Here is a 107,681-nt window from a genome sequence, read left to right as displayed (position 1 = left end):
TATTTCATATTTTATAACTTCTAATTTCATCTTTATATATACTTATACCAATAAACATTTATTTCATATTTTATAACTTCTAATTTTATCTTTACTAGCGTGTTGACAGGCACTATCGTGCATGTCAACCCGCTTTCATATTGTTTGTAATGTGTATTCTACATATTAAGTTGTACTATATATTATAATTTGCAGTTGAATATATATTCGTTTGATGTAATTGTTCAATCTTAAAGAAATGAGGCATATACAATTGTGTTCATCAAGAATAGAGTCTTCATATCTTCACTTAATTTTATTTTCTAGCGTGTTAACAGGCACTACCGGGTTTGTCAACCCGATTTCATATCGTTTGTAATGTGTATTCTACATATAAAAGTGATTTTTTATCTAATTAATTAAAATCTATTGAGTAAATCTATTGCATTCGTTACAATGTATGCAATTGAGTAAAGAGTATGTGAATATTTAACATTTAAAATATCCATACTACACGTTATAAACAATATGAAAGCGGGTTAACAGACACAGTAGTACCTGTCAACAAGCTATAAAATAAAATTAAGTGAAGATATGAAGACTCTATTCTTGATGAACACAATTGTATATGCATCATTTCTTTAAGATTGAACAATGATCTCAAACGAATATATATTCAACTGCAAATTACAATATATAATACAACTTAATACGTAGAATACACATTACAAACAATAGGAAAGCGGGTTGACAGACACAGTAGTGCCTGTCAACACGCTAGTATTTATAAGTTAGATACTTGTATGAATTTTTTTTTTGAAATATCAAAAGCCAATGATGCTCTTATTCCACAATGAACATATTTTTTTATTGAATGATAGAACACTTGATGAAAAAATAAAAAAGAATAAAAAAGGGACAACCACATTATATAATTGATATTAAAACTTAGATAAAGAATTATTACTTGGACCTTATAATATTTGATGAACATTTTTAACTAAACATAATTTATATTGTATAAAATGTAGTGCGTTTAACATTTGCTAATTGTAACAAAACTGTTTTGTAAGTATTCACTGGGTAAATAAAGATCGGATTTGGATTATAATGTTTTACCCACCTATTATGTGTTTGCGATAAAGGAAACATATGTGCTATCTCTTTTTACTGGTCTGTAAATTTAAATAACACAAATTTATTCCAAAGCTATTTCAAACGTCATAAAAAATGAATTCATCTAAATGTATTTGTACAAACTTTAAACAATTGTATACAGTTAAAACATTTGAAAATTAATTTTATATTGTATTTAATCGTAGTGTCCCTGCCAAAACAATTCAAATTATTGTGACTATTATGTGGACTTCATGAAAAATATCATTAAGCAATGCTAAAACAGTATGGTACCTGTGACTTTCTGTTTTCAATTGCTTGACATATACTGACAATATGATTACACAAATTAGTGAAGAATGAGTTAACTATGTCCTACAATTTGTATAGATATATATACTAATTAGTTTTGCCATAGGATCGTATGTATATTTGTTGAAATATAGACATGTACTATTGGATTGTAAGATAAATGGATAATATATGTAGTATTATTGTATTGATATAATTAATATAATGGCTTTCGATATATATACATTTTGACATATATGTGAGGATATATTTATGGGGTTGAATAACTTCGATTTAAATATAAGTAGATATAGTTTGATATAATAACAGAAACTGATGCATTAACAAAACTGTTATTTCAACCACTACTATTGTTAAATTTAATAGTGTTTACTTTGTACAAAGTTAGTCAGTTAACATAGTTTGATCAAGAAAGTGTTGTAGATTTGATAAATTCAACAAAAATTTTTCTTGAGCAGATATTGTTGTATATAACAAAGTTAATAATGATTTCTTGAGTAAGCGTTGTTGATTCTTCACATTCTATTGCGCCTCCCATGCCTTGTTGATTCTTCATTTTCTATAATGCTTCAAAATTAAGCATATGATTTTTCTTTACCTTTTCACTAGCTATGATATATTCATGATTCTGTTCATTGTTATTTATAATTTTATTATGTCACCAATAGCAAGCAAACTCACACCAAACATCAAAATATTCACTCTAACACTTCAAAGATGCATTAATAAGTTTATATCTATATACTATATATCAATATTATTAACAATTTGAGCAAAGCTTATAGGGCTCGTCCTCCCGCATATATTGGGCGGACAAAACATGAAAAATGAGCTCATCCACTCTAAAAAGCTCGTTCAAGATATTATATTTACCTACAAACATTTCAAACGGGCAAAACATGCGGCTCATGGACATTATAAGAGAAAGTATTGAACATCAAATATATTAATGTATATTTTCTCAAATGTGAAAAAGTATGGTCCATTTATTATTTGAATTTATATAACAAATGTGAGACATTACTATCATTTTCTTATTATATATACATTTATATTTATATCCATATATATTGTTCCTTTTAGTATTTTCTATGCAAATTATGTATTATGTATAATCTATATTATGTATATGCAATTTATATTTTGAATGTATTGCTTCATATATATGATTATTTATTATAATAAATACATTTATATATTTGTATGCAAAGTATGTGTTTTTTTATTTTTTATTACTAGGTACATTATATTTATATATGTATTTTGTAATTTTATTTTAAGACGATCCATAAGTCTACCTTATCTATGTTTAAGGCGGGAGAGTTAGAAATATCATGTTTTATTTAAAAATGGGCATGATATGTCCATCCTAATTTAGACAGACATTGCATGAATATGAGTAAGATGAGTAAAGTAATTGTAATTGTGAATATTAATTGTCGATGTAAAAATTTATATACCATCAATAAATTAAAGCTTTTATACAAATCTATGCATTAATAAGTTCATATCTATGCATTAATAATGTTTTCTTAATTTGCTAGTCTCGTAGGCAATTGGTTCGATTGGACGTATTCGATAGGATCCTCTTGTCTTTACTTTTGAGCTTTTTTTTAATTCAAAATTCGAAGAAATCTGCCTGAATCTTTGACGATATAACAACTTATAACAACTGGCAAATCGCTAACTAGCTTTCATTTTGTAGTCAAATAATTAATGAAATTCAACAGTTTTCTAATTTTTTTTATGCTATATAATATACTAATAAAATAAAAGAGTAAATATTTCATTTATAATTAATGACATGTAATAGGTATCTTATTTATATGATCAGTTCCTTACTACGTATATTACAAACATTTTAAATTGCTTATCCATTACACTGACCGTATAGATTAAGGACTGAGATCCTCTCCAGTACTATAATGTGAGGCTCAAATTTGTGATGTATGGTGGGAGAGTCTTACCACTAGTGAACCTGTGTGAATTGATCAAGCTTATCCATTATTTTTTGCAACTTGCGAGTTAAATTTTTAAGAAGATTAAAATAAAAATGAAAAAATTCAGAATCATCTTAATAATGTATTTGGTAGCTCCAAAATCTTATATTTCCTTTTATTTATCTCTGAAAATCAACCGCAAACAGAACGTATGAATACTTATGGTCATTCACAAAAAATAACTTATCTCCACTCTTATTATTATGAAAAAAATCTTTGTGGTTTCCTAGTCAAATGTCATATATTTATTTCATGTGTACTATATAGATCACCCAAATAGGATATCTTCTCATACATTATCCTTAAGAAACTAATTTATATATCAATTATACTATAGCTTGCTGGTTAAAAACTAATTCTATTCGAGAAAAATATATATACACTAACAATGTAAAGATTTTTTACATTGTCACTATATCATCTACCATTGATTTTTAGTCATCATTGACTTTTAAATAAAAGTATTGCAATTGAATGGTGAATGATACACTGACTGTGTATAAATCTTTACACTATCATTGTACACATTTTAAACTCATTTTATTAATGTAACATTGAAGGCATGATATATAATAGTGTGTTTCTATAATGTGATCTATTCATTTTAAAATATATTTTTAGTTTATAAAAATGTCTTCTGATGATTACCGTTGAAAATTATGTAAGGTAATGATTAATTTCTTAACATTGTTCCTAGCTTTTAATATTTCGATTATAATTTAGTGAAAATTGTTCAGAAACAACAATGATATTTAAAATATTTTAATAAAAATAATTAGTCAAATAATCAATATTATTCAACAGTTTTATTAACTATACCTTAAATAAAAAATTACCTATATGATTATTCATGTTGTTCAAATTCAATTTATTATCTTCACTATTATGAATGGCATGATTGGCTGGCAAGGAGTAATGACAGAATTTTACCACTCATAATAATAAACCTACCAGTTTTATTGAGAGGACTAATTGTCAAACAAATTAAAAGATATAAATACTCATTTTAGTTCTTTATATTTTTGACTTTACCAATTTTGATAATTTAATATAAGAAAACATTATTTTAATTTTACAAAATTATAGTAAACCTTTTATCAATATCCCTCCCGTGGCACAATGTATAATATAGATTTATAATGAACTTTAAAACTAGTACTTTTTAAACTATTTAAATAGTTTATTAAAAAAAATTTATATTTTAATCAAAATTTATTTTTTGACTTTCTTAAATGCAAAATTAGGAGAGAGAGAGTCACAACAAGACGAGGGGCCTATTTTCTTTTGGTGAGAAATATTTTCTAACAACACTAATTAGCTCATTAGTGAATTTCTTTTATTTTTCTAAGAATAAAGAATATTCATTAATCTTTTTTCAAGGTCTAGAGATACTCAAGTAGGATCTAAACAACTCATTCCTCTAATAACTTTGCTACACCCTATTAGTTTTAAAAAAACTAATACATCAATTCATGTTTTGCAATATCACATTAAAGCTATCGTTATAAAATGCTTTCTTATGCAATTTATTCTTATTAAAATACTCTCTACTTTATAAAAATGTTTACTATTAATTTAATGATTACCTCTAAAAGATGAAAGCTATTTATTAATTTCTTAACTTCGTTCAAACCTTTTATTGTTTTGATTATATTATAATGAAATATATTTAAAAAAACAATCATATTTAAAGCCTCTAAAAAATTGCAATTAAACCAACAAACCATAGTAACTCCACATATTTACATGAAGACAAAATTGTACAACTCCAAAGGTTACAAAGTCTGACGAAAGTCTTCTCTTTCCCCTATGTGTTTTGAACTATAGCTGGAATCAAACTTCGATTACTCTAGAGTATAGAGGTAAGACTCTCAATTCTCAAACTAATTCTTTAGAAATTGTATAGTCTAGTGACCCAGTTTTCAGTTGAAAATCGGTTCTGCGACTTAGGAAAATATAAACTCGATTTCGATATCTTTTACTAAGATTTGGAATCGCAACCCGGTTTTTGATTGAATACCAGCTTTGTGACTTTGAGTTATTTCAACAAATGTATCAATTATATTTTCTCTAATTTTGATTTTCTTGAAGTTCATTGTACAGAATTGTTGATTGTCATTACCAAGGTGTGGTTTTATTTGTTCAAAATGAAGATTGAGGAAAACAACAATAGATGGAAGGAAGAGATTGCAGAAGATTGCTGTTTCTTTTGTAAGGATGGTGGACTAATGAGAATATGTGATTACGAGTAAGTTCACTAAAATAAATTCATGGTACTTTAATTTTATGTCACACAAATTAGACAATAGAAAATGAAAACCCTAAAAGGCCTTAACTTGGTTACCAGATTTTGGTCGGTGTTCATGGTCAAACCCATTGAAACAAAATTGCAATCTGAGTCCAAAATATGTTAAAAGTTCTCTTGGATTGATTTTTCTGTAGATTCTATATATTATTATATTCTAAAATTAAAATATTTTTTTAATATGAAATTTTATTATTATTAATAGTTTGGAGATGTGTAAAGGAGACCATAGAACTTTTATTAAGAGGGTGAATCAAATAGATGTTAGTTCAATTCCTAAAGAAATGTAAAACTAGAAAAAACTATAGGTAAAATGATTAAGAAAAAAATTAGAAATATATGTTTTGTCAAATAACAAATAACATGATTTATTAATGAGGATTATGACGTCATTAGATCTATAGCCCGACCCTAGCTAATAAGAGTAAGACTTGAATGTTTTATATACTATTGATTAAAAAATTTATCTTTTATTTCAATAGATTATCTCCACAATAAATAATACATCATATTACATATTTTTAGTTACATTTATATAAATCACACTATTTAACCTAAACTACAACTGCAAATAACATTTGGAGCAGATTTGAGAGTTTAATCCGACCAAGCTAAACCACAAATAATATTTTTGTTCATATTCAATAACTTAATAACTTATTGCCTTAAAGTTGATCTAAACTAAATGGCAAACGATCTTATTATGAACTCTGTAATTTGTAAGAACCAAGGACTATTAGTCCCTTTTGACCTATATTTGAAGTTCTTAGCCTCCAAATTGGAGTTTTTTCTTTGGTAAGGCTATTTAATTTGTATATTTTCTCATGGAATTAAAATGAGCATATATGTTAAATGAGAAGATAAATACTGTTGCTAGCAATGCTCTTAATGTTAGTTAGTTCTTCACGTTTTCTGTATGCACGTGGTTGCAATTGAAATGTTAAAACAAGCCTACGTTATCGATGGTTATATTTGTTCTCAAATATTTGGGAATCTTAGAAAACTTTGGGTATTGATCATCCTAACTCACCTTCAAAGGCTTGAAGAAGCTATTATTCAAAAGACATAGTCCAAATGTAACAAGGATATTCTATCCCAACATGTCCCAAAACAAAACTAACAAAAACATGTATAAATTAAAAAAAAATAAGCATTTATTATTTTTCTGTTTTTATTTTATTGTTATTGGTTTGAGATATGATTTGAATTAATAGATCTTTGTTCGTCCAAATGAATGTGATGTGCAGTCCTAATTCTTTTTAAATATAAAATTGAGTTTCGTTCTTCCATGATAGTAACAACATAATTTGGAGAGTAGCCACGTAACAATGATTGGTTACTTATCCATAACATGATAAATAATCTTTTTTTATAATTATTAAATTGCTCCATTTAATGTCATGACTTCCTTTTGATATATTTAATTAACCCATGTTGTGTGAAGTGATTGCCTGAAAGCTTGTCATCCAAAATGCGAAGGACAAGAAGATTCATTTCTGGAGAGGGAAGATTACTGGTGTTGTGGTAAGCAGCTTCAGTCTATCTATCTAACATTTTGTATGGCATTCAAATATTTTTTCCTTTCCCTTTGGCATTTTACTTACTTATATAATTATCACCATGAAATGTGGTTGCCCATCTTCCTAAGTTTCAATCTCAAACATTATGTTCTATACTTTTTAGCCTAAACAACATGCACAATTTTGTGTCCCTTGTCCGTTTTTTGTTGTTGTAAGGATTACTTTGTGAGTTCACTTTTGAAAAATAAGGAAAAGAAATGAGAGATTTTAGGAAAATATTACAAATATATTCTATGACTCTCAAATCTTCTATTTCTCTTACATTTCCTCCCCAAAAATTCAACTCTTAAATGGACTCTAAGGGTTGTTTGCGAGTTAAGTTTTGGAGAGCAATGAATGAAAAGTGACGGCTTTAGAAACACCTCTCCACTATATTTTATGGCTTTCAAATTTTCATTTTCCCTTTTATTCTCTCCAAAATTTAACTCATAAAAAATCCGTAAGAGATTACAATAAGTGTTGTTCAACCCTTTTATTTTTGTTTTGTTTTTATAAGAAAAGGTGTATTAAAAGAAGAGTACCAAAAGTACAAGATTTATAGAGAAAAGTCTAATAATTACAGCAAGAACTTAGATTCTTTGGATATAGAGTCATCATTTGACCTTCATACTTTTTTCTTGGATCCAGAGTCATGATTTGACCTTCACAGTCGTAATCTCTATGAGATGAGTTATAAGGTGGTCTGAGGGTGAAGGAGGTTGAAAGTGGAGTCTCAACCAAAACAAAAATACCAATATACTAACAACTAACAATTGCCGATAAAAAAAAATCATAATCTCTAGGGTTTATTGAATAGTAGTCTTTTTAAAGTTGAATATGATGTCATTCCTTGCTCGCCAAATAGACTATACCTTGGATTGCCATATGATGCTGCAGAATTCCTTTTCTTTTGCAAAATTCCTTGTTAATAAATGCCTTTTCCAAAATTATTTTTGTAGGCTCACATTACTGCTCCGTTTGCCGCAAATCCTCGCTTTATAAATGCTACTGCTGCCCAAAAGCGTTTTGCAGGAGCTGCGTTCTTGAAGAAAATGATGATTTTGCTATTGTCAAAGGAAAGAAAGGATTTTGCAGCCACTGCTTGCAGCTAGCTGTACTGATTGAAGAGAAAACTGATGTTACTTCTGAAGGGGTAAGATTGTTTTAATCATCTATTATATGTCGCAAGAGGAAGAGGTGAAAACTAGTAACAATATTGAAATCTTAAATTTAAAAGGAAGCTGTGTTATGTGTATTTACATATTTGAAAATGTTAACACTAGTTACCAAAGTTGGCGGTGAAGAATTGGCAATAATAATAACACATAGGCAAATGTATCTATAGGCCTAAAATGAATCAAACCATCATCACAAACTCAATTTGTTATTTAGTTCAATAAATTTGGTTTATGAATCAAACAAATTAAACTTGAATTAATAGTTACATTCGTTAAATAAACAATCTGAACTAAATATTTTGACTTATCAAGTTCATGAGGTGTGTGAATTATATATGTAATCTTTAAATTTATATGTACTAAATAAATAATTATCATTTTAGCTAAGAAACGGAATGAAACAAATTAAGAATTGATATAAATAGTTTGTGCACCCTTGTGAACTAAATCAATTTAAGTTGATGACTCAAGTCGAATAATTTATGAACTCAAATTAAGTTAAGTTTGAGATGAAAGAATAACTCATATCAAACTTATATCGAATTTCAAGTTGAGTCAATTTTTATCGAACTGAGATAAGTGTTTTTAACTGTTTTAAAGACATGTTTGAATTATTATTGTTTTGAAAAATAAAGTTCTATTTATTGTTTTTAAATGAGAAACCTAATGAAAACACATTCTCACACAGGTTTATCCCTTTTAGGTCAAAATTGTTTTTGACTACATATCCAAACTGTGATTAGATATTTTACCTTTATATCACTTTATTGACCGAGACTCTCCAAATGAAATCTTAGTATTTTATAGAAAGAGTTAAACCTACATTAAATTTTAATTATAACCGAATAAAATTTCAATGCGCAGAATTTTACATCACGAACTATAACAATGTATATGATATTCTCTTTGAGCTTAACAATGTTTACTTTTATTTATTTTCTTTTATGAAAACTTGTAGTTGAGTAGTGAAAGGTTATCTCTTTTTCTAGGCTCTATAAAAAAATTGTATCTTTTTCATCTGACCTGTTTATTTTAACATCAGGTAAAGGTAGATTTCAAAGCCCCTGGTACATATGAATGCTTGTTTTCAGAATATTATAAATGGATTAAAGAAAAAGAAGGGCTCAATTATTCTCATGTACAATGTGCTGATATCATGCTGAAGAAAGGTTTGCTTGGCTTTCCTATTTGTGCCCCTAGTTTAATTTTTCCTGTTTAGGCCTCTAAGGTTTCATGTAACTTCTACTTTTTTATTGTGTAAATTATTTAACTATATGTAGGGTGTTCTATGTTGCTAATGTCTTGTGCAATATGTTTGAGTTCTTAATCATGTTGAGTCATTTCTTCTTTAATAAGGGTTTGGGTGCAAAAGCACACAACCTTTCATTGATAAAAAGGAGAAAAATAGTTAAAAAGCATAATTGAAAAACTGAGCCTTTTGAGATCATTCAGTGATCTCTCTCTGAGGGATGCCATGAAATGAGAAATCCTAAACCTATTGTCATTCTCTCGCTTGCTAAGCGACATTGGGCTCACTCAATGAAATTTGTTGGTTCGCTAAGCGACAAAAGCGAAACCCCTATTCTCGAGTCGCTCAGAAAGAGGTAGTCTGACTGAGTCATTTCATATGCTATACAAATTGAATTCGGATCTTCTATGCCAAATTTCTCTATCTCTTTATACCAACTTAACGATGTTTTGCTAGATATCTAACTATGTTAGTATGACAATTAATAAGAAATTAAATGAGATATGTTATTGGATTGATATAGAGATCTTCTATGCCAAATTTCTCTATCTCTTATTGGATTGATTTAGAGATATAGAAAACTTTTGGTATAGAGGATTTGAGTTCATACAAATTTGTATTACTTTCTTTTCTAAAGTGTTGTATTTTATCATACAAGACTTACTTAGATTAGTTAATATTTCATGTGTACTTTGGTGATATTCCTATTTTTTTCATTTGCATATTTTACCCACTATGTCCTCTTCAAGGTTGAGCCACTTTAACATGTATGCATATTTCTTTGTATGTGTTTCTTTTCATTTAAGTATCTTTATAATCATTCTTTTCTTCTAAATTATACCCCTTCTGTCTTCTTAATCTCTTTTACATTGCATCAACTGAAGCAGCAGAAGCAAGCCCTTCTGTTCCTCAAAACCATAAAGCCAAAGCACCTCTTTCTAATTGTTCTTCAAAGAAAGGGAAAGAAGCAATAGCTACTACTCCTACCACTACTACCGTTTATAAAAGGAGAAGAACCTCTTCTACTTCTAGTTATTTAGGCCCTCGTCGTTACTCCTCTCGAAGGCTTCAAACTAGATCCTCTATTGCCTTTCCAAATTTGCCTGAGCTTGGTGACTTAGGTGTTGATGCCATGCATGCTACTGCAAGTGTAGCTGAAACTGTTGATAATGTTTGTGATAACGTTGCTGATGAAACTGTTACCAAACCCTTGGTTTCTTCTACTGATCCTCTAGGTAAATATTGAACCTTATTTTCACTTTCAACTTCAGTTTTATTCTTCATTTTGCTGTTGCTAATTCTTCTTTTGCTTCTTCATTGTTTTAGTTGGAGTACCTGATAATTTTGCTTCATGGACAAGTAGAGATGATGCAAAACTCGCTTCTTCTTTCGTTTCAGTTCATCCAGATATTGTCTTCCCAGACTCCTCTTATGCACAGTGCTTTCTAGAGCCAGCTTATAAGACATTTGTTTTTTTGTTGAAGATGTTTCGTGATTCAAGTTCCACCCATGATTTGGTTTCTGAAAATAGGGCAGTTCTGGTTGAGAAACTTAAGGGTATGAAGCTGTTTGGTTTTTCTGGTTCTTGGTTGGAGAATTTGTTGGAAAAGTTGGATGGTCCCAATTCTCTACATGCTCCTGTGGATATTTCTCTTCTGAACCAAACTGAAGAATCTTATGCTTCACAACGCGTGTCTCTAATGGCACGCATTGATGAACTTACGTCTAGTTTGGAGGCCTCCAATAACAAGCTTATTGTGGTTGAAGAAAAACTGAAGGACATTGCTGCTGAGAAAAAAATATATGAAGAGGCTTGTGATGAGTTAGGTTCCTTCTTCAATTTCTGACTTGTGAAATTTGTGTGGGATTTTTGTAACTTTTCCTTGTTTTGGTTTGATTTTGTGTTGCTTCCTTCTTTTTAGATCGTGGATTGAACCTGTTATTTCTAAGTTTTGTAATGTTATAAGTAGATTACTTTTTATATCATTTAAATTTTTTTTTTTTATTAACTATATTCACTTTGGAATGGTTTTAGTAAAAAGTTGAACAAGTAGAAAAATGATACTGTGTTTGATGAGAAGAAATATAATAACAGTTATACAATAACCAATTAATAGTAGTTAATTAAAAGTAACATTAATTTAGAGTGAATAGACATGTTGACTAAAATGAATGCAATTCAAATCTTGCAAACTACTAAACTTGGATTACTTAATGTTGGGCATCTTCTTCAATTTATGGGATAAGACATTTCATTTTGCCACAAATATGGTGGGTGTTTTAAACTACGGTGGATGTCATCCATGTGGTTATTGAGATTATTGCGAGGTGGATTGTGATTATTACAGTATGAATTATTTTATGAATAAAAAAATATTTTTGAAATTGATGTTGTCTGATACAGTTGAGTTGAAACTTGATGCGGCCTAAATATAATCCGATGTGATTGTGTTATGGCTCGATCATTGTGATTCAGAGTCACATTACAATTACGATATGATACAGTTGTAATGGACACATCAACCACAATATTATAATCACATCACGTGATGTAATCCACAATTTGAATGACTCAGATATATTACTTGGAAATGTTGTAGTTTTCTACAACCTAATAAGTATACATACCTAGTAATATTGAAGATCATATTTAAAAGCTTTTTTTAATTTTATTATCAATAGTAGATTAGAATTGAGAATAAACACTCTCAAGTCTCAATTAAAACCTAAAAACAACATTAGGAAGAAATCCTAAGATACCCTCCAAACAAAGACCAATAGAAAAGGAAAGCTCCCACCAGATAATCTTGTATAAACATAAATGAAGATTTATTGTCCCTATTTCTATTACAGACCAATTAAAATATGATTTTAATTGAAAAAAAATATAAAAATATAAACTGTAATTCTATTGGATAGAAATATAAAGATAGAGTTTCCTGTTAAATAAATAGACTACTATCCATAGTAAAAAAAACCCACCCAAACATGAAAAGATTGTAAGAATTTTTTTTTGATACCATTAGTTATCCTAACCTCATAACCATGATATGTTACCACCACCAGTTAGAGGTGTCAAAACGGGCTACCCGGACGGGTTCGGGCTAGCCCACATCAGGTTCGGGCTAAGTTGGGTTGGGCTAAAAAGTCCGGATACAATTTATGCATATCAAATGGTAGCCCAAACTCGTCCTAAACGGGTTGCGGGTTATGGCGGGTCGGCCCGTATAAACTAAAAAATGACTTTTTAAAATTTTTTAACATATTTAATTTATTCAAAAAAATATGTATCATTTGATATTAACGTATAACTTTTCTTAACATATTTGTTATGCCAAATGCAACCAAACTTATAGATCTAATGCATTGTGTTTGAATTAAGATGTGATGTTAAGTCCACATGTATGATTTTTAACATAACTCTTTTATTAAATATCTCATTTCTATTGGACTCTCACTCTCTTACACAATATAATTTGTAACTTCACTTTAATATATAAACATTTGATACTAATAAAAATATTATCTTTTGTATGTTCTTCATCAACACTTTCATTGTGAACTATTATATTAAATTTGGTGGAGTGAAGTTCTCTATGATAAACAATTTATGTTGATTTTAGTTTTGTTGTAAACATTATTTTTTTTATTATATTTTTGTGGTTGTTAAATCTAATTAAATACATAATAACATAATACTTATTATCTAATTTTTATTATAAGTTGTTTTGTAAATTTTCATTTAGTGATTATTACCAAGCCAAAAGTCTCAAACAAGATTAAAACATATAAGTAAAATGGGTAGCCCGAACCCGCCCGGGTAAGCCCGGCCCGAGTCCGGATTTATAATAGCCCGACCGGGCCAGGCTAAAAAGCCTGGATTTTCTAAAAAGTACCTAAAATGATACTCAAGCCCTATAAATTTTAGGGCTTTGGCAGCCCGGCCCGACCGGGGCCGTCCGTTTTGATAGCTCTACCACCACTTCATGTTTGTTTTCAATCAAATTATTATCGTTGATCAATCCCAAACTTCCTTCATCTGGACATTTAGAGCTTGTTCGGGATTTAGTGATTAAATGACAATGAAGGAAAGAGAAAGGCTTCAAAAACTAACTTGCAAAAACCCCTTAAACTTTTTCCACGTTCATTATTTAGATCTTTTTATTTATTCATTTAGACATTTGTTGTTAAGTAACCAAAAGGTGAACTCAAATCTTAAAAATAATCTTTCCGCTTGAAATTTTGTCTCATTTATTTTGATGATTTAAGGATAGAAGAAAAAATGTCCGCTATTGGAAATGAAATCCAACCTTAAGGATACAAAGTTATAAGCCATCGAAGAAGACAATGTAGGAAAAATTCTTTCTGCAAACAAATTAAGTTACTATTGGGCTGGGTTTTTATCTTTGTTATTAGGCCCAAGTTCCCCCTTTTCTATTTATGGTAGGTAGTTTAGTTCAGGAGGTTATTTCTGTTAGCTTAACACCCCCCTCTTTCTATATATATATATAGACTTTATCCATTCCTTTGTAAATTACTCTGAAAATTCTAATGCAAGTTCTATAGGTGTTATTCAATTTTATTCCTTTCATTCATTCCAAGAAGTCAAGCTTTACTAAGATGCGATACCATGCACTCTAAATACCTTATGCTTTCTCTCTTCTCTGCTGCCATTAATCTTCTTCTCATCATCGTGCTGATCAAGCCATCCAGGAAGAACCTGGAATCATCTTCTCTATTCTGCAAAGTAAGATCTTGTCTTCTTTCTTCTCTTATCCTCTAATTCAATGGATAATCGAATTGTTCAAGCTATCAATCCCATCCAAGACCCTACCTCCCCTATCTTTATCCCCCCAAATGAGAACCCTGGAACCACACTTGTTTCTTCCCTCCTTAATGGTAAGAACTACCACGCCTGGTCCCGTGCTATGTCAATGTCCATAAAATACAAAAGTAAGCTTGAATTCATTGATGGATATCTTCCCAAACCCCCAACTAATGATCCTATATATCTTGCATAGGACCGATGCAATACTCTTGTAATTTCTTGGTTAACACACTCCATTGAAAGCTCAATTGTCCAAAGCATTTTGTGGATGGACACTGCATTGGAGATATGAGAAGAATTGTATGAAAGATACTATCAAGGAGATATCTTTCGGATATCAGAATTGTTTCGGAAATATACACATTCAAACAATGTAACATGAGCATAGATGCATATTATACATATGTAAAGGGATTTTGGCAATAACTTGACAACTCCAGGCCAATTCCATCATGCTCTTGCATCAATATATGCACCTGCAATCTTGTGCCAATTATTAGATCATATAGGCAGCATGACTATGTGACATGTTTCCTTAATGGACTAAATGATCAATATGAGGGGGTTAGGCCACAAATCATGCTTATGGATCCATTGCCTACAATTAACAAGGATTTTTCTTTGTTGATACAACAAGAAAGACACTTGAATTCCCATTACAGTGAGTCCAAGGTTCTAATGAACAATATGGATAACTAGTCTGCAATTACAACCAGTGAGTTTAGGGGAAATTTCGAAATGATAGAGGGAAGGGCTATGGCAGAGGTCCCCAGAATCAGATGGGAAGAGGACAAATCAAATCCTCAAATGGAAGAGGATTCAAGACCTGTACCTACTGTCATAAAATAGGTCATATTGTTGACCAATGTTTTATGAAGCATGGTTTCCCTCCTGGCCATTTCAAGAATTTCAGTATGAATAATATTGCAAGTATTGAAGAACAACCATATGACCTCAGTCACCAAAATGTAGGAAAAGAGCAAGCTAGTGCTAACATTAGCAATGAATCAGCCACTAGAGTCAATATTATTCTTCAACAACATCAAACTATTCTATCCATCTTGAAGCATCAACCAAATTCAAGGATAACTCATAACATCAATCAGATTACAACTTAACTTGTTGATTCCAGCAGTAAATGTACCACATACTTATTGAACTATTTTACTAAATCTAATGATTGGTTACTTGATACAGGTGCTACTAACCATGTGTGTCATACACTTTCCTATTTTAAAACATACAAGAAGATTAGCCCTATTTTTGTCACCTTACCTAATGGTAGTCAAATATCCACTGCAATTTCAGGGAGTATTATGTTTTCCAATTCTTTGCATTTAACAAATGTGCTATATATTCCATCTTTTCACTACAACCTGATTTCTATTTCAAGACTTGTCAATACCATACCTTGCCAACTAACTTTCTCTAACAATTCTTGTCATATTCAGGATCTCCAATCTTTAAAGATGATTAGTGTTGCTGAAATAAGAGGTGGTCTATATGCAATGCAGAATTCTTCGAAGACATTACCTACCCCTAACATACATAGACATCAACTCAGGAATAATGTAAATTCCTTTAGTAGTTACAATACTATTCTGTGGCATAATAGATTAGGGCACTCTTCCCATGATAAGATGATTATCATGTAGAACATTTTTCCCTCTATTAAATACAATAAAGCTATTGATCCCTATGATATATGTCATTTGGCTAAACAAAGAAGATTGCCTATCAATAACATCATTACCATTTTTGCAAGAAATTTTGACTTGGTCCATATAGACATATGGGGACCTTTCTCTGTCCCAAGCACACTTGGGCACAAGTATTTTCTTACTATTATAGATGATAGATCTATGTTTACTTGGCTCTATTTTATAAAGCACAAATCATAAGTGCCTCAGCTGATTACGAATTTTGTTTCACTAATTCATACTCAATTTGAGGTTAAAGTTAAGTGTATAAGAAGTGAGAATGGGAGATAATTCTCCATGTCTAATTTCTACAATGAGCAAGGGATTCAACACCAAAGTAGTTGTGTTGAGACACCCCAACAAAATGGAGTGGTAGAAAGAAAACATCAACATATCATTAGTATTGTTAGATCCTTTGTCTTTCAATCTCACATACCTCATTGCTTCTGGACTTATGATGTGGAACATGGTGTGCATCTTATTAACACACAACCTAATATTACCTTATCCAACAAGAGCCCTTATAGTGTCCTGAATGGGAAAGTGCCTGATATATCTAATCTTAAGTGTTTTGGTTGCTTATGCTGTGCTGGAACTTTAAATTCCAACATAAAGAAACTTGATCACAAATCCAGAAGATGTATATTCTTGGGTTTAAGACAAGGAACAAAGGGTTACTTAATGATGGATATCAACAATCATGAAATTTTTTTATCTAGGAATTACCATATTCTATGAGCATATTTTTCCTTTCAAATCTGCTCAGACAGAACCCTTCTGTCTCATCAATGATTTGAGTCATGAGGATAATTCTACCTATAACACTAATAACCTAAAGCCAACAAATGATGTCTCTATGCAGCATCCATGCATCACTTCCCCTGCCATCCTACCCATTGTGAGTACTAATGATACTCAATATATTCCTACTACTGATATTGACACACCTTTTGAGAATAACATTGCTCTTGATCCTCTTAACCCCTCTCTACCAAGACAATCTCTTAGGTGTAGACAAAGACCTCACTATCTCAAAGACTATCATTGCACCTTGACCACACATTCAGCTCCACCAAATTCTTCAAAGGTAATGTATCCCCTTTCTACAAGTCTTTCTTATCATAGATTGTCCACTAATCATAAGCATTTCTCTCTTAGTGTAACACCCCACTTCTGACATGCGACCTCCCATACCCATGAGTATACTGAGTGTGTCACCTATAAGCTTAAATACTCCCTGCAGTATTTTATTCCCCACAAAGGGGAGCCTACCGCGACTCGAATCCATCACCTCAGGGACAAATATTCACTATTCGCATGAGTCGCCACCATTAAGCTATCTGCGACTCATGCGAATAATGAATATCTGTCCCTGAGGTGATGGGTTCGAGTCGCGGTAGGCTCCCCTTTGTGGGGAATAAAATACTGTAGGGGGTATTTAAGCTTATAGGTGACACGCTCAGTATATTCATGGGCTTGGGAGGTCGCATATCAGAAATGGGGTGCTACCAGTGACACACTCAGTATATTCATGGGACCGGGGGGTCGCATGTCAGAACTGGGGTGTTACACTTAGTAATATTCACATGTTGAACCTGCACACTATAAAGAGGCTATCAAGCATGAATGTTGGAGAAATACTATTCAAAGGGAATTAAGTGCCCTGAATAAAAATGGCACATGGACTATAACAACCCTTCCTAGTACTAAGAAAGTCATAAGATGTAAGTGTGTTTTTAAGATAAAATATAAATCTGATGGATCCATTGAAAGACACAAGGTAAGACTTGTTGCCAAAGGCTTCACTCAAACTGAGGGAATTGATTATATGGAAACTTTCAGTCTTGTGATGAAGATGACTACTATAAGAGTCATCATATCCCTTTCTTCTACCAATAATTGGTATCTTCATCAATTGGATGTAAATACTGTTTTTTTACATGGTGACTTGAATGAGGTTATCTACATGAAAGTCCCTCCTGGACTCACTGTTTCTCAACCCAATCTTGTTTGCAAATTAGAGAAATCTCTCTATGGACTCAAACAAGCAAGCAGGTAATGGCATGCCAAGCTTACTGATGTCCTTATTCAATATGGTTACACTAAATCTATGGTTGATCATTCATTGTTTATTAACCATACTTCTTCTAGCTTTACAACCATCCTTGTTTATGTTGATGATCTTATTTTGACTGGAAATAACATGATAGAAATTACTCATATGAAGAATTTCTTGGATAGTGAATTCAGCATTAAAGACCTTGGTGATTTAAATTTTTTCCTAGGTATAGAAATTGCTAGATCTAGCAAAGGGATTCTCCTCTATCAAAGAAAATACACCTTGGATCTCCTTAAAGAGACAAAGATGCTTGCTTGCAAACCATGCTCCACCCCCAATGGAGTATGCAGGCAAGCTTATTCATTCCAAATCTGGAACCTCTTTAGTAGATCCTGGCCTTTACAGAAGGCTGATGGGAAAGTTGCTTTATTTAATCCATACCAGGCCTGACCTCAGCTTTGTTGTTGGTCATCTTAGCCAATTTGTATCTTGTCCTACTAATGACCACCTAGATGGAGCTAAGAGAATCTTGAGAAATCTCAAAGGATCCAGTAGTGTGCGATTTTTCTTTCCTTCTACAAGATCAGAATTCAACATCAAAGGCTACAGTGACTCAGATTGGGGAGGGTGCCTAGATACAAGAAGATATGTCTCGGGGTACTTTTTTTACATTGGTAATACACTAGTTTCCTAGAAAAGCAAGAAGCAACAAGTGGTTTCCAAATCCTCTGCTGATGGAGAGTATAGAGTTATGGCACTAGCTGCTTGTGAGGCACAATGACTCACATATCTACTTAATAATTTGCATATACCTCATCCCCATCCTGTCATGCTTTACTATGATAACCAATCTGCCCTTCACATAGCTGCTAACCCCGTTTTTCATGAAAGGACCAAACATATCGACATTGACTGCCACTCTGTGATAGAAAAGGTCCAATCTGGCTTGCTTCATCTTCTTTCCATTCCCATTTCTTCACAGATAGCTGATATTTTCACCAAAGCATTATCATTTGCTCTCTTAAAAAATATTCTTTTCAAGCTTGGTATGTTAGATATTCACATGCCAGCTTGTGGGGCTATTGGAAATGAAATCCAACCTTAAGGATACAAGTTACAAGCCATCGAAGAAGACAAAGTAGTAAAAATTCTTTATGCAACTTAGTTTGCATTCTGCAAACAGATTAAATTACTATTGGGCTGGGTTTTTATCTTTGTTATTAGGCTCAAGTTCCCCTTTTTCTATTTCTAGTAGGTAGTTTAGTTCAATAGGTTATTTCTGTTAGTTTAACCTCCTCCTCTTTCTACATATAGCTTTTATCCATTCCTTTGTAAATTACTCTGAAAATTCTAATGCAAGTTCTAGAGGTACTATTCAATTTTATTCCTTTCATTCATTCCAAGAAGTTAGGCTCTACTAAGATGTAATACTATGTTCTTTAACATCCCCCATTAATGTTTACTTGTTCTCTTTTCCAAGACCCCCGAAAGGAAGCTTCCCATTTGGCCAAGAACGGACAAAATCATTCTCTCTGTCACCCGAGTACGCTTGGGGTTTTCTGACATTAGGAGTTTGAATTTAGAGGATTTTTTGTGTTAAGTTCAAGATAACTTGTTGACTATGTTCTACCCTTTAAGTTTAACATTCAGTGTTACTATAAAAATTTAATGCATCTTTATAATATATTTTACTTAGTATTTAATAAAATTTTAATAAAATATTTTTTATTAAGGAGAATATTAATAATTTGGCATATTTTATGCTTCCATTATTATTATTATTATTTTATGAAAATTAGGGTGTTACACCAATTCTCCAAATTTGTTATACAACTTCTCACATCGACGTCCAATAGAACTTGTGCCATAATTGTGGTTTACTATATATTAAGTTTTTTGACACTATAGAACCTCAACACCAAAGTTCATTAATAACCACTCTCTTCAATACTCAGCCCAACTTAATCATGTAGATTCTTTAGAAGGTGTTAACCACTACCACCATTTTGTATATCGAGAATCATAATTCAAATAAAATGTTAATCTACACTCTTAATTAATAAAACATTTTATTTTATTTAACAAAATGATACTATCTCAAAACATCCAAAAGCGGCTCATGTATAAATATAGACTTGAAGTTTAAGATTATTCTTTTTTGAATTACTTAAATAGTTTATTGAAATCATTTGTTATTTTATTTGAAATGTATCTTTTAAGCTTTTTTTATGCAAAATTAGGAGAGAGAAAAAGCATAAGACGACAGAGCTATTTGTAAGGTGGATATTTTTGCTGATACAACCAATCGGCTAATAAGTAACTTTCTTTCAAAAACTTCAGTCAAATAACAAATTAAATGATATTTAATAGTTTTCTTCACTTTTATGTTGTCTATAGGTAAAATGAAATAGAAAATATTTTATTTTGATACAAGATATCTAATTGAAGGGGTCATTTTGGTCAGATGCAAGATTTAAGGAATAAATTAATGAGGAGGTTGAAAATTCAAATCTTACTTACTATAAAATATTAATATTCACATATAAACATATAAGGTATTCTATTTATACAATTATTGTTACCTATTTTTAGTGTCCGTCAACCTATATCCCTATTATTTAGGATTAAGTGTATAATTTTACAACTATAAATTCTTACAAAAGAATTATCTTCATAGAAGAATAAGTCAACAATCTTTTGTCTTTCTCAATTTGACATCTCTTCAGTGTAAACGTTTTCTTCTAAAGTCATTAATCAAAGAATTTTTGTTGTGGAAATTGAGAGGAAATGAGTGAGAGAAAAGAAGGAGGCGTTGTAAATTATATTAGGTAAAATATAGAAATAGATATTAATATTATTTTACTTATCAGTTTTAAATTTTGATATAATATAACAACCTGACATTACGCTCATAACTAATGCATATAATCATTACCGGCAGATTTTGATCAAAACTTTAGATACAATAATATTTAATTATAATTTATAACTAAAAATAATTAAGTAATAAAAAAATATAAAGAAAGTTACATGATTGGATCAGATATAAAATTTTGAGTTATTTTAATTTTTTAATGTTGTCGGCAAGCAATTCATGTTCTATCTTACTATATAATTTTATTTAGTTGTTTTTATTGTTGAAATTGATATTTATGTAGTAGGGATCCATAATAGTTAAGATAAGATGAATTATTCGGTCAAGAAAAATATGACTAATAACATATGATTGAAAAATTTTCAAACTTGAATGATTAACGACATCAAGATAAAATGTTGAAATTGACATCTTCAACTAATTTTCTCTTTATCATCAAAAATTCAAAATGAATAGAATAAATTTTTTGAATAAAAATACATATATTATCAATATTAAATGACTTCTAAGCATACTTAAGATATATATTATCAATACATACATAATATCTTTCATGAAGGTATAAAATCATTACAAACTCAAATGAATCCATATTATTATAAGCAACATCAACATCTACATGTATAAGCAAACTTAATGCATTATGTATAATTTTTAGAAGATCACACGAGTTGAACTTTATTTATTTAACAAAAGTTACAAATTAAAGAAATATGTGACCTCCAACGAGTATCTCCACAAAGATATCGTTTGAGTGTAGATAAAGGGAGTATATCTATAATTCTAAAAAATATGTCCCCCTTATTATGATTGATTAAAAAAATGTAATTTATAACTTAAAAAATTGATAATTAAATATTTTTCTAGGTGATAACAATATGTGACATATAAAGTGATGCACGTTATGAGACACTAGATGTGCTCTCAGAGGTAAAAAAGAAAAGAAAAAATGAGAAATTAAAATTTTTTCCAAGGGGTAGCTTGCCCCCATCTGTGCTAATGATGCTCCATCACAACATATACTATTTTTAATATTCATTTGCATACAACCCAAATCAAATTTTGGAGGTTGACATTAAATACTTACAATTTTCTTATTATATTAAATTTCTTATTGTAATAGTTTTTTTAATTACATGTATATCTTTTTTCAAAAAAATAGCTTTATATAATAGTATAAAGGGCAAAATTGGAAAATAGAAATTACATGGATTATTTTATACCTTAAAGTTTGTTCGGTTATATGTCCTTTTAAAAAAAGAGCTTTATATAGTAGTATGAAAGTATGAAGGGCAAAATTGGAAAATAGAAATTACAAGGATCGTTTTAAACCTTAAAGTTTGTTTGGTTATTAAATTCATTTATTGAAAAGACAAAATTTATTTATTTTACTTTTGTGTCAAAAAAAATTCTTCATCTTGCTCTCACGTATATTCATATGAACGATAGGAAATCAAGACTCTATAAATCTTTATAGAAAATTGTTGTTTGTTGGGGTAAGTTTTAATTATTTTAGGACTACAAGCATCATAGTGTGAGTGCCCAAATGACGAGTCGAGGAAAAGAAGCAAATTTTCAAGACTATTCTTCCATCCTTCATATGATTGGAACATTTTATATTTTTATATTTTTTGAAGATAAAATGTTTATTTGTTTTCTTGTATTTACCAAATATTTTTTTTGTTTTACAATTATTTTCTTATAGGAAGAGATTTTGTTTAATATTTCATTTTAAGAATAGAGGTAGCGTCATATGACTATTAAAGATGATTGGGGATAAAGAAGTGAAGTCATGACTATCCTTCATAAAGAAAAAAAGTATGGTAATACAACCATTTTAATGAAAGTAATACATATGGGTGTTCAAATTCATACCAGTGCAAAAGTAAAATCGAAAACCAGTCCAAATTAAGTTGAAACCTCAAAATTCGAATGTAATTGTATTGTATTGGATTGATTTTTTTAAAACTGATCAGTCTGAATAGATTTTTGGATCCAACTCTAGGAACCAGACCTATCCAAACCGGACCACATTAAATTTGACCTATTAGGAACATGCACAAACAAAGTTATGCGTTTAAGTGTTTAACACTTCAATTCATTAATATTCTGAAACAAACTAGAAAGCAAACCCAATAATCAATTTCTTAGAAAAGTAAACTCCATTGATGGTGATAACAAGAAATAAGAAGAAGATTAGCTAGAAGAAATGATGAATTATTTCATTGATGATGCTCAAAAGAATACAAGGCATTATACTTATACAATGATCACTAACTACAAATCCTAACCAACCCTAAATAGATTCTGTTAATAACAGAAAAATGCAAACAAACTAAAAGCTATGATGCAAAACATAATAACTTGAGGTTTAAGTAACATTTGACTTTTTCGTTGACTTTTATGACCAAACAATGGGTGAATGTATAACCCAGCTTCCTTCTCAGAATTTGATTCATTATTGTCCCATGAATTGATTTGGATGAGAGGCCAATCATTGCATGCTTTAATCAAGGAATCTGACCGAGGGAATTGATCTTGGCGTGTCTCGCCCAAGCTTCCTGGTTGATGGGCCACGACCAGTTGATGCCCTAGACTTGGCCACTGATGCGCCAAGTCTAATCGAGGATGATGCATCAAGTGCACCAAGGCTGACCGAGGATGATGCGCTAAGTGCGCCAAGGCTGACCGAGGATGATGCGCCAAGGCTGACCGAGGATGACGCTCCAAGACTGACCGAGGATGATGTGCCATGCCCGGTTGACGTTGATGCGCCAAGTCTGATCGAGACTTATGCGCCACACATGCCTGATGCTGATGTGTCAAGTTTGACCAAGACTGATGCGCGACACATGCCAAGTCTGATCGAGTTTGATGCGAATTTGTGACTGAGCCAGACAGGTCTTGTTGATGCATCAAGCCAAACTTTCTGACCGAGTCCTATAAGCCATGATGCAGCATTGTGTTCAAGCTGGTTGGTTCATGATGCAAGTTGATTGAAGTGTTGTGCACAACCTACATAAATTAAGAACATGAGAATCAATCATATTTGACATCCCCCCCCCACAAGCTAGAATGTGTATATTACATAAGCCAAGCTTGGGTAAATTGTTTTTAAAAATGCCAGGGGTTTGAGATTTAGTAAACATATCAGAAACTTGTTCATTAGAAGAAATAGGCAACAGATGTACCACACCATCCAAAACTTTTTCCCTAATTGAGTGATAATCCATCTTAATGTGTTTAGTCCTTTCATGAAAAACAGGATTAACAACAATATGTTATGCAGATTGATTATCACAATATAAGATAATTGGACCAACATGACTTAAATATAGATCATCAAGAAGATAAATAAGCCATTGGGCTTCACAACCTGTTGGAGCTAAAGCTCTATATTCTACCTCTGCAGAGGATCTAGAGAAAGTTCTTTGTCTCTTCCTCTCCCAAGAGATTAAGGATTTCCTAAGGGAAAAACAAAAGCATGTGACTAACCTTCTTGTATCAAGACAAGAGGCCCAGTCTGCGCCACTAAACCCTTTTAATTCAGTGGTAGTCTTAGTACGAAAAAATAGTGCTTTTCCAGGAGCAGCCTTAATATACTTTAATATCCTCAAGGCTGCTTTAAAGTGACTTGATCTAGGAGCAGCCAAAAATGGCTTAAATGACCAACAGAAAAAGATATGTTTGGTCTTGTATGAGTGAAGTAAACCAACGTACCAATGAGTCTTCTATAGGAGGTAACATCTGGATAAGGTTGTCCAAAATTACAACGCAATCTAACATTATTATCCATAGGGCTACAACAGGGCTTACTAGCCAACACACTAAAGTCTTAAAGTAAGTCAAGAGCATACTTCCTTTGGCAGAAACTGATTCCATCTTTGTTTCTAGCAACTTAAATCCCAAGGAAGTATTTCAGAATTCCAAAGTCCTTGATGTTGAATTTATTGTCAAGAACATCCTTTACACCATGTATCTCATCAAGGTTGTCTCCTGCAATCACAAGATCATCTACATACGCAAGTATAACAATATAGCTATTATTGTTAATTTTAGTGAAGAGAGAGTAGTCAACCCTTGATTGAGTATAACCATGTTGTATCAAAACAACAGTAAGCTTAACATTCCGTTGTCTACTTGCTTGCTTTAGGCCATATAGAGACTTTTTCTAGTTTACAGACCAAGGGATCATTAGGAACTTTCAATCCAGGAGGAGGTTTCATATATACCTCCTCAATCAGGTCAACATGCAGGTAGGCAGTATTAACATCAAGTTGATGCAAGTGTCATCCCTTTACAGAGGCAAGAGCTAAAATGGTTCTAATGGTAGTTATCTTAACAACTCGGCTAAAAGTGTTTAGGTAGTCTATCCCTGCTGTTTTGGTGAAGCCCTTGGCGACAAGTCTTGCCTTATACCTTTCTATCCTTCCATCAGTATGATGTTTTGTCTTAAACACCTATTTATAACCTATGACTCTTTTATCTTCAGGAAGTTCAGTTAAAATCCAAGCATTGTTCTTTTCTAATGTTCTATTGCGCTATCAGCATTGAGTGCCTCCATCTTTTATGATTGATTCTCATGTTCTTAATTTAAGTAGGTTGGTGCACAACACTTCAGCCAACTTGCATGATGGACCAAGCAGCTTGAACACAATTTCGCATCATGGCTTAGAGGACTCGGTCAGAAAGTTTGACTTGATGCATCAGCAAGACCAGTCTGGATCAGTCACAAATTTGCATCAGACTCGACAAGACTTGGCATATATGGCGCATCAGTCTCGGACAGACTTGGCACATCAAGATCAGGCGTGTGTGGCGCATCAACATCAGGCGTGTGTGGCGCATAAGTCTCGGTCAGACTTGGCCTATTAGTATCACGCGTGTGTGGTGCATAAGTCTCGGTTAGACTTGACGCATCATCATCAACCAAGCGTGGTGCATCATCCTTGGTCAGCCTTGGCACATCATCCTCGACTAGCCTTACGAACTTGGGGCATCATCCTCGGTCAGCCTTGGTGCACTTGGCGCATCATCCTCGGTCAGACTTGGCGCATCAGTGGCCAAGTCTGGCGCATCAGTGGCCAAGTCTGGCGCATCAACTGGTCGTGGCCCATCAACCATGAAGCTTGGGCGAGACATGCCAAGATCAGTTCCCTCGGTTAGATTCCTTGATTAAAGCATGCAATGATTGGCCTCTCATCCAAATTAATTCATGGGACAATAATGAAGCAAATTTTGAGAAGGAAGCTGGATTATACATTCACCCATTGTTTGGTCATAAAAGTCAACGAAAAAGTCAACTATTACTTAAGCCTCAAGTTATCATGCTTTGTATCATAGCTTTTACTTTGTTTGTATTTTTATGTTATTAACAGAATCTGTCTAGGGTAATAGTTGACTTGTATAAGTATAGTGCCTTGTATTCTTTTGAGCATCATCAATGAAATAACTCATCATTTCTTCTAGCTAATCTTCTTATTTCTTGTTATCACCGTCAATGGAGTTTACTTTTCTAAGATGGTATCAGAGCATCAATTGATGCTCTGCTGCGATATCATTCATCGAGTGCTTCCATCTTCTCACTATATCTCCCCTCTTCAATTCTTTGATCAATAATGGGAAACAATATAGTCACCATGAACCCTCTCAATAATCCTTCTAGTACATACTAGATGAGTCCTAATGAAAATTCTGGAGCAATCTTGGTATCACCACCATTAATAGGATCAAATTATCATTCTTGGTCCAAGGCCATGATGATGGGCATTAAAGACCAAGAACAAGCTTGAGTTCATAGATGGCTCTCTTCCAAGGCCTCATAAGGCATATCCCTCTTTCTCAGCATGGGACAGATGCAACACATTGGTTCTTTCATGGATCAACCACTCTATAGATAAATCCATCTTACAAAGTATGTTGCGGTTAGAGATCTCTCTAGAATTATGGAAAGATATGAAAGAGAGGTACTATCAGGGTGATATTTTTCGCATTTGCAACCTTCAAGAAGAACTATATAGTGTAAAACAAAGTGGTAAGTCCATAGATGCCTATTACACACATTTGAAGGGTCTATGGCAAGAGTTGGACAATTTCAAACCATTACCTCAATGCCCCTCACATTGTGACTCTGAACTCTATAATCTTGTTAAGTCTTATAGACAAAATGATTATGTTATCATATTTCTCAAAGGACTTATTGAACAATATGGAGCTGTAAGATCCGAGATAATACTTATGGATCTTCTGCCAACAATAAACAAGGCATTTTCCCTCCTGATTCAACATGATAGACATATAATGCTTGAGGGAAATACTCTAGAAGGGGTCAAGGTCTTGGTTAACACATCCAATGACATGTCTAACAAGAATAGGTTTAAAGAAAGGGGTACAAGATCTAGTATTAGCTATGGTTCAGGAAGAGGATATGGTTTTAATGGTGGAAGAGTCAGAGGTGCTTCAAAGATGTGTTCCTTTTGCAACAAAGTAGGACACACCGTGGACACATGTTACAAGAAGCATGAATTTCCACCATATTACAAAAGGACCAACAATGTCAATAACATCACTAGCTCAAATGAGGAAGATGATCAAGATGTTGAGGAAAGTATAGGAGTGTTCACTATTGATCAACATAAAGCTATCTTAGCTCTGATCAAGGAACCAACCAAACACCAAGTCAATCAATTCACAAATCATGCTAGCAATTTGGACACTTCTAGTCAAGGTAATCCTAAAGTATACCTTATTCTGCTAGATCCAAAGATTGGATTCTTGACACAAGAGCAACAGATCATGTTTGCTTCTGTTTGTCAGAATTCCAATCTTTTAGAAAGATTAATCTCATTAACATTAGATTGCCTAATGGGAATGAAGTTCTAAGCAACATTGCAGGAATTATTATTTTTTCTAAAGACTTATGTTTAAGCAATGTATTATGCATACCTAACTTTTTGACCGAGTCAAGCCATGATGTGACATTGTGTTCAAGCAGGTTGGACCATGATGCAAGTTGACTGAAATGTTGTACACGAACCTACATAAATTAAGAACATGAGCGTCAATCATATTTAACACAATTAGTCATATGGTAGATTCAGTAATGTTATTTGATATGACTAAAACATATGTGTCTCCTAAGAAATATATTCTCAACATTGGTAAAAAATTTAGATTGTAGAGATGCTATTTCTTTTTTATTAATATAATTAAGTTGTTAGATCTATTTTCTTGTGATATATACACAACAATCACAATGAAGAAATAAATCAATGTCAACTGCCAATATAATCAATTGTTTCTTTTATTGAATGAGAATAGTTTTATGAATGTGATGTCCTTATACATTGTCATAATCCTAATTATGATGTGGTCTTTCATATAGTAATTTTTAAATTTATACAAATTTACTTGTTCGATTAAATTAACATGATGGTAGGAACAAAATTGTAGACTTGAGATATTATGTCTTTATAATGTATGTAAACAGCATTGTGACATGAATGTATATATTTTTTTTTACTTTATATTAGACTTAATATTTTAGTTATGTTTATGATATTTGAAGTATAAGTATAGAGTTTCAATCTTTTATAAAAGAATCAGTCCAAATTGATCCAAACCACATTTAATTTGGATCATATTATAACAAATGTCTTAATATAAATAAACTAGACCAGACTGAACCAAAAGTTAAATTTGTGTTTGGACTGAATGATTTTTTTTCCTTAAAGATCCATCCAAACTGGTCCCAAACACCTCTAGTAATACATATAATGTTTAATGATATATTAAAAGTATAAAAAAAAAAAAAAAAACATTACATTTATAATACACAGATCACGAAGGGTGTGAATCAACTCTTAGAGGGTAATCTATTTAAACTAGTAGATACATTTAGGTAGAATTTTGCTATTCAGTCGAATACATAATTTAGACTTAAAGTAAACTTTATTATTATTTATTTTTAAACAATTTAAATAATTTATCAAATTTAATTTTTTATTTTATTTAAAATGTATCTTTTGAGTTTTTTATTGAAAATTAAGAGTGATGTGTGTAAATCTTTATCAATAGAACAATTGGCATATCACTAAGTACCTTTCAATGTTTTAGTCAAATAATTAATGACTTTCAATAGCTAAATTTTTATGCTATACACTCTATTAATAAAATAGAAGATTGAATATTTTATATATGATTAATGACATTCAAAAGGTATCTTATTTATATGATAAATATGCATATATAAACATTTCAAATTAATTATCCAAACTAGTAATGAATGCATGGATTAGACAGCAACGCTAACCTAGCGTATTTACTGAGTGAAGAATTTTACCACCAATAATGGTCTTATGTGACTTGATCAAGATTATCTATAATTAGGAGTTCTTATGGTCATGGACAAGAAAACTTATTCATACTCTTATTTATAAAAAATAAAAAAAATCTTTGTTTTACCTGACTGACTCGTGTGTCATATATTTATATTTTTTGAGATGTGAAGATCAACCAAGAGGGTTGGATCTCATACATTATGATTGAAAACTTATATATATATATATATATATATATATATATATATATATATAATGTGTTTATATCAAGTAACCTATTCATTTTAAAATATTTTTTAGGTTATAAAAATGTCTTCTATTAATCTAATGATTACCTTTGAAAATTATGAAAGCTAATAATTAATTTCCTAACTTTGTTCCTACCTTTTAAGATTTTGATTATAATGTAATGAACAATGTTTAAAATAGAAATGGCATTTAAATTATTTTAATAAAAATAATTGTATTCAAATTTAGAATTGCTTATCTCCACTATGACGAAGCGCATGGAGACGTAGATTAATAATAGCAATGGTCAAAGACAAAATGAAATATATTTTTTATTAAATGTCAAATTGATCTATATTTAACATCTATTTTATAGCATTTTTATAACTCAATTAACTGACATAATTTGAAATATATTGTTACATGATTAAAAACTCATTTTACTGGCTAAGTGTTACTCTCAAGTAGTTTTGCAGGCATCCAGTTAATGGAGTAGAAAATCTTGTTTTTGGGTAAAGCTTGGCCACACTCAACGCCAGGATTCCGCTCAACGTATTTGACAATCTGCTAGTTGCACTTAGCGGAAGAGAAGTCACGCTCAGTGCCAATTCTATGTTGAGCGTCTAAATTCAAAGTAATTGAAGTTTTGCTACTATCTAAAATACACTCACCATAGCTCTCATGCTATCCGCAATGGGTGATGTTCTCAATGCAAGAAGTTGTGCCCAGCATAGCCCGATGCATCCAAGAGTCGCGCCTAGCCAGCTGGATCCAACGCTCAGTGCAGCAGCGGTGCGTTGAGCGTAGAAGTCAACATCATAATATTATTTATAGGCTTCTAGATCACTTCATTTGTACACATTTTTACTCATTCGAATTATAATCTTCTTGTAAGTGAAACTTTAGAGAGTCTAGCATTTAGTTCATTGAAACTAAGTGTAAGCATCATGGGTGATAATCGTTACTCGATTGTGCATGGTTCTATAACCCAATAAGTGTATCATCCTTATCATACTTACATTGTTTGGATATGAGTAGCTAAACACTCTTTAGTTGGGTTTGAATGTAGCACAAACTCGATGTAATCACTTGATTCAATATAAATCCATGAAGTTCGATTCCATTTTGAGTCTTGTCTTTACTTATTATTTGCTTTAGTATTGATCAAACTTTTGGATGAACTTATAATATTGCTTTAGTACTTTTTGCATATTCCTGAATTTACATTACTCAAAAAATATTGTATTTGCTAGACATAGACTTGCATTATTTATTATTGCATGCATGTCACTTTTTGGTATCTAGACATAGAACTAATATTGTAATTTCAAAACTCTCAAACTCGATAGCTTGTGTTACTAGACATAGAGATGTGCTTGAAGGTTTATAAAACTGAATTTTATCATTATAGTTACTAGACATAGATCTACTTTTGGTAAAGTGCTAGTATAGACTAAGACATTGACGACTAGCACATTTGAGGTGTTGCATTTTAACTCAACTTGCATGCTTGCATCACTAGACATATGGGCATAATTTTGTAAGTCATAATTCTTATTCTTATGTATCAAGGTTGCTAGACATAGGGCTTTCTTGCATAAGTAAATAATTGACTAAGTGATTGTGGTCGTACCCGATGCAAATAATATAACAATTAAAAACTATACTACTAGGAAGTGACTCCTAGGTCATTTCTCAAGGATTATCTTTCAAACAAAAATTCAAATACCTTAAGGTTAGTTTGAAAGTTGGATTTTGGAGGGAAATGAAGGGAAAAAGAAGGCTTGGGAACCATGAAATACACTCCCAAGCCTTCATTTCCCCTTCATTCCCCTTCAAAATCCAACTCCCGAACTAAGCCTTATACTCACACCCACATGGGGTTTTTGTTGTTGAGTGGTATTAACACAAAATAATATAGAAATAGTAAGTAAGCAGTATAATAAAATGGCTAAACCCCTTTGGTTTGTTTGTTCACAACTCAATCCTCAGTTTCAAAAGATTAATTTCAGATTCTAACCATTATCTTCTTAATTTGCACACTTTTAAATCCTAAACCATTAACTAAGAGAAATCAGCATCAACATGGAACATTATCAAATTCACACAAACTAAGCGTTCATGCACTAGAGAGTAAATCAACTAAACGAAGATAAACTCACAAAATCATTTTCTAAACAATGGAATTAAGCAAACTATATTCAGAAATAGTATAGAAGAAATCAACAATAAAGAAACTAAGAGTGAGCAAGACCTAGCCCAACCCGTAGACCTGTCTCAATCCGATGAATTAGGGACGGGTCTGACCCGTCCAATTAAATAAAAAAGGACAGACCCGTTGTCAAAAAAGGACGGGTTCAGGTCTATGTTCGGGTCACCTGACCCCCCTCTTATAGTTATATATCAAGAATAGTTGAATAAGTACATATCAATATACATTATGTTCAACCCACTTAACTCAAATACCTACAAGCCTATGAATCTTGATTGATAGAAAACCAATTAATTTCTAGTTTATGTGTACTTTGTGTGAATTCCATTTTAAGTTTTATTTTTTAGTTAATAGCTAGTTATTGTATTCATTTTTGTGTGAATTTTTTAGTATTAGCATGTTACTGTCTTTTCAGTTCTAATGTGTTTTTTATCATTTACAAGAACACTTCAACTTATGTTGACACTTAACAGTTTAAATTATTCTGAAATTTTCAATGTCTTCTATAATTTTCAGTTGCGTGATTGTGATAGTTTTGAGTTTGAAGGATGCAATTTACGGTTTGTAGTTTATATACTGATGTATGTAGGATGCAAGTTTTAGTTGAGTTTATATACAGATTGTGATAGTTTTGATTCTGCATGCTTAAGGATTTAAGAAAAAAAATCCATGTTTGTCATTTTGTCATTTTCCAACTCGTCCATATCTTGACCCCTCTTATTTTGGACCCATCCCTCACGCGTCTCATCCTAATAAAGGACGAGTTCGAGTTTAATAATTGACCTGATCAATAGTTAGGGACGGGTGAGGGACATGCTTAACCCGTCCCAACCCGTCCCATGCTCACCCCGAAAAGAAACCGAAAATAATTTAATAACAAAACCTCAAGAGTTATGATACATTACCAATGGAATCTAGTTTATAAGTTTAGCCTTCCATGGAAATGGAAGCAAAACTGAAATGTAGAAGAAAAATGAAAACAAAAGGAAACCCTAGCAGAACAACAAAGAGAGGAAACGAAAATGTATTCTTTTAAAAGTGATGAAATATAAAAGTGTAATGAATGGAATGGGGAATCCCAATTTAACCCCTCAAAATACATAAAACGAAAATGAGCTTAAAACAATGGGCCCAAAACTAAAAACTAATTGACAAATAAAAACTCATAAATGAAAAATACAATCTTCACTTCAACACATATCCTCCACATCTATAATGCCCAAAATGCCTTTGGTGTCAAATATGATCTACAAATGATAATAGATTTAATGAGGCCAAATAATCCCAAATTAACTCATTTTAGGAATATTAGTCCAATAAAGTCTAAAATACTAAACCATGTGAAACAAAGTTAATTAGGGACCAAGAATCATTAATCATGAAAATTTAAGGTTATGAATAATGTGTAATATATTACTCATCACTAAGACATTAGTAGTTAGTCATATTGAGATGTTTATATGGATTGGTCGTTCTAAATGGTATGAAACAAATAATCAAGTGCAAAACTGAGAGTGAGTGTGAACTTCAACCCCTGCTATCCTTATAATTTCGTAGATTACATTCGGAATGTTTGTATCACGCAACAAACAACCCAAAAACAATTGAGCTAAAAACATAAAATAATTGAAAGATTATAGTTTAAGCAGTTTCATGTAGAGACAATAATTTGATAAGACATTACCTAAAGGCTATAGTTTGCGACACCGATTAGTATTTATACACCTATTTGGTGATTAGCACTTTTCTACACTCTTATTAAAAAGAATTTTTATTTTTATTTTATTTTACAAAATGTCATAAAGTTTTTATAATTATTTCTCTACCTTTTCTGACAAAGACCCAATGTGAAGAAGATCTTGCTCCTGATCTTGACACGGTTTTGATGAAGACACCAACATAACATAAAAGAATAAAGGAAGAATACTTATGAAGACAATGAAGATAAAGGTTCAAGGAATTAGAATCTACGTTTTTAGATCCTTCTATCTTTATACTCTAAATATACAATTAGTAGTAATACTCAAAAATATTTTAAAAGAAAATTGATACACACAAGTATAAATGAAAACAATTTTCAAAATGCTATCTAACAGGTTACTAGATCTAAGTAACAGATTACTGTGACTAAGTAACAGGTTACCATAACTAAGTAGCAGGTTACATGAGTGAGAAACAAGTTATCCAATAAAAATTGATTAGGATAACCAATTACACATTTTGAGGAACTGATTACACAATACGGTAAACAATTACTATGTTGAACATAACAATTATAGCCTATGAAAATCAATTACTCAGTTGGACATTATGTTTGTGTAATCGATTACTGAGAGTTGTTGCATCAGTTTTCAGATTCAAACTACACAGCTTTTATCCCAAATGAAATAGTTTCATTCCAATCAATTCCTACCTTTTTGTAGAAGTGTTATGGTAGATTGGAAAGCCTATTTAAAGGCATTGATACTCATAATTTATAACATATAACTCACATACACAATCTAAAATTTTCTGAAATATTTGCTCTACACTTCTTGCAACTTGTTCATAACTTTTAGAACATATTTTCTGAAGTTTCCTTAAGTTTTGTTTCAAGTTATACAAACCTTCTGAGCATTAGTACTAAAGTATACGGAGACTTATAGGATTGCAAGAGTTTATAGTTTCAAATCTTGTAAAGACAATTTTTGTCATAGTTAAAGTTTTCTTCATTCAATTTGTTGAATTACTTTCTTTCACTAGGGTGTGATAAAGAAAGGGGCTAGAGTTACTTGCAAATGGTGTTTTCCAGAGAGTGATATAGGTATTAGATAGTGAGTAAGATACAAGGAAATCTCGGGGTGAGAATTTGTAATTGTTACTCTTAATATCTAATGACGAATTCTCTTATGCTGCAAGAGTACTAGATGTAGCCTTCGGTGGAAAAAAAGGTGAATCAGTATAAAATCTCTGAGTACTGTCTTCTCCCTTTACTCCTTTGAAGTTACTTGATATTTTCTGCATAACTTTTCTGCTGCTTTTAACTCTTGAATTTCGTAGAAAAATCTGTCACAGTTTTAAACAACTAATTCATCATCCCCCTCCTCTTCCCCTCTTAGTTTCCATCTCAGTCTTACAATTGGCACCAGAGCTTGTTTGAGTAAATTACTGTCAAATTTGATCATGTATCTAAGATGGTCGCAAGATCATTTTTAGGAGAAGGTTCCAACATCAATCGCCGTCCAAACTTTGTTGGAGAATGCTATGACTTTTGGAAATAAGAATGAGAATCTTTATAGAATCTCAAGATGTGGACATTTGAAATGCGGTTGAGGAAGGACCCTATGAACCCTTCATAGTTATCAATAGTGTGAGAGAATTGAAGTCGAAATCTTCATAGAATGGTGAACAAAAAGAAGGTCCAACACGATCTCAAAGCAAAGAACATCCTCACTTCAACACTTGGCATTGATGAATTATTTAGAGTATCAAACTAAAAATTTGCTAAAGAAATGTGGGATACTCTAGAGACTACATACGAAGGAACTAAGGAAGTCAAAAGATCAAGACTCAACACACTCCCCCAGGAATACAAAATGTTTCGTATGAAGCTTGGAGAAAAAATTCTAGATTTACAAAATACATTTACTCACCTTAAAAATCATCTTATTCCACTTGGAAAAACTTTATCAAATAGTGATTTGAACTTAAAAGTTCTAGGATCACTCACCAGAACATGGCAACCAAAAGTTACAGCCTTTTGTGAAAAGAAAAGTTTATCAAAAAAGTCAGTGGCTGCTTTATTTGGTAAATTGTAGGAACATGAATTAGAACTCAGCCAATTTGACCAACATGAAGAGCAAGAGAAGAAGAAGATGAAAAATATCTCTCTCAAAGAAAAGGTAGATAGATATGACTCATCAAGAGATGAATCAGAAAAGGGAAATATGGAAGACATGAGTCTTTTTGTAAAAAAGTTCAGCAAGTTGCTTAAAAGAAACAAAAGAGCTAAAACTGGACAAATGAAGAAATTCACCAAGAATAATGATGTCTCCACTTCAAACTAAAACTTCAGATGTTTTGAATGTGGTAAGTCTGGTCATATGAAGATGGATTATCCAAACCTGAAAAAGAATGTCTTCAAAGGCAAGAATGAAATAAGGACTAGACGAAGAGCCTACATAGCTTGAGAAGGCAATAATACCAGTAATGGCATTTCTTCATTCTAATGATGAAGAGGTAAATGAAACTAACTTATTTTCTTCTTCTGAATTGCAACTTGCATTTAATGATTTACATGATGAATATTTCAAACTCACCAAACTGTTTTTAACACAAAAAACTGAGTTAGAAGTATTCTGAAATAAGCCATCATCTTCTTCATGTCAAAACTTCATTACTCTTGAAAAGAAAGTTTCAACGTTAAGTCTTGAACTTAATAAGATAAACAAGAATAGCAAAAATCTGGACAAAATTATTAAATATCAAAGATATTCTACAGACTGAAGAGGTCTTAGCTATTCTAACAGCCAAGTTTCTAGGAAACAAAATGTCTCAACAAAGATAAACTTTCAAAAACAAAGTATACATGCATTTAATTATAGTAACAATAAATCTATGATACATAAGCATCATCCCATATGTATTTATTGTAAGAACCATGACCATACATCAAACACTTGCATGATTAGAAAACATGGTTTGCCCTTAGGTCATTATAGATGGGTTGAGAAAGGTGATAATCATGTAGGACCCAAAGAAAATTGGGTACCTAATACCACTTAACCTGCTTTGTAGGAAAATTTGAGAGACGCTTGCAATCATGGTACTTGGGCATCGGCTGCTCAAAGCACATGACGAGTGACAAAGATAAGTTCTCTGTCCTTACTCCAAGGGACAAAGGCTATGTCACTTATGGTGATAACAACAAAGGAAAAATACTTGGACTTGGTAGAATTGGTAAGCCACCTTCAATAACTATAGAAGGAGTATTGTATGTTGCAGGACTCAAGCATAAATTTTTGAGCATAAGTCAATTATGCGACAAATGATTTCATGTGACATTATACCATGATAAATGCATCATCGAAAGTAAGGATTCTAATAACTCTAAACCATTGGTAAGAGGATAAATAATATATACATGATTGACATAGATTCGTCTGTACTAATCAAAAATTTAGTTGCTAATAATAATCATGATGTATGGCTTTGGCATATGAGAATTGCTCATATTCATATGGATCATTTGAATAAACTGATTAAGAAAGATTTAGTTGTTGGTTTACCCAAAATGAAGTTTGTTAAAGACAAACTATGTAGTGTTTGTCAAATGGGTAAACAAACAAAAATCTCTTTCAAAACAAAGCATATATTCTTCCAATAGACCATTGCAGTTACTACACATGGAGTTATTTGGCCCCTCAAGGACCAAAAGTTATTGTGGTAACTACTATGCTCTTGTTATAGTAGACGATTATTCAAGATATACTTGGACTCCATTCTTAATTCATAAGAATGAGGCATTAAACGCCTTTAGCAAATATGCTAAAAGAGTTCAAAATGAAAAACCTCTGAAACTCGCTGCTATAAGAAATGATCATGAGGGAGAATTTCAAAACGTTTATTTTGAAGAATTTTGCGATGATCGGGGTATCAATCACAATTTTTCTGCTCCTAGAACACCATAACAAAATGGTGTTGTAGAGAGAAATAATCGGTCCTGAGAAGAAGTTGCTCGTACAATATGGAATGAAACTAATCTCCCAAAATATTTTTGGGCTGATGCAGTTAGTACAGCACGTTATGTTTCAAACAGAGTTCTTATAAGACCAATTCTCAAGAAAACCCCCTATGAACTCTTTAAAGGTAGAAAACCAAACATTTCTCATTTGCATATATTTGATTGTAAATTTTTGGTTTTAAATAATGGTAAAGACAACTTAGGCAAGTTTGATGCAAAAGTCGATGAAGGACTCTTCCTAGGCTACTCTCTTACGATTAAAGCTTACAGAATTTTCAATAAAAGAACTCTAGCCATAGAAGAATTTGTTCATGTGTCTTTTGATGAAACCAATCCTATAATAAAGGATGGGTTAACTCTTGATGAAAAGGACCTGTCAAGTTCCCCTTTAAAAGAAGATTCTTTTACCAATACAACAACCAATACTAAGCATTTGAAAGTAGATGATACTCTATCTTCTCAAGAAGAGCATATTCATTCTAATTTACCAAAAGAATGGAGAACTCATCAAAATCATCCTATTGACAATATCATTGGCGATATAAGTAAGGGTGTCACTACTCGTTTAAAGCTAAATGATGCTTGTTTAAACCTAGATTTCCTTTCTCAAATAGAACCCTTCAAGATTGATGATGCAATCAAGGATGAACATTGGATTCTTGCTATGCAGGAAGAGTTGAACCAGTTTGAGAGAAATGAAGTTTGGGAACTTGTTCCTAGACTAGATAATAGGTAAGTTATAGGAACTTGTTGGGTATTCCGTAATAAATCAGATGAAAATGAAATTATTGTTAGAACTAAAGCTAGACTAGTAGCAGAAGGATACAATCAGGAAGAAAGAATAGATTTCGAGGAAACTTTCGTTCATGTTGCTAGACTTGAAGCTATTCGATTGTTACTTGCATATGTTTGCTCTTTAAATTTTCAGTTATATCAAATGGACGTAGATAGTGCTTTTCTTAATGGTTATATACAAGAAGAAGTGTTTGTAGAACAACCTCCAGGTTTTGAACACTACAAACATCCTTCTCATGTGTATAAACTAAAGAAAACTCTTTATGGCTTAAAGCAAGTTCCTCGTGCTTGGTACGATCGTGTAACAAACTTTCTACTTGAAAAAGGATTTACCAAAGGAAAGGTCAACACTACACTCTTTTTTAAGAAAATAAATCATCATACTCTTCTCGTTCAAATATATCTAGATGATATTATTTTTTGTTCTACTAATGACATTTTGTGTAGTGATTTTGGCAAAATGATGCAAGGGGAATTTGAAATGTCTATGATGGGGAAGTTAAATTACTTCCTTAGACTACAAATCAAACAACTCGAGGATGGTATTTTTGTAAGTCAATCCAAATATTGCGGAGACTTGCTGAAATATTTGAAATGGATGATTGCAAGCCAATTGCCACTCCTATGGGTTATAGTACATACATTTATACAGATGAAGCTGGAAAATGCATTGATATATCAAAATATTGAGGTATGATAGGTTCCCTACTACATTTAACTGCCATTAGACCTGATATAATGTTTAGTATATGTTTGTGTGCTCGATATCAATCAAAACCAACAGAATCACATTTAGTTGTTGTCAAAAGAATCATTAAATATCTAAAAGGGACAATTGAGTTGGATTATGGTATCCAAAAGGAAGTATATGTGATTTGGTTAGATATTCAGATTCAGATTTGACTGGATGAAAAACTGAGAGAAAAAGTACAAGTGGTACTTGTCATATGTTAGGAAATGCATTGGTCTCATGGTCATGCAAGAAGCAAGCATGTGTTGCCCTAAGTACTGCAGAGGCAAAATACATAGCGACAAGTAGTTATTGTGTCCAAGTGTTATGACAATTGTGAGATTATGGCTTAGACTTAGGTTGCTTTCCTAAAATGTGAGGTGCTATAAATCTCACAAAGAATCCAGTAATGCATTCGAGAACCAAACACATGGATATAAGACATCACTTCCTTAGGGACCATGACCAACTAGCATATATATTTACTAAATCTTTGGCAAAAGAACTTTTCTATAAAATTAAACGAGAATTAGGCATACTTGATGAAGCTTACTTGTCTTAATTGCTTATTCATGATTATATGTTTGCTTCATTGTGCGTATATTATGCCTACTTGTACTTAAAATTGCTTAATTCTATTCAAAATTTTCAAATTCTTGGGCGTGTAATCGATTACCTATGTTCAGTAACCGATTACCAGACATCAGTATGCCTGAAATTTGAAATTTGAGGGTCAATAACTGATTACTCTGGAGACTAATCGATTACAACATTGAGCAGAAAATTTCAGCAACTGATTACCCTCCTGTGTAATCGATTACCTAAATGATTGTTTTAAATCTGAGAATTTTTTATGTTGAGTAATAGATTACTCACTTTTATTAACCGATTACTCTAACCAGTATTTAAGTTTTCCTCCTCATTTTTCAAACACTTCTTCTTCTTCTGCAAACCTATCTTTTCGTGTTCACCCTATTGTTTCTCTAAAAATGTCATTTTTGATCTGATTTGCATGATTTTTGACTCATTTCTTATCACATTTTCAATTCTAAACACTTCTACTCCCATGATTTTGTGTTTAGTGGCCTTAATAAAAAATCCTCAAATCTCTCAAACCTCAAAACCTAACTTTTTTCAAAACTTCAATCAATGGATAAGAAGCAACGTACCAATGTGTCTCAAAAGAAGCAAGGTACTTCATCTTCTAAAGCCAACCCTCTGGATTTGGCACGTTTCTTGCCAATGATGAACAACTCAAAGTCTTCTCAGAGCATTTCTTTGAACGCTCCATATTTGCTCCCAAGTATGGCAATGCAAATAACTTTGAGTTTGAAGATTTCCATTTCCCTACTCTACTAAGACAATAAGATCTTTTTTGATTTTTGTGAGAAATAAAATGCCTATTATCCTGAAGTTGTTAAAGTATTTTAATTCAACTTGAGCTTTAGGAAAAATCGTCTAACATCCTATGTGAAAGGAAAAGAAATTGTCTTAGATGTGAAGACTTTCAGTTCATTATGTTATAACATATCTTCTCAAGGTAGCATAAAAGATTCTGGTCTTGCATGTGAATAAGATGATTATGATAGAAAAGAGTTCTACTACTCTATGTATAGATTCTCTAAAAGGGAAACAAAAATGTGTAAGCAACTGGCTTTAGGTGAAACTGTAAAGAGTAGAGATATCCTTGCTGTAGGAAATCTCAATCTCGAAGATCGTTTGCTTTATTACTTTCTGAGCTATGTGATTCTTCCAAAATTTTCAAACCACTCTCAAATTAATGATATGGAACTGCAATTGATGTATGCTCTTAAGCATAACCTTTCAATAAATTGGGCTAACACATTAATGAGACATATGTGGTCTATTCAAGATACTCACAGTCTTTGCCTTATGAAATCTTCATAACCAACATACTTGAGCATTTTGGTATATCCACTGCTAGTGAATCCAAAGTCACACTTGATACGTGCGATTGCAAAATCGATGTGAATGTGATCCACAAAATGGGCTTCTTTCGAGATCTCATTGATAGACTCTATAAGCATCAAAGTGATAGACATGCTGATCCAACTGCAAATGTCTCTACTAACCTTCCTGAACATCAACCTTTTGAGTTTCACGTTGAGTCTTCTTCATCTGCTGCCATGTCTACAAATGAGATGGTTATGGGTGAGTTATTCTCTCTTCGAGGCTACATCTCTAATTGGATGGATGCTCTTGATACTCAGAATTAACAAGTCCAATTCGAACTTCAACAACTTTCTTATAAGATCAATAGTATAGATCTTGATGACGATAACATTGAGCATGAGTCTTAGAATATTTGTTATCTAGGACTTCTCTTTGTATTGTTGCATGATTATGAACAATTGTTGTTTTTGTTATTTTGTTGTTTTTCTGATTATATTTTGAACAATGTTTTAATATCTTTTAAATTTATGCTATACTATGTTACCTTTATGATTACCTTTATGTTTATATACATATTGTATGCTATATATATTAGTGTATTTTTTTGTTTAAAATTCTTTCAGGCACATAACTCCAAATCAAAAGGGGAGCATACAAAATATGGGGAACATACTCAAGACAAGTCAGAATATCACAAAGTATGCTACTCTCAGAAAACTATACTATCAAGAAGATATTGATTTGTCATCATAAAAAATGGGGAGATTATGAAGAAGATCATGCTCCTGACATTGGCATGATTTTGATGAAAATAGTAACATCACATAAAAGAAGAAAAAGAAGAATACTTATGAAGACAATGAAGATAAAGCTTCAAGGAATTAGAACCTAAGTTTTTAGGTACTTCTATCCTTATACTCTAAATATACAATTAGTAGTAATGCTCAAAAGTATTTTAAAAGAAAATTGATAAACACAAGTATAAATGAAAACAATTTTCAAAATACTGTGTAACAGGTTACTAAATCTAATTAACAGGTTACCATGACTAAGTAACAGGTTACCAGAACTAAATAACAGGTTACATGAGTGAGAAAGAAGTTATTCAACAAAAATTGATCAGGGTAATCGATTATACCTTTTGAGTAACCGATTACACAATATGGTAAACAATTACTCTGTTGGACAGAACAATTGGGTAATCGATTACAACCTGTGAGTAATCGATTACAGCTTGTGAAATTCAATTACTCGATTGAACAGAATGTATGTGTAATAGATTACATCGATTAGGTAATCGATTACTAAGAGTTGTTCACTAGTTTTCATATTCAAATTGCACATCTTTCATCCCAAATGAAATGGTTTCATTCCAATAAATTCCTACATTTTTGTAGAGATGTTATGGTTTATTGGAAAACCTATTTAAAGGTATTGAAACTCGTACTTCATAACATATAACACACATATACAATCTAAACTTTTCTGAAATACTTGCTCTACACTTCTTGCAACTTGTTCATAACTTTCAGAATATATTTTCTGAAGTTGCCTTAAGTGTTGTTTCAAGTTATTCAAACCTTCTGAGCATTAGTACTAAAGTATACAAAGAGTTATTGGATTGCAAGAGTTTATAGTTTCAAATCTTGTAAAGGCAATCCTTGCCATAGTTAAAGTTTTCTTCATTCAATTTGTTGAATTACTTTCTTTCACAAGATTGTGATAAAGAAAATGGATAAAGTCACTTGGAAATGGTGTTTTTCCAAAGAGTGGTATAGGTGTTAGAGAGTGAGTAAGGTACAAGGAAATCTCGGGGTGAGAATTTGTAATTGCTACTCTTAATATCTAGTGAAGAAATCTTTTGTGCTGCAAGAGTAGCGGACGTAGCCTTTGGTGGACAAGAATTTGAACCAGTATAAAATCTTTGAGTACTCTCTTCTCTCTTAACTCCTTTAAGGTTACTTGATATTTTCTGCATAACTTTTCCATTGCTTTTAACTCTTGAATTTTGCGAAAAAAATGTCATAGTTTTAAACAACTAATTCCCCCCCCCCCCTCTTAGTTGTCATCTCAGTCTTACACGGTCCAATGTAGGGGTGAGCAGGACTTGACCCTACACACTCACCTAGTACGGCCCGATCATGATCGAGCCAAATAAAATCGTGTCTCATTGGGTCTAGAGCGAGTTTAGGTTCAAAGATTAGACCCGATCAATATTTAGGGTCAGGTATAGATCAAGCATGACCTGTCTTGACCCCTCCCATGGTCACTCACTAATCATGTTTGTATGTGTCTCTATTCAAATATAGTAATGTCTCCTTTTTGGTCGAAAGTATAATTGGTTTTCTAATTTTTCATCATTTATACATGATTAATAATATATATATACATATATCACTTCATATGTCAAATTACATATTCATAATAATAAATAATATTGAGATGATTTTATATAAAATAAGTGTGCATTATATTTAATCGGGTCTAGGGTCAAGTATGTGTTTAAAGGTTGACTCGGTCGATATTTAGGGTCAGGTTAACTTCAAGTCTAGGGTCGAGTCCAGGTTCATAAAGACCCGATCAATATTTATGACCGGGTAAGGACAAGTCTTAACTCATCTCAACCCAACCTATGTTCACCCCTAACCCAATGTATATATAACATAGATTTATAGTGAACTTCAAAACTAGTCGTTTCTAAATTATTTAAATAGTTTATTAAATAATTGTTATTTTATTCAAAATTTAGCTTTTGAGTTGTTTTTAACAATAATGTAAAAACCACACCATACTGGTCGGTTCAACTGGAAAATCGGTGAACCGGTCTCCTAATCGATACGGTACAGATGTTGAACGGCCAAATATCAAAACCGGTCAAAATCGGTCAAAAACCGGTCAAAACTGGTGAATCAGCTGGTATTTGACTAAACCGACCGGTTTTTTTCTTGAAAAAAAAAACTTAAAAACCCATTACAAGGTGACCCATCTCAGTGACATTTGTGTAATCTTTGAGTACTATCTGAAGATAAGATTTGGTGCAAAAATATAATATCGATATGAGACAACTTTGACTCTTTGGTGTTAAATTTTAAAACTCCAAATTTATTTATTTTGTAGAGTGAGTTGTGAACTTCTATGATTTATTTATATTTTGCGGTTGCTAAGCGATACTTTTGGATTGATATATGTTTTGTAATTTAGACTTTGAATTCGTTAAAGACTTAAAGTTATTTGTTTATGTGAATTTTGAGTAGATTATGAATATGAATTATAAATTTGAGTATCTACCTATTTGGAATTTTTTTATTAAAGGTTTATATATATATAAATATAAGTATATATGTCCGGTTTAACCGGCATGCAATTTAATTACTGAACCACCAGTTAAACCATTGTATCACTCTACCAGTACCCTGACTTGTTTGATAACCAGTACGGTTTTAACAACACTAGTTTTTAATGCAAAATAAGGAGAGAGAAAAAGTCACCATAAGAGGACGAAACGTATTTTCCTTGGTTGGAAATAGAAATATTTTCTAATATTATTAATCAGCTAATTAGTGACTTCCATTTATTTTATTTTTAAGAGGAAAGAACGTGCATTCTTCCTTTTCAAGCCATAGATACCTAAGTAAGATCTAAATTTGCTAGATAGTGTTAGGTATAAAAAAAAATTCCAATTCACACGAAGGCATGTTTTGCATTATAATGTTAAAGCTACAATTTTTTTATTATGTAATCTATTTTCCTAAAATATTTGTTAAATTATAAAAAAAATGTCTTCTATTAATTGAATTTAATGATTACCTCTGAAAATTGGAAGATATTAAGTAATTTCTTAACCTTGTTCCCACCTTTCATTGTTTTGATTATAATATAGTAAAAAATGTTTAGAAAACATTCATATTTAAAAAAGTCTTCAAAAATTGTAACTCCTTTTATTTATATGAAGACAAAATTGTACAACTGAAAATGATCCAAACAAAGTTGGCAAAGAGCGTTTCTTAATTTCTCCTCTGTATTTCATGCTTTAGTGGGAATCAAACTTCATTTACTTTAGAGCATAAATAGAGGTGAAGTACTCAACTCTCAAATCACTCCCTTAGAAATTGTTTGTTTAGTTCTTTCAACAAATTGTTCAATTATATTTTCTCTAATTTTGGTTTTCTTATAGTTCATTCTACAGAATTGTTGATTCTCATTACCAAGGTGTGGTTTTATTTGTTCAAAATGAAGATGGAGGATAGCAATAAGTGGAAGGAAGAGGTTGCTGAGGATTGCTGTTTCTTTTGTAAGGATGGTGGAATCATGAGAATATGCGATTATGAGTAAGTTCACAAAAATAAATCCACACTACTTTACGCTTTATTTGCAAGTTGGTTTTTGTAGGATATTATAGAGAAATGAAAACTTAAGAATCATCAAATATATTTACAAGATAATTTTTTAAAGTCTTTTATTTCTTTTACTTCTTCTCCAAAATCTATGAAATAACTCTTAAACCTTGAAATACACATGCGACAAAATTTTAAAAATGTGAAATAGACTCTTAATTCTATGTAACTGAATCAGAAACTATAAAATGAAAACCCTAAAAGGCATTAACTTGGTATCAAATTTTGGTACAAGTGAGCTAAACCACAAATAAAATATTTGTTCAGATAAATTGTCTGAAAATTGATGTGAATCAGATTCCAAACAATTATATTATGAAATTGGTCAAATTTGTCTCTTTAATTTGTATATTATCCTCTTTAATTAAAATGAGTATTTATTCTAATTTTTTTTATAAACTTAATCTTAAGAATTGAAAAAGGTAAGTATTTATTGAAAAAAAAAAGTTTTCTATTTTTTGTATATTAAATAAATCATTTTTCAATATAAAATTGTCTTTCATATTTTCCTTACCTAAACGTTGACCCAATTAAAATCTTTTAGTAAATGAAATAATACTAGGAATACGTTCACTTTCTCTTATTCGCAATGGGTTTGCTATAACACCCATCCACTAAATTACTTTAGTTCGCTCTTTATGTTAACATCATCTAAACATGTGTGTTAGAGAAAATGAATAAACCCAACAGTAACATTTTCCTTTTGTACTTGGCTTCAATTGAAATGTTGCAACAAGCCTAAGTTACCAGTGGTTATATTTGTTCTTTATGAATGTTGAGGGAAATGCAAATTCTTACTTTATTATTATTATACAACATAATAAATTAAATCTTTTCATTTTTTGTAAAAAAGGAAAACTGTGAAATTGTTCGGTTTGATGTTATATATGACTACCCTTTTGATACTTAACCCATGTTGTATGAAGTGATTGCCTGAAAGCTTGTCATCCAAAATGCGAAGGACAAGAAGATTCATTTCTAGAGAGGGACGATTACTGGTGTTGTGGTAAGTTGCATCCGTTTCTCTGATTCTCCTATGAGATTTAAATACTTGATATGCATGATTTAAATATTTATTATCTGTTTCATTGTAATTGATTATGTGATAGAAGCTTAACATGAGAAGTATTGAAATTATAAGGTTTGGATATGGATAGGGAAAAATGAATTTTCAAATTAGTAAATTATATTGATAAAATTGTGAGTGATGATATTGTAATTATTTATTATACAAAAGATATAACATTATTAATCTCTATTTATACTAGTACAAAACATATAACATCATAAATCTGCATGCATAAAATAAATTAATTTCAACATCTTTTAATTACTCTAACAAATCTAAGATGTGATTTTGAGTATATGACCATGTTTCCATCTAAAACATTATCTCCTATACTTTTTGAGATTAAATGACTTTTGAACAACTTTGTTTCCTTTATCTGTTATTTTATAAGAGAATATCCCTAAATGTAGTTCAATCCTATTGTTGCTAAATGTCTTGTGCAAAATTGTTTTTGTAGGCTCTCACTACTGCTCCGTTTGCCGCAAATCCTCGGTTTATAAATGCTACTGTTGCCCAAAAGCGTTTTGCAAGAGCTGCGTGTTTGAAGAAATTGATGATTTTGCTATTGTCAAAGGAAAGAAAGGATTTTGCAGCCACTGCTTGGAGCTGGCTGTAATGATTGAAGACAAAACTGATGTTACTTCTGAAGGGGTAAGATTAATATTGTTTTTAATCATGTATTCTATGTCGCATGTGAAAGAGGTGAAAACTAGTCAAAATATTGAAATCTTAAATTTAAAAGGAAGTTGTTTGTGTGTATGTTGCATATTTGAACTTTTTCTGGACACCTCCAAAAGATTTTGTGTTTCAGATTGTATTTCATACGTTATCTTATAGTACTAAAAATATGTTATATTAATAAAAAAATATTATTAGTGTTATTTTGCTTCATTATCATTAGTACGGAATAGTGTGTGAAACAGAATCTAAGATAACATATGAATATTAAGTGAAGACTTTGAAGTGTTATTGTTTTAATGTTTTGAACTATAGTTTTATTTATTCTTTTTTACTGAGAAACATGATGAAAACACGTTCTCAAAAAGGTTTATTCCTGTTATTTCTTTTAAAGTAGAAGATTGTTTTTGAATACACATCCAATCTGTCACTAAATATTTTTCCTTCATATTACTTATATATGAACTGACATTTTCCAAATCAAGTCTTATTATTTACAGAAATGAGTTAAACCTACATTAAATATTAATCATCATTGAATAAAATTTCAAGGTGCAGAATTTTACCTCATGAACTATAACCATGTGTATGACATACTCTTTGAGCTTAAAAATGTTTAGAAAACTTGAAGTTAAGTAGGGAAAGGTTATCTCTTTGTCTGGGATCTATAAAAAAACTTGCTTATTTGTTTATATATCTCTTTCTTCTTACATGTTTATTTTATCAACAGGTAAAGATAGATTTCACAGCCCCGGGTACATACGAATACCTGTATTCGGAATATTATAAACGAATGAAAGAAAAGGAAGGCATAGATTATTCCAACGTACATTCTGCCTATCTATTGTTGAAGAAAGGTTTGCCTAACTTTCCTGTTTGTAGCCCTTGTTTATTTTTATGTCTAAGATTTCATGTAACTTCTACTTTTTTTCTTGTGTAAATTATTTATCTGTTTATTTATATATAGTGTTCTTGATGTTGCTAATGTCTTGTGCAATATGTTTCCATTTTTACTCATGTTGTGAATCATTTCATGTGATGTAAAGATTTGAGTAACTTTCTTTTCTAAACAAATGCATGCTAGGTTTTACTCATACAAGGTTTACTTAGGTTAATTAATATTTCATGTTCTTTTTTTGTGATATTGCTATTATTTTCATTTGTCTACTTTTATCCACTATGTTAACGTGAATATTCCTTTGTATGTGTTTCTTTTCCTAATCTTTGCTGCAACTGAATCAGGTCAAGCCAAAGAACCTCCTTCTGCTGGTTCTTCAAAGAGAGGAAAAGAAGTAGCAACTCCCACTACTTCTTCAGTTCAAAAAAAGAAAAGGAGCTCATCTACTTCTTCTTCTTTAGTCCGTCGTCCTTACTCTTCGCGACGGATTCAGACAAGATCCTGGGTTGCTATTCCTGTTCATACTTCACCTGTCAATAATGACTTAAGTGCTGATGATGTCCATGCAGGTGCAAGTGTTGATGAAATTATTGAGAATCCTTCTGACAATGTTACTTATCCTCTTGGTAGATGTTGAAGCCTATTTTGATTTCTTACTTCTGAAGTTCTGATTTATTCTTCATTTTATGTTACTAACTCTTCTTTCTTCCTAATTGTTTTGGTTGTAGTGCCTGCTAAATTTGCCTCTTGGACAAGTCAAGATGATGCAAAACTCGCTTCTTCTTTTCTGTCCATTCATCCAGATATTATCTTCCCAGACTCCTCCTATGCACAGTGCTTTCTAGAGCCAGCTTATAAGACATTTGTTTTTCTGTTGAAGATGTTTCGTGATTCTAGTTCCACCCATGATTTGGTTTCTGAAAATAGGGCAGTTCTGGTTGAGAAACTAAAGGGTATGAAGCTGTTCGGTTTTTCTGGTTCTTGGTTGGAAAATTTGTTGGACAAGTTAGATGGTCCAAATTGTCTACATGGTCCTGTGGACATTTCTGTTCTGAACAAAACTGAGGAATCTTATGCTACAGAACACGAGTCTCTAATGGCACGCATTGATGAACTTGTGTCTAGTTTGGAGGACTCCAATAACAAGCTTATTGAGGTTGAAGCAAAACTGAAGGACATTGCTGAAGAGAAAAAGATATATGAAGAGGCTTGTAATGAATTAGGTCCGTTTTTCAATTTCTGATGGCAATAGAACTTTGTGTTGGATTTTGCAACTTTGCCTTTTTGTAAGATCTTGTGTTGCTTTCCTTCCTTTTGAAACTTTGCTGGATTTCTAATGACTGTGTTTCTTTTTGTTTCTTAATTATTCTGTGGTTTTATAATTTGGCCAATTTTTTTTAGGATTTAATATGTACATATCCAACAATATAAGTGTTTTTTATACTGTTAACAAATCATTTATCATTGATTTATTAACTAATATTAATTCTCAAATAAAAATAATACAAATCAATGTTAATGGTAAGTTGAAAGTGTAAAAAACTTTACACTACCTATACACAGATTTTAAACTCTTTCTTATTGCACTTTTAAATCTAAAGTGGGTAATATACATTCTTACTTGTATAAGCAGGTAGTTGTTTCCCAAAAAAAAATTATTACCGTAATATTCTCTTATTGTTTTTTTGTAAGATACTAATCATTCTATAGTGCATTGTTACTCTTCTCCACAAGTATTGATATCAATAATCGAATTTTTGACATTTTTATTATTCTAGAAATCTAGCTGAACCTTATATAAATCACTAGGCCAACACATTATTAACAATTATTCCCCAAATTTAAACATGTGACTTTAATAATCACTAAATAATCTTAGTGGTCTACCCTCCCCAAAACAAACATTTTAGGCATTTGTAGCTAAAGTCAAATTGAAGTCTCATGTGACATGATTTCAGAGAGTTCTCTGCTTGTAGAAAGCAAAAATAATTTATAGCTTATATCTACAATTTTATAATTAGTCATGATAATCATTGTACTTATATACTACACCAAAATTATTATTCAACCATGCTCAAAATTGCTATTCAATAGAGCTTTTAGACACTATCTATGTATACGCATTAGAATATAGTGTAAGATTTAATAACGCTTTCATGAACATTTTTTATTGCAATTGAAAATTCTCACGAAAACACTATAGAATTTAACCCTACATTCTACTACAGTCGCGAAAATTGTGCCCCCCATCAATATCTTTGTGGTCTTGGTCATTATATTATTAATGATTATTTTGTTAGTCAAAAGAACCACGGATCATTTCATATCAGTCGGGTTACTAACATATAATACTTATTGAGCTTGTGATGCTAGAATAAAATGTTCATCTTTATATCTTGGCCTATTAAAATCCACCTGCATGAAACCTAACAGAGACTATCAACAAATAAATTATGTTTAAAAAATATTTACTCGGTATTAAATGATGAAAGAAATAAATCTTTATTTTTATATTTTATAAACATATCAGCTATATATTGTGGTTGCCCCACCCCTCGCGTGCACGCCTTTCGTCTTCTTTACATCAGGGCTCATTACCAAAGAAGTTCTTTATGAGGAGAATAACATCACCCATTTTTTCTTTCACAAAATTATCATATAAGTACCTAACATATAGTTACACCGTTCAATAATGAAATGATAAAGTAATTTTTTTTTTAAAACTTAAAGTACCTCATACATACACATAAAAGAGATGAACTTATCCACTCATGTTCATATATTTCTTTCGCTTCATAAATGTTGATAAATCTTTAGTGCTATACTCGAAGACATCATTAGGGATTGATACGTGAAGTATAAAACTATCTCCCTTGCTTTCTAGATACATCTTCATAAGATTACAAAATTTAATCTTTCGTGAACTTGCATCCACCTTAGATCCTATATGTGTCATAAGTGGGGTTGCAATTGGCTCACTTATTTGTTTGCTTTGTTTAGATCTCACCATTTTGGATTTTTTTTCAATACATGAATAAAAAATATTGTTTTTCTCTAAAAAGATATATCATTGTCACCTTTGTATCTTGAGACATTTTTTCATTGTCTCTACTGATTTCTTTATTTTTAATTTATTATTTAATTGAATCTTTATTACATTTTATTCATTGTTTATTATCCGACTTATCATAAAATTTTAATAAGTTGTCTATTTTTTTTTGTACATATAAGTTGTCTATTTTAATTAATTAATGCAAGATAACACAAAAGTTAGCATAATTAAATATTTTAAGTTATCCATTTGAATAAATTAAGGAATGTGTAATATTAGGCTATCATGATATATAAATTAGGGATTAAATACTGGTTAATCTACACCTTTACCTATGCACGAACTTCTTGTTATTTGACTACCTTTATGCTCCATTTGGTAGGATAGAAAGGTGAGAGAAAGAGAAGGAGGGAAGAGAGAATGAAGAGAAATATTTTTTTCCCTCGTTTGGTTTAGAGAGGAGGATGGAAAGAGAAAGAAAAAAGTCAAGTGAGAGTCATACATTTTGTTTCTCTTTAACTTTGGAGAGAAAATAGAAGAAAGATCTATTGTTTCATATCATGTCCCAAACTTTGTCCTGCATTAATCATAATAAAACAAAAATAAAAAAATAATTAACATTTATTTTTTTAATTGATATAACATGTTTTCGTTGTTGTGTGATAAGATTTGCAACATTGTTAGAGATAACATATCTCTATTCAAGAATCTACATATAGATTTCTCTCTTCTCTTTCTTTTATTTTTATCTCAAACCAAATAACACAAAAGTCTACTATATTTCTCTCTTTCTAATCGTTTTCTCACTTATTTCTTTCTTCTTACTTTCTCTTATACAACCAAATGAAGCATTAATATTGATTGTGGCAATCCATGGATAACAATATATTTTATTTTCTATTGGGTTAAAGTTTCCCTAAGAGTGATATTTGTGGAACGGCAAGCGCACCGTATCGTCTAAGTAGTAAAATCCGGTAAATTACCGAGATATCATTCTCAAGGAGCATAGTGGATTTACACTAATTCCTACAAGAATTAATTGAGCAACTATTTACATGAATTTGTTTGATAATTTGATAATGATTTTGTAACAAGGTTAAATTAAAATAAAATGTTAACTATGAATTTAAAAGAATTGGGATCGAAATTCATCACCCTTCCCTTTTGACATCCATAGATTCAATTTCAAGCAACTTGCAAAGTTACTGATTTTGATGAACATTTTCGACAATTCCTTTACATCAATTCCTTGAGTGTAAAATCCTTAGATAATCACTCAATTTTCAATTTTCTGGCTAATTGATTGATTAACTAGCATTAAAAACTAAGTAAAAGTAATTCATACATCATTATCCATTCCTAAAATAATGATGTATGAAGGAAGATAATCCAAATCAGGTGTCAAATTTAACTTTCCAATTAAACATGAACCCAAGAAAAAGAATTCAATAGCTAATTAAACTCATGCATTAAGAACGAAATAAACTTCCCAAAATCAAATAACAATTACATCAGAATTGAATCCGGGAGTACAAGGTAAGAAGATTACATTTTAAATCTCAACAACGAAGATCTAGTCACTCCTCCTTGCTATTAAAATACCCTAATCATGAAAGTATATAAGAAAATCCGATTTAGAGTCGTTCCCACGACTTCTATCTTCTTTCCTTCATTTTCTCTCTGTTTTTTCGAGCCTCAAAGCTTTTGAAAAGTGAATGGAATCCCCTTTCTGACTTCCGAAACCGCCAATATCAGTTCCAACTTCCAAGCCCTCACCCAAGCTCGAGATTCTCGCTTGGGCGAGGAAATAAGAAGCTTTCAGACATGAGCACCTCGCTTGGGCGAGACACCCCTCGCTTGGGCGAGGATCCCTCGCTTGGGTGAGGATCAGGCAGGTAACTAGGGCCTTTTTAGCTCCAATTGTCGCTTGGGTGATAGTCCCTGGCTTGGGTGAGGGACAACAGTGATTTCTGGTGATTTTCCTCCTATTTGTGGCTTGGGCGACCCTCTTCTCACTTGGGCGAGGCTTGTAGTGCTCAGAAGTATCAATCTTCTCATTTTTCTCCTTTTTTTCTTAATTCTTATCCTGAAACAACATAAACACATAAAATTTCCTACACAAAACAAGATTAACTAAGTTATCAGGAATCTTACGCAGTTACAGCATAAATGTGCACTAAGTGTCCCAAAAGCATATAAATTTCCTTAACAATTTAGCACTTAACAAATTCCCTCCAACCTAGAATCTTGTTTTTCCTCACGCAAAGTAGCAAAGTGCAGTCCAGTTCAAAGTATCTGGTTTTTCAAAAATAATCTTTCATCCAATCATGGCATGGCTAGAATCATTCACTTGTTGTTCACAAAGACATGTTTCATGATCAATCATAGTGGACCAAATTCCAACTAATAACAAAGTGCAAATGCAGTTCAATTTCAAACAAAATAGCAAGAATAACTACTCAGTTCAATCAAAAGAGCTCCCTCGATCTCACAGGTTATGTGTTTCACTTATCTCTTTGTTGGACCCCAAACAATTTGACTTTGTCTTTCATTTCAATCAAACCATGTACACAGGTTCAATCATGGATCTTAAGGACTTCATCGGGGTTGTAATGAGGTCTGGCTACAAATAATATTGGTTTTTCTAGGATTCAAAAAGGGAGGTGGACCATTAGTGTATACTTACATTTTATTCTCATGTTTCCTTTTCAATTTCTTTGTATCATGTTCTTTCCTATCAACCATTGGATTCTCCTTCTTCAACTGACTCTTTTCTTTTGAGTCACTACTTTCTTGCATGACTTATTTTTCACTTATTTCTTTCTTTATGTTGCTTCATGCTTACCATTTAACACATGGTTGAAGAATGAGCCTTTTTTATTTTACTACCGTCATAAACACAAACTTCATTCACATTGCCCAGCAAGACTCATATACACTAATGATCTCTCTCCTCGGGTATGGAGATTGATACATTTTGATGTGGTTTTGGTGCATAATTTTCACACAAAAAAACTTTTAAGCTAAAAGGGGCTAACAAAATCAGGTTCATAATTCATCCGGGTAGGCTTTCTGGTTGTAGTTCAACTATCATAAACTAAGCCTTAATCATTTCCATGTTATTCCCTACTTAATGATAATAAAAAATCAGGCAAAGTTCATTGGTGAAATCCAGTAAAGACACTCATCTGTGTTTGGGTGCACTCTCTCACCCGGTTATAGGCTTTGTCCTTTGACTAACTACTCATTATTCAACCTATTTGGTCTATGTCTAAATCAACATCCACATCCCGAAACAGTCAAACTTCAGAACCCTAATCATTCACAATCACAGGGTCTTATCCCAAAATTTCATTCATGTTTCTAGCATAGCATAATTGGACAACAGTAAACACCCATTTAACCATACTTAATTTCATTAACTACACATTTTGTTACTGAACTTGAAACAAACAACATACATAAGCAAAACACATAACAATTACTCCTACATCCTAAACATACATTCTAAACAGTAGTCCTAAACATATATCTTAAACAATCCTACACATACATCCTAAACATTGATCTTAAACATTCATCCGAAATTACAAAACAGAAATAACAAAACAAGTAACAGAGGAATCAGTTTCATTCAGCTCAAAAGTGCTCTTCAGAGCATAAATTCAACATTATCTTCATCATCACCATCAGCATCATCATCAGCAACATCATCAACAAAGTCAGTTCCATCTTCAGCAAGTCCAGGAGCTTCTGACCCCTCCGGAAAGGTAGGCCTGACCCCAGGCCAAGGAAACTGTTGAGTAAAAGTGCATGTGGATCTCCAGAATTGGTTCCCTATACTCAAATGCTAGAAAGCATCAAACAGCCCTTGCTGCTGGAACACCTCCCTTGTCGCATCATCTCATTTTGGAGCTCCAAATGCTCCATATGCAGTGTGAGCCGACGAATCTGCTCTTGAGTGGAGAAGTCCTGATATGGTGTCGAGCGTGGCATTGGTTGTGGGTGTACTGGCTCAGGTGGAGGTGGTTGTGGGTGTACTGGCTCAGGTGGAGGTGGTTGTGGTTGAGATGATCATTGGTCCTGATCTTGGTCGGGCTCCTCTTTGCAGTTTTGAGTGATGTACTGCAAGGTAATAGGAGGTTTAATCTTCTTAGTTTTTTTCATCGTAACCTCATGTTGTGCGCACAATTCAGTAATCAGATAAGGGAATCATAGTGCATCCTTCTTTCCAGCATGCACCACTATTTTGTACATCTCCTGTGAAATGAGTCCAGCCACATCGATTTTCAAGTCGTGGAGGATGGCATAGATAAGCTGGCAGTTAATCAGTGGCAGTGATAATACGTGACTATTTTGGATCACGTTGTGCAAAAGGAATATCATCCACAGCTGAGCCAGCGAAGTCATGTGTTTTCGGTAAATCCGCAATGAATGCCCATCAGAGTTAGTGGTGTAAAATTTTCTAGGAATGCACAACTTCTGAGTGGTGTTACTCGAGTGGAACTTGCCTTGGGCTAGAGTACAAGACTTCTGAATCATCAAGTTATACTCATCCTCGGTCCCCTCGGTTGTTGCATCATACGGGCTAACCAACAGGTCATTGATTGTATCTCTGTCAAATAACATTGTTTTCCCTCTCACCTAGGATTTGTAGGCCAACTCTTCTCCCCCCTCCTCCAGCGGGTAAGCATTTGCATAAAATTCTCGTACTACCTCTAGATCAAATTTCTCATTGGGGGTGACCAATATCCACCATTTCAACCGATCTAGAGGCATAGTGAAAACCGGAAGGTCCTCTATCTGTAAGTGCACTCGCCTTTCTAGCACAAAGATCCAGTTGAGGAGCAGGAGATATCGATCCTCCTTGCCCTTCTTTTTGAATTTGGTTCTGTCGAACGCTTGCGGGGCCTGGGAGACATGCACCTTTCAACTTCTTGGGAGGATGGGATCCTTTTTAGCAATAGACTTTCTCCTCCTGTAACACAGCAAAACCATATACATAGTTAGTGACATTAGATAAATTAATTCACAAATGATATCCACTGCGACCATGTCACTATTACAACCTCTTAACCAACTCGAACACATGAGTGTCACTTTTATGAACTATATTTGGGGTTCTCACTTAGAAACCCCGGGTTTCTTGATGTGGACACTCATGGTTACACAACAACTATGCAATGCAATACTAATGATAAAGTAGCATCAAGAACGACCTAAGGTACCTAAATGTGCCTAAACGAATGAGAGTTATCAAAATGCACAAATACAGGGATAATGGGTTCAAGATGCTAAAAATGCACTTACATTGGTCTGCTCATGATGCAAAGCTTGTGTGTGCACTAACTGATGAAGAAGAAGAGAACTTGGGCTCTTGGAGAGATTCACGAGCTTTTTTCGTGTTTGATTGCAATGGGGATGTGAGGGGTTGAACCCCTCACCCATGTTTTTAAAAGCTATTTCGTGTTCTCTCGCTTGAGCGAGGTACTCTTGCCTGGGCGAGGAGCCCTTGCCTAGGCAAGATTGTCCAAAACATTTCAAAAAATTAAGGCCTTCCTCGCCTGGGCGAGGCCTCTCTCGCTTAAGCGAGGGACCTAGCACTAAAAGGTCACCTTCCTCGCCTGAGCGAGGTATGCCTCGCTTGGGCGAGAATTGCCCAGAAATTCCTCTTCTTTTTTTACAACTTATGCGAGCAGAAAAATAAAGCTAGAATGCCTTCCACTTAGCACTTGTTTAACGCCATTAGCTTGACGCGTGTTCTATTATGTCTCTGATAAGTTGATGATTGTGGTGAGCCGCTCGACGTCACCACCCAAGTAAGGTTTTACCCTCTGGCCATTGACTATCCAGCTTCTTTGAGACGATAGGTCTTGCAATTCGATCGCACCATACGATTTAACTTCCTTAATTAGGAAGGGTCGTAACCATTTAGACCTCAGTTTACCCGGAAATAACTTCATCTGGGAGTTGAATAGCAGCACACTCTGACCAACCCGAAAGTATTTTTGACGGGTCTTCCCGTCATGATACATCTTGACCTTCTCTTTGTATAACTTGGAAGATTCATAGGCAGTGAGCCTCATCTCCTCCAAATGTTGCAATTGAAGTTTCCTTTGGTCACCTGCTGCTTTGGGATCTAGATTGAAAAACTTGAGGGCCCAGAATGCTTTATGCTCAAGCTCTACAAGCAAATGACAAGTCATCCCATATACCAGCTAAAATGGGGATAATACAGTGGGTGCTTTGCATGTTGTCTGGTACGCCCAAAGTGTATCATCAAATCAAAGAGACCAATCCTTCCTTATGGTTGACATTATTATTTCCAGAATTCTCTTGATCTCTCGATTGGACACCTCCACTTGTCCATTTGTTTGCGGATGATAAGGTGATGCTACCTTATGTCAGACCCCGTAGTGTTGTAGGACCTTCTCCAATTGTGCATTGTAGAAATGTGATTCTCCATCACTAATAAGTACCTGAGGTGTGCCAAACCGATTGAATACATTCCTCTTCAAAAACTTGATCATAGTCTTAGCATCATCCTTTTGTGCAGCTACAGCCTCTACCCATTTGAACACATAATCCACTGCCACCAGAATGTATACTTGTGACTACGAAGGTGGAAATGGTCCCATGAAGTCAATCCTCCAACAATCAAACACCTCAATTTCCTGAGTGTATAATCAAAAACTAATTTTGATGCACATTTTCGAAATTCATTTACATCAATTCCTTGAGTGTAAAATGCTTATATAATCACTCAATTTCCAATTCCTTGGCTAATTGACTGATTAACTAGCATTAAAAATGATGTTAAAGCAATTCATACATCATTATTGATTCCTGAAATAATGATGTATGAAGGAAGATAATCCAGATCAGGTGTCAAGTTTAACTTTTCGATTAAACTTGAACCCAAGAACAAGAATTCAATAGCTAATGAAACTCATGCATTAAGAACGGGATAAACTTCCCAAAATCAAATAACAATTACATTAGAATTGAATCAAAGAGTACAAGGTAAGAAGATTACATTTAAAATCCCAACAACGAAGATCTAGTCACTTCTCCTCGCTATTACAACACTCTAATCATGAAAGTATATAAGAAAATCCAATTTAGAGTCGTTCCCACGACTTCTATCTTCTTTCCTTCGTTTTCTCTCTGTTTTTCGTGCCTCAAAGCTTTTGAAAAGTGAATGGAATCCCCTTTCTGACTTCTGAAACCGTCAATGTCAGTTCCAACTTCCAAGCCCTCGCCCAAGCTAGAGATTCTCGTTTGGGCGAGAAAATAAGAGGCTTTCATACCTGAGCACCTCGCTTGGGCGAGGATCCCTCGCTTAGGCGAGGATCAGGCAGGTAACCAATGTCTTTTTAGCTCCAATTGTCGCTTGGACGACAGTACCTCGCCCAAACAGCAGTCATTTCTGGTGATTTTCCTCCTATTTGTGGCTTGGGCGACCCTCTCCTCGCTTGGGCGAGGCTTGCAGTGCTCAGAAGCACCAATCTTCTCATTTTTCTCCTTTTTTCTTAATTCTTATCCTGAAACAACATAAACACATAAAATTTCCTACACAGAACAATGTTAACTAAGTTACCAGGAGTTTTACGTAGTTACAGCATAAATGCACACTAAGTACCCCAAAAGCATATAAATTTCCTTAACAATTTGGCACTTAGCAAGTTGTTACTTTTACACTTTTTTATAAAGATAAAAGTATTATTATATATTTACAATTGTATCTAAAGGATAAAATATTATAAAGTTATTTTTTTCTTTTAGTTTGTTATACTATTCTCTCTCCTATCTGAGAAGATGTTCACCATTGGCCTAAAGTGAATGACAAGATTGTAAGAGTGGCCCAGAAGTTGAAGACTTTGAAACGTAATATAGAAGCAAAAGACTTTAGGAGACTTTGAAACATAGTCTAGAAGTGGAAGACTTGGAAATTAAATGTGGCCTTGAAGTGAAGGACATGTTAAAAGTGGAAAAAGTGGTAGACTTTAAAACGTGATGAAGACTTGGGATTAGTAGTAATGATTTATAGCCATTAATAGATCACTTATCTATTTTTATAATTAGTTATTATTATATTTTAAAGGTTATCTTTAAGTAAATATTGCTTTTAAATAATTTAAAGGACAAATTTATTAATATTGCCTTTATATTTTGAAAACGGACTACTTTGACACATATTTTTTGTCTTTTTACATAAAATAGAAGAGTTAAAAAAATATTGTGTTATAGGCAGCTTATTGTGAGAACAAAAGCTAAACTCCCATTTATTTTAGGCAAAACTAATAAATTCCTACTTAAGTTGCTTTTTAATTCTACTTTGGCTTATAGAACTTTTTTATCACTTTAATCATATACTCCAGAAACTTTTTTTATCATTTTAATCATATACTCCAGAAACTTTTTTTATATTGTTCTCAATTTTCAATAAAAAAACTCAACATTTTTTGTAAATTAAGTTGATCAACGTAATTTCTTATATCATTCTTCTGATTAAAAACTAATTTTACCAACCTAAAAGTTAACTCATAAAATCAACTTGAAGATTTATTAGAAAAAGAAAACAATATATTATTATGCTTTATTGAATTTAAGAGTATATTTGTGAGTTAAATTTTGAAGAAGAAAGAATGGAAAGGAAAGACTTAAGAGGGAAAAAATATATCTATAAGATGACTCTAAAATCTTCATTTATTTTTATCCTTTTCGAAATTCAACTCGCAAATGAATCCTAAAGAATTTAACTAAAGAAATTATTATTAGGAGATGAAAGTCCACATTTAAGTACTCATGACCACATTGTAGCACTAGGAAACCCCCCAAGGACCTATTAATTAAGCAGAGCCAAATGTAGCAAAGTTGTAACACAACAATACCAATTGAATTGATGCTAGTTCTCTTGTCCCATACTCAACCATGTTAGCTTTTTCATCATACATCTCAATTATTTTACTACTATTCTTATATACAACCACATTCAACATAAGCATGTCTAGTAATCACAAAGTGGTTCATTGCAATGAGAAGGACCACATGGCTCTAATCATGTTCAAACAAGACATCATTGATCCTTTCAACAAGCTTTCAACATGGTCTAGTGAACATGATTGTTGTGCATGGGAAGGAGTCTATTGTCACAACACCACAGGCAGAGTTATTAGTCTTGATCTTTACTCATTTGGCACAGAATCAAAATATTTGGAAGGTGAAATCAACTTATCTGCATTATTTCAACTTGAATTTCTGAGTTACATTGACTTGAGCTATAATTTCTTTACCACTCTTAGTGTTCCATCTATCCATAATAACTTCACAACTAGGCTTCAATATCTTGATTTAGCAGGTAATGATGGCCTTCACATTGATCATCTTAATTGGCTTTCTCAGCTTTCTTCCTTGAAATATCTCAACCTTAGTCATATTGATATTCATAAACAAACTAACTGGCTTCATACCATGGCCTTGCTTCCTTCGTTATCCGAATTACACCTAAGTCGATGCAAACTAACCAATATCTACCCATCTCTCAAGTATGTGAATTTTACTTCATTGGTAACTCTTGATCTTTCTCAGAACAATTTCAGCTCTAAATTACCACACTGGTTATTTAATCTCACTAGTGACATCTCTGAAATTAGACTTGGGGGGAGTAATTTACATGGTGAAATACCTTTGAGCTTGTTAAATCTACAAACATTGGAAGTTCTTGATCTATCTAAGAACTCATTATCTGGTTCTATTCCTTCATCTATAGGAAATCTCTCATCCTTAATATATTTTGATATCAGTTCTAACTTTTTGAGAGGGAATGTTCCAGAAAGCATTGGACAACTCTTTAAGTTAAACACTTTACACATTGGAAACAATGGCTTTTCGGGTGTACTATCTGATATGTTTTTTTCCAAACTCTCCAATCTACAATCACTGGACTTGAGCAACTCAAATTTTGAGTTTGAGATGGATACTAATTGGATTCCTTCTTTTCAGCTCTCCGAAATTGACTTAAGCAATACACTTCAAGGTCCGAATTTCCCATCATGGCTATCCACACAAATGTCGCTAGAGTATCTCGACATTTCTAACACAAGAATTTCATCAATTGAAGTAGATGTGTGGAATTTTGTGGCCGGAATTGATAATATTTATTTGTCCAACAATTCAATCAGTGGAGACATATCAAACATTACACTAACCTCTTCCATTATAAGTTTGGATCATAACAATTTCACAGGAAGGCTCCCAGGTCTAACAGCGAATGCTGGATACGTCGATGTATCTCACAACTCCTTCTCGGAAGGTTTGCCTAATGGTTTGGAGAATTTGGAGGAATTGATTTATATTAACATGGAAAGTAACAAGCTAACTGGTGAACTTCCACTGGACATGTCAAACATGACAATATTGGAATTCATATATCTAGGGAATAATGAATTCTCTGGAAACATTCCAATGAAGATGCCACCAAGCTTAAAGTTATTGATATTGAGATCAAACCAGTTTGAGGGTAATATTCCATCACAACTATGTGGCCTAACTTCTTTGTCTATATTGGATCTTGCTCATAATAAACTTTCAGGACCTATTCCTCATTGTCTTCATAACATTACCAGCATGGTTTCGGGTGAAACAAATTCAGAAGCCTATTTTCTTGAAAACACATTCAACTTGATTATGAAAGGGCAAGAGTTAGAGTTCGAATACATTGGTCGGTCACAGACTATTGACCTTTCAGTTAATAACTTGTCAGGAGAAATTCCTTCTGGTTTATTTTCGCTTGTTAAAGTTCGGTCTTTGAACTTGTCTCACAATCATTTGACTGGAAAAATACTGAAGACAATTGGAGACTTAAAGAACATAGAATCTCTTGATCTCTCATATAATCAATTTTCTGGAGAAATTCCTCAGAGCATTTCTGGATTAACTTTTCTTGAATCTTTCAATCTCTCATACAACAATTTCAGCGGACAAATTCCACAAGGGCCTCAACTACAAACATTTGATGCATGGAGCTATGTTGGGAACCCTGCACTTTGTGGAGTTCCTCTTACAAAGAACTGCACTCAAGAAGAAAATCCAAGCATTCCAAAGCAACATTCAGAAACTGATCCTTTCAAAGAGTCACTTTATCTTGGGATAGGAGTTGGATTTGCAGTGGGATTTTGGGGAGTTAGTGGTTCCTTGTTCCTCAACAAGACATTGAGATACACATATTTTCGATTGCTTAGTCGTGTTGCAGATAGAATCTATGTCATTGTGGCTGTCAAATTTCGCAACTTTCGCGGAACATGAGCAAGTCCAAGCTTAGGTAAGTAAAGGAAGTTGCAATTCATTACTTGTTAAGTCCTGTTCTATTCTGTTACTTTCACTACAAAAATGTTGTATCCAAATGTTCTAGACATATGTATCTCAAATACTTTAGTTGGAATAAATGTATTGTATGTAGTTGTAGTTTTGGCTGTTCTAATAACAAAACTCCTTTAGTGTTAAGACATCTATGCATAGTTGCTGTAACATGAACTTCCTTTACAATGGATACATGAAATTTGGTTGCTATTTAGTAAATTTAGTGCATTTTTTAGTACTCTTCATCTGTGGAATGCAAAGAGCACAAGAGGGTCATGTATACTAAAAATGGTTGTGCCCTTTCCAAAAAATGTTCCCAGCATTTATAAATGGTAAGTTGCTATGGTTATGGTTATGTATATCTTTGAGGGTTGTTACCCCTTCAACTCCTCTAGGTTTCACCAACTCAAATGGATAAAGCTATTTTCTTCCAATGACCCCTACATATATATCACTATAAGAAAGAAACAAAAAAGGACATTGTGATGTAATGTAACCATTTCTTTGGAAGCAAAATGAAGAAAGATGAAGAGGCATTAATGCTAAATCAAGTAATGACCCTTTTGTCTAGTATAGAAGTTAAGTGTTTTTTTGATAAGCTGGTATAAAAGTGTTTGGTACTTGAAACTGAAGCATCATTAGCATCTGAATCACTTCATGCACTAACCCTCTGGCAGAATCTTGTTTCAAGTATGTTTCAATTGCAATGCAATGACTGATACCACACTAACAAATTGATAGGCCAAAATTTTAATGCTTCAGTTTTTTTTTTTAATCGGTAAATGTTAGTAGGTTAGTATTTGTTATAGTTGAGATTGGACAAATATTAATTACCCATTAGTAATTGAATTGTTAGGTTGGTCATAGAATTTAGACTCGTTTATGGTCATAGAATTTAGACTCCTTTATGGTCAAAGAATCCACAGCCACACAATGAAAAAACAAAAAAAGTGGAGAAGAAAAATAGGACTAGATTGATGACCATAAGAAACATTAACAATGGATATATTGCCAAATTAAGCAAAGACTGAAAATGATACCAGTGCATACCAATGTTGGAAATAGATCTGACATTAATTAAATATCTTATCAAGTTTCAAAAAATTTACAATTAAAATTTGGGAACAATAATTGAGCAATTGTAGAGAACATGAAAATCATACTTAGTTAATAACCTACCTAACCATGCATAGTAAGTCAATGCAAAATCAAAATAATAAGTGGGTCACGTTAATTCAAATGTTCATTATGCAATGTTATTAATATTATAGTATGTTGGTTATACGAAGGAAGGTCTTTACTTATTCATAAAATTATGGCATGATTTTGCTCCTTACATTGTGCATCTTCTATAAGGTGGATGTAACTGTGAGTTTACTTGATGTGAAGGCATCTTTGAGAACAGAAATGGATCTCTTATGCACCGAAACGTCCAGTATAGGAGGAGATTGTGATATATGTCTTAAAAATATATAGATTTTAAATTATTTTTAAACAATAAAATTATAAATTATGAAACCAATTTGGATTTTATATTCTAATATTAGACTCTCTAATAATGATGAGAATTCCAACTCATTCAAAACACTTTTTATGTGTCCATATCTCCATGTTGACTACAAGTACAAAAGGTTGAAGAAGAAACCTATAGAAAGAGATAAGAGATCCTTTTTTGACTTTTATTTTCTATTTTCAAAAATATTAATTAATGGTAACTAAGAATTTGAGATATTTTATCCCATCTAGAAACAAGTTAAACCCTACAAAATTTAATCAAGTTATGGTTGTATAAAGTTGGATTATTATTAAGCACTTACATAAAAAGAAAAATAATAAAAATATACAATAATACTTTTATACTATTTGATAGCATGTGATTGGTTTGAGACATATAATCCTGGTTCATTCCAATAGGAAACTCAAAGCATCAGTTTTCTAATAATTGCATGTATCTAAAGCATGCATTACTATCTTTTTTTCTTTGGTACATAGTTCTTTTTATTCCGGTTCTATGCTTTACAAGTAGGACTAGAAAACCTACCCAATACTTATACTTTGGCTTTTGTACGTAGCTTCACATATTTTACCTTATCACTTCACTTCTAGCTCAATTTTCCTTAAATAATATAAGTTGGTACAGTATGGTTATATCTACTCCAAGAGTACAAAGAGTGCTTGATTTGCACTAGGCTTGGTTGGCAGAGGCTTAAGGTTAGGTGCATTTATGTTGTTTGATATAAAGGAAAAAAGTGGGAGGATGAAATAAAGAGGGTAATATCTATATATATTATTGGTGTAAAAATTTATACATGATCAATATATCATTTGTTATTCATTTGGATTATTTTTATTGAAGAATTAATGACAATTAAATATGAATGATATATGATGCTATAATAGTGTATAAATGTCAATGCATACATTTTTTTTCCTCAAAAATAAAATTATAGGAAAGATTGACATAAAATCAACGGTGTCAAATTACCTTCTCAAGTTTTAAATAGAGCCATTGTTTTCCATGATGGGCATTCCTAGTTCCTAGAATGTGAAAATGGTCACATTATCCCTAGCAAGGCTCATATAAAACTTAATTTTTATATATACTTAGTTATATTGTGCTCAACTACTCCGATGTTTAAGAATTTAAGAATGTTCATACCTAACCTTAAGGTTCGGTATTAATTTATGTTTTTGAAAATTTGAAAACTAACAAAGGTCCTCAAACATATTAAATTTAAATCAAATTAATCATTTATACAACTTTTATGATTATTTTTTAGAACACTTTAATCCCTATTAAGTATTATTTTGGCCCACTTAACAATCTTTTGGTAGAATTTTTACTTTTTGGAAATTAAATAAAAAATTCATAAAGATGAAAGAGAATATTCATCATTTCAGGATCTAAATGGTTTTCATTGTTTATACACATTCTTCTTTGTCCTTACAAATTTAAGAATCTTTTTTGGCTTATTTATTGTTGGGAGTGTTTTTAAATGAAGAATATATTTTTCGTACTCAAAAGTCGCATCGGATAACATGACTTTTGAGTAACCCAATTTTTTTAAAGTCGAGTACTTTCACTTAGCCAATTTTAATTTGCTCAATGAGATAGTGATTTTTAAGCATACTCAGAAGTCATATTGGACCAACATGACTTCTGAATGTCCCAATTTTTCCTAAATTCGCTTAGTCAGATAGTGATTTTTAAAGTCATGTTGGACCATCACAGCTTTTGATACCCGTATTTTCCAAATTCAAGTAAATTCGCTAAGCGAGTCAACTTTTTTTTAAAACACACTCAATAGTGGTTTTGGGCTAAAACTAGTAATTTATTAATTTTCACTTAATTTGTTTTTAATATTTGATTATGTTTATTATTAGATATAAAAGTGTATGTTAAATTGTAAGATCCAAATAACAACCATGTTTCACATTGTGACAAAAAACTAATTAATATTCTTAACTTAAGGAGAAATGTATTAAAATCGTAAAATAATATGTCCCCAAATAAATATAGATATTATATTTGTCATTGTGTTGCTATAACATTTTTCATTATGACTAATAATTAAACAAGTCAACTTGACATTCGTTCGAAACTAGACTCGATATTTAACTTAATAAGATTAGTTCATAAACTAAATAAGTTAAACTTGGACTAAAAATTGAACTCGTTAAATAAATGAGTTTAAGTCAAATACAATTCAAATTGTTAAATTCACGAATTGGTTTAATTATATAATACATAGAGAAACTCTTTAAATTTATACATATTAAATATATAATCATATACATAATATAAACTACCCATGTATTTATTTATTTTTTGTTATAGATATTGTATACATTTTAAAATCATAGAAACTCATTTAAATATCTCATATGGCTCCATATATGTACAATACATGTATCCATATCAATTATGAGATATAAAGTTGAACTGATCATCCCTCAACATTAATATAACCTAGTTAAAAATAATAACACACTATAAATCAATCTAAAAATTTATATATTCTCATCATTTATTTTATTTTTATTTTTATTGATTAGTCAATAATAATTAAATATAAATACTGAATGATCATGTTAATTAAATGTATAAAATTCATATATTGTTACGTTATAATGTTAATCAAGATGGCTCAAGTGAGAAAAATAAATTTGGGTCTTACAACCAATCATTAATGGTTAAGATTAAAAGTTAGTTATTGAGCACATGACGGTCATGTTCATATATCTTTTAATCTTTACTGTTCAAACAAAATCCAATAGTCCATATTAATTGTTCTCATTTCACACAATAACGTATTGTTTGAGTCGCGCTGACTAAGAGCATCCACAATAGTGCAACACATTTTTCGTTTCTAAACGAGTCTCATTGATTATTTTATATTTCTTTACAATTTCCAACTGCTTAAGTAACTCAAACCAAAATCAACTCCAACTGTGTAACTTTATTTCCTTCTTAAATGGACCTCACAAAACTACCTCACATTTATATTTCTCTCTAGTAACAATTTTACCATTTACTTACAACTTTAAGAAAAATGTTTATTTCATTTATCTATATTATATATATATCTATATCTATATCTATATTATATATAAAGCCAAAACTTGAATTAACTTCCCTCATGATATAATTTTCACTTCCTGTTTTGCCCTTAACATTATTTAATTTTTACAAAAAAAATGATATAATCCTAATCAACCAACACCAACACATTAGTTAAACACATATCTCACCTTAAATTAAACATTATCATAAACACGCAAAAATATAATATAAAGTACACCAAATATTTTAAAAAATGAAATATATAAAAATTGAATATGTAATATCATATAATATTTACCGGCAGACACAAAGTACCTGTATACACTAGTTATATATAAAGCTAAAACATGAAATAATTTCTCTCATAATGTAATTTTTATTTCTTATTTTGTCATTAACATTATTTAATTTTTATAAAAAAAATCATATAATCCTAAGTAACCACCACCAACTGATTAATTAACCATATATCTCATCTTAAATTAAATATTATCATAAACACAAAAAATAAAATATAAAGTACATCAAATATTCTAAAAAATAAAATATATAGAAATTGAATATAAAATATCATGCAAGATAAAAAGAAAGTAGTGAACTTGTACTAAGAATGTCCATGTTTCCCTATGAACTATTTTTTTATTATGGTCTGGGTGCTCTAATATTACTGAAGAACGTCTCCCCAAGTTGTCAATTTGTCATGCATTTCTCACCAAAAACTGTACTCCATTTTCCTTTACTCTCACTACAAAACTAGCACTAAGAACCTTCTAGAACAAAAATGCACATTTTCCTAAACTACTTCTCTTAATACCACATGCATTCCACTCCTTCATACATTTTCAGTTTGCTCAAACATTGAAATCTCTTCAATTTCTCTCTCTTATTCTATTTCAAGGTTTTACTGTAACACTGTACATTCTCTCATTTCCCCTTCTTTTTTTGTGTTTGGTTATTTCTTAACAAATGGGTCATTGATATTTTCTCTCATTTTGTTTCTCTTTGTCATTGCACTGCTAAATACACTTAAATGTTTCATAAAACATTGAAACTTTCACATGCTAAGCGTTGATTCCTTAAATTTCTCTCATTTTTGTTTTTAAGGTTTTAGTGTACTACATTTTCTCATTTTTCTCCAATTTTTGTTTCTTTAGTTCTTTCTCCGAAAATGGGCCATTGATATTTTTATCTGATTTTGATTTTCTTCAACTATACTGTGCAGAGTTGTTGATTTTGGGTTTTATTTGTTGGAAAGGAAGATGGTGAAAAAGAACAAAAGAAAGAAGGAGGAGATTGCTGAGGATTGGTGCTTTTTATGCAAAGATGGAGGATCAATGAGGGTTTGTGATTTCAAGTAAGTTCACAAATATGAACATTGCTACAAATTACTAAATTTGACCTCAAAATACCCCTAACTCGGTTAGTAAGAATATTAAGTGCTGGTTAAGTTAGTACTTGATAAGAAGTTAAGAACAAAGGTCTAGTTGTCTCTCAAATTGAACTATATTTGAGGTACTTAAGGACCAAATTGATGTTATTTTTGGGGGTTCATTTGTCAGGCCTGATTTTGGGTTGGATATTTTGATTGATGACTAAAATGAGTAGAAATTTTTTACACCCTCTTAACAAATTAGCCTAAAAATCCTCCTCGTATCACTTTAATGTCACTTTCTTATGGTTAGATGAGATTTTTAAGCTAATTTGTTACGATGATATAACACTACTTAAATGAGTATTCACTCTTAATTTTATTTTATACATTAAAATTGTCGTTTCCAATACGAAGTTGTCGGGCTAACCAAATCCTTTTATAATTGACATTTAATAATTTGAGAAATGCTAAGAACATACTGTTCTCCATTAACACACTGTTGTGTGGATTTCTTTAGCACAGTAGAATCCACAAAAATCACATGGGTTTGCTATATATTTAGTGAGTTCTACAAGAACTCCTGCCGATAACAGAGGGGACATTAAAGAGAAAATAATCTGTTGCTAGCATTCTCTAGTAATTATAGTTGTGCACATTTTTTCCGTGGACATTTTTCAATTGAAATGATGCAAGAAGCCTAAGCTAGCAATGATTTTTTTTTTGTGCTTAAGTAATTTGGAAACATAAGAGATTAGAAAAAGATTTGGGATGGATCATCCTAACCCAGCTTCAAATTCGAAGTCTTAAAGAAAAGCTATTTCTTCCCAGGACCTAGTCCAAATGAGTGTGAAGTGAATTCCTAAGTTTTTTTATATGCTCAATTGAGTTTCTTCCTTCCTTGGTAGTGACAGGATAATCCGTAAAAGTGGAAAATCTAATTTCTTATTTTTATTTTAAATGTATAAGCTTCGTTTTTTTTTTCTAATTTACTACATAATATTGCAACTCTTCACTATCTTTAAAGAAAAAAAGGCAAGGCAAGATAGTGCATGAATTTTAACATGTGCTTGTTTATATCATTTATAAATGGCAGTATTCATTTCAAACTTGCTCCGTATCCTATAGTATGTGACTGTCTGTTGAAAAGAATGGAAAATTTTGAGGTAGGTTGCTCTAACAGAAGTTGCTGGTTTACTTTAGGTTTTAATTTTTTTTCTTCGTTGATAGAATTCTAATTTACGCAGAAAGATGAGTTTGTCTAACCCAAGTTTAGACGTTACTATCACTAGTATGTCTCTTAAATTAATGATGGATGAAGAGTAGGATCATTTAACAGATATATAATTGTCCTGGATGTAACTTCCTTTTTGATAGTTATTTAACTCATGTTGTGTAAAGGGATTGCCTTAAAGTTTATCATCCAGTTTGCGCGGGAGAAGAAGATTCGTTTTTGGAGGCTGACACTTATTGGTGTTGTGGTAAGCTGCTTCTGTCTACCTCTCTACCATTTTGTATGGTATTCAAATACATTTTCCTATCTCTTTAGCATTTTATGTATTTATGCATTTGGTATCACATCACTATGACATGTGATTGCCCATCTTGTATGTTCCCAGGAAATATGTGTGGTTTCCCCTTCACACACATTATTTACCATCCAAACCTGCATATCTTGAATTTCTCCAGGATACTTAAAAAAGTTGGTGTTAAATCGTCTTTAATTGTAAGAGATTTCATGTGTGATGTATTTTTAGAACTCCATGCTGAAATCGAAGCCTTTTAAAAAAAATATAGGACAAGCATTATTGTCATACTGGCATGCATTAGTTGTCATGCTGTCATACATGATCTTATTTCCTTTTCTGTTCTTGTTTAAGAGATTATGCCTAAATGTCTGTCATCCTTTTGATGCTAAATGGATTTTGCACAACTCTTTTTGTAGCTTCACATTATTGCTTCCGTTGCCATAGAACCTCAAAGTTTAAGTGCATTTGCTGCCCAACAGCTGTTTGTGGGCGTTGCTTAGGTTATGGTGAATTTGCTATTGTCAAAAGGGACAAAGGATTTTGCAGCCAATGCTCAAAACTTGCACTACTAATTGAAGAAAATGCCGATGTTGATTCTGATGGGGTAAGATTCTTTTCAATCATCTATTATATGCAGCAACAGGAGGTATAAACCTGTAACATTATTTTGAATCTTAAATTTAAAAGCAAAATAACAAAATGCTATCTATCTACAATTATGTTTATTTACATATTGGTAAATGTTAACAGGAGTTACCGAAGTCAACCTTTTGTGATGCTGACCAACAATAATAGTACAGAGGCACTTGTTCTCAATGTTTTAACTTTTACCTATTTTCAAAACATGCTATCGTTTTAACTATTTTTAAAATAAAGTCCTATTTATTTTTTTAAAATGAGAAACATGGAAACACATTCTCAAACAGGTTCACCCTGGTTATTTCTTTTAAAAGAGAAAATTGTTTTGAAAATCTAAACCAAAGTGCCGCTAAATATTTTACCTTCATATGACTTGTATTGTATGAACCGAGAGTCTGAGATTTAGCATATAAAATTGTAGCATTTCTAGAAAAGAGTCAAACCACGGTCAAATTTTAGCTAAGAAAGCATAATGTGTGTAAAGTATAGTTTTTGAGTTTGTTATGCTTAATGGATTCTGATGTATGGAAAGTTTCATATGACTGAATTAAATTTCAATGTAAGCCTAGTTGTAGAAGTTTACCTAACCCAAATTAATATTTTCACTTTGAGCTTAAGCTTAATCTTATTTATTTGAATACTTGGAGTTGAGTAGGGAAATGTTGTTTCTCGGTCTGGGCCCTATAGAAAAGTTTCCTTCTTGTTTATATCTGTTTATTCTGACGTATTTTTTATCAACAGGGAAAGGTAGATTTCAAAGATTCAAATACATATGAATGCTATTTTCTAGAATATTATGAAGCTATAAAAATAAAAGAAGGGCTGAATTCTTCACATGTACATTCGGCACATAACTTCTTGAAGAATGGTAAAAACAATAGTAACTTGGATCTAGCTGTAATAGATGAAGGGGAAGATGATAGTGGAGAATCTGAAGACGGGAGTGACTATATAGTTTCTGATTATGATGACATGAATGATACAGCAGGAGTTAAATCAATGAAGAAAAAACAGAGATGCAAAAAGCAACTAAAATCAACAAAAGGAAATGTGAAAAATAAGAAAAAGGAGTTTATTGGATGGGGTTCAAGAAGTCTCGTAGAATTTCTTAATTATATTGGTAGAGACACGGTTAAACAATATTCTGAACATGATGTTGCTTCGATCATTATTGAGTACTGCAAAGTAAACAACCTCTTTGACTCCAAGAAAAAGAGGAAAGTGCTTTGTGATGCAAAACTGAGTTCTTTACTCGGGAGGAAATCAGTGAATAGAAACAAGATACAAAACCTTTTGGCACATCATTTTGCTGAGAATGTGGAGGAATTTGATGATATCACTAGTAGTTCAGAAAATAGGGATGATAATGGGCCATTCAAATGTTCGAGCAAGGGGAAATTTTTAAGTACGAAATCTATTCAGAACATAGTTCCTGAAGAGCGTAAAAGCAGTTTTGCAGCCATAGTTAGTTCAAATATCAAGCTTGTATACTTAAAGAGGAGTTTAGTGGAGGAGCTTTTGAAACAACAAGAAACTTTTAATGACAAAGTAATGGGAAGTTTTGTAAGAGTCAAGTCTGACCCGAATGATTATTTACAGAAGAATTCCTATCTGCTTGTGCAGGTTGTAGGTAATTTTATGTAATATTCTTTGGTGGCATGTGTGATATCCAAAGCACATATCTGCATAAGAAAAGTGAATTTTGAAATGTAATGCTTTGAGGCTTTGAGCAACGTTTGTTCTTTGGTGGCACATTACTGCAGGCATTAAATTAAATTTAGATCAACATGATTGTTGTTCTTTCACTGGCTACCATACTTTTCCATTATGTAAACATTGAAATTTCTGTCCATGCACCAAATCACAGGAATAAACAGGTCGTCAAAGAATAATGAAATCAACAAGGAAGTTCTGCTTCAGCTTTCCTACATGCCAAAAGACGTACCTACCTGCAAAATTTCAGATGATGACTTTACTGAGGTAATAATGCTGTTATAACAGGATTTTCTGCTGCAACTGTCCTCGTCTCTAGAGATATTGGAGCAAAATAATTAACAGTTTTTAAGTAGAATTTGATAGTTCACAGTTTGTAAACCATTTTTTTAAGTGAAGTGTGGTTTTTACAATATTAGTTTCTTGCCAAAGAACATAAATGGGTTTCTCTGAGATGGTTGTAGCTTATAGTCATCAGAGTTTATTGTTGTTGTATCTAATATATGATCTGCTTATGCATATTCTTCAAGAAAATAATACCTTGCTTATTCGCTGCATGGCCTACACTGATGCTAGTTCTGTTGATATATATATATATATTCTGTGAATTCCTAATTATAACATTTGCCATTTTCTTCAGGAAGAATGTCAAGATCTCTATCAGAGAATGAAAAATGGTCTGCTCAAACAGCCTACCATAGTAAGTTTTTTGTGTATGAGTAATATAGTGTTCACCATAAAAAGATTTACAATCATTGATGTGTGCAAATATAAGCAAGGATCCTATAAAAGTGTAAGTTTTCTGAGTTCAATTTAAATTATGAGTGTAAATCACGGAGAAGGGGCATTAATACCACACTTTCTGAGAAACAGTAGCATGTTATACGTTTATGGCCACATGTGTATGTGTTCAGTTCTAGTTTCAGGTTAGGGTCTTTAATCATTCTTTTCAACCATTTTAGGCCACACTAAATGTATAGCCTTTCTATCATGGTGTGAGCATTATGGATCTTCTTTGTAAGATTGAATTGTCAAAAAATATAATTGATTGAATTAGTAGAATAAACCAAATTGATGATAGCTATCTGTGTTTAACAGCTGGAGCTTGAACAGAAAGCGCGAAGTCTGCATGAGGATATAATAAAGCATGTATGTATAATTATAACTATTTTTATCTTGTCTAAATCCTTTTTTCTATTAAGCAGTAGTCAATATAATTCAAACTGAAGTTTCGTGTAGTTTATCAATATAACACGATGGTGCATTCTTGTAAAGGAGATGGCAAAAGAGGCAATGTAAAATTTAAAATGAAGAAATAAATAGTCAAAAACTTTAATAAAAGAATAACATTTAGAATAATATAATTATGAAACCTGTGCCAAACAAGAAATTTGAAAGTTGATCTTTGAATTATCACTATAGTATTCCATGCCTGATGCCTCTTTTGTTCAATGGCATGTTAACTTTATTTTAACCCATGATTCTTTTATATTATAATAGAATCTCATACAGTCATACCTATCATGGATTTTACTGATATTTGTCTCTCTTTGCATTATGTGACAGTGGATCCCGAGGGAGTTGACACTGTTACAAAATCGCATCGATATGGCCAATGAAAAGGGGCGAAGGAGAGAATATCCTTGCATGATTTAGATTTTAGATTGTTACTTCAGATTAGTATATAAAGGCCAACCAGTTCTGAATTGTTACCAAATTTAATGCTTGATCAGGCATGGTTAGCTGTTAATAACTTCCAAATGGGAGAAAGGAGTCATTGACTATCAGCTCAAAGCCCATATTATTGTTTTGTATTTCTCTCTTAGTTGAATTGTTTAGTATGTAGTGAATATGCAGTTTTAGCCTTAACCATATTTTCATACACTTGCTGAGTACATAGAGCAAAAACTGAAGCTTCAGACTGCATCAGAACAATCACGTTTGTTAAGTGATATTCCAAAAGTAATTCCTGAAATAGTTGATAGCAAACTATCACAGAAGAATCCCCCGAGAAACGATAGGCGTGAGGGAAATGGGTTGCCAGAATTAGCCATGGGAAAGACTTCTAACTCGGTCGGACGTTATCCCAAGCATAATGCTTTTGCTTGTTGGCCTCATAATACAACAGATGTTGCAGGTTTGCCTGACTCTCCTGATTGTTTTTTATCTCTGTTGTGTCCTTGTAACTTCTGCTTTGATTTCTTTTGTAAATTTGTTTCTCTATATAGGGTTCTAGATGTTGCTAATAATGTCTTGTGCAGTATATTCGCATTCGTATTCATGGTTAATCATTTCATGTCATCTACAAATTTGAGTAACTTTCTGTTCTATTCAGCAAATGCCATGTTTTACTCAGACTGGATCAAATGTGTCTTCTGTGATATTTCTATTCGTTTTGTTTGATATTTCATCCACTATGTCCACTTCATGGTTGTGACCCGCTTTTATATGTACATGCCTCTCACCAATCACCATCAACAGTGGTGTGATTCTTGCTTGCATCCATTTTGTTTCTTGAAGTTTCTTATGCTTGGAATAATCAATGTGCGCTAATTTAGTTAATGTCTATGTCCAAGTATTTATGAAACGTAACCTGCAATATCATTTGTGTTAATTTTCAAGGTTTAGGTCCAAAAACTAGCGTAAAGAGAGACCGTGACGACTCTCCTGCCTCTGCTGAAAAATTGTTTGAGCATCCTGTTTCCCAAGATAAAGGCACTCTTCAATCTACAACAAATGAAATGCGACATGATCGAAAGGCTATACTGTCTGAAGAAACAAGCTTGAACTCTCAGACCTCATATAATGGTTTGCATTGTCCTAGGAACACAAGATCTAGATCTGGTATAAATGGCAGAAAACTGAATGCCATGAATACTAAAATGAAAATGGAGGAAAAGCAAAGCCTTTCAGTTGCTGAGCCTATTGAGGCAAGTGCCAATGACAAACAACAGGATGCAAGTATCTCGGATATTCCAATGGGCGAAAAGATAGTTAACATTTCAACCATAGATGTTATCAAGTTAAGTCATACTGATGAACAAGATGAAAGTATTGCAGACATTTCAGCAGGAAGAAAGGTAGTGGAGGATCCTGAGAGTCCTGTTTGGAATTGTTTAGGTCCTTTTGGTGAAAGAAGTGGACCCTATTCATTGTCTGTACTACGACGTTGGATTGGAACTGCTTCTTATCACTTCGAATTCAAGGTTTGGAAGACAGGACAGAGTGAAACACAAGCAGTACTTCTCACTGATGCTCTTAGCCAAAGTTTCCCCAGTATGTAGGTAAATATGTAAATGAAAGGAAAGTATTTCCTTAAGTGCATCATCTGTGTTAATATATGGTTTTTGAATACTTGAGATTGAACCTGGTAGGTGTTTGTGTGGAAGTTGCAAGTAATGTAGTTTATTTTGATGGGGTTTCCTAGTACTGATGGTCTTAAGAAGAAAAAAGATTAATAATGGAGTTTCTATTTTGTGTGCATTTCCAACATTATTTCCACTTTACCTTTGTCATGCAATTTTGAGCACAGGATGGGAACTTAACCAGTCATAGCTAATTTGTTGTAGCATGTGCTCTCCTCTCCTTTCTTTTATTGCAGAACTTGAAATAACATACATATTCATCAAAACAACTAGTTAGCAACATTGAAAAGTTGGAGCCATTTCCTGAAATTGCCCTTTGCATAATAGTTTAGGACAGTGCAGAAAACTTGGAGCTGTTCTCTTAAACTTGGCGATTGCTTTTTACACCATCCCTTTTGTTATTTGCACACCTATTTATTGTTAAAAAATTCTTTTAAAATCGCCCTTGTACAAATTTCTGAAACAAATATTTTAGTTAAACTGGTATAATATTTTTTAGAAAGAGCAAGTATGGGGAGTAATTCAGAACTTGATAAAATGGTCATAGTTTTTGCTCTGTTGATCTGTTCATAAAGGTGTCTTTCAATTTTAGATGCCATTAAGTGACACTGATGAATAAGATGTAAATATTGTACACATTTCAGCATGAAGAGAGGTAGTGGAGGGTCATGAGAGTTCTGCTTTGAATTGTTTAGGTCCTTTTGGTGAAAGAAGTGGACCCTGTTCACTGTCTGTACTAAAAAGTTGCAGTTAAACTGCCCTCATCTGACTTAGAATTGAAGGTCTTGTGGGAGCACATTTACTATCCTAAAAAGTGTTACTTCATGTGTTATTTGTTATGATTAGTTGAAAAATGTATTTTTAAAAACTCAATAAGTAAATATTTTTTTAACCAATAACATATGCGGAAGACAGAAGATGTGGGACAGAAGATGTACTCATATGCGGAAGATGTACATAGAACACTACAATTTTTGGGACAAAAGATGTACTCATATGCGGAAGACAGCTCAGGTTGAACACAAGCAGTACTTCTCACTGATGCTCTTTGCCACAATTTCCTCAATGGGTAGGTAAATATGGAAATGAAAGGAAACCATTTCCTTAAGTACATCATGTGTGATAATATGAAGTTTGAGGACTTGAAATTTAACTCAGTAAGTGTTTGTCTGGAACGAGTTGAGTAAAAAAGTAGCGTAAATAAGAGTCTCTGTAGCACCAAATATCTGATTCACATAACCGGGTGCATCAAATTGAACATAAGTAACAAGTAGCTACTATCGTATTTATCAAACAAACAAGCTCATTTCAAAGGAGGATGCAACTTCCCGCAAATAAATATGCACTACCTCTTCATGCACAAAAATTGTATCCTAGTTTTGGAGGCTGCAAAAATCATATCATATAAAATGTTTTTACAAAATTATGTGTTGCACTATTCATAATAGTCTGGGAACTTTGGGTATTTTTTCCAACATTGTAGAAAATTCTTCTATTGACTGCTGCTTGCAGCAGCATTTTCTTTCCTAAAAGCTCTTAGTTGTTCCTTAAATTTCTTACTCTCTTCAAAGTTGGCCTTTCGCTTCAAAGCTTTCTGTTGGGACACAAGGGAAGTTATTACAAACCAAAGGGGAGAGTAGATCAAAACAAAGAGATGCTTAAAAAAACCGGGAAAGAAAAGGAAATACTCACTTCTTGTCTGAAACAGCGGTCCAACTTAATTTTCAATTCTGTGCAGTCACCGAAGAATTTCCTAATAGGATGATCAATGTGACACTTTTGGAACTCCTCAATAATCTACAGAAAAGCAAAGTCTGTAATTAGAGGAGGCTATAATATATACTGATACACCATATACAAAAGTACAACCAAGTCTTAATTAATCTCATTAAGTGAGGTTGGCTACATTGGTCGAACGAAGTCATAATGTTTCATCATAAATCATGTTCATTGACAAATATTGATCTTTAAATCTTTTTTAATTGTTCTGCTTATGTTTTTCTTGACCTCTATCTTTCTCTAGAAATTGGACTAATCTCCATTTGATCTACTTTCCTTAGGGGTTTTTTAATGGTTTACTCCGTATATGTCCAAATCGTCTCAGGTATGATTCTACAATAAGACCTACTCTAACTTTCTCCCTAGTGCATTTATTTCTAATGATATATTGTCTAGTATGTTTACTCATTCATGGCAATATTCCTATCTTCACGAAATTTATTATCTTGTTGACATTTTACCACTCAACATTCAGTCTCATGACATTTGTAATCTTGTAATTGTGCGATAAAACTTCCCCTTGAGCTTGAGTTACATTTTTCTATCACATATGACAACTAAAGCACTTTGCCACTTAATTCATCCGGCTTGAACCCTATGGTTTACATCTCTATCAATTTCCTGATCGTATTATATTTTGACTCAAAATAATTAAATCTAATGACTTGTGATATAGTATGATCTCCAATTTTTACCTTTACAACAGGGTTTATCCACCTCTTACTAAACCTGCAATCCATATACTCCGATATAAACCCTTTTGATACACACTACAGACGTCCAAAAATATGGTTTCCAGCAACCCCAAGTTATCATGATTATTTCGAAGATATGTGATGACAACATTGGGCAGCAAATGAAAAGAGAAATGATCTGAATTCTAATTAGAATCATGAGGAAACATATGAGCAATTTTGGCTTCTCTTCCTGAGTCCACTATGAACCCTAATTGAAGATTGTCAGCGTAAATCACCCTTGGCAACACTTCTTTGTAGCTTAAGCCGCATTCGTTTGATCCAGAATGGGCTTCAAATAGCCCTTAGACCAGTCCAGTTTAGGAATTAGGATCAAATATGCTACAACTACCCATTATCCCACAGCATATGAATGGAAATATATCAAATTAATCCACAATATCATCATTAATCCACAATATTTCACAGGTTACACCTGTGACTCATGCAATAGCTGCCTGAATCCACATATGATACATGTAAAGAACAACTTTTCAACAAAAACTAAACCAAAGGGGTCTCAAGTGCATAAATGATGGTGATCAAGTATAATATTTAATTTAACCACAATTTTAAGCTAATTAAGCACATTTAACACCATTTTTTTGGCTAAGAGACATCAAAGCTAATCAAATTTAAGGCTTTTACTATAAACCAAAAGCTATGAGATTTTTTTAGGGGTCAAAGCTTTTAAGGGGTTGGATGATAACTGATAATAAGTAATGAAAGTTAAGTATTAAATTGCACTTGACCAAACATAAAAATGAAAAAAATGATTGAAATAAACTTACTTCAGCACACATTGGATGCTTGTGTAATGTTAAAGGAGGATGCATCTTTCCAACACAAAATCACTCTGCACCACTCCAACAGCTACAATATTATGATTTCGATTTGTTCCTACCGAATTGAGTGATAGAAGGTTCAAACGTAAAAAATGAAAACGACCCAAATGAAATCTATTGCAAAAGAATAGAACTTTAAAATCCAATTAAACTTAAGAAGACATCAGAATATAAGGGGAAGAGGAAGAAAAGATAAAATTGAAAAGTCGACTCCAAAAGCAAAATAAAAGAAGAGAAGAAAAACGGAATTGAACTCACAAAATCAAAATTTGCGTACCCTAATTAGTGTGATTCGATGGCTCAAATAAAAATCCCCAAAAGTGATGCCGTGTGTTTCTGTCTGGGAAGATGAATGAAGGAAGGGCAGTGGCTAAACGTGTCAAATTATCACATTTTTATTTCTTCTTTTTAAAATTAAAAAAATATGGTTTTTAATTTAAAAAATAACTAATTTGGAATTAAATGTTGGTACACTAATAAGTTTTTATCAGTTTTTTCTTAATAAACGTGACTTGTTATATAATAATATGTTATAGTTCTATTCATATAGTCAATTTTATTTAGTGAAATAAGAATTTAATTATTGTAATAAATTTTGTAAACAATATAACTATTAAGGTTGAATGAGAGTCTCTAGTTTTTGCATAGTAGCAAGTTTGTCATTCCACATTTTTACTTTATGATATGAAGTATTTAAGTTTTACCTATTTTATTTTATACAATTAAAATATATTTTTACATTGAGTTTATTTCATATAATAATTTTTTATTAGGTGTACTTTATATTATAATTTTTTGTTTTACTATAATATTAAATTTAAGGTAGAAATGGGATTAATATGTTGGTGGTTACATATGATTATTATTTTTTGTAAAAATTAAAAAGTGTTCAATGTAAAATAAGACAGTGAAAATTATACCAGAGTAATAGTTACACCATGTTTTGTTTTTTAGAATACAATTTCTCCTCATACTATGAGATAATTAATCTCCTTTAGCGAGAAAAAGTATGACACATGTACTGTTTTATTTCATTTTAGAAATATCTTTTGTAGAAAATGATTAAATATGATATATGTCATAATTTTAGTAGTCAAAGAAGATAATTTATCTTCTTATATCATGAGATATTTTATTCTCTTTACATATAGTAAGATAATATATTATTATTGACATAGTTATCCATATATCACATGACATCTTACTTCTCTCTACTATCATTAGAAATTTGGGCTGCCTTACTTGTGCTTGCATAATGCCCGTCTAAAATAACAATGTATTAATTTAAACAATTTGTTTGTTAGAAAAGTCTGCTAGTGAAACAGACATTTTCTCCTAATTGATAGATTTTCTCCTAATTGATAAACTAATTGTGGGTGGACCATCCCGATAAGCATAGCCTAAATTGTTAATAATATTATCTACCAACTCGGTGATGGTGGTGGTTGCGTTCGGGTTAGAGCATATCATTATAATTTGGGATGAGCAAGATTGACTTTACCCACTCACCCAAATATGATTAGTTTCATCGTGCCTTGATTAGATTTTGATTAAAAAATTATACTTGATTTAGGGTGGAGGTAATTGACAAACATTACTCAACTCATCCCTTATATATGCTTATTCAATTGTCTATATAACAATGACATCTATTTAACGCAAAGTATCAATGATTTTCTATTTTTAATCATTTATACATATATACAACTCATTAACAAAATATTTAGATATATATCATTTCATATGTAAAATTACATATTTATAATAATAAGTAATATTGAGAAATGTTTGTCCAGAAGAAATATATATTATGTTTAATTAGGTCTAGAATTGAATTCGGGTTCAAAAGTTAATTCGATCGATATTTTGGAACAAATTAGCTTTAAGATATAGTTTCGGGTTCAAAAAATAATCCGACCCACATTATAATGAGGTGGTGATTAGTATGTAATGTTGGTGGTGATTGTGATAGTCATTATAATGTTAATAGTTGTATTATTGGTGATGGTGTTATAGTAGTTGGTGAAATCAAGAGTAGTCGAAATGATTGTGTGGTCAAGCAACAATGGTGGTAGATAGTTGTGATAGTTGATGAAGTGATAATGATGGATAATAATATTTTTTTTGAAATATAAATGAAATTATAAAACTTGTATTTCTTTTGAGACTTTGAGATGAAATTATTTTGAAAATCATTAAAATTGTCATTTCGCCGCAAATATGTCAAATGTATTTTATTTTAAAAAATGTTATTCAAAAGTCAACTAAAAAATCAATAACCTCCAAATGGGATAATCTTACTTTTAATCATATCCTTATCTTTGAGAATAGTTTTCATCATTTCCTACATGTTGTAAATGATTTTTTTTTTTCATTTGAAATATTTAAAACTCCACAATGTGTTATTATTCCAGATAATGTAATGTGACACGACTTTCAAATACATACTTACATTTCTTTCCTAGTTACTAAATATTGCTAATTTATTCACTTTTAACCATCTTAAGATGTATTTATAATTTGACTTAAATATATGTAATCATTGGCACTACAATTCCTCCATTTATAAGTTATCAGCTCTTAAAATAAAATATGAATGATGCATAATATATATATATATATAGTACTCTTACATAGTAAGTAAATAAACGTTAAACTGTTGTAATTTCTTTTATAAATCACTTTACTAAATTTATAAGATGGGATAAAATTTTATATTGTTTAAATAATTGTAAACTTCAAATGATACTTAATAATTTTTAAATAAATCATATACCAAAAAATAGAAAAATTCCATTTGTAATGGAGAGTACATTTGCTGTCACATAATTTTGTGTCACACTTGATTGACCAGATTCTTTTTTAATAATTTTAATTTCAATAAACAAATTTCAACCATCAAAGTTAATGATACATAGAGTGGTACAAAAAGTGGGACAAAATATATGGTTCGGTGTCACAATCACCATAAATATAAATAAAAACAATATAGTAAATTACACTGACATCTCTGAATTTTAGTAAAAATTACACGAATCACCCCTCACTTTTTTACGCCTACACAAACCCCCTATTTTTTATATTTTCATTACATTGAAAACAATTATATATTATGCAATTAATGTGATAATTATACATTTATCTTAAACAAAAAAAATGTGATAAATGCTTAAACAAAACATTATATATTATGGACACAAATCTAAATAATATACAAATCAATGTGTTTTATTATTTTTGGTTCGTTATGATATATTACTAGAGTGATTTAAACAATATATCTTTAGAATTTTTGATGCATTCTATAACAAGAGTGATTTGAATTTTTGTTTTACTTAATTGCATTTATCACATTTTTTCTTTAAAAGTATAGAAAATAAGAGGTTTGTATAGATGTAAAAAAATAAAAAATAATTTGTGTAACTTTACTAAAACGTGTCAATGTAATTTACTCAAATCAATCAATATTAACGTGTGTTTGGTGATCTCTCGTAACAAAGTGTCTTTTCGATTCCTTCACCTTTGCAACATTAACGGTGGAAAAGGGAAAAAGATATTGAGAGTTGAATGAAAACATAGCGCGCACTTTGTTGCCAAACATGGAAAACAATGACTCAACTGCCCAATAAAACCATACCTCTTTTGCCGCTCTTTGCCTCATCCATTCAGTCCCACTTAAACTGTTCTGTTCACTTTTTCCGATTTAAAAAGGGCCGCCCGGTATACGAGACTCTTTTCCGATAAAAAAATGTTCCTTTTCTTCAACCTCAATAAGACCCTTTTGTTCACTTCAACTCAAAAGTTCAAAGTTCATTCCTTTCCCTCTTTTTGATCACTGGGTTTCTGTGATCAGTGATGGAACCGGTTTCTGGCTTGTTGAGCTTGGTATTTTCTTGGTCTCTTGACGATATACTCAACAATGACCTTTATAGAGACAAGGTCTGAATTCTCATTTCATGCCCACGTTTTGTTATAGGGTTACAGCATTGAATTTGGTTTATGTAATGTGTGTTTTTAGAGATATGATTGTGTAACTAGGCCACTAGGGTTAGAGCAACTTGTTGCACATTACTATCGAGCAGGGTTTTAAATTGTGGTCCAAAATCGCAATTAAGGTCACAATGTTTTGGTTATGGTAATATCTATAATTGCCTTGCGGCCGCAGTTTCCCGCAATTGCAGTAAATGCTATGTAAAATGTGTAATCATAACCATGATTCAACCGCACTTTAAAACCTTGAGCATGTTTACACTTTCGTCTGGTCTTGACATTGTTCTCTAGTGTTGGTTTAATTCATTGCTCTGTCAGCTGTTACAATTTTCTTTTCCGATATTGATACTTGCATGGTTGACACTTTTGTATGGTCTTGACATTGTTCTTTAGTGTTGGTGTAATTCATTGGTCTTACAACAGTTACAATTTTCTTTTCTGATATTGATATTTGGATGGTGATATTTGTTAATTATGTGTAATTTAAACTATATCCTAACTGGGGCTGAGTAGTGAGTACTGAGCATTTTAATTATACTGAAAATTTTCGGAACTGGATGGGTATGTAGTGGAGGACCTTTCTTTCTTTGCAGACAGATAATTATGGTTTCATAGTTGTAGTAAAGGAATAAACTTATGTGCCAAGTTTTTTAAGCCTAATGATTTATGTTCTGAACACCCCTTTGGATTTCATGGATATCTCTTATGATTTTTGTATTTCGGAACACATTTTGATCAACTTGCTTGTACCACAGTTTCCATTTTTCATTATCATCTTGCAGTTGATGCTAGTGCACTTCATGTTCTTTGCATATGGGATGTGCTTTTCAATAGCTTCTAAAAGTATCATATTTTTATCTTTTTATAGGTTAAGAAAATTCCGAGGACATTTTCGTCAGGAGATAACTATCTGAAGTCTTTTATTTTTCCACTTATTGAGGAAACTCGTACAGATTTGTGCTCCAATATTAAGATGGTGTCAGAAGCTCCAATATGCCAAATAATTGACATTGATTTTGCCCAAGATTACAATCCTCCAAACAATTTGTTATACAAGATTGAAATGAACACAGTAGTGGAAAGTGATAAAAAAGGGGATGTTTATGAGCCTGAGCCGGGAGATCTCATTGCTTTGACTAATATCAGGCCAAGATGCATTGATGATTTGAACAAGCCTGGAAATTCCTATTTCATTTCTTTGATTAAAAGGGTAAGACAGAATATAGAGAATAAAAATGCTTACAAGGTTCAAATACTAGCCTCAAAGCCTATAAAATTTGAAGCCTACTTGCATAAGGATGACAGGTACGTAGATGCTTTTGCTGTCTACATTGGTAACATCACAACAAATGTGCGTATATGGAATGCACTGAATACAGAGCCAGATGGTCCAGGCATGTATATCATCAAGAAACTTCTCCAACCTAATTCTGCAGTAAGATCAGATGTTGATTCTTTGTTTGTCTTTATATAATTTAGTTGTATGGCTGTACAAATGAATAACAGATGAAGCTAGACTTTTCTTTATATTTCCCCCCTATCTTATTCCATAACATATCTACGTCAATTTATTGATTGCATGAATGTATTTACATACTTTAGTTGTTGATATTGCATCTTCTTACAGGTTGGTGAAAACTGTGCTCAATGTTTCTCCAGTGAAAGGTACAATATTGATGTATCAATTCTTGGTGCTATTATCCGTTCATTTGATTTGAACAAATCTCAAGAAGACGGAATTGTAAGTTGTTTAGCTGCAAGGGAATGTTCTCACAAAAATACTGTGAAATTGATTTGGGGCCCTCCAGGGACAGGGAAAACAAAAACAGTTGGCTCACTATTATTTTGCCTCTTCAAAAGGAAATGCCAAACACTTACTTGTGCCCCAACTAATGTGGCAGTACTGGAAGTTATAACTCGGTTTCTTAGGCTAGTAATGGAGTCCCTAGATTATCACACTTATGGTCTTGGAGACATAATACTATTCGGTAATAAAAAGCGGATGAGGATTGACACTCGTGATGATCTTCTAGATGTATTTCTTGATTACCGTGCAAATATTCTTGCCAAGTGCTTTGCACCTTTATCTGGTTGGAAACATAATTTGGAGCTGATGATATGGTTACTTGAAAACCCAAGAGAACAATATCATAAGTACTTAAAAGATGAGGAAAAGAGGGACTATATGACAGATGGTGATGATTGTTTGAAAGAAGAGATGGAACAACATTTAATTCCAAGTCCACAAACAAATCAAGAAAAAATGGATATCAAATCCCAGGATCCGAAAAATGGCAAGCCAAATGATTGGAAGAGTATAGTCAATAAAACTTTAAGAGAAAGCAGGTTGTGTTTTAAGGAGCAAAACAGAAATAAATATCATAAACAAGAGAATAGGGGTTTTCTTTTTCAAGAGGAGAAAATAAAAACATTGACGTTGCTTGAGTTTGTGAAGAAAAAAATGAATTCCATCAGGATGCAGATGAGGAAATATGTTGTGGATATGTGTACTCATTTGCCAACTTCTTCAATTTCGTTAAGAGTCTTGAAAAACTTATTTGAATGTCTTGATTGGCTGAAAGATCTTTCGATGGTGCTGTCAGACAATTCCATTACTGAAGACGGATTCCAACTCGCCCTTAATACATCTGATGTTGATGAAAATAGACTTAGTTGCTATACTTGGCAGTCTAAGCTGTGTACAGCCAGGAAAAAATGCCTTAAAATACTGAAATCAATTCAAGATGTGTTGATTCTTCCTAATTTTTTTGATGAATCTTCAATTAAAAAATTTTGTCTTAAAAGAGCTCGCATGATTTTTTGTACTGCTTCGAGCTCTGCTAGATTGCAAGTAGAAGGACTTGATAGACTAGAAATGTTAGTTGTTGATGAGGCTGCCCAGCTCAAAGAATGTGAGTCAAATATACCTTTACAACTTCCGGGTCTTCGCCATGTTGTACTCGTTGGAGATGCGAAACAGTTGCCTGCACTAGTCAAAAGTGAGGTCTGTTCCAGTCTTGATTGTTCTTGTCTATGCCACAGCATGTTTAATATTATGTCTCACATTGTTTTTCTTTTATGAAATTCTTGGACAATTTTTTAACAACCTATGGATTTTGCTAGTATGCAGATTTCTGAGAAGGCAGGAATCGGAAGAAGTTTGTTCGAAAGGCTGGTTATTTTGGGTCATGAAAAACAGCTTCTCAATGTTCAATATAGAATGCATCCATCAATAAGCTCATTTCCAAATATGGAGTTCTATGACAAACAGATTTTGGATTCTCCAAGTGTCAAAAGTAGAAGCTATGAGAAGCATTTTCTACATGGAGATTTGTTTAAGCCCTACTCTTTTATAGATGTCGATTTTGGACAAGATGAACTTAATGAAGGGACTAGCCGAAAAAATATGGTGGAAGTAGCTGTGGTATCAAAGATTGTTCTTGACCTTTTTAAAGGTACTATTATAATATGATCTATATTTGAGTAAAAGTAACCATAAATTATAAATCAAAATAGACATGTTTGTTATGAATCTGCTTTATGTGTATAAGTTCTGAATAATTTTTTTCTCCTAATTGTTGAGGAGTTATTGTTGTCTATTGTCTCTTCACAGAATCAGCTTCCAGAAAACAGTCTGTTAGTGTTGGTGTTATATCACCGTATAAAGCTCAAGTTTTTGCCATCCAAGGTGCACTTGGAAAAATGTTCGATGGTGATGTTGGTAATGCCTTTTCCGTGAAGGTTTCTACTGTCGATGGTTTCCAAGGTGGCGAAGAGGATGTGATAATAATATCTACTGTCAGATATAATAATATGGGATCGATCGGATTTATTTCCAATTGTCAGAGAACTAATGTTGCTGTAACAAGAGCAAGGTATGATCTGTGCCCAGATATTGTACACACTTTTCTCTGCGTATTGTTTTTCATCACGGATGCACTTGTCCCTGTCTGTATAGGTATTGCCTTTGGGTAGTTGGTAATGGTGAAACCTTGATGAATAGTGGCTCTGTTTGGGAGAGATTAGTCCTCGACGCTAAGGCTAGAGGGTGTTATCATAATGCTAATGAGAATGAGAGGCTGTCTCGTTCGATTACAACTTCCATGATCGAGCTGGACCAAGTTGTTCATTTATTGAATACGAATTCTCCACTCTTTAGAAAAGCAAGGTGGAAGGTATGCTGCTTAAAATTGCTTTTACTATTCTATTTTAATTACTAATTAGTAAATACCTCATAATATTTCAAGTTAAACCACCAAGAGACATAACAAGGGAGAGAAAGCAGTTCCAAATTCCAACTAATATTTAATTTGTGTAGTTAACTGCATATTGTTGAGGGAAGTTTTGACAATTAAAAAAGGGACAAACATCTAACTAAAGTGAGAGCAATCTTCAGTCAACATCTTAGAAAAATTCAGTTGTCCTTCAATCCAGACTTATAGAATCCACATCTTGAATTCAGACCCTGGTTCAATTTCTTTCCTCATAACATCAGAGAATTCTCTGAAATCATCAGCATGTAATACATGAAAGGATATGACAGTTCATGTATTGATCTAGCTCAGAGTTGTACACTGCCATGCCCATCAGGTTTACGACAACATTAACAACAACCAGACCCTAGTCCCACTAGGCATGACCATCAAGTTTACTCCTCTCCGTAAAGATGATATAGATATTGACGAAATTTAGCTTCTCTTTAACCTTCAGATACATGAGATAAAAGCCTTCTCAGGATTCTTAAACAGCTTTTTACCATTGTCAGACATTTCTGTGACTATCTATCTCTATTACAGGTTTACTTCAATCCGGGTTTTCTCGACTCCATGGCAAAAATTAAAAGCACCAACACTTGCAAGAAAATATGTTTCCTGCTGACTCAACTTTCAAGTGGTTGGCGTTACCCTCACCAGGAGATAAATCTTGGAGTTGTAGATAACACTTGTTCCCCATTGTGGAAGGTGTATAAGGTCACTGAGTTGCTTTGTCTTGCATGGACCATAGACATTCTTGAGGAGAACTCAAATTATGTTCCAGTTTTGAAGATTTGGGATGTTTTGCCATTGTCTGAGTTATGGAAGGTGAAAAGGGATATTGACATCTCATACAGGAATAATTCTAATGATATTCTGAGAAGCTTTGAATTCAGATGTTCTGATGGGTATGGTTCTAATACCATCTTACTTGCTTCACATAGCTGAAAAATAGTGGAAAAAATATTTTACGAGAAAAAATGTAAATCGACTGTCTCTGCATCATCCATCATTCATGCTTAACCATTATTGACTATTCAAAAAAAGTAATACAAATGAATGGTAGATGATGTATTGATTATGTATAAATTTTTACACTGACAATACATAAATATTACACAAATGTTAACGTGGGGTGATTTTACTGCAGAAATTTTGAGGTTCCAGTGATGTGGCCAGCTAGTTCAAACTATACAACTAATAACAATTTGCCACAACCTGATCCCATGCAGCTTCTATGTAACCAATTTGCTCTTCTCAGTCTGATGGATGTTTAAATTAGAATCAATAGTGCATTACTCTTGCCTCCTTCAATTTTGTTTCTGATACATAAAACATAATCTCACCTGCTTTTGATAAATATAAGAAAATTCAAGAGAGGTGTATGTAGATTTTTCAAGGTATACTTTTATAGTTTGAGGAAGGTTGTTTATGTTTTTGAATAGAGAAGACTAATGTAATTCAAGTAAAATACAAGAGGAGATATGAGTAATGTACACTCAAATTCAATCAGCCAAAAGTTGCAGGTTAGTTACTATTTTGGGGTTTCATTGTCATGGACCACCTTAGGCCTCCATTTACTTTTTGGGATTAGAATTATGAAATTACATTTTATATTTCATATATATATAAATATAAAATTGCATACTTATCCTTATATCCAAAATAAATTGAATGAAGGAACAAGTGAATAAAAGTAGGGTACACTACATCTATACATCCTTACGTCTCGTGCGCGGCCTCATATGGTAGCAATGTCAAGCTATAATTCACAACAAAAATAATAATACTGGTCATTCAAGCTTACTCGTAATTCCAAACACTTTGAAGAAAAACTCACCCTTCCATTGGAGTCATAGCTCAAGTTCTTTCAGGCTCAGCTGTTAAAACACAATAAAGCTACAGCTGTTTTAATATGATTGTGCCTAAATGGAACCGGGATCCTGAGAAATTCTTTTTTCCTTCTGTTTTTAATAATAAAAATATTATTTCATTGTATATAAAAGGATATAAGTGTAAAACCATAATTTTCTTTTGTTTTTTCCAGAACTTGTTTCTTCAGTACTGAAGAGTGAGAATGTTTTCTTTGCAAAGCTAAAAACAGCTAAAACTTGATGAATTTGAGATTAGGAAAATATAAGGGGGAAAACGACTGTCATTAGAATTTCTAAACAGCGAGATGATAACTATGTGCTCCATTTCATAATTAATCCAAACAAATGGTATGAGAACATTAATGCATTTCATTGTATTCTCTCATAACATTTCATTCCGTCCACTATAAATTATCCACCAAAGCCTAAGAGCAGTGGATTTGAAATATCTTAATTACCATTACGATCATGATAGTATATCACGGTTCCAAAATTCATGGCAAGAGCATCATTACTTCAAAGTTTCAATTATGTAGGCTACAGAAACATGTTCGTACTGCTTCCTTTGTGACTGCACCCTCTCTAGCATAGCAGTCAGACCAGCAAGCAGAAAGCTACAAGAACCTAGCCAGATCGCACAGATCATGCTGGTGTAGCAGAGCATGCAGAATTGTGACCCAATTTTTCTAAATTTCTACAGATTTTCCAACTACAAATTCTAAAGAACTTGGTATTAATTTAATTATGATGGCTAAAAGGAATATTATCTAACCATATTATATTTTGGTAGGTCTGCTGACATACTTCCATTTACATAATGGAAAGAGAAGATTCAGTACCCCAAAGAAAGGGCTAGAGAAGAAACGCAATATAACTATATATTAAATGAAGCTTTGACAAAATTGGTACATGACTACAATCTCAAGAATTTGCAAATAAGAGTTCTTTCTCTATTACCCTGACTAAACTATTCCTCCTTCCAGATGAATAACAGATTTTACATGCATTAAAAAGTTTGTACTGTAATATTCTTACAACATTATAGTGCCATTAAGAACTTCTGAATTTTTGTTTGTGCTCGCTCCTTCTCTTCTGGTCCATCAATATCACCAATATTATCATGATATTCCTGAATCACAGAAAGAAGAAATTTTAATCGATTAGAGCTCCTTAGCTGGGTTTCTGAGTCATGCTCAGAAGAGTGATAGTATTCAAGACAAATTGTTAGAGGGATGGGCATGCATGCTGGTTTTAAAAAATGATAACATAACCGACTTACCAAATTATTGCACATTCTTAATTCGAAACATCAATTATTCTAGTGGGAAGGGACTAAAATATCATATATATTTTTCTAAATCATGAAATATATGGTGCCTGAGATATGAAAACGCGTGAAAGTATTGTAAAGTGATAACTTGGACTTAGAAGTTCACCAATAAATGGTTAATACAGAAACATAAACTAAAAACAAGATTAAAAAAGGCAAATGGTAAGCTTCAAAATTATTTCAATATTAGCCACTGAGGACATATACCTGAAGTATATCCTTGATATGTTTCTTACTAAGTTTGTTCTGCCTGAGAAGTAATTCAATTCTTCCTCTCATTTGTTGGTGCCTGAACACAATATTAAATTGAGACATGCCAGGTGAAAACATACATATCAAAACTGTTAATATTAAGGTATATATACATATAACAAAAACTTACTCTGAGCACCAAAGATGACCCAGAATGACAGCAAGCAACTGCAGAATCGGCATAAAATAGTCAATGCCCAGAAAAGTTCTGTAAAACTGGTATTTGGTCGTAGATGGTGCAGTGCTACTAAAAGCACCACTGAGTTTAGTAAAAACAATTCCTAAATGCAATTTGAGATGGAAAGAAACTAAAACATCATAAAATCATTTTTTTTGTTAATAGTTGTATTCCATAACAAAATAAAAAAAGAATACAGTTTTTTGTACATATAAAAAGGAAGAAAAAAATAATACATTTTGAAGCAGCTATGGATGAGCTCACAAACCACAAGAACTACTACAAGAGTATAAAAACCTTACCTGAAGAGTATAAAGTCCAGATTCTAGTTTACGGTTGTATTTCTCATCTTCATCCATCTGCAAAATAAGGAATATTATATTTTGTTCAAAACGGTTATTTAGATATGATATGTACAAACAGAATACATAAAGTACCTCCAGGTCATCAAGCTCAATGTCATTCAAACGTTCACTTTCTGCTTTGACTCTATCTGAATATCTGGTTGGGGGAAAACACAGTATGCTCAATTGAGAATATAAGCTTTAAATAAAAAGGCCTACCACCACAACTTTTATTACACTATACGTAAAAAGATGTGGACTAACTTTAAGCTTGATGATTAGCACCTTAGAACAAAGAGAAGAGGATCCAACCTACCTCAAGTATAGTTCCATCAGCCTATCTATCTTCTCACACTCATTCTCAACAAACTTACTTAACAATCTTTCTCTCCTAGAACCCCTCAAGATTCCACCTGTGAAAATATAAAGTTCAATATAACAATGGGAAAAGTACATTATACATATATTGTCTCATTAACATGCATATTTTGATTTCATGCAAGGATACACATAATTACACTTCACAAAGCTTAAATATGTGATGACATTGTAATATGTAAATAACATGTAACAAACACCAAAACATCATAATTCACAAAGAGATGCCATTCCAGACATACCCAACAATGTAGGAGTGGAACAGTTAGGAACAGACCTCAGTCGGCCCTACTGGGGTAGCACCTATTAGTCAGGCCTTGTTAATAAAGTTATTAGAGATAGTTGATTAGTGTAGCATACTATAAATATAGAGATAGAGAATGTAAAAGGATAACTATTTATATTTGAAAGGAAAGGGAAGTTAGAGAGAGTTCTAGGTCTCTAGGATACCTAGAGTAGAGAGGAAGAGAGCTCTGTAATTCTCTGGTGCTGTACTTCTTGTTACAGACTAGTTTTCATATCAATAAACACATATTTTCCATTCACTCTGGTCCAGTTCTTACAGGAATCTTCTTTCCACAAACCTTATCCCACCAGGTGAGTTCGACTAAATGGATTGATTGACAGAAATGGGCTCTATTAAATACTTAACTTCCAGTAAAACCATTCCGAGCAAGGTCTTGTTTTAATGATTTCTCCAAAAGTATTCTAATTGGAGCATCTTCCATTTAATTCACTTTTCTCATTGGACTTCAATTTAGAAGCATAGAAGAAAATATAAATTTAGTTTATACCCAAACATCTAAGGTATGAGCCTTGTGTCACATAATAAAACTCTATTTGAGATTGATCATGTCACAGCCCTTCAAATGCATGATGGATGACGTATTTACAAAGCAATAAGTAAAACGAAGTGACTTGAACATGATAGATATACTTAAAATAAATAAATAAGTAGGAGTAATTACGCATATAAGCTGGATATGACAGTGAGACAGTCACAAGCCAAATAGATAACCTAAATCAAAACTCAAACTAAACATTACTTGCCTGCTTACCAAATAATGAAGCAATCAGTGAAACAATGCGCTCCTCTAATTCCTCTTGGAAGCTTTCTTTCTTGTTCTTCTTACTAATGGGAATCTGGATATCAAAATATGTAAACTTTTAGTTTAATTCTATAGAATCGAAGGTCGTCATCATATAATAGGAAAGCAACAAGGAAACATATGGAATTCAAACAAAATCAAATTAACAACCATAGCAATAATAATCCATTCCAACACATAGTTAATAATAAAACCATGATGATTCATTTTACAAATGAGCAATAGTTAAAGGGTTTGCAGCACTTGCCTTACCCATAAAAGCAGCAAAAGCCGTCTTCAACCCCAAGACATCCACAAACCGTTCACAAGCTGGGGGATACTTGGTCATTGCAAAATCAAGCGCCCTTATCGCTGATCCATAAGCCAATTTCTTCTGTTTCATTATAATTATCATCAACTCCACCCCTTCAGCCTTCACAAACCTTTCCTTATTTTCTAGTGGCATCAACAAACAGCACAAACAATCAAACAAATTCTCCACCATCTCTTCCTCATCCGAACTCTTCGGGTCCTTTGATTTATACATCGCCACAGCCTGAAGCACCACATCCACCCCATTCATCTGCCCTAACCTGATATAAGATAATCCAGAACAGAATAAAATCCCTAGTTAACAAAACAATTCCAAATTAAAACTCTAAATGTAAAGTAAAAAACCCTAAATGAACAATAAATACTTATGCACAGTCTACATTTACTACATCAGAACCTCTTCTGATTCGCGGTGCTGCTCTGCAACAAAATTGCCAAAATCTCCGAAGCATACTGTTTATTACCATCAAACTCCCTAACCTTAATCTTCCCCAACAACCACTTCATCAATTTCGTCTTTTCACACACCAATTCAGCCACAGAAGGCATTACCTCGATCAAATTCTCAACCGTGGCCAAAGTTGCATAAACCGCACTCATCTCATCAGGATCAGAATCCGACAACCTGTGCAAGTTCTGCACGAGAAGCTCAAGCGCACTATTCTCCACAAGCGCCTCAACCAAAACCCTAGCCGGTTCGTCATTCTCATCCAACACATCCTCATCAGTTAGGTCTTGGAGCAATTGCACAACATCAATTGCGATATCAGTGTTGTCATGGCTGAGGAGGTCGACGACGGAGGGAACAACGTTGAGGCTGACGAGGTCCGGGTAAAGCTCCGGTGCTCCGGCGAGGATTTTGAGTTTCTGAAGCTCTTCATGGAGTTCCAATTCGGAATCGGCGAATCGATCGGGTTGGTTAGGGTATTTGAGGCGAGCTTCGATGTTTTCTTTGAGGCGGCGCTCGAAGGAGAGAACTAGCTTCTTTAGGGTTCGGAGATCGAGAGCTTCCACGGCGGTTTGAGATTTCTCTATTGCTTCGAGAAGAGAGAGATCGATGTTGTTATTGTTGGTTGAGCCGTTGGATTTGGATGATGATGGTGGTGGTGGATCTGAAACGACGTCGTTGAACTTGCGTTTGGAAGAGTGGTTGCGGGAGTTTGCTACTTCCATTGTTGCTGTCGATAAGGTTTGAACTGTGAAGGGGAGGAAGATTTAAGATCAGTGAGTTTTGGGCCGTAGTTTAAGAAAAATCATTGCCTAAACCATTATAAATCAAACTAGGGTTCAATTGAGCTCGTTATAATATTCACTCATTTAGCTCGATCATAATAAAATTAATATATGGTAGGGTTTTATTAGATATACACATAAGGTTCAATAATTAAACTTGATTAATATTTGGAGTTAGCTAAGGAATCAATTCAATTTTGCAATGTTATTAAAACCGGTTCGGACCGGCCGGTCAACCGGTCCCATAATCGGTACGAAACAAGTGTTGTGTCGGCTAAGCATCAAAACCGGTGTAAACCAGTGAAAAACTGATGAACCGTGTCAAAACCTGTGAACCGGCCGAAATTTGATTGAACCGGTCAGTTCATACATGTAATTTTAAATAACCCCACATTGGCACATACCACATAGAATTAGAAGATGATGATGATGCACAACTAATAACTAATTTATTTTTTATTATTTTTCATACATGTAATGTTTTTTATTGCATTATCAGTTTTGGTTTTAATAACTAATTTATTTTATTGTTAACTTGTACGAAAATTGATGTATGAAAAAATGATATTGTTGTATATCAATTAAAATTAGAAGATGATGATGATGCAATGTGAACCTAGTTGAAGACAACATTAGTCAAGTTTTGGACTTAAATTGTGAAGAAATGGAACCTCGGTGAAGAAATGGAACCTCAATATGAAACAACTTTGACTCTTTGGTGTTAAAGTTTTAAATATATAATATGTTTTGTAGACTGAGTTATGAACTTGCGTCATATGTTTCGAGTTTGTTAAGTAAGACAAGTACTTGTGGATTACTATTTGTATTTGTAATTTAGACTTTGGATTTATTAAAGTTGTTTGTTTATGAGAATTCTTATTTTGATTATAAATATGGATTATAAATTTGAGTATCTACATATTAGATAATTTTTGTTACAGGTTTACATATATATATATAAGCATGTATGTCCGGTTTAACCGGTTTAATTTCATGCGGTTTAATTACCGAACCACTGGTTAAACCACTAAACCAGTACCCTCACCGGTTTGATGATCAGTCCAGTTTTAATAACATTGCAATTTTGTCACTAATAATTGTATTTATGTTCAATTATATATAAACTATTGGCACAATTTTGTTCAAATACTTATGACATTTTTTAAATGATTTATTTTCAGAATGTGAAAATCATTTCATATATTATTAATTCTCTAGTTTTTTAATCATATATACATATACGTAAATGATTAAAAAGTGTATATATATCATTTCATATATAAAATTGCATATCCATATAAATAAGAAATATTGATAAGACATTTCCTATAGGAAATTATATTTAATTGGGTTTTGGGCCAACGTTCACATTCAAAAGTTAAATAAGTAAATATTTATAGTTAGGTTAGTTTTTGGGTTTAGGATCGAGTTCAAAAAATAGTCTAATTAATATTTAGAAGGATAAGAACGAGTCTTGCCCGACCCATACTCACTCCTAAATCAAACTAGGAAAGTATAATTATGATCATGAATCATAAACAATAATAATTTCTAGTATCTCATGACCATCTTGATATAGATATGTTCGGGCTTGATGTTTGGTGCAATTGAGAAATTAAACAAAATAACAAGATTTGATTTGGTTAATGTTAAATTGTGTAAGAACTTGACAACTTTAAACCGTTCTGTTCAATGATTTGCTTGGTGTTTTTATAAAAGATCATGTGAGTATTATCTTGGTTATTAACTTTTTACCAAAATCAAATACATATTTTATCATATAAATTATTCAAATACCAAGTTTTATTTGGACAAGACAAATTAAAGACAACAAATATTGAACATCAATTCTAATTCATCAACAACACGCACCACTCCACTAGTTGACTTCACAGTCTAGATAATGGGTGTACATTTTTATTCAAACTTCAATACAAAATTAAAGAGGTTGCTTAGGAGATAAGACAAAGTGACATTAACAACATCAACACTATTAATGATAATAACAACAACACAAACAAATTAAACCATAGTTCATTTCTTCATATTGGAAAAGCCTCAATGATTGATGGAAGAGCTTTGATCTTAATAATGTTGTAATGAGGGAACCCTGTTTCTTTAAATAGCCACTTCCAATTCTCTTCAGTCCTTTCTTTACCACCAGCATTATGTGCAAGTAGCATCATATCAAAAGCAAAACCAGTGTTACTGAATAACTCAGTCCCTTCTGGCTCAAGAATATGATCCACAATTATCACTTTTCCTGTTTTCTCTGGTATTGCTTTCCTACAGTTCTTCAGGATTTTGATGCAGTGTTCATCACTCCAGTCATGTAGAATCCACTGTGCATTCATCAAAATGAAAAAATATTGAAATGTCAAATGTATCTTGAACCAATTTTATACATTGCTCAAAATGCTAAATATAGATATAGTACTAATGAATTTATCATGTTATGTTTATTTAGGTAAGAAAAGGTAGACATAGTATTGTATTATGAGTTCTAATAAAAATGACATTGCAGAAGACTCTCACTTAGTAATTTAGTGGTGTATGGGAAATGTCGACCGACGCAACCTTATTGCACACAATAGAGTAATTTCCAAAGTATGATATAATCTAGTACCCATTACCCAAATTTCTACAAATCTTATAAACTTTTGTAAGATTCTCTACTTTGCACATGAGGCTTTACTTATTTGGAAGCTCTTATTTTTTATAATACGTTCAACACCTTTTCATACTATGAATAAGGATTGAATTCAAGACCTTGTTGTATTTAAGTGATTTAGGTGGTTCTCATTTGAACCAACTCACATATATTTTCTAACATAAAAGATCACTATTCTAATTATTCAAAGACTAAATATGTTCATATATTTCTATAAGAATAAATACCTATTTCCTCATGTTTTTCGACCTTATCATGTTGATTATTCAAAAATTGAAAAACCCAAAATGGTCCCTAAAGATTTCAAATAAGGATCAAATTAGTTATTTTTAACATGTTTTGTAACATCTGATAGAGACTAATTTGACCATAAAAATGACTAATTTGACTTATATTTGAAACTTCTGTGAACCATTTTGAGTTTTCAATTTTTGAAGGACCAAACTGATAAGGTCGAAAAAACATGAGGGACTGAAATGAGTGTTTATATAAATGATATGCTTTCTAAGAGCATATGATATGGTGTTATTGGATATACATACCTTCATGTAAACAGCATCAGCATTAGGAATAGATACAAACATGTCTCCACCAACATGAGTAATTCCATCATACTCAGGTGCTGTTGCAATCACATGAGGCAAATCAAAGTTAATAGCTTTGATATGAGGGTAAGCTCTCACAATCTCAGAAAGTGATCCTCCAATTCCACCTCCTACATCAACCAATGTCTGAATCTTATTAAACCCATCTTTGTATCCAGAAATCACAGCCTGTGACACAATCCTTGCAGTGCAAACCATACCCTCATTGAACAACTTGTTATATTCAGGGTCCAAACCAGTCATCTCAAATTGTTCATGACCATGGCATCTGAAAAAAGCAGTGCCATTTTTTGTGCCTTCTCTTATAATGTCACTAACATAGTGACATGGACTCAAATGCAATGGATGGTTTTCTAGCAGCAACATTGGTGCTAAGGTCATGTTTGTGCCATCAAGTAGGATCCATTTCGAAGCGCGGGTTAAACCGAAAAGGGTCTCTCCGTTACTCTCTGATTTCTCTGCACTGAAGATCTTTCTCCTGACCAAGACTCTCATGATTCTTTGGAGCAATGAGATATCTGGTGAGGGTGCATTTTCAATGTTCTTAACAATTTTGGATAAGGGTATTGGGTGATCATAACGGTTTATTATATCAGCTATGCGCAATTCCACAGCAGATTTCAGTGCCACAGAATCTGTGAAGCTACACATTTGCTCCCATATTTCAACTTGCCCAATCAATGCTTCTTCATCTTCCTTGTTCAAAACCTGAGTAAAATAAGTAAGGAAGTAAAGAGTGACGAAGTCACACTTTTTCTCTGATATTTGACATGTTAACGTACCACGTATTGCATATTACGTACTTACACTCGTCCTAAAGAGAACTACATATCATGTATCAGGTGACTATGAATGAAATAGAAATGAGAATTGGAGACCAAAAACAATGAACATAATTTAAACAAAATAAACATAGAATTCTTAGTGGCAATGAATTATATAAGGTATGGTTTAAAATTGCGGGGTGCAGTTGTGGGCGCAACATTTCGCCTCTGGCTAAAGAAAGATCCGCCCGATTTGGATTTGTACATATAGGACAAATACTGCGATACCGTATCTTTTTGTTACCATGCAACATTATTGTTGTGGGAGTTTCGCAACAGTAATTGCAATTTAAAATCGTAAAACAAAGTTTAAGCAGGATGATGACTATGGGCATTTTAAGTTTTAACCTTGATAGATGAGTCTGATGTTGAACCCATTTCTGTTTTCTTTGCCCTACAAAAAGTTCACCACAGAAAGGCATCAATCAAGTTATGTGCAGAGAGCCAAAATAAATAAAATGTTTGTGTTTTTCAAATAATATGCAGCAATTAAAAAAATGCACATACTGAGACTAATGCACTCACTGGTCTTTTTCTTTGTGCAAAATTGAGTGATTAGAACAATTTCTTGTCTACCCTTTTATAGATTGAAGTGCCATGTTTGTTAAAGGTTCTGTTTTCTTTGAACAATAGAAAAGTTATGAGAGTGTAGCCAAAAGCTATAAAGCTTGTTGGAAGCTATGAAACTATAGTTAGAAGTGGATAGATGTGTAGTTAAATGATTTTTTTTTTTTTGTTATAATCAAATGTATCCTTTATTTAATGAGATGATTGTTCTCCTAACAAATATTACAAATAGGAATTGAACAAGTTAAGATACATGAGATTTGGAGGTCTTACACCACTAGATAGTAGTTAAATCCTTTATTTATGTGTAAAGATTTATACATATGCACTTCGTCATTCACCGTTCATTTAGATTACCTTTTCTGAAAAGTCAACAATAATAAAAAACCAATGGTGATGATACAATGACAATGTATAAAACTCATACACTGTCAGTGCATACATCTTTTTCTCCAGATAAAAATGTTATTTGATGGAAAATTAAAAGGAAAAATGAGCATACATTATATACCTTTTTGGAAGAGAATTTTTAAAACTTATGATCTCTATATATATTTTTATTTATCAACATTTTTACTTATTGAATTTTTAAATTAAATATTTTTAAATTAATTTCTAAATACAGTTCTTTTTTTATGTAAAGTTTAGGGTGTGAGGAAAACCTCCTTATTTCAAGTTAAAGGCAACCCATCAACCCATAGGCCCGTAATAATAAAATTAAAATCTACTATCAAATTTCAAATCCATGTCACGGATTAGAGTCTGTTTGGTAATGTACCAAACAAAGATATGAGCCGAAAATCAACTTCAACGTACATGTGGTTGGTGTTATCAATAGTAATCAAATGCGATAGTATCAATATAATAATAAAATAATTTAATTGGTATTAAACTTGCATAACATTGAAATTAAATATATATTATTCTAACACTAATAAATTAAGTCATTTTCATTTTTTAATTTTAAAACAAAATCAGTCAGTATAACTAGTACTATATAAACAAAAATGACTAGTACAATAGATTTTGACTAATATATAGGTAATATAATTGTTATATTATAATATGATATTTAATTCACTAATTTTCTGTTGAATAAAATTATGTTTTCTTAGCATGATATATGCCCTTGGAGGGGCCATAAAGCACCAAACTAATAAAATTATTTGACGCATTGAACCAACCACTCTCCTATATGGCTCTTAGGGGCCATGAAGATGGTCTATAAACAATAAAAGTATTTTAACCCGCCGCATGAATACTATTTTAACTTGAGAGGCCACAATAATTCATTCAAAATAATATATTTACCCGTAAAAAAGTTACAATCAAACTCTTGTCTATCAACAAGGCGTTGGTCTACTGAGGTAAAGCCTCATTGGATCCCCAAGATCGTGAGTTCGATTCCTGGGAGTAACACTTATTGGAAGATATAACCACGAACCTCGAAAAGATTAATTTTTTACCAAAAAAATAAAGATATCCTTGGTAATACAAAAAAAATCAAACTAGGGACCAAATAGAACGAGTCTGAACAAGCACTTAGTTAAATTAGTTGTTTTAAATATTCCATTACCATGTAGTGTCCATGTTTACTAGTTCCTTATTGTTTAGAAATATTTAATTAGGTCTATAGTTATAAAAAATTAATTGGATGTTTATACTTTATACTTTAAAAGATGGAGAAGAATCTTGGATAGTAGAGAAGGTTTGTATCCAATACATGGATTTTTGGTAGGACATATTGGCTAGCAAATGTTTGTTAATGACAAGAAGTAAGGATAAATGAGATAGTTGAAGTAGAAAGAAACACCACGTACGAGACATGGTGGAGATTATTACCATGTGGAATTCACAATCATGGAAGTCCATGTATATTATTGGAGCGTGATATTTGAGAAAGAGTAATATTAGTTCATTTCAATCAAGGTTTAGATTGTTACTAATGTTTGAAATATATTATCATATGAAGTTATACATCGACTAGTATTGAAATAGGGGAAAGAAACCAATGATATATATTGGACTCAAGTTCTTTGTTATAACTAACACCAATTAAAAACATTTCATGTGGACCTTAGGCTCATAGGTTTGCTAGAGCTTGTAACTCTAATCTCTAATAATATATTAGCAGTCATTTAACGTTCTCATAAAATATGTACAATTGGTCGAAACTCGTTAACAATTTCTTTTGTCTTACTATCTTCTATTTATTTTGTTTTTATTTAATTCTTTGTGGTCATTGGTGGGCAACAATCCCTTATATTGCATCAACTATCAAAATTGAAGTGCATAAATGTATTTTTCTTTAACTTCTCCTAACACTTAGAAGGAGCATCATTCTGCTATCACATATCTTAATTAGTAGTATACCTGTGTATTCGCACGAGTTGCTCCATCCTAGTTCTATGTAAGTAAAAATAGTAAAATACAAAGGAAAAAAAATCCAGATTAACACTTTGAAGTGATAAATTATTAAATTATCCAATTTGAAGTACTCAACCATATAATTTGTAGCAATACAAACTAAAAAAATCAACAAAATAAATCTAACTAAAATATATAACAATATTATAAAAATAGTATCATACGCATCCTTTTGATGACTTCTTAATGAATACACAAAATGATTATAGTCATCTTTTAAAAAGTACAAAAATAACTTAAAAAAACCAAATAACTTAAATTTGTTTATTGACTTGTTCGCACTAAAATTGCATGAAGTATAAAAAGTTTTTTACACATTTGATTTTTTACGATACATTAAGTTACCCAACTATACAATAGGTAGAAGTACAAAATAAAAAATCAACAATATAAGTATGACGAAATATTTCTTAATGTGTTCCGATTAGTATTTTCCTTAAACAAATTTCACCCAACTATCATAATATTTAGTTGGAAATCCGAGCAAACCAATATTCAACAATATCAAGCATCAAGTTGACAATAGCAATAACAAACATCATATAGAAAAAACTAATCTCTTTTTTCACCAAATCCCAAAGGAAAAATACTATAATACACTTTAGCAAATGATAAGATTCCTAGCATAGAACGAATAAATTATGTACAAAAATAGACCCCAAAATTCTTGAACTAAAACATGATTTTATCACTTATATACAACCTTAACACTTCACTTCTTCAAAAAGAAACAATTAGAATCTATAAGGTCTAATGATCATGGAGCTATGTGCCTTCTCTCAAATATACAACTTTTAAAATTTTAATTTTCAAAAATAATAATAAAATATTTATTCATTAAATCTTTCTTAGTTTTATAGTTGTACACCCATGTGCCTTCCGCCAATAGTAAAACTTTTAAATTTTATATTTATTAAATAACAATAATAATAAACATGTAGAAGTTATAACTTTAACCTCTTATAACTAACATTTGTGAACAATAAAGCTTTAAAACTTCAAATGACTTTTTAAGTTCTTCATTAGTCTATCTCTTTAGTTGTTTTGTAATAGTATTTAACTTTCTTACATATTGAAGTATGAAAGAGAATTGATTAAAACAAAGAGGACACAATAATTTTTTATATATAACACCACAATAAAATTGACCATTTAGTTAAAAGTGTGTGATGAAATGCAGTCCAACACTCGTAACTATTCAAAAAAATTAATGTAAATAAATGTCAACAAAAGTGTAAGTAAAGTGTAAGAAAAGATACCATTATTAGGGTACCCAAATAGTATAGTATAATTACGGGTAAGCATTACCCATGCTAACTCAATCTGGTTTCCATCCCTATCTGCAAAACAATGCAAGTAACATCAAGTTCAATGTGTAAAATATAAGTAACCAATCATAGCTATTTAATTTTTTAATATAAATAAATAACAATAAACGTGTAACTTTTGATAAGATTCTAAGATGTTTCAAGAGTAGCATCCTTCACATTATTTATTACTCACTTTCACAATGTTATCAAGAAGTAAAAATGTTGACCTACAATGGGAGGGCTTGAATTACCTGTTAGCAAAAGCATAGGGCGGAATGCATGCTACCTTCCAAATAGGGGAGTGTGAGATTTTCATGATCGAAAAAGCATACTCCTAATTGATTGTAATGTAGAAAAAGGTTAAGTGTGCTAAAAATATCTAAATTAAAAATTGTAAATGGTAGAAATGTTACCTTGTAAAGAGAAGGTTGATTAAAAATATATATAAATGTTATACATGTAGAACCATACAATAGACATCCATCACTTTTAAATCTTTTTTAAGTATATTGGGTTAGCCACCATACAATAAGTAGAAGAGCTAACTAAAAAATTAACAATATAAGTTTAACTAAAGTATAACTAATGACGAGAAACATGTGAAGAAATCCATGAGAACATGATGACATGCTAGATAGAAGGTTTAGTGAGCAAACAATAAATAAATACAGATAATAAAGTTTGCTTTGCATGTAAACCTACCCATAATTTACAAAATAGCTTAATTCTTTTACCATGGTCTTGGTAGTCATCCAATCAATAATTTTTATGGCCATAGACTTTCTACTTTCACTTTTTCAATAGAATTTTGTAATTAAAGTTGAATGCCTTAAATACAATCTACTAATCAATATACTCTTAAATCAATCTACAAAATCTTTAAACACCACAAAATGACATTAAAACCAATAAAAATGAGAGAACGTGTAAGAGACTATGCCTCAGATGCACAAGATCACATGAAAATTGCAATGTTGGTCCACGACTTCTCCGAACTCGTGGATCTCATCCACAAATTTTCTAAAAACTACACTACTTCTATAAATATTTTGAAATATATACATATACCAAACGTTTGATAGTGTAGTCAAACTACACTATCCACATAAATTCCTTGAAACAAAATCAATGTGAGCAACAAAATCAGTATGGGATTGTTTTGAAGAGTTTATTTGGGCTTACAAGAATAACTCATAAAAAGCTAATGAAAATAACAAATGACGTTCTTATAAGCTCTCTTTTATAGCTTATTTCAAAATGTTTATAACAAAAGTTTATAAAATTAAGCCTTTTATTTAGCTTACTTCCACACACACAAAAAAACCTTAATTGATAAGGATTTAATTAAGTTGCTTATGCCTTGAGTGTCTAATGGTTGCAAAGCACTTGTACCTTGAGTCTACAATATTTAACCAAGTTATTTTAAAAAAATAAAAATAGAATGTGAGTCTGTTAACGTTGCTATAAAAAAGTCTTAAATGTAGATAGTCTATTTGCAAATTAAATTTACTCTCTAGTCTCGTGTACTAGCCTCTCTTATTTGATCAAAAAAAAGATCATCTCTATTAAAAGATAGACAAGTGGATGTTTTTATTTATTTTTAATGACAAAAATGTATATTTCATTGTAAACAAAGTGATAAATGTGTAATTGAAAGTTGTATTTCTCTTTATTTTTTGAAGTACTTGTCTCTCTGTTAATATATCTCTATTTGATCATATAAATAAGGAAAATATGTGTAGACTGACGGTATACAAGTTTTTTACATTATAACTACATCATACACTATTCTTTTTAATCATCGTTGACTCTCTTAAATAAAAGTAATTCAAACGATGAATAATGTACTCATTGTGTATAAATCTTTACACTTCAGTATATAAATATTACACCCTATAAATAAATATTTCTTCCAATATTAATGTATTTAAGACAAAATTCTTAAGACCACTCCACTCATAAAGTAGTGAAAATAATAGCATTGGAGGCTCTATAGATAATATAGAAAGAATAAAAAGGTAAAATTTAATAACAGAAAAATGCATAAATGGGTAAGGCACAAGACAAAGAGGGGAATAAAAAATCGGAAAACTTACATGGATAGTATAGTCAAACTACACTATCACACGTTTGGTATATGTTTCAAATTATTTACGGGGCTAGTGTAGTTTTCATGAAACTCGTGGATGAGGTCAATGACTTTGGGAGAGTCGTGACCAGGAATGGGACTCCACTGTCATCTCGTGCATCAGAAGCACGAGCTTCTTACACTGTGTCAGACACAATGGAAGTCGTGTACGGTAAACACGAGTTCCATGTAAATGTTGTGGACGGACGACGCGAGATCCAATCGTGTATATGGTGAACGAGATCCAAGTCATGTATAGGGTGAACGAGATCCAAGTTGTGTATAGGGTGAACGAGATCCAAGTCGTGTACAAGGTGAACGAGATCCGAACAACATACATACGACATCTACCCCTGGCTCAAATCACGCCGAAGGAAGAAAAATTAAGAAAAATTTGTAGAGTAATTTATTATCATCTAAGAAGAGTATTTCATAATTGAAGAAGTGTCGTTATACAAGGTAAGTAAAAATATTGTCCTGTTTTTTAATTTCATTTACTTGTATTAGTTTTTATTTAATGTTACTCTAAATTTATATATAGATGGTCATTATTAGAGATATTGTTAGTGATTTTAGTGATGAGGATGACATTGGCCTACATAATGATGATGATGATGTTCAGATTGCCACTAGTGAACCAATTAGCATAACATATGCTACTCATTCATCTTTTTTTGTTAACATTAATTATCAGTGTGGGCAAGATGTTCCATATAGAAGTAGTAACATAAGTAATGATATTGATAATGATTTGTTTGTTGGTATGCAATTTGAATCAAAAGAAGCAACAATAAATAGTGTAAAACAGTTCATATTAGGAATTCTGTTGATTACCATGTGGATGAGTCTAGGCCTGATAGATATATTCCAAAATGTAAATATTATGGTGTTGAGTATGAATGGAGAAAGCAGACATCAAAACGTGTGAAGCGTGATATTTGGGAGATTATAAAATTAGTGGAAGACACATTTGTGTATCCACTAATATTTCTTAAGATCACACGAAATTGAACTCATCATTTATTGCAAAATATATTTTCAATTAGTATATGAAGATTCTGGTATACAAATTAAAGCATTAGTGAAAGAGGTAGTAACTCGTTTTGGGTATACAGTAACAAATATGAAGGCTTTGACTACTAAACAAATAGAAATGTTCCAAATTTATGGTGCTTGGGAGAGATCGTACAAGGAGATGAATGATTCTCAATCCCAACAAATTAAAAAACTACTCACATACATAATGAGATGAATGATACTCAACCCCAATAAATTAAAAAATGTGGGTATTGTAGGACTGAATGACACAATAAGAAGAAATGTTCATTCAGAAATAGAAAAGTCGGTCAAAGTTCAAGGTAAACCTAAGTTATGTAATGTTAGAACTTATAACCTCTATGGTATATTAAGTTGTGTAATACATTGAATTTTTAAGTTATTTTACCATCGAAATTGTAAGTTGTGTAACTATATACTTCACAATTAAGTAATTTAATCTATACTCAGATAACATAAAATAACCATAACCCTAAACCCTAAGTACAAACCCTAACACTAAACTCTTAACCCTGGCTAATTTAAACTATACCCTAATTCCATGAAATAAACGCTAAACTTTATGTTACCTAACCCTAAACCCTAAACCTAACCATATTTAAGAGTTCAACCACCTCGAATGAGGAAGACACTTGGATGCAGAACGTCGTCTCATAGACGTCATTAGGAATTTCTATTCTCGTTTTGTTATTTTTATAATGTAATCATTTTTCAATTCGTACTAAAATTATCAATTTCATTTTCATAATTTTGTCTTATTATTTTAATTTATGCATTTCATTTTTAAACAACTAAAATAATAAATCTTAAATAAAATCAAAAACTCTAACTAAACTCCCTAAAACTAACACTTTAGTAAAATTATCAATTTCATTTTACTCTTACTATTTTAATTTAAATCTATTATTTATATACATCAAAAATCAAAAATCAAAAATCTGAACTAAATTCAAAAATATATACTAAACTCACTTAAACTAACTGGTGCACGACTATAGAAGTCGTGCATGTCATACACGACTTCCCTGGAGGAGAGAGAATAAGTAAGAATCTCATGCCTCTGATGCACGAGATGACAGTAGAGTCGTATTGCTAGTCCATGACTCCCTCAAAGTCGTGGACCTCATCCACGAATTCCATGAAAACTACACTAGTCTCGTAACTAATTTGAAATATATACCAAACGTGTGATAGTGTAGTTTAACTACACTATCCACATAAATTTTTCATAAAAATCAGGGAATGTATGAGAGAGAGGAAGTAACATACAATGTCTTTGAAGAGAATATAAGCGATGAGGAAGAAGAGAAAGAAGAGGATCTCAAATTCAGCATATGTGAAGAAGGAAAAAACATCCATAACCGCTCGAGTCAACCATGACTTGTTCTGAGTTTCCATTCGCCTCACCATATCTCTTCTATTAAAAATATAATAAAAAAATTCCCTCATGCCACATGTCACTTTCTCATTCCCTCATGTCACATGTCACTTTCTCATTCCCTCATGTTACATGTCACTTTCTCCTTCCCTCATGCCACATGTCACTTTCTCCTTACATTTTTTCCTTCATGCCACATGTCACCTCTTCCTCACATATTTTTCTTCCTACTTTTTATATATTATATATTTTATATGCTAATAATAATTTAATATTAATTAGTGATTGGTTCATGTCGCTACCCCACTAAAATTGAGTGTTTACAACATTTATGTTTTGTTATGTTAAAAAGTAATAGTCATTGAACATTAGA

The 107,681-nt window shown here is 32.1% G+C and overlaps 7 protein-coding genes and 1 long non-coding RNA gene across 12 annotated transcripts; 4 read left to right on the top strand and 4 right to left on the bottom strand.

The window, feature by feature from the left end:
• On the top strand, nucleotides 27,116-49,474 carry LOC109329266. Its single transcript, XM_019562947.1, has 6 exons — nucleotides 27,116-27,957; nucleotides 46,421-46,500; nucleotides 47,021-47,214; nucleotides 47,972-48,098; nucleotides 48,484-48,765; nucleotides 48,868-49,474. The coding sequence occupies exons 1-6, from the start codon at nucleotides 27,116-27,118 to the stop codon at nucleotides 49,380-49,382; spliced, it is 2,040 nt and encodes a 679-aa protein (XP_019418492.1). The 3' UTR covers nucleotides 49,383-49,474.
• Nucleotides 56,957-57,397, bottom strand: LOC109329265. Its single transcript, XM_019562946.1, has one exon. It carries the CDS (start codon nucleotides 57,395-57,397, stop codon nucleotides 56,957-56,959), a length of 441 nt encoding a protein of 146 aa, XP_019418491.1.
• On the top strand, nucleotides 60,074-62,767 carry LOC109329104 (probably inactive leucine-rich repeat receptor-like protein kinase At2g25790). Its single transcript, XM_019562773.1, has one exon. It carries the CDS (start codon nucleotides 60,126-60,128, stop codon nucleotides 62,496-62,498), a length of 2,373 nt encoding a protein of 790 aa, XP_019418318.1. The 5' UTR covers nucleotides 60,074-60,125; the 3' UTR covers nucleotides 62,499-62,767.
• On the top strand, nucleotides 67,825-75,779 carry LOC109330251 (uncharacterized protein At5g08430-like). Of its 5 annotated transcripts, none has more exons than XM_019564367.1 (11): nucleotides 67,825-68,014; nucleotides 68,376-68,470; nucleotides 69,887-69,966; nucleotides 70,431-70,618; nucleotides 71,395-72,283; nucleotides 72,521-72,633; nucleotides 73,007-73,066; nucleotides 73,465-73,515; nucleotides 73,933-74,003; nucleotides 74,250-74,503; nucleotides 74,989-75,779. In XM_019564367.1, the coding sequence occupies exons 2-11, from the start codon at nucleotides 68,376-68,378 to the stop codon at nucleotides 75,648-75,650; spliced, it is 2,463 nt and encodes an 820-aa protein (XP_019419912.1). In that variant the 5' UTR covers nucleotides 67,825-68,014; the 3' UTR covers nucleotides 75,651-75,779. The 5 variants fall into 5 exon arrangements, with proteins under 5 accessions (XP_019419912.1, XP_019419913.1, XP_019419914.1 ...); XM_019564368.1 differs by having other exon boundaries at nucleotides 68,372-68,470; XM_019564369.1 differs by having other exon boundaries at nucleotides 68,339-68,470; nucleotides 74,995-75,779.
• On the bottom strand, nucleotides 76,911-79,054 carry LOC109329067. The gene is made up of 3 exons (XR_002105512.1): nucleotides 79,036-79,054; nucleotides 77,424-77,528; nucleotides 76,911-77,325 (listed from the first exon to the last, which is right to left on the bottom strand). It is a non-coding gene; the product is annotated as an uncharacterized LOC109329067 (long non-coding RNA).
• On the top strand, nucleotides 82,601-88,893 carry LOC109329915. Its single transcript, XM_019563810.1, has 8 exons — nucleotides 82,601-83,028; nucleotides 83,948-84,514; nucleotides 84,707-86,083; nucleotides 86,210-86,534; nucleotides 86,693-86,954; nucleotides 87,038-87,254; nucleotides 87,876-88,240; nucleotides 88,483-88,893. Exons 1-8 carry the CDS (start codon nucleotides 82,945-82,947, stop codon nucleotides 88,607-88,609), a joined length of 3,324 nt encoding a protein of 1,107 aa, XP_019419355.1. The 5' UTR covers nucleotides 82,601-82,944; the 3' UTR covers nucleotides 88,610-88,893.
• LOC109329916 (beta-catenin-like protein 1) lies at nucleotides 90,069-94,382 on the bottom strand. The gene is made up of 9 exons (XM_019563811.1): nucleotides 93,507-94,382; nucleotides 93,045-93,369; nucleotides 92,747-92,831; nucleotides 91,627-91,723; nucleotides 91,404-91,467; nucleotides 91,269-91,325; nucleotides 90,919-90,956; nucleotides 90,744-90,825; nucleotides 90,069-90,335 (listed from the first exon to the last, which is right to left on the bottom strand). The coding sequence occupies exons 1-9, from the start codon at nucleotides 94,280-94,282 to the stop codon at nucleotides 90,246-90,248; spliced, it is 1,614 nt and encodes a 537-aa protein (XP_019419356.1). The 5' UTR covers nucleotides 94,283-94,382; the 3' UTR covers nucleotides 90,069-90,245.
• LOC109329918 ((R,S)-reticuline 7-O-methyltransferase-like) lies at nucleotides 96,180-99,033 on the bottom strand. Its single transcript, XM_019563812.1, has 4 exons — nucleotides 98,950-99,033; nucleotides 98,791-98,844; nucleotides 97,556-98,326; nucleotides 96,180-96,684 (listed from the first exon to the last, which is right to left on the bottom strand). The coding sequence occupies exons 2-4, from the start codon at nucleotides 98,818-98,820 to the stop codon at nucleotides 96,385-96,387; spliced, it is 1,101 nt and encodes a 366-aa protein (XP_019419357.1). The 5' UTR covers nucleotides 98,821-98,844; nucleotides 98,950-99,033; the 3' UTR covers nucleotides 96,180-96,384.

This window comes from Lupinus angustifolius, chromosome LG16 (assembly GCF_001865875.1).
Source record: "Lupinus angustifolius cultivar Tanjil chromosome LG16, LupAngTanjil_v1.0, whole genome shotgun sequence".
Taxonomy (NCBI): domain Eukaryota; kingdom Viridiplantae; phylum Streptophyta; class Magnoliopsida; order Fabales; family Fabaceae; genus Lupinus; species Lupinus angustifolius.
This window is presented reverse-complemented; position numbering and strand designations above follow the sequence as displayed.

Excerpts from the sequence above, each read along its gene's own strand:
- LOC109329918 (XM_019563812.1), bottom strand. The coding sequence starts at position 98,820 with ATGGGTTCAACATCAGACTCATCTATCAAG. Across the intron at positions 98,327-98,790 it reads CATCAGACTCATCTATCAAG|GTTTTGAACAAGGAAGATGA; the intron begins GTTAAAACTTAA and ends TATTTTACTCAG. Across the intron at positions 96,685-97,555 it reads CTGATGCTGTTTACATGAAG|TGGATTCTACATGACTGGAG; the intron begins GTATGTATATCC and ends ATGAATGCACAG.
- LOC109329916 (XM_019563811.1), bottom strand. The coding sequence starts at position 94,282 with ATGGAAGTAGCAAACTCCCGCAACCACTCTTCCAAACGCAAGTTCAAC. Across the intron at positions 91,724-92,746 it reads ACTGATTGCTTCATTATTTG|GTGGAATCTTGAGGGGTTCT; the intron begins GTAAGCAGGCAA and ends ATATTTTCACAG. Across the intron at positions 91,326-91,403 it reads TTGAGCTTGATGACCTGGAG|ATGGATGAAGATGAGAAATA; the intron begins GTACTTTATGTA and ends CTTATTTTGCAG.
- LOC109329104 (XM_019562773.1), top strand. The coding sequence starts at position 60,126 with ATGTTAGCTTTTTCATCATACATCTCAATTATTTTACTACTATTCTTA.
- LOC109329915 (XM_019563810.1), top strand. The coding sequence starts at position 82,945 with ATGGAACCGGTTTCTGGCTTGTTGAGCTTGGTATTTTCTTGGTCTCTT. Across the intron at positions 83,029-83,947 it reads ATGACCTTTATAGAGACAAG|GTTAAGAAAATTCCGAGGAC; the intron begins GTCTGAATTCTC and ends ATCTTTTTATAG. Across the intron at positions 88,241-88,482 it reads GAATTCAGATGTTCTGATGG|AAATTTTGAGGTTCCAGTGA; the intron begins GTATGGTTCTAA and ends ATTTTACTGCAG.
- LOC109330251 (XM_019564367.1), top strand. The coding sequence starts at position 68,376 with ATGGTGAAAAAGAACAAAAGAAAGAAGGAGGAGATTGCTGAGGATTGG. Across the intron at positions 72,284-72,520 it reads TCTGCTTGTGCAGGTTGTAG|GAATAAACAGGTCGTCAAAG; the intron begins GTAATTTTATGT and ends ACCAAATCACAG. Across the intron at positions 73,067-73,464 it reads TGCTCAAACAGCCTACCATA|CTGGAGCTTGAACAGAAAGC; the intron begins GTAAGTTTTTTG and ends TGTGTTTAACAG.
- LOC109329266 (XM_019562947.1), top strand. The coding sequence starts at position 27,116 with ATGAAAGAGAGGTACTATCAGGGTGATATTTTTCGCATTTGCAACCTT. Across the intron at positions 46,501-47,020 it reads GGACGATTACTGGTGTTGTG|GCTCTCACTACTGCTCCGTT; the intron begins GTAAGTTGCATC and ends TTGTTTTTGTAG. Across the intron at positions 48,099-48,483 it reads CTATCTATTGTTGAAGAAAG|GTCAAGCCAAAGAACCTCCT; the intron begins GTTTGCCTAACT and ends CAACTGAATCAG.
- LOC109329265 (XM_019562946.1), bottom strand. The coding sequence starts at position 57,397 with ATGACTTGTCATTTGCTTGTAGAGCTTGAGCATAAAGCATTCTGGGCC.